The sequence below is a fragment of the Populus nigra genome, chromosome 14 (assembly GCF_951802175.1).
Source record: "Populus nigra chromosome 14, ddPopNigr1.1, whole genome shotgun sequence".
Lineage (NCBI taxonomy): Eukaryota > Viridiplantae > Streptophyta > Magnoliopsida > Malpighiales > Salicaceae > Populus > Populus nigra.
The window spans coordinates 10745790-10889968 of record NC_084865.1 but is presented as its reverse complement, the minus strand read 5'-3'; the positions used below and the strand labels follow the sequence as shown (position 1 = coordinate 10889968).

The following is a 144179-nucleotide window of genomic DNA, read 5'->3' as shown; positions in this document are numbered from 1 at the left end:
TTATGAACATAGCTTGATTAAGTCCAATATCTCACCAAAAACAATCTATAATCACAGTTTTGGTAAATCACTTATGAACAAATAAAATCAAAACAAATCTAATGACTAACCTAAACATCAATACATTAGCAGTTCTAAAATGTTAAGTTATGCATCTAATACTATTTTGAACATACATTTCAAAATATGCATATTACTTTAAGACATGATTAGATACATTAAAACACATACATTTCTCATCAAACCAATAACTAATTACAATAGATGAATAATAAGCATTCAAGTAAGAATTTAAAAGACATTAAAAGGGGTGTGCTCATTTAGCTACATCCTTTCATCCTCTCATTAAGGGCAAGCTAGCCATAATGTTGCCTTGTTTTCTGGATATTCTTGCTTATTTTCTTTTTGTTTCCATCTCCTTTTCAGCCCTTTATTCTTCTGCTCGTTTTCCTTTCTTTCTTTCTCTTTTTTTTTCTCACTTTTGCTTACTATTTTTCTCTCTTTCTTTTTTGGAATTTCTCTCTCAATATTTTCTTCCTCTCTTTTCTATGGAAAGACACTCTCTTTTATAAGTTATAAAAAAACTAGGAAATTACAAAACCACTCACCATTTCCTTAGTGGTTTTTCAAAGATATGTGGTTACGAAAGATTCCCCTCTCTCTCTTTTATAACCTTCCCTAAAAGTTATGGTTTTTGTTTTTTTTTTCTTTGTGCAATGAACCTTCCCAAGAGAAAGCATCCTCAAAGTTCATTCTTTTATGGGTGATTTACTTTTTTAGTTAAGACTAACTTTGTAGGGTACTTTGATGAATTAATTATGAAGATTGAGATGTAAACATGTCATTAAACAACTTGAAACATGTAAATGAGATATAAATCTATCACTGGGAACAAACAACACTTGATTTAGAGGTTCATAACTTCACATTCATTGATTGGAATATTGAATCTTAATTTGTTTAAATATACCAAGGCAGTAGAGGCTGATTGAGGACAAAATGTTGGCAAGTTCTTCGAGATAAATAGGGTATAAACATTTGATGAGGATGGATGATCTTATATAGAAAGTGTTTCTTAGATAATTGGTGTCAATGAGTGCCCCTAAGGTCATCGATGACACTACATTCATTCACCTGAATGTGATTCCTCTATTAGCCTTCTCAACCGAAGAAGAAGAAGAAGAACAATGTCTGAACGACACGTATCCTTTCTTTTATTTAAAACACAAATGACATGTCGTCTAGCCTAAATCTTAAAAAATAGGGCTTTAATTAGGGTTTTGTGAATTTTCATTCTAGTCCCTATACTTGGAATTTTGGCGTACGCGTCCTCAATTAACCCGAAAACTTTGCAATTCTTGCAATTGCATCTCTGACAATGTTGATTGAAATCCTATGATTCGTGTTTTTTTTATCAATAGGTCCTTAGTTTCTAAATTGTGCAATTTGATCCTTAATAGACTATTAAACTTTTAATTTCTCTCAATTTAACAATTGATTTGGTCAATTTTGGTCCTTGAATGCACGTGCCTTTTGCATCTTAATTCTTGGTTTTGAATTTCTTTAATTAATCTCATAATTGCCCTTCAAACTTTATTTTCTTTTTAATTAAGCTTCTAAATTGACCAATTAACTTATTAAAATTCAAAATTGACCCCTATAACTTTCAATTCTCACAATTTGATCCAAATTAGGCTCTTAAACTTAGCTTTCTTTTAATTAAGTCCACCTCGTATGAGGGCATGTGATATTTAGAATGAGGTAGAGCACTTCTAAAAGTTCCTATTAAAATGCTTATTACTAAAAAAAACCTAGGAATAGCCCTTAAATGTATGGGTCCATAGAGTTCCATATCTACTCTGTTGTAGCTCATTTTGGATTTGATTAAGTTGATTGGCCATAACTTGCATAGTCTTATTAAGTTTAAAAGGAGCCACCATTATCTTATTGAAGTGTGGTCAAACATGTTATAACCATCTAATCATATCATCATACCCCATAAAGTGACTACCCTAAAAGTGTGTTAAAAACATAGAATCACCAATGTACTCATAAATAATTGGTAAAGGCAATTATATCGGGAAAAGTAGCATAATTATTGGCTAATGGAATAGATATAGAATCTTGTCTCATTAGACGTGTCAGTTTATATGTTGTCAATTAAACTTAATAAAAACTTAACTTATAATGAGGTGACAACTACTTTTATGAAATGAGAAGTGAGCTTTAAAATCTAAATCATTAAGAAAAGCGTGTTTGTTTTAAGAAATAACATTGAGCAGAAAAGGACAAGAGTTTAAGGAGAGAGATTGCAATAATTTATAAAAGCAAGAAAGAAATAAAAACCTTATAGGGAAAGAGATAAAGAAATTTCAAAAATCAAATATATGGATTCATCATTGTTGACAATAATGTATAGTCTTATATTGTTATAGAGTTTGAATTTTATTTACATGAATAATTCTAATCCTATACAAAAATAAATAGCAAATAAAGTGATTTATTAAATCCTAATATAAACCAATCTTCTCTTTTATTGATACACATATGAATCATAAGCTAATATGTGACTTCTAATTAGTTATTATTTAAGGACACTCACTTTGAATTGAACTAAATCTTCTAGTTTTCTATGCATATTCAAATTTTATTAGACAATCATTTTTTCTTGTTTTGTCATAACCCCTAGTTGATTGAACTTTAACATTTTTGGTCAATCAAGGACTTGGTGGATTCTTTTGATTTACGGTCGATTATTGCTCTTTTTTCTTGTTTTGTCATGAACAATTATTGTATATTTGACTGATATATGTATATTTATTTTAGGTTTTTTTCTTTTAAAATCTCATATACCATATTTTTTAAAAAATATAGTATGATTTGAATTGATAAATACAATAAAAACCAGAAAAAATGAAAATAAAAGAAAATGAATATAATAAAGAAAACAATTGTTGTAAAAGAAAAATCATGAATGCTAATGAAATGATGTAACAAAGATAAAAACTAAAGAATATATTAATAAAATTAAATATAAAATAAATCAAGAGTACATGAATTCCTATGCATCAACCCACAAAATTAATTCCTTAAACAAACCATCCTAAAAATATATTTAGAAGTGTGACATATGTTATTTTTTAAAATATTTTTTTATTTTAAAATGTATTAAAATAATTATTTTATTTTATTTCTAACATCAGTATTTTAAAAAATTAAAAAATATATTAGTTTAAATCTAAAAAAATAAAAATAAAAATAAAAATTTTCAAAAATATTATCCAACACAATGTTAAATGGTCCCTAACAAATACCAGCAAACAAAACCGGGCTTGGTCTCGAAATATCACACAGAGGATAGGGCGGTTTCAGTGGCACTTCTATTTCTCTCTCTCTCTCTCCCGCCTCCCATCCATAAAGAAAAAAAAACACAGGCGCGCATACTTGCATATATTTCTCTCTAGTCTACCTCCGGTGTCTCTCTTCGCCTCTCCGACCTTGCTTTACAGTCCATCTTCGATTCCTTCTCCTAAACTAACAATCCAAGAAGAGCCAACACATGGACGCTTCGATTCTACTACACCCGAGTTCTCTCTTCCTCACGCGCCTACGCGCTTCCACCACAGCATCTGCTGTTTCCCTCGCTCACCAGATGCCGTGCCTTCTATTTTCTCCTCCTGGAACGAAACTTGTCTCCTTATCATCCGTTTCTTGCCCTCGCAGGTCGTCTTCCTTTGTAGCTGCTGCAAGTAGTGGCACCTTGATGGCTAATTCTGTAACGCGCTCTCACCCTTATCCACTTTGTTTCTTATCCTTTGGAAATTCAATATTTGTTTGAGATTTCGTTACTTTTCTTTTCTTTGGTTTGTTTTTATGGTTAATTAGCTGAGCCCATTGAGATTTTAACGAAGAATTTGGTTCTTTTAATGCTTATTGTGGGAGATAGGAATCAAGTATCAGTGATGCAATGCATCAATTGGGTTTGAGAAGCACCTTGTTTACTTCTATTGATGCATTAAAGACACTAATTTTACTCGTGGGTGTGTGTTGTCTATTGAGAGTACTTGAATTTTGGTGTGAAAGCCATGTTGAAAGTTGTGTGTTGTTGAGTGTAAGCAATGTCGGTATTAGGGAATTCTTTACCGGAAAGTGTCACGCACTTTGGTACTATGATGGAGAAAGAATTTAATTTGGTAATTTAATTGTACTTTATGTTGTTGGGGTTTTAGTCTGAAGTGGTATAGGTCAGGATTAGTGTATGGGTCTGGGGTTGGTCTTAACTTCAAAAAATATCAATCAAAAGAATGAGGATTTGTGGCTGATTCAATTTGGTTTTAATGCAATTGAGGTTGTTTCGCACTTTTAAGTGTGATATGAAGTTATTCTTCTTCTATATATGATTGTTTTTCTTTGACTTGCTGATGTGCAGCCAAAAAGTGGGGTTTATACAGTTGGTGATTTTATGACTAGGAAAGAGGATTTGCATGTTGTAAAACCTACAACAACTGTAGATGAAGGTATTTGTTAGATTTCTAAATTTTTCCATAGAGTACACCTCAGTTTTTCTAACACATATATGTGTTGTGTTTTTGCCAACAGCACTTGAGGCTCTTGTGGAACATAGAATTACTGGTTTCCCTGTGATCGATGATGACTGGAAACTGGTAACCCTTCCTTGTCTTTTTGTTTGGTTTTTTAGTCTGGTTATTAATAATGTAGATTCTTTATTTTACTTTTTGGTTTTCAAGTGAAAGATAACAATTAACATCTGGTTTCTGGATTCTAAAATTTTTTTGAAGTTATTTGCCATGCTTTCTGAAGGCAAGTCAAGATATCAGATTATGAATCATCCAAATTGGCTCAGGGTTCCCCAATCTGAGAGTCATGTGCAGTCTTTTTTTCTTAGACAAACAATTCACACGAATGTCTTCTGGTTAAGCTTTTTATCCCCCTCCTAACACCAACCAGTTTAGGATGTTGTTATTCAACTTTAAAAATCATTGACCCAAATAATTTTGAAGATGAAGAGTAGTAACAGCATAACCTGCTTTGAAAAATTTAAACAATCCTTAATCAGTTGGCATGATGAAGAAATTTTCTGGATTCATCAAATAGATACTCGCATCTTTCTAAGCTTTTGCTTTTAATATGGTGGTGCCATTTTATAGATGTGTATGCCGTTTTTTAGACTGGTTCCAACCATCATTTTCTGGGGTTATGATTATAATCTATGGGTGCAGTGTATTTGCAATTTTCTTATGAGCAAACTCAATTAGGATATGGGAATGATTTGAATGTTCTTTGCTATTGTAGGTTGGTCTTGTGTCAGATTATGACTTGCTAGCATTGGACTCCATATCAGGTAATTTAAAATAATCAATCTAATCTTAGCCTTCATTTTCTTGCTTTTTCAGAAAAGAACAAATCATTCTGTCCTTCTATGTTCTTGCAATTTCTTTAATCCACAATATAGTTGAAGTTATGAGTAACTGGCATCAGACCAGATGCTTGATATGAATAAAATTTGTAATTTAACATTTCTCACATCTGGGATTTGTTTCGATGTCTCAACTAGGTGGTGGAAGAACTGGAACTAACATGTTTCCTGAAGTTGACAGCACGTGGAAAGTATGTGATAGCTTTCTCCTTTTTTTAAACACAGACTCGCACACTTTCGATGCAAAGACATGCATTTATTGTTATTTGCCCACCCTTTGACATTTGTTTCCCAGTATTGTTTGTATGGAGCTCCATAAACCAGCCTCTTTGCAGTAAGGCATTCAGAAGGGTAATGGATTTGGAATAGTTTGGATTCTTCTTTTCTAGCATATTCCAAGGGATACAAGGATGAGGTGGTTAACAAGTGCTCCTCTGATGGGTGAAAGTTTTGAGAATTTGTTCTTTTAGGTATGAATGGATGGGGCTGGAAAAAAAATTGATGTTTTAAGTTCAATGAAATTGACTTCAACTGAGCTTGAGATACACTTGTCAATCTTTTAGTGCCTTCAACAGTTGAGGGCATTAGTGCGAATAAGGCAACTCATACTGGTAGATAAGGTCCCAAGGGTGCAGGGCATATGGTTGGTTTTTGTAATTGGTTTAGAAGTTGCTCACTTGCCTCTAGTGTGTATATTGCTGGGTATCTGACTTCTGAATGCTTTTTATTTCTGCAATCAGAAACAACCTCAGAGATAGCCTGAGTCAATTTTTTTGGTGAATGCCTAGAGTGTTGACTTGTTCTTTGGGGAAACATATCTTACTGTCCAAGTGCCCTCTGTTGTTTTTTTTTACCATGCATGTGCAAGGGAAATGGGAAAGAACGCAAGCCTGGCACTGCTCTATTTAAATTTGATTGAGTGGTGTTTGAGATTCTTCTTTGCTTTTCTTGGATGCAAATCTGACCCTGGCCAAAAAAAGTATCAAGAGTGCCTTGAAATGTATGTTTTTGATGACTTGCAGTTAGCTTCATGTTCCTTTCATACATGTGTGCGCGCGTGGGTGTGATTGAGTGGTTTTTGAGATTCTGATTTGCTTTTCTTCTGTTCTTGGATGTAAATCTGACCTTGGCCATAAAAAGTGTCAGGATTGTTTTAAAATGCTTCTGATGACTTGCAGTTAGCTTCATGTTCCTTTCATACATGTGTATGCGTGTTGGCCAAAAAAAAAGTGGCAAGAGTGCCTTAAAATGTTTTTGATGACTTGCAGTTAGCTTCATGTTCCTTTTATACATGTGTGTGTGTGTGTGTTCAGCCATATCATGTTTCAATGGAAAAGGCATCTGGTCAACAAAATGAACTTCTTATAGAGTTCAAACGCCAGAAGCTCCTCTCTTGCTAGCACTTGTCTGTCCTTCACATCTAGTAGAAATTGGATTGTCTTTATGAAATTGCATTATAGAGAAATTGGTTTCAAGAATCATGTGCTCTGAACCTGCAATTACGACCATGTTTTCCTGACCTTATCTTAATGATGAAATATGAAGACACAATCTGGACACCTTGAAGTAAGAAGAAGCAGCATGGTTCTGTTTGTTGTAGGCACTCAAGCTGCTTAATAGTTGATAAGATGCTGCATATGATCCAACCATGTACTTCTCTGATACAATATAGTAAATGGTGATTGCAGACTTTTAATGAGGTGCAAAGGTTGCTCAGTAAAACCAATGGGAAGGTCGTTGGTGACTTGATGACACCAGCACCAGTCGTTGTTCGCGAAAACACCAATCTTGAGGATGCTGCAAGGTACTGTCAGCCTTTCTTTTTCTGCTTTTTTTTTCTTAAGTGCCTGTTTGGGATTGTGGTAGCGGTTGCAGTTCAAAGTTCTTTTCGCTTAGAAATGCATCAAAATGATTTTTTTGTATTTTTAAAAAATTATTTTTGAGATCTGTACATCAAAACGATCTGAAAACATAAAAAAAATTAGTAAAAAAAAAATTGATTTGTTCTTTTTAAATATTCCTTTTGATTTGTTTATGCTTATTCTGAAAAGCTGTGACCTAAAATTAACTTCTGACTCTGTTTATGTAATGCCAGATTATTACTTGAGACAAAATATCGTAGACTTCCAGTTGTTGATGCTGATGGCAAGCTGGTAAGAGATGTCAACTTTTGTATTGATTAATCTCTTCTAATCATGTTTAGTGGTGGTTTAATTGGCCATTTCTCCCACCGTTGAAGGTTGGAATTATCACAAGAGGAAATGTTGTAAGAGCTGCGCTACATATAAAACATGACATTGAAAGGAAAGCATAGTATCCCCGTATTTATTCAAGAAAAAAATGCAGCAGTCGACATGGCAAGCTGGGCCTGGGATTAATCTTGTTAAGCGAGGTGTTTCGAGCCAAGGAAAAAAAAGGTTGGAAGAGCTTAGCTGCTTCATACATACAATTTCGGCTCATGTTTGTATCGCATCATTTTTCGACTATTCCCAGTGTAGTACTGGTAGTTATAATTACAAGGATCAGTGACTGTGGGAACCAATAATTCTTGTTGGCCCCTCTGTTCTACCCCATCCATGATGTGAATTATTCCCTTAAAATGAGAGGGACAGAAACTGAAACGAGATAATCAAAATGTTACATGGATATACCCTTTACCTGTATGTTAATGAGTTCATCGTAGGACTGAAGTATGATCATGGAGGCCTATTCAAATTTCTGATGTTTGAAGCTGATAGCAGTCATTTGCTTATTCATCCTTGCAGAACACACTAAATACTGATTGCGGAACCTAATAGTGGAAGAGCCTTAACATTGCAAAAAAAAACTCGAAAGGGCGTATGACTATTACGTGTGAAGTGCTATTATGTTTTTGCATTTTTTTCCATTCCAATCCAATTTGGTGGCCAAATGTAGGTTATGTTGAAAACCATCTAACATCTATGAACAGACATCTTCTATTCTAGGAATACCAGGCAGAATGTTTGGATGAAATAAGGAAATGTCTGAAGACAGCAAACCAATCACTTGCGGATTTGGAATCTCTTACCATCTTTTGTGGTTATTGCTGGACACCTTTTTATGCTTGGAAGTATTTGAAGCTCTTTGCAGTGCTTATAACAGCGCATGTCTGTTGCTTCTTTCTTTTCTCTCTTTTTTGTTGGATAATCCATTCATGGCAGGCATGACTCCTTTAAATGCACTTGTGGACCAACCTGAGCTAGTTTTACAACTTAGAAGCACTATTATTTGCCCAGGATAATAGTTGGTATCATTGAATGTTCAGCAACAACATGAAGAGGTTTAGGATCATGGTAGGATATTAAAATCATTAAAAAATATATAAAAAAAAATCAATTTCATATTTTTTAAAAAATTAAAAATACTTAAAAAAATCACCTACGAGCCATGTGAATCACTCCCGAAATTATTTGTCTCGATTGGCGTTAGAATGTGAAATTGGACATGTTATTATCAATGTAAGAATCAGAATCGGTAACATTTATCCGCTAATGGCGGGCTAATTGTTTGTCCTCTCCTGTCTAACAGTGGCAGGCAACTTGTTTCTACGATTTTCAAATAGATCTGAATAGATCTGGGTGTTCGTAGGTCTTAAAGCAAATGCTAATTTTCTTGTTAAGAAATCAGGAGCGGCGATTTGACAGGTGATGGATCATCTCAGGTAGCAGAACCCATCAAATTGGCCCCATTATCATAGTCATCATGCACTGGCAAGATAGCAGCAATCACTCCTCTGACTCCCTTTTTCCCCTTGTGCCCGCAACTCAAATTTAGCAACAGTGCAGAACCAGAAAAGATCCAAACTCAAAATTTTATCGCTTTTTAGTAGTTACAACTTTAGTGGTTAGCATGGCTATTTGCACCAACTGCTGGCTATGTAGGCCACCTCCTGTTCCCCAGCTCTTCACCTCAACATCCCTTCTTTCCAAAAAGAAAAATTTGCCAAGTCGGCAAATCCTCCTGCCTCTCTCTCTCTCTCTGTTGCATCCATGTCCCATGAATACAGAACAAGGAAGGATAACTGATTGTTCTTCAATCCAATAATATCTAGGAGAAAGAGTCCAACAGAGTTCCGAGCCTATCTTATACTATAGAAACCAAGGAGGGGGAAAACAAAATAATTGGAACATAAAACATCCTTAATTATGATCCATAAACCAAGTAATTTACATTTACCAAAATTTGCTTAATTACCATAATAGAAGAAGAAGAAAAAGGTTTAATCAATTAAAAAACCCTAGCTAAATTTAACAAGTGGAAAACATGAACTACTTGAGTAGTAAGTAAAATACTACTACTAACTTTAAAATTGATTAATCCAACATAGAAGGCTTCATGATTTTGATCAGCCATATAACAGTACCTTCCCACCGTACCACTACCGGTGGTTAACTCCTCTTCCACTCATCTCCATCGGAATCCTCTGGGTCAGGCACCTTATTCAAGTCAACCGGCCGTGGCTTCAACTCTCTACTATCAACGACCGTTTCATTATTATCATTACTACTGCTACTATTATTACTGTTTCTTTGACGGTCATCATGATGAAGGTGGTGGTGGTGGTGGTGGTTTAACGCTGTCTCGATAGCGTCAACATGAGCTCCAACCTCAGTTGCTCTTTTCCTTATAGAAGCAGCTGACATGCCCCCGCATGATCCACCGCCGCCAAAACCCTCTGCAGCCAAAACTTCAGGAAAATTGAGCCTCGCCGATGGCCCTCTCAAATAAAAAACGGCGGTGTCATAAGCACGAGCCGCCGCTACTGGTGTTGAGTAGGAACCAAGCCAAATCCTTGACCTTTTGTTGGGCTCTCTTATCTCAGCCACCCATTTTCCCCACTTCCTCATCCTTATCCCCTTGTATTGCCTCTCACTTTCTATCCCTCCTCTCTTTCTTGTTGCCATATCCTTGTCTACTCCACTTTCCATCTCAAAAAAATAAAACGATAAAAAAAAACTTATTCAAGGTTCGAATTGTTGAACAATTTTCATGGAAGAAATAAAGCGTTGGGATTGGGATGAGAGCAGAGAGGCAATATTTTGAGGGGTTTCTTGGAGAAGAACCAGGGGGGAGGATACACGTTGATAATAATTCTTTGAGAGGATTTTTCTTTTCTTTTTCTTTTTCTTTTTTTCTTTTCTTTTGGCTAACAGGGAGAAAGAGAGAAAATCCAAATTCACCGACACAATCTTTGTGAATTTGTTTAAAAGGAAAGGGGTGGGAACTGATTACCTTATATGTTGTGGAGTGCACAAAAGAAAATAATATATATATATATATATATATATATATAAGATTAAATTATTAATTAGACGTGGATGTTTCCTCTTTCCTTCTGAGGTTATGTTTGGCCTGAGCTCGGCAATAATTGACTTGCACAAAAAGACAAAGAAGGAAGAGGACGAGAAAAATAGAGAATAGGCATGTAATACAATTATTATGGCTAAATTAGAAGAAGTCCTCAATTTCAACACTTATCTAAATTTTAAAAAAAAAATCTGTAAATTTTCATCCTAAATAATATAATTATTTAAGTTTACTTTTAAATAATAAAATAATAAAATCTGTAAATTTTCATCCTAAATAATATAATTATTTAAGTTTACTTTTAAATAATAAAATAATAGTAGGTAATGAAAATATTTATGAAAATATTTGTGATGGCCCATGATTTATACCTCCTATCATATAGTTCATGTCATAAAATACGAAGTAAGGTTCATAAAAAGCAAGGCTTAAAATCCTTATGGGCTATGAAGCTCATTCGTGCATCCACGGTCTAAGAACAAATTACATCTTTTTAGGTTTAGGCTTATCAAATGACTTGTTTGTCCGAAAAAATGGTTTAAATCCTTAAAAGTAACACTTACCCAATAAGTATAAACATTCATTTTCAAATTTAGGTCTAAAGTGTACACATAACTCAACAAGTCATTATCCTCGAGTGAAAGGTTGGTTATGATCTCCTGTAGGTTTAAAACTAAACTAATCAGACACATTCTGAAACCAATTATTCAATCTAAGAGTATTCCATTTAAATCAAATCTAGTCTACTCATAACCAACCACAAAGATAAAATGTGCATGCACTAAATGAAGGCAAGTTTACTATACATATGTTCTCTAGATATTGATCCCATTATTATCAATATTAGAGTCAAATATGGATGAGAAGGCCTAAGAGACTACATATCCATACAATCAACTATATAGACATGCTTTTTCTATTTTGTATCAAACGCATATAGTCTATACTAGGGTTAGTATATATGTATACCTTAATGTATCATAAATAGATAGAACTCAACAATAAAAACTCATGACAACAAAAAAAAAATATTCTGTCAAATTCTCTTTTATCTTTTCTTCTTTTCTTTTCCTTGATTTTATTTGGTATCAAAATCTTATTTAATAACATCTGTAACTTCCTCAAATCATCATTATTGCACTTTTATCAATCAAGAACAACATCCTACATCTCCTTTATCAACCGACTAACAAATAGCAACAATGTCTTATTGTTGCCACTTTAGAATGCTCATCATTCTATTTCTCTAAAATAAATAAATAAATAAAAACTATTTATTCTAAAAGGTTCAAATCAAGTCATTTATCATTAAAGAAGGTTTGTATGGCTTCATTGATGGATGAAAACCATGACATCAATTCTCCTTACTAATGAGAATGCATCCACTACTATATCAAACCTAGATTACTTACATTAGGTTTAATATGATCAATTAATAATAAGAACTATAATTACATCTTTGTCTACTAATGTATTATCATGCAATGGATTATAAAACCTCTCACTTTATTTGGAAAATCTCATGGCTTTACTATCAACAACCTGAATTCTCTCTCTCTATTTTACACACACACACACACACACACACACACATATATATATATAGACACATATCATGAAAAAGCATACATCAATGAATTGGTAACAGTCAGTAAGTTACTCACTCTTGCATATTTGAACTTGTATCTTTTCAAAAGTTTATTATCAGAGTTCAAGGATTTAGTAACCACTTTAATGACTCAGTTTGAACTTACATTGGCTTCAAACAACTTGAAGTAGTCAATGGTTTGAAACTTAATATCTTGCATATTAGTTATACTTCATTTTGTGCACCTCAATGATCTTTAAAACTATCTTTCATTCTACATGTTTCTAATACCATGAAATCTCTAGTTTTTATATGACAAGTTACTTTAGATAATGATGTTTTCTTTGAATTTCATGGTCACTTATGTATTGTCAAGGATCAAGTTTTCTAAGTTATGCACTTGTCCAACATAGTTAAATATGATTTATCTAGGTTCAATATCCACCCTCTATCTCTAGTTCTTAGGTGTTCTTTGTCATAAAAACTACATTGAAGTCTAACATTGATGCTTAGTCATCTAGATTCTCAAATCTTGCATTGAATTTTCTCTTGTAAGGCTCTTCAAATCTCATCCTCAACCAATTATCATTTTAATTATATAGCTTGCCCCTTAAGAAAGACTAGTCATTCTCTTTTAGATTTGTTAAAGCATGTTAGTTTAGTTCCTTTAAACATATATTTTAGTGATGTTTAAGGTCCATCACCAACTTGTTTGGTGAATAAATATAAATGTTTTTTATTATCATTTTTCAAAATATATTTATTTTTTTCCTTTGCGCAATAAATTTAAGACTTATAATGTTTTATTCAATTTCAAGAATTAGTTGAAATCAATTTAGAACTCTTATAAAATAATTTTAAAGTGATTAAGAAGGCGAGTTTTGAAGATCTAATTTCTATTTTGAAATTAGAGGCATTATTTATCATATTATATATCCTTATATACACGAGCAGAATGGGGTCGTAAAGCATCATCACTAGCATATTGTAAGAACTAACCTCACTTTACTTGAACAAGCTTCTCTTCCATAATATTTTTTTTCTTAAGTCTTGAAACTACCATGTCTTTCATCAACTAAATGCCTACTCTAGTTCTTCAACATCAATCTTTTTTTTTTTGAAATTTTTATATCCATACAATAATCATAAACTTGATTTTTACGTTACCTCATTGGTCTTTCTTGGTTACAACCCAAATCACCTAGAATATCATTACATAGATATCTTTGCTCATCGTGTTTGTGTTATTCATCGATGTATGTTTTGTAAGTCTTTCATTCGTTATACCAAGTACACTTTAGTTTTATCTCCATCATTATAGCCTTTGCCTTGCTATCTTCTTGTTGCCATTCTTTATAGATACCATTCACATGTCTATCATATTACCTAGTCTTTTATGTTGTTTTGTGTCTTACCTTTATCCATTTCAACTTTCAATTATTCATTTTACTAGTTTTCTCTCAATTATCACAACCCTTGCCTTCATACCCTTTTTGTTGTCATTCTTCAAGGATTAGAATTATTGTGCCTACCCTATTATCTAGTCTTTATATTTTATCCTTTGCCTTACCTCCTTCCACTTTATCTTTCAGTTATAGGACTCCTCGTATTACTCTATATTTGGTTTTTTTATAGCCTTTCTATACGGTTTTTTATGGCTCCGCCCACTACTTTTGACCTCAATATTGTCATCGATAAGAGTTTCTCTAGTTTATTTTATCCTCTAAATCTACTATCATATACTTGTATCTATACTAACCCTATAACCCTTTATCCTCGTAACTCAAGCACTATTTTATTCCCTTTTCTTAGCCAAGGTTGATTCATCCTCTTTATCCGAACCTATTTGTTACTCGAGACCAAATAACATCCTAAGTGAAATTCAGTGATGATTATTAAATTTGATGTGTTGTTCCATAATCACACCTGATCTTTGGTTTTTTTATCTCTCTATAAATGTTGTTAGTTGTAAGTTGTGTAGAAAATTAAATGGAATGCTAGTCTATTGAATACTATAAGGTTTGGTTGGTAGCCAAAGGGTATCGTCAATAAGAAGGTATTGATTAATGAGACCTTCAATCCAATTGTGATGTTGGTTATAGTTTAATCAATTTTGGCTATTGTTATTTGGTCTATTCATCAATTAGATTTTTATAATATATTTCTTAATGGTTTTTCTTACACTTATGTTTAAATATAGTAGCCTCTAGGTTTTGTTAATCCTTATTTTTTTCTCATATATGCAAACTTCATATGTCTTTCTATGGACTTAAATAGGCATTACGTCCATGGTTTAATTGGCTTTATCAATTCTTTCTAGGTCTCAACTTTTATGGGTGTCGAGCTAACACTTTCCTTTGTATATAATTTTTTTTTTAACTATTTGTGTTTATATTCTAGTCTTGCTAATGAAAAAATCTACAAAACAAAAGGAAATACAATTTGATAACATGGAAACTCTTTCTAAAATAATCTCAATTTTTACCACTTATGCTTTTCTTGTAAAAAATAAATCATTGCTAAATAAGAAGTTCTTAAGTCATAATAAAACAAATAGCAAAATTTATACAACTTCTAACTTAACTTCAATATGTCATTCTCTATTATCTAGATGAATTATTGGGTCTAGTATATATGGATGGGAACATTAAGATGTCTAGTTCTAGCTTAACTAGAATCGCAACAAGCTTCCTCTTATAGCTTATTATATGACCTAAATAGTACATAAAAGTCTAGTTTGGTATATTTGCAACTTGTTACAAATATCCAGAATTAGTCTAATTAGTTCATCTTGGATCCTCTTAGTTTTAGATCTTATAATAAACCTAATTAGTACATTTATTAGATTTGTTGGTGATGCTCGCTAATTCACATCATTCTCACTCTTTTCATAAGGATTCAACCTCAAATCATTATCTTGCTTAGATGTTGACTCATTTTTTAAAGATATTAATTTGATTTTATGAATTTGATCTTTTCTTTCTTTCCTTTTTAAATTATAAGCAACCTGATCACAAATAACCTAACTTTTAGACACACACACACACACATATTATGCTGCAACTCTAGAAAAAATTACAACAAAGATAAATTAACGCATAAACCAAAAGATAAAGGGATATAACCTAATTTTAAAGTCTAACTCTAATACCAACTAATGTGAATCTCATAAATATAAAGACTCATAAACTCATGGTCAAATTGGTCCTTTCTATTTCATTTTGATCCAATGTTTAGATTGATTATTATACTTATTAACGTAAAATTATGCATTAGAAAAAATAAGCCAAAAGTCTGTCTTCAATGTCCTTGAATGATAAGAAAACATTTCTAATAAAGAAATACGCTAAAAAAAGAAGGAAACACAATTTGCTAGTATGAAAAACCTTTCTAAAATAATCTTAATTATTGCCACCTATATTTTCCTTGTAGAAAAGAAATCCTTGCTAGATAAGAAGTTCACAAATCATAGGAAAACAAATAACAAAACTCGTAAAAGAACTTATGGCCTAACTTCAAACACATTGTTTTTTCTAGTCTGGATGAATTATTTGACCTACCATATATGGATAGAAATCTTGAGATATCTAGTTTCCAACCCAACTAGAATCTTAGGGAGATTCGTTCTATAGCTTTCAATATAACATAAATAATACACAAAGTCCAGTGTGGCAGATTTGCAACTTATTAAGCCAAATATCTAGAATCATCACAATCAATTTCTCTTACTTCTAGACCCTGTAATAGGTTCAATTGGTACCTCTAATGGATTCTTTAGTGATGTTTGTTGATTCGTATCAGTAGTACAATATCATTAATGCTGATAATTGAATTGATTAAAATTGTTAATTCATATTTCTTTAAAAATATTATTTTTTTTATAGACATATTGAAACCTAAATTTAAAATACATTCACAAATAGAGCCAAAGAAAGTAAATATAATATATCATCATTAAACTAGTAAAAAAACATAATTTTAAAAGATTCAATTGAATGTGTCGCACCTGACATCACGACGGTCCGATGCTATCTTCTTTAAAATCAAGAGAAAATTAGTCTTTTTAATATTTTTTAGAAGATAGAAGGTCTAATCTTTATGAAAGAGTCGTCACCTAGTATTATGGTCGCTAGAAAACCTAACTAGTCAGCAAAGATCTATGGTAAAGGACTAGTTATGCTAGAGAAAAGATGTTATCACCCTAAAGCATCCTACCTACGGTAAGATATAATGTTGATATTGTTTTAAATTGTTAATAGTTTGTCGTACCTAATCTATCGGTGGTATATTTATGAGGTGATAATGGGTTTACAATAGTGAGTTAAACTCTTAGTATCAGTTCAAACCTAGGCGTACTAAGACAAATTCATGAAATGAGCCTCGATAAGATTCATTTGTCCTATGACACCTCAATACTATTTACTCTAGCATTAATGAATATTGGAATAAAAATAAAATCCCTAATTCTAGCATTGAGGAATATTTTATTGAAAAGGTCTGACTCTAGCATCAGTGAATATTAAAGTGAAAATAATATCCCTAACTATAACATTGGTGAATATTACAAGCAAAATTTTAATATTTCTCACTCTAGCATCAGTCAATATTAAATGAGAATAATACTCTTAATTTTTTTATTAGTGAATATTAAATAGAAAATTTTAATTATTTTAAAAAACTAAGAGGATGCCCTACTCCACTTAATATCCACGACAACGGCTCGTTATGAGTCCACTTACATTAAATATCAAAAATGAATAATAAAATGTTTTTTAAATAGGATTTAAGAAAAGGTATTGGACTTGTTTTGATGGTGAAAATGAGTTTTGGCCCACTTTATCTAACATCTCTTGAAAGGTGTCGTTCATACTCATTAGGCCTATGTGAAGTCAGGTTGACTCAGCCTAAATTCTCTCACAATAATAAAAATAATATGGTAAAAACAAATATCAAATATATTTATAAACAAAGACAATAGAAGGAGCATTGCATTTTTTATATTCACATATTTTTCATGGTTTTTTTTTTATATGTGAAAATATTTCTACCATAATTTGTTTTCACAACACATTTATATACAAAACGTATCATAAAAAAATTAAACACACAAGAAAAATCCAACATACACATACAAATTTCACAAAATCATAAAGATATATCAACACACATTAAAATTCACAATTTAAAATTAACATCACCATAGAAAAATTCACAGTTTAAAAATGTCTAACACATTAAAATTAACAATTTAAAAAACATCAATGTACATTAAATTTCACACTAAGATCAAATCATTACAACTTGAATAAGCTTGTTGTAACTTGATCCTCCTAACCCTATCACGAGGTATTGATTTCTATCCTTATCACACCACAAACAAAAACAAATCCTCGGTTACTTTATACCACTAGTATTTTCACACAACAAGCGTTAATCCAAAATACTTTAAATATTTCACAAATTAATCTATCAATTCATAATAACATATTAAAATTTTCTAAAAATACACAAGATCTCAACACAATCTTCAAATCAAACACATGCCAAAAATAAAATTATAAACAAGGTTTCAGGTTTGAAATCAACCTTTCACGGTGGCTGAAGTTGGGTTGAGGCTGCTAGAAATGAGACTGAACTATTGGAATCGATGCAAAGCACTATCAGCGCATGTAATTCATGCGTCGCCGCCACTACCAGCACGTGGAACCATATGTTATTGCTTGTTGAAGGTTATCACCTACCAGATCTGGTGTACCTATGTCTCCTCTTTATATCCGTGTTAGCGATGTCATCTATAGTCATAGGAAGTGAGATATCAGTAGCCCTCAAGTTTCAATCCCTTTCCTTTTATCTCTCTCTTGCTCACTACTGGTTTTCCTTATTTTATTCATTGTTATTTTCTAGTTCTCCTAATGAAGGTCATTAGGATGGAGGCTATGATAATGGGTTTGTTATGAATAATAATAAATAAAAAAAACAAAAATGGATTGAACTGTCATGGAAAATATTGTTGGTCTTCGTTTTCAGTTAGGCTGGTTTCGCTGGAGTAATTTATTCATTAATGGGAGAAGATTAAGGCAATGTTGTTCGCGTGGCCAGTGAGAGGAGGTGATGTTGTTGTTGATGTCGTAAACGTGTTAATAGTTATGGAGATAAAGGGGATGGATAGTCAATGTTGTAGAGGAGAAAATGGCTAGTTTCTTTTTCTTTGTTTGGATTTCGGTTGAGCTGTTTTTGTTGGTGTATTTTGTGTTTATATTGGTTTTTTATGGTTTCTTAAAGTAAGGGTATTGGTGGTTGGTAAAGGAGTTATCAATGACTGGGTAGAGTAGCTGCTGCTAATGGTTGTTATTGGTGGTTCCACTTCGACGCCGATATAATGGTCGACTATGGGGAAGATGATTGGTGGTAAGGGAGAAAAATATGAAATAATAAGGATTAATTCGGTTTTCTTTCTTTCTTTCACAATGGTCATTCCCTTAGTTTTTCACTTTTTATTTTGTTAGTATGTCAATGAAATTTATCTTTTTTTTAAATGGTGAGAGAATGACCAATTTTGCAAACGAAAGAAAGACCTTTTTTTCTCTTCTAAATCCTCAATGATCACCTCCTCAATTATTTTCTCTTTTTTCCCCCTTCAATTATTTTTTCCTACGTCTTCAATTATTTTTCTTTGCCCCTTTTTTTTTAATGATGTTAAATGTAGTGGCTATATAACCAATGCAAGTTGTTGGTGCAATAAGTGTATCTTGCACTTAGTGCATAATGCATTTAATAAACCTTTTTTCATTCATTCCTTTTTTTTAATTTTTATTTTTTAAAGGATGTTGAAAAATATTAAAATGGTGCAAGTGCATCGAAACATATTTTAGGATTTTGATTTTTTTGAGAAAACATTAACAAGCAAAAAATAGGCAAAAATTATAAAATGGTTTACGAATGACCGACATGCATTAAAAATATATATTTTTGCTTTTTTTGGATTTTTTAAATCTTAATAAAAATTGGTCAAAATTATATTATGATAGCTTCCTCCTCTCTTTACAATACTTATTGTATAAAGCCATTGAAAAAAAATCATTTTCCTTTGATTATGTATATTTTAAGGGGTGTTGAAAAATATTAAAATAGCACAAGTGCATCAAAAACATCAACAAGCGAAAAATAGTAAAAAATTATAAAATGGTTTGCGAATGACCAATTTGCATTAAAAATATATTTTTTTTGCTTTTTTTTTTTGGATTTTTTTAAATCTTTATAAAAATGGGTCAAAATTATATTATGATAACCACCTCTTCTCTTTACTATTTTAATAAAGTCATTGAAAAAAATTCATTTTTCTTTGACTTTGTATAGTAAGGTTGTAAAGAAAACATGGTGTTTTTGAAAACTTTTTAAAAACTATCAAAGTCTAAAAGACTTTACTGGGAATTTTTGAATTTTGAAAAATCTTTGAAATTTGATCATTCAAAGAGATGACCAACCTCATGGTTTAAGAATGACTTATCTCGTCGTCTTGCTAGTTGAATTAAGATTTTATGATGATTAGATTTGATTTCTTTACACAAGTTCAATTCTTCCACATGATAATCTTCTTGGTACTAGTTTGAATCTCAGTAACACAAGACTTAGCTTTAGAAAGAGTAGGATTCTTGGTGTTATTTGAAGTCTGACAAGAGACTGCATTTCCTTGTAGAGGTTGAATTTTGTTGCAAGATGAGTTTTTGGGTACTAGTTTTGAAAACAAATGGGAGCTTATAGTGATGGTTTGAAATCCATCTATACAAGCTTAGTTTTAGGTAAATTCTAGCGATGGTTTGAAATCCACCGATACGGGATCAATCTTCCAACACTGGTTTAAATCCCATTAACTTAGAGATAACTCATGGTTCTTCTAGTGATGGCTTGAAATCCACTAATATAGAATTATTCTTCCAGCACTGGTTTGAATTCCAGCGACTTATAGATAACTCTTGGTATTTCTAGTGATTGTTCAAAGTCCACCACCACATGATCACTCTTTCAAACACTTGTTTGAATTCCAGTGACTTGTGGATAACTCTTGGTATGTATTGTGATGGATTGAAATCCACAACTCAAGATCAGTCTTTCAATACTAGTTTGAATTCCATCAACTTAGGTATAACTCTTGATACTTCTCATGATGGTTTGAAATCCACCAATATAAGATCAATTACAAGGATTACTTCTAGTGATGAGTGGTTATCCATTGATGCAAGATCAATCTTTCTTTGGTGCCATGACTTAAGGATATCTTTCAGTGATAAGTGGTTGTCCATTGAAATCAAATCACTTTTGGTGATGGGTGGTTGACTCAAATTTGTTAGAGCCTAATTACTCCTATTGGGAGTTTTTTCCTTTAACATTTCTGCAAAAAATATCATATATTCTTTCAAGGTTAAATTGCATGCATCTTTACCTTATTTGAAATATAGACACCCTATCTCTTACTTGATTGATAAGGGTTTGTGATTTTTAAGTAAGTCTTTTTGGTCACTTAACTCGTCAGTCCACTCGAGTTTTACCTTTGTTATTAACAAGTATTATTATTTTTTTATCTTGGGGCTTGGACCTTGTACAATAGATATTTCCCTTTTATATTTGCTACATGAAGATTTACTTGGTTGATCATTCCTTAAGAAATGATAAATTGTTTCTTAGTCATGATGTTACCTATAGTTTGACTATTTCTCTAAGTGTGGTATTTTTACATCATTTTCTACTCATTATCTATTTGATGGAGAAGTGATGTTTCACCACTCTCAACTTCTGAAGGAGTCCATCAAGTCATGAAATTTTTAAACAAGATTGACTCATCAGCTAATTTAGTTGTGTGCATCTTTTTAGCATTCATAAAGAAAGACATTTATATGGCAAAATCTTCATCATGTATCATAACAATCTTTCAAAAGGGTAAATTTTCCTTTAACAATGAAGATGCTTCTTAGTTTAACCATGCTCCTTAAGTGTGGTATTGTTGCACTATTTCCTATTCATCTTTTATCTTGGTAAAGAAACAGTGCTCCACTACTCTTAATTTTTAAAAGAGTTTGTCCAAGTCCTTTACTGTTAAGGACTACTTCAAAATGCCCTCAATTGAGTTGGTTACGTGCACCTTTTCAGCATTCATCAAAAAGGCACTCATAATATCCTTATTAGGTATCATAATCATCTTTAAAGGGTAAACCACCCTTCAACCATGAAGATGCCCCCTAGTTGGACCATGGCCCTAAAGTGTTGTGTTACTCTCAACTACTAAGAAAGTTCACTAAATCATCCACCGTCATGGGCTATTTTAAGTAACATTTCCCCTAGCTAATCTAATTGTGCTCATTCTTTTGGAACTCTTCATCGTCAAATATAATTTATGGCTTTGATGAGTTTGTCAAATTATCATTTGACTATTGTTATTGCAAGGGGCTTTTTCAAACTCAATTTCCCCCAACTGACTTAGATGTGCTCATATTTCCAAAGACCATGAAAAGAAATACATCCATCATCATTTTTTGTTAAGAATTTCACAAAATCAATCAACGAAGATTTTTTAAAAAAATCATTTTGTTTGTTTTTTAGACCACTTTATAAATTTTATTGATTATGTCCATGTATGTTTCACGATTGGCATGGACTCACTGAGATATACATTGGAAAGTATTTCTTTGATTGAGACCCTAGGACATATCTTTCAACATTAAGATGCAATTTTACATATAATTTATTAATGATTAATAAGGTATAAATTGAGAACAGAATGTTAGCTCAAAATTAGGCTTTCTATGGCTCAAATGATTATTTTTTTAATTTTGATTATCGTGCATTTTAAAAATAAAAATGTACCTGATGTAAGCTTAAAACAATTTTGTTTTGTTCTCATAATTCATAGGGTAATAATTTTAAAAAATGATGATTTAGTTTCTTGTGCATATAATATTTGTAATCATTGAAGATACATGATGAGATGACCTTATGTATTTTGTTGGTTTCAAAGCAAGAGAATTTAGTGAAAGCTCAAAGCTTCATTGAGAAAAAAAAACTACATTTTCATAAACACTTATTTTATCAGCACAAATCATAATGAGTAGCTTATGATTCATGCATCACCGCTACAATTGATACGTGGAACAATAAATTATCGCTTATTAGAAGGCATCACCTACCATATTTGGTGTGTCCCTATCTCCTCTTCATGTCTTCACTAGCAATGTCATTTACAGTCAAATAGATAAAAGATCAGTAACCCTCAAGTTTCACTCCTCTTTCTTTTTTTTTATCTCTTATTTGTTCTTTATTGATCTTTCTTCTCCTATTTATTGATGTTTCCTAGTTCTCCTAGTGGTGACCATAAGGGTAAAGGTTGTGATGTTGGGTTTGTCACCGATAATAAAAAAAAAAGGGGGGAGGTTGAACTGTCGTGGAAGGAGATGTTTGTGTTGGTTTTCAACTAGGCTTGTTATAGTGAAGTAGCTTCATTCATCGACATGAAGAGATGGTGGCAGTGTTGTTGGTGTAACCGGTTAGAGGTGGAAATGTTGTTGTTAGCATTGCTAGCATGTTGACACTTAATGAGAGAAAAGAGAATGAACAGGCAAAGTTGTAGAGGAGAAAAAGACTAGTTTTTTCTTCTTTCCTTTGATTTTGGTTAAGTTGTTATGGTGGGTGTTTTATAGGTTTATATGGGTTTGTGATGGTTCAGTAAAGTGGGGATGTTGGTGATTGGTGGAGGATCTGTTTATGGTTGGGTAGAAAGGTTATCGTCAATGGTTATTATTGACAAGGAGAGAGAAAGACATTACTAAAAAAAGGCTTGTGGTGGTTCTATTATCGGTGCTGGCATGGTGGTCGGTTGTAGGGAAGATTAACAATGAGGGAGAAAAGTGAGAAAGAGTAGGGATTAATTAGGTTTTCTTCCTTTCTTTTTCCACAATGGTTAGTCCCTTAGTTTCCCATTTTTTACTTTATGTGTTTGTCCATGAAGATTTTTCTTTCTTTTAAAAATGGTTAAAAAAGGACTAACCATTTTTTTTCTCTTTTGCCTCTTTAATGATCACCCCCTAAATTATTTTTTCTTTACCCTTTTTTTTTTCAAAGATGTCAAAAACACTGGCTATATAGCTTGTGAGTGTATTTATACTTAGTGCACAACGCATTTAATGGGCCTCTTTTTTATTTTTTTTAATTATTTTTTAAAGAACATTGAAAAATATAAAAATGGAGCACTACGTCGAAAACATATTTTTGAATTTGATTTTAAAAAAAAAATCAACAACAGAAAAATACTCAAAAACTATAAAATGGCGTGTGAACACCCAAAGCGTGGTTAAAAAATAGTTTTTTTAAACAATTAAAATTAGGTTATGACATAATGGTTTTCTTTACTTGGACCATTTTATTGAAAGCTTTTTTTGTTTTACACTACAATAAAATACTTAAGAAAACTTATGCATAGTAAGTTTTAATTTTTAATCATTTCAATTCGACCAATAATACAATTAATTGTTCGCAAATTTGAGATTTAATGAGATAAAACCAAAGAAAAGAAAAGAAAAGAAAAGGCATAAGAGATTAAGCTAGGTGGGGGAGGAGATCGTTGTTGCTACCCAATTTTTTACTCATGTTTTAATAATTTTTCAAAAATAAAAATAAAAATGAAAAATAAGGGTTTACATGTGGCGATAACATAGAGCATCAGGACTAATATTAAAGAAGCAATATGTCAAAGAGATAATTACTGAATCATATATAATTACTGCAATATAAAATACCATAGATATATGATTTGATTCGTGCTGGTTATGGAAAATAATCACTGCAATATAAAATACCATATATATAGGATTTGTTGGTGCTAGTTATAGAAGACAATCTCTGCAATAATTATTGCAATATTTCTTTAAATAATACATGTAGAGATTTTCTATATAAGTGAACCTCCAGCCATATGAAATAGGGGAAGAAAAATCGAAATAGGACAATTTTTAAAGAGAGAAATTTAAGGCAACCACGAAAAAACCTAAATCTAATTTTTTTTGTATTCGGCCGAAACCAAGTCGCGCCCCCACCCTTAGCCTTTGATTTTTTTAGATGGAGACCAGCCCCCTTCTCCTTAATCCGGCGGACTCTCCCTCACGAGCTCTCCTCCCTTTAGCCAAACCAGAGAAAACTCTGCTTTGGCCTTGGAGAATTTTTGGTTTCCCTCTTCAGTCAGCCATAGATTAATAGTCTCCTCTTAACTGACCCGAGCCCCTCTATTTTCTTTATCTCAGTCATTACACCCCCACAGAGACCCGACCACAGCACCAACACTCCCTTCACCCTGATTCTAGCTTTTTTTTTCTTTTTCCTTTGGTTTCTCCTTCTCCCCATTTCCACAAATCTTTCATGCTCCCCTCCTACACAGCCCTGTCATTCCCATAACCCCCTAAAGAGTCGCCACTCACCTTTCTTCTTAACCATCGTCGTTCTCTCCTGACCTCCCATCTAAGCCCTCATTTTTATTTTGCCTTTGGACCACAACAGCCGTTTCAATCCCCTGCACCCGAAGCAACCCTCTCTGTCAACGTAGCCCCAGAACAAACTCCATTGAACCCCACAGCAGCAGCAACCATGTCTTCTCAGTAGAGACATGATGAACATGAGAGCAAGACAGGGACAAGCAGAAGAAAACAACATAAACAGACAAAAACACAGAGAGACCAACCAGCATGCCTTCCCCATCGCCGTCGTCCTTTCATTTCTGTCTACAGTTTCTTCTCCTCCAGCAGTGCAACCTTTTCTTCCATATGCACGATAAGCTCTGGAAAGCAATAACAGCACCTTCTCCATCTGCACTAGTGGCGTTCACACCAGTTAGACCAACGGTGCAACTTTTTCTTCGCCAGCACAACAGTCTTTTCACTAGCGCTTCTCAACAGCTGGACAGTCATCTTGCACCGGCTACAACCGTGGAGTCATTTTCAGCCCCGACAACCATCACTAACTCGCAGCCCCTCAACCATCGGGAGCAGGTATTAGCCGAAGCAGCAGCCCACAGGAAAACAGAGAAATTGCAAGAAAACACAGAGGGAAGAACATCCATTACACCAGCACATCACACCTGCATCATCGTCTTCACCATCTCCAGAGAGAGCATCGGCAAGAAGAGAAAGACAGATATCAACACCAGTGTTACCAGCGTTCGTCATTATCTCCAGAAATGTGATAACCAGTCATGCGTAAGAACTGCAGCATCATCGTCTTTACCCGTCAGCTATCAAGTAAGCTCCCTGCATTCTTTCCACTTTGGCAAATTTAATTACACGGTTATTGTGCATGCTTTTGTTATTGTTCAAGTGAATTATAATTCACTTGAACAGTAACTAAGGATGCACTTGTTTGCCCAGCCGGGTCACTGGTTCGGGCAAACCCGGCTAGGCTGGTTGGGTTCAGTCCAGCACATAGGCCAAGCTAGACCCAGCCCCTAAAAAAAACAAGTAATATCGTTGTTTTTTTTGTGTATTTATTTTGTGGTTTGTTTTGTATTTTTATATTGTAAAAATACAAATCTTGTATTTAGAATACCTAGTTTTTGACGCAATGTGACGAATATACATATATATCAAAAAAAGATATTTTCATGCATACGGCCAATACCCTAACATCTTTTTGAATTTCCTTTTAAAAAAATAAATATTTGAAGTTCCGAAAATGTATTTTCGCATGGATTTCTTAAACACAATAAAAAATTATTTTCTTACATTTCTGGATTTTACAACATGTTTGTAAAACTGCAAAGGGTATTGGCCAATATTCCAAAAAATATAAAAACCTTATTTTGGGGGGGAATTCATCTATTATTCATCGTTAATGTTTGGATAAAGAAATCTCAAGGGGATGAATATCCAAAATATTATTGGGAATAATTTATCAATTATTCACCGTTAATATTTGGATAAAGAAATCTCAAGGGGATGAATATCCAAAATATTATTGGGAATAACTTGTTATTATTCGTTGTTAATGTTTGGATAAAGAAACCCCAAGTGGTTAATATCCAAAATATTTTTCTAGGAATAATAAGTCATAACACATCCTTGAAAGAAGCCTTAATTATAATTAAAGACATTTCAATTTTTAACTCCACAGTTTACGAGCCGTGAGAGTATGAAATACTAAGGGAAAAATGAGCTTTTAAAGCACATGGAATCTCCTTGGATTTCTATCTTAATAAATTTAATATGAATCAAACATAGATTTCAAAAGATCTGTATTGGTTCTCCTTGGTACTTTGTAGACATATCTAAGGGTGTGATCCACATTGACTAAGGGTTCTTTTTTTTTAGACTTTCAAGTCCAAGTTCGTTCATCATAGCAAAACGTTTCCTAGGAAAACACCAACATCATAGCAATTATAAGGCAAACCAAACACCAAGCAGCTTATCTTAAGGAGGGCGTACTATGGATGTTAATACCTTTCCTTTATGCAACCAGTCTCATGCCTTAGAATTTCTAAAAGACTAGTTAGGTTTTCTGGTAATTATAATATTATGTGACGACTTATTTATTCAGAAAAATAAATAAACCTGAAATCAGATGAAAAATCACCATCAGACGCCGCGCGGGTAATATGCGATAGTCATTATGGGAGTTGTTGTTTTATGGGCAAGTGAGGTGGACTTCAAAGATTGAGAGAAAAAAAAAAAGAATTCTCGTGTCGTAGTGGTGAGAGAAGATAGAAAGATGAGAGATTTGTATTATTAATTAGTGTTGGGATTTTTATTTTTATTTATTTTTTGGGTAAAAATAATTTTCTAAAGAGGGGCAGGGGCAGGGGTAGGTCGGTGGTCGGTGGATAGATACCGTTAGGAATTGACTTTCCCTCCACGCAATAACGATATAATTGGATGGGCTTTCTTGTCAAAAGCATAGGATATCTCTCACGGTCCACTCCACTTGATGATGAATCGATGGGGCACCCCTCTTTTCTCCTTCCTTGGGCGGCTTACTATTAATTGTATTTGCATTACCTCATCATCCTCTACCATTATTTTTCTATGCCGAATAATGGGTATGTACTGTACACGCCTATAATGTTACGACTCAGCATCGTGCTTCTTCCCCATCACCAACAATTAAATAAATAAATAAATAAAATTATTTACAATTTCATCTATCCAAATTATGCCGGCGTAGTTGTCTATATTGGGACATCTTTTGTTCATGTTTTATCATCATGTAAAGTATTGAAGGATATTTTGCTCATAAATTGAAGTGTAATTTATTTGTAGTTACATGTAGAAATTAAGAGAAGAAAAGACTAAGCTTAACAAAAAAAAATAAACAACATCATTTTTATATTAACTTTATTTTAGTTCAAAACTTCATGTTTTTTTTCACGTTTTAGCCTCTAAAAATTAAGATATAAAAAAATAGTAAGGAGATAGAAATGATTAGAAGTTGGCATTTATGCTGCTAAAAAGAGTGGTATTAATGTTAATGAATTTATCTTTGCAATGGAAGTTTGATGAATATTGTTTTTTTTCCTTGAAAAGTATTGAAAAATATATATCAATAGTTAATTTTTTATTTTTTGGAAAAAATAGAGCTTGCTTTAGGCTTGAAAACGGGTTTATAAGGAATTATAAGATTTGTTTTTAAGAATTTTCAAGTGAAAACAAGTTTAAAAAATGGGATTTAAAAAAATTATTATTTTGCATCAATTTTTAAGCAATTTAATAAACCATATGCTTACAAGTAAATCATTTCTCTTAATTGTGCTATGCATATTTATCTTAGTATACATATTTATACCATGTATTTTATATGTTTATAATCATTTGTGTATGTGTGTGTAAATCTGTGGCTTCTCTCGAGATTTATATTGGATATAAAGTAGGGACATTTCCTGCTTTAAAAATAAGATCATTATGTAGTTTACAAAACTATACAAATACCTGGAAGAGGGATTTTAAACTAGAGACATTAAAAAAGCAATGGTAAGGCATACCTCCCAAAGGATCCCATATTGATCCATAATTTATTTTGGCTAAAGTACATATATAAATTAATGCACTCAAACCAAAATAAATTATAGTTTTTATTAAAAATATCAGGATTGATCATGTCCTAATGTTAGGTCGTGTCTCCAATTAATGAACAATTATAATTTAATTTTTAATCATGGAGTGGCTTGTTAATTAATCATAGTTGCAATGGGAATTATAGAGATGGGAGAGAAGAAAACACAAGAAAAGGGCAAATTAAGGCTATGCTCCCATGGTGGCATTTAGCTGTGAACTAGTTGGCACGAACACATGGTGCTAAATTATTATGTTCCCATACAAGCACTTGTGTTTGTATAGCCGGACATGATAGGGCATGTACCGTCTGTTGTGAAACATTTTTTTCCTCCTTTCCTTTTATTATTATTATTATGGGTTTTTAGAATAATTTAATTGGAAGCAATCTTATTATTATTATTATTATTATTATTATGGGTTTTTAGAATAATTTAATTGGAAGCAATCTTATTATTATTATTATTATTATTATTATGGGTTTTTAGAATAATTTAATTGGAAACAATCTGAAGGTGATCTCCAAATGATCCATCAGGCTACTGTTCTGATGTTAGCTTCTTCTTCTTTTGAATACATTAGCGTGCAAGGCTCGACTAGAGGAGCTTGGGGAAAACAATAAACAAATGAAAAGCAAAAAAACAAAAAAACAAAAAACAAAAAAGCTATCATAGGGGAGCTAGCTGAGGTAGGCGACGGAGAATAATTACCTATAATCTAAATGGTGTGTTGTGCAAAATTGTACGTCATCTTCACTGTTTTTCCTTGTATATTTTACTTTGGATGAATTATGTAAAATTTTGTATTTTTTAGTTTGATACTCAAATTTTATTTTTTATGATGAAGTCCTAATTAAAGAGCAATTGATTTTGAGTTCTTATAAAAGAATAGGATTAAAAGATAGAGGATCGAAATAAAAAAAATGAAAAACATGAGTGGTCTGCTATAAGTTTTAATACAAAAGTTTATTTTTGTTATTTTTATGGTCCCTGATTGATAGAAGACAGAGAGTTCGTCGGATTCCGGTGATAGAAAGAAAAACATGTCATTGACACCAATTTAGAGCACCAAAATAGACGATATTTGTGTCAAATTGTTCCATTTGATATGGGGAGTTCATATTAAGTGTTTTTGTTCCTTGAAAGTTCGTGAAAAAACAAATATGGGCTCAAGTTGTTTTTTGGTTTTGGGTTGAGTTAGATTTTTTTGGGTGTTTCTTTGGGTTTTTTTAAGGCTGTAGATAGGTTTATCTTGGTTTTTAAGGTGTTTATATGTGTTTTAGGTCAAAAATAAGTTAAAAATAAGTGTTTGGGTTAAAAGAACCTGGAGCCTGATTTTCTAACCACCACAGTGCCCAAAATCTAGGCAAAACAACCAGCACATTGTCTAATTTTTTTTTCAAAAAAAAATAGAACGAATGACATATCGTCTGCCTCAAATGCAATTTTTTTATAAAAAAAAGCCCAGTTGTGCGGTTTTGCCCTTGGCCCTGATGAAATGGGTCAAGCGAGCTGACCTGACACTTTTTTTCCTAATTTTTTTAATTTCAATTAATATTTTTTTTTATTTTTTTAAAAAAAATTTAATTATATTTAGGCCATGTTTGTTTGCTGGAAAGTAGTTTTATTTTGGAAAGTAGATTCCTGAAAAGTGAATTATTTTTTTATGTTTGGTAGTGTCATGAAAAATAAGTTACAAAACACTTTTCAGTGTTTGGTTATGTTATGGAAAATAACTTATTAATGTTTTTTTTCAAGTTTATTAAAATAATGAAGAAAAAATCTTATAAATTAAAAATTAAATGAGAATAAAATTGAAAAAAAAATTAATTTCATAAATTATCTCAAATAAAATAAATAACAATCAAAATAATGGAGATTAAATCTAACAAATAAAAAAATTGAAAGATGATGAAATTAAAATAATAATAATAACAATTTTATAAATTATTTTAAATAAAATAAGTAACAATAAAAAGAATGATGACCAAATTTGATAGATAAAAAATTTCAATAAAAAAAATGATAAGAGAAAAGCAAATAACAATCATAAAAATAAGGACCAAAAGTTAATATAAAAAATCAAATTAAATCAAATTCTAAGGGGTGAAATTGAAAAAAAAAGATTCAAAATAAAATATATAATAATCAAAAGTTTGAGAACCAAATTTGATATAATCAATAAATAATATGACATATCTAATTTTTTCACAACTTCTGTAAAGTGTTTTCCGTTCAAAATAAAAGGAAAATACTTTCTTGAAAACCAAGCCAAATTTTTCTTTGATTAGAAAGTGTTTTTCGTTGACCAATTTTCTCAATGGTAAATAAACACAAGAAAGTTTGAAAGATGATTTTCAGGAAACTACTTTCCGTGAAACAAACGATGCCTTACATTAATACCCTTTCTATTTCTAACATGTATAGTCTTAATATTATTTTTTTTCTTTTTATTTTATTCAATTAATTTAATATGTTTGTCTACTTCTATTAGCAAACATGATCGGGTAAATGTCTTGTCTTGTGAGATTATATATCTTGATTTACATTTGTCTCTTGATTTTTCAAGTTTTAGTTTTAGGTGTTGTTAATGATTTTTTATTGATTTATTAGCATACATAGTTCTCAGTTTATTTGTTTACATGTGTCCATAAAATTTTTGATTTATTAAAGTTTTTGAACTATAAAAATAAGTTGAAAAAATCTACATATATAATTTTTTTTTCAAAAATAAATATAAATGACCCACAGTGGAGCGCATGTCACATAACTAGTATAAAGCTAAAAGGAGTGAGAAAACACACCCTCAATAGTATTTTGTATTACAAAAGCAATTTATAGTGTTGTTTTTATTTTTATTTCTTTTCATTTTGACCTCTCTTTTTTTCTTTGGTTATTGATTTTTTTTTAATTTAGTCCTTATATGATGTGTTGGGGATTTGGAGTTGATAATTTATTTTAATTTATCTTTTATATGGCTATTGCAGTATCAAAAACATATCTTAGCATCGAGTTGATATTAGAAAAATATTTCAGCATCACGGTATGATCTATTTAAAAACAAAATAGTTAAATAAAAAATAAAAACATTATTTCTCCACACCCATTAATACTATGGATTATAATAGTAATTCACAATGTTTTTTTTTTTTTGCATTTTTACCTTATATGATGTGTTTATGGGATTTAAATTTGATAATTTATTTTAATTTGACTTTTATATGGTGACTTTTATATGGTTATCGTGGTATCAAAAAAATATATCAACATCGCAGTATAGTCTATTTTTAAAAAAACATGTAGTTAAATAAAAAATAATTTTGAAAAAAACTAGGTTATAAAATTTTTTGGAGTCACTGACTCGGTTTGCGAGTTCGGTGAAGTAACCCTGGTTGCCGCGGTTTAACAGGGTACCTTTTTTTATCTAATTGAACTCAATTATGTGATTGTCTATTTCTTTTTTTTCATATAGTTAAAAAATATTTTTAGAAAAAAAACATGTTATTAAATTTCAGAAAATCCACGGGCCTATTGACGGGTTTGACGAGTTTAACTTTTCTTTTTTTTCTTTAATTCATTTTTTATTTCATCCTTTGACATTGAGCTGATTGAAAATTGAGTTTCATAATTTATTTTGTTTTGCTTTCTATGAAGTTATCATAATCTAAAAAAAATCTCAGTATTGATTTGACGTTCGATTTTGCGATTGTCTATTTTTTTATCACATAGCTAAATAAACAATAGTTTAGAAAAAAAACAAGTTATTAATCCCAATCCATTACCCGATTTGCGGGTTTGACGTGTTGACCTGGGTTACTCGATTCAAGGGTTTAGCCAGTTACCCATCAAACCTGATAATTATTTTTTTAGTTTTTGTTCTTTTAATTTTTCTAATTGTTTTTTTATTTCACCCTTGTTCAATATTGAGTTGGTTGGGAAACTGAATTCATGATTTAAAATTTTCCTACTTTATATAGGGTTATAACAATCTCAAATAATTTTTTTTTTAGTATTGATGCTCGATTTTGCAAGCATCTAATTTTATCATAAAATTAAATAAAAATATTTTATAAAACTATAAAATTATTAAACTCATTAAAATTCATAATCTAGATCGTACACTAACTTAGGCAGATCTAAGTTAGCATCGTCTCAATATTTTTAAAAAACAATTGTTGTCTTAAAATAAATTTTAAAAAAAATATATCATAATTTTAGTGGTCATCTAAATTATTTTTAATTTATTAAATTTAATGATTCATTTAAATCAATTTCCATATAGTTTAATTCAAAACTCAACCTCGTTATATATATATAAAAGAGTTAATAGATTTCAAAATCACTCTGCTGAAAAAAAAATCTTCATCCTATTCATATTTTTATATGTTTAAAAAGAGAATATTTTGACCCGTGGAGCATGGGAGAATATACTAGCGGCAACCAAATCTTGTCGTCAATGCAAAAAAAGATCAACCACATCATTAACATATAAAGGAAGCTTAAATTATATATATAGGCGCATGGAGTAGTTAATTACTACCCCTCTAGGCTTCTAGCCCTGGGAGCCCACACCATGTGTCCAAAGCAAGAAAGGCCATGGTTAGTTTGTTTGCAAATTAAGGGGTGTTTGAAACATCTTCTATTCTTATCGTATGATATTTTTTTAGTATTTTATTATAATTTTAATATGATAATATTAAAAATAAAAAAACTAAAAATTTCATTATAATATATTTTCAAAAAAAAATACTTTGAAAAATATCTTACATTTAATTTTAAAAACTCGTAGCAGATCAATTAGAGAAATTACTACAAATAAGCATGTTTTTTGTGGTTTAAAAAATTTTTTGAACAACTTTATATTTATCTTGGCTTTAAATTAATTTTTTTAATATTTTAACATCGTTTTAATGAGTTGCTATAAAAAAATTAAAAAATACTTTTTAATATTTTTTCAAATTAAAAAAATTTTATATAAATCTTGAATATTTTTTAATATTTGTTTATTTAAAAAAATTTATCTAGTATTTATATAATAAATTTTAATATAGTCTAGCGAGATAAAATAAACACAATCTTTGAAAATTCCTGTGCCTATCAAGATTATCAATTCATATAAAAATTTAGCAGATAAAAACTTTTAATATAAAAAAATCATTTCCAATAATTACGCGTGGAAAGAAACCCTGTTATGGGTGACCTTGCAAGAGTGCAATTTGACTTTTTTCAAGGTCATAACTTTTGGCTTTCTACAAGAAGGAAAGTATTGGGTACGTGTGCGGTCTAGATTTGCTGGAACGGTCCAGAGGATGCATGTATCAGCAATGCACCTGATGATGATAGCACATGGAAATCGAAATATTTACTTTGTGGTTAATATACGTGAGATCCTGTGCCTGTGCCTGTGCCTGACTAGAACAAGTCAACAAGTTAGTTAAGAGAAAAAAATCCTGGCATCAACGCCAAAAAGAAAAGAGCATATATTTGGATCGTGATGTAAATGTTGCCGGCCGTGCAATTATTGAGCTCAAAAAGTCAAAATTTAGGTGGAGATTGGCATGACTAAATATCACCATTTATTGATAGTTATTATATTTTTTTTATTTTTTTTTAATATAATATATTAAAACAATTGAAAACATTAAAAATAATTAATTTAAAAAATATATTTATTTTTTTCAAAATCATCATGGGTGTTATGGAGCAAAATACTCTTTTTTTTTCTCTCAAAAATACTCCCAGAAAATAAATAAAAAATGATGAAAACTCTTTTCATGGAATCAAAATAAGAAAATAATTTGAGGTTTTTTTTTTTTAGAATTAGCATTGTTCGTAAATATATATACTGTATAACTTGAGATTTTACTGCTGACTATGTGCAGAGAAAGAAGACTTGGTTAGTCATGGGAAGAAATTGCTTTCAAAGAAAAAGAACACACGAGTAATTTCATAGAGCTGTCTCCATTCAATGTCTTCTTTCTTAATCAGTCCCGACTCCCGACTGACCCAAAATCAAATCTTACTGTCTGGAATAGACAATCGAGACCCCCTTTTGCACTTAACCTAAGATTCAATTGGTTCCAAACTAGAAACGAAAATTTTGGCAGGTTGGTTAAGGGAGTTGTTGGATATAGTTAGGTTGGATTCGTGTCTATAATTATAATTATATATTTTTGAAAAAATTTAAATTTTTTTTATTTAAAATTAATATTTTTTTATGTTTTTATTATTTTAATATATTGATGTCAAAAATAATTTTTAAAAAATAAAAAATATATTATTTTGATGCATTTCTGAAAAAACATTTTGAAAAGCAATCGCAATCACTCCTAAATATTTCTAAATTTATAATATTTTATAAATTATAATTCTAACTCATTCAATTTATTATTTTTAACTTTGATATATCAAATCAAGTTAAATTTTGTATGAATATTATAAATATTCACTAATTGAATTTATATTATTAATTTTTATAGGATCATATTGCATAGACAATAAGTGTCACAGCATTCTTAATATCAGATATAATTTTTATATCTTGCACTCACTAGGAATAACCAGGTTTCAAAAAACTTGATTCACCGTCTAACTCATCATACCTATTTCTTAGATTTTGTTATTCACTATATTATTTTTATTATCTAACTTTAACAAATTAAATCAAATTAGATAATGCAAATATTTTGAACACCCCTAAATTGTGTCCCCTTTTTGTTTAGTAATTCAATGAGATTTAGCAAAAATACTTTTTAGTTAAAAATATATTTTTTTCAAAACTAATTTTTTATTTTTGACATCCACCTAAAAAAACATTAATTAGCATTAATTTAAGAATCGCATTGCCACATAAAAACGCATTAATACAAATATCTGACAACTGGGGCACAGCTCAACCATTCTCAAAGCAGTCTGCAAACAGCTAGAATGATGAGAAATGTGCTGCTCCTGAACCCCAAAGATTTTCTTTTCTTTTCTTTTCTATCTGTTAAGAAAGAAAAAGTATTACGTCTGTGAATTAAGATGTTAATGGTAGGAAAGGACCATTCTTTCTCATAAAACCTCGTGTACCTATCCTTGCAGAATTTTTCAAATCAAAATTCCCAAGCTTAAACTATGAACAGAATACTGGGCACAACATACAATTCATCGCAAGAAAAAAACAAACCACGTTATTTCTTCCATTAACATTCCTTTCCATCAATCAAACTAAGCCTTGCGATGCTAAATTTAAGAATAATACCATCATATTTTGACAATTGGAGTAACCAATTCTCATCACTTCATACTGAAATATAATATAAAATAAAATAAACAGCATTGTGTATGAGAATCAAATAAGATTTATTTCCCATTGTGAAAATGATCTAAACTACAGATTGTTACGATTTAGCAAAGGAAATTCTGATTCTATAAATAGTTCTAAACTTCTAACCACATTACAAGCATCTTTTGGGTACAAAACCCTTGTAAAATGTGCATCCGAATGAATGATGCGCGTTTGCTCACTTCTACATAATTAATTACCTTGGTTTCCTCCGCATTCCCATGCGTGATTTTGCATATCTAGATTTCTCATTAAGCCAAAACAACAATAACAACAAGAAGTTTTAAACTTCTAACCACATTACATGCTTCAACAACAACAACAAAAACAACTACAGTTGCGTAAAAGAATTTATAAAGGATACTCCAACCGCAAGCCCTCGCCAGCAACTGATGAATAGAGAACGGTGCCTTGCAGATGATTTAGTGCCCCAGTTGAGCTGGCAGTATCCTGCAAAAGTGATAGCATTCTTAAATTAAAGATCAGACTAGATAAAGTAACTTATAATTAAAATTCCGGACTCATAATATATCCAAGAAATAAGAAAATTGTGATATTGACATTTCCAATAAATTGAAGCTTCACTAGTTTACAACCCATCAAATTTGGTGCATGGGACAGATTGTAAAATCAAGTTAATAAATAAAGCAAAATGAAGATTCTGCATCTTCAAATGCCATGGAGTAAGCAAACAATCCAAATCCTTAGCAAAACGCAACAAAAATTCATTATGATAAACATGAATCCCAAAACTATTCTTTACCTTAAAACCAAACCTACCTCTCTTACAAACTACAAGGAAATTCATTCAATTATTCCACTTTCCTTCTTCAAAAGAAAGTTCCTTAATTTCTCTAGTTGGGTTGTTTTAAAAGAATAGAAACAGAGAAAGAAAGAAGAATGGGAGGAGACAGTGAAAAAGAGCTAGACAGCAATCAAGAACCTGGAAATCAACAAATGCGACTGGAGCCCCATATGTGCTCTGCATCTTCAATTTCAGAAATCCAGGGCATCTGACAGAAAGAGTAGGGAAAAAAGAATCAGCAGCATAATATTTTTTTATAGAAAAAAGAATCAACAGAACATTACACCTGGAACGACTATTGCTTCCTTGCCTTGAGAATACTTGAATTAGCTCCTCCTCTGTACAATTTTGTCCCAGATTAGCCACAAAAAGTGTTGGGCATGGAGGTGCTGAAGAATTATTCTGTCAGTAGGAACATTAGTTTATCATCCTCAGAATATATGCTCATGTGCAGATCACATTCTGTTATTTTGATGTGAAAGCAAACCATCCAGCAATAAATGCCCATAATAATATAAAAGATGTGCAAAGATTCTTGCAGGAGTACAGCATAATATGAGTGCATTTGAATGTCCTGTTTCTCTACAGTAAAAATTCTAGCAACTATTACTTGCAAGAACTACTTATGAACTAAGTGGGGGGGCATATGCTCAAAAGAATTACAAAATATTCAAATCTAGAAATAAATGATTTTCCAAACAATAAAAAAATGATAACATGGATAACAAATTGTTTTAGTACAAAACAGTAATTCTAATTCAAGGTGAAATAATTGAGATGACAAAGAAACGTATGGAACTTACAGAACTGATATTGTGACATAAAAACAAAAGAAGTGAAAAGTAATCTAACCATTCTTCCTGCTTTTGACTCATTTCTAGATCTGTCATCGATGCTTCCAGGACTGAATAATTGAGAAACACAAAAAGAAAATTGATTACACAATCATGAATAGATGAAGAATTAATCAAAGATGGTCCCTGTACTTTAACATCAGAAAACAGGGCATGCAGTAACTGCTTGTGCTAAGCCCTTATCTTTCAGCTAGAAGGAATCACTTCAAGTTAAAACAAGTGCTAGTTGAGCTAAACGTAGCCTGTAGTTACTCCAAGTAATAAAGATGTGCTCAAGAAGTGCAAATGACCTTTGTGCAGATGGAAAACCAATCGTGTTGAAAGCAGAATTAGCCATTCCAGGCAAGTGAACGCTGCCAAAACCTGCTAGTGTCCAAGCGTGCAAAACATGTGCAATGTGAGCTTTTAGAAGAATGTGTCCTCCATGTGACTAAGCAATTAATTTATATGCCAAGGAAACCACAAAGCTAAATAACAGTGAGTACACAATCCATAAAATAAACACAGAGAAAGTGTGCTAACAAGGAGCTCCCATGGAGAAGAGTCCAAATGATATTATCAATTTTAGACAATGGTCTTACCTGAATCAGGAGTGCCCATCGAGAATCCAGAGGAAACCCTAGCCTTTTTATCCAAACTGGACCATTCATCATCTAATCCTCAAAATCAAGTATATATATGAAGTTTAGTAAGTTCAAAATAGGAAAAGAAAGTAACAAGGAATTTGAAGCCATAATAATATGCAAGCATTAGATTTAGACCTGTTCTTGAGCGCTTAGATCTAGAATTAGATTTTGCTAGATCAATATATAGGGTAGATCCCTTTTCAAGATCGAAAACCATCCCCTGCAACCAAGTTTCAGAACCAAGAATTAACAGTTATTGCTAGCATAGCTCGCATAAACAGCATTGCAATTAATCCAAGTATGATCCTAATGCATCAAAATAACCCTCTCTGTCTGTGTGTGTGTGTGTGGTGTGTGTGTGTGTGTGTGTGTGGGGGGGGGCGCTCGCCATTAACTGGATGCTTGAAAAATGAAATTGGAATTGCTTCAAACCACAGAAGGAATATACAATCCTTGTAAAAAATATAAGATCCTGCATAATTCCTGACTAGGACAGAACTTAACTTTCATGCAAAACAAACCCTAAAAAAATGCAGCGCGTTTTACAGGATCAAGGCAAGATGTTCATACATTCAGAGCATGCATGGCTGCAACCGCGGACGGCTGGTCAGTGAATGTAGCAAAGGCAAATGGCTGCAACAATCACAACACATCAGAATAAAGCAACTCAACAGAGATCATGTACAGAGTGAATAAGATATCAGCTGTCCTAATTCTAAGCCTTTAATCACGCATATTCAGCTCATAACCTAATTTCATGGAAAACATTCTTGTTTTTTATTTAACCTAATTTCTCTTACAACCTCGTAAACACGTGCAATTATATAAGAAAAAACTCCCACTTATTCATCACCGAGAAGGATTTTGACCTCGCTAATTAGAAAAACCCTAATTAAAGGAAAAATAATTAATTTCCTAATCTCAAATTCTAATTTAAAAAAAATAGTAAGTACCTGAGAATTTTGAGAAGGGGTACGGAGATGAGAAGATTCGTAGCCAGGGAACTCGCGGAATAAATTGTACATTTCGCGGGGCTTGATGTCATCAGGAAGGCCAGCAACAAAGAGAGTACGAACCTGATCATGTGGGACATAAGCAGGAACACTGACGTAGGATACGAAAGGTGCCGGTGGCGGTTGCGGATGAGGTATGTAAGGGAGGTGATGAGGAGGTGGAGGTGGAATAGGTGCCACCGTTGGTGGCGGAGGTTGCGGTTGGTAGTAGGTTGGGTAGTGACCCGGTGGTGGTGGTGGTGGTGGCGGGTAGTATGCGGCCATGTTTTCCTCCATTGCGTGGGAGAGAGAGAGAGTGAGCCCTTCGATGTTTTTGGGTTCTCGAATTTTTCAACTGTGGAGTTTATGTGACTGGACCAAGTTGGGGACTCGGCCCATTTCATAGGAATTTTCATTATCAAAAACAAATATTGTAGTTTATTATTCTCTGTTCACATTGTCAACAAAGCATAACATTATAAAATAACATAAACAATATTTAAAATTTATACTTCTTATAAATAATGTTGTCAGCATAGCATAAACATTATATAATATTATAAAAAAAAACATGTAGTTCTTATAAAATAATTTTTTATTTATATTAAAAGAAATGGGTTGACGGTGGAGTTGTTTTAACTTCTTATTAAATAGAGTTAAAATTTAGATTTAAAGTTAAATTAAATTCAATCAATATTTATTTTATGATTTTTTTATTTACTATAAATATTTTATTTTTAATATCATGAATATATTTTTATATATTTAACAAATATGTTAAACTATTATATAAAAAATAAAAATATGTTTGATTTTGATGAAAAAACTGGCATTTAATTAAATATTTATTTCAAAAAAAATATTGATTAAAAAAATCCATAATTGATGGTTAAGTACTATACGTGAAAGCGAAATAATGGAAAGATGTTTACGCAATCTACATTGAGATTGGCGAATCTTTCTTTATAATTTATATAACAAATATTCCAAACCGGGTGGAGATTTTAGTCTTTTACTGTGATTATATTTAGTATAATAGTGGAATGATGTTTATGTTCTTAATAAAAACAAAATTAAATGTATTTAATTCAGGAGTATTTTTATATTTTTATATAATTTATTCATCATTATTAAATTATGTGATAGTTTTTATATTTCTGGGATTTTTATGGACGGTAAAATAACATAAATACTCCTAGAGTAAAAAAAAACAATTATATTATTGAGTAGGGATATATTGGTATTTTTGTTCTTTATATAGTTGAATTACAAAAATACCCTTGTGTAACAAATATTCTAAGCCGGGTGGAGATTTTACTATGTTTATATTTAGTACTAGTTACATGACCCGCGTAATACCGCAGGTCAATAGTTTTTGCATAAAAATATCAAAAAAAAATTAAGATCTAAAAGTATTAGGTCTTTTTGCAAAGTTATACCCACGAGTCCTGGGTGTGACTGCAACGCCTGACCCAATACTAATATTTATAATATTAATAATAATATTAAACTTGCATGACCCAAGTTTAAGTGGGTTTGACTGCAATACCAGACCCAATAGTCTTGGATGTGAGTCTAGTTGTAAGGTCATGTCATAAAAGTATGATAATTAAATATATTAATTAAAAAGAAAAAAAAAACAAAAGGAAGAAAAAAATTAATGAAGAAAAAAAAATCTGAAAATTAACTGGATTAACCCTTCAAACCAGGTTAACCCGTCAAACTTTGGATTCATATCATGAAAGTTTGATGACTAAATAGGAGAAAAAAATTAACGAATTAACACAAAATTAACTGGGCTAACCCGTCAAACCCGGGATCCGTGTCATGAAAATTTGATAAATCAATAGAAAAAAAAATTGAACATTAACAAACTAAATTAAACGAAAAAAATTAATTAAAAAGAGAAAAACAAACAAAAAGACATCAACCTTTTCACTGTGAACTACAGTGTGCAGTCCACAGTTAAAAGCATAAAAACAGCAAAAAAAAACAAAAAGAAAAACTAAAAGTATCAGTTGATAACTAAATAGAAAAAAATTTAATATTGATGAACTAAATTAAATAAAAAGAAACAATAAAAGAAAAAAAACTTATAAGAAGAAAAAAACTAATGAAGAAAAAGAAAAAAAATCTAAATTAACTGGGTTAACCCGTTAAACCTGAGATCCGTGTCATGAACAGTGAAAGGCATAAAAAAAGCAAAAAAAAAAACTAAAGGCCTTAGTCTTTTCACTGTGGACTGTATACAATATTAAAAGATAAAATCGGAAGAATAAAACTAATAAGGAAAAAAAAAATCTGAATCAACTTGGTTAACCCGCCAAATCAGGTTAACCCATCAAACCTGGAAAGTGTGATAACTAAATAGAAAAATGATTTATTATTAATGAAATAAATTAAAAAAAAAAAGATTAATTAAAAAGGAAAAAGCAAAGAGAAAAAAAAACCTACAGGAAGAAAAAAACTAATGAAGAAAAAGAAAAAAATCTAAATAAACTGGGTTAATCCATCAAACCTGGGATCCATGTCATGAAAGTCTGATAATTAAATAGAAAAAATTCAATATTAAGAAACTAAATTAAAAAAAGACAAAAAAAAACTAAAGGCATCAGCTTTTTCACAGTGAACTGTATTGTGTAATCCACAGTAAAAGGCTTAAAAAGGAAAAGAGGTAAAAAAAAAGGCACACACCAAAGGTTAAATTTTTTTTCTTCCATAAAAAATATAAAAAAGGCTAAGATCTAAGAGTGTTGGGTCTTTCTGCAAAGATATGCCAAAGAGCCTTTGGTTTAGCTGCAACGCTTGACCCAAGAGTAATATTTATAATATTAATAATAATATTAAACTTACATGACTCAAGTTTAAGTGAGTCTGGTTACAACATCGGACCCAAGAGTCTTGAATGTAGGTTTGGCTGCAAGATCGTGTCATAAAAGTATGATAATTAAATAGATTAATTAAAAAAACAAAGAAAAAAAACCAACAGGAAGAAAAAAACTAATGAAGAATGTCGATACACGACGTCGGGCGATAGCTCCCACTTTTTTTGTTTATTTAACAAAAAAGGTTTTTTCTCAATTGGAGGAATAAAGATTTTATTGGAGTCGCTATCTAGTAATTTGAAGGAACTATAAATTTCAAATTAGACACTAGTCCCAGAGATTCGGGTACGAGGTTAGTTATGATTAAGGGAAGGTAGACACCACCCTTAAAACATCTTTTCAATAGAAAGGTTACCCTTACTTGTGTGTTTTTTTATTTGATTCAAATGCTATTATATTTTTGGCTTATTGGTAATTTGTTTTTTAAAATGGTTAATGTCGGTCCCTAAAATAGGAGACGCGTTAAAAATGACATCAGTCCCTAAAAGTTAGGATACTCGTCTAAAAAATGACATTTTAACCTTAAAAAGGAGAATTACGTCTAGGTTACCAAAAAAAATAATGGACATAATCAATATTTCTAAACCCTAAAAAGGAGAATTACGTCTGGGTTATCCTGGTCGACATGGTTTGAGCCGTATTGACGTGGTCCCTAAAAGTTAGGATACTCATCTAAAAAATAACGTTTTAACCCTAAAAAGAAGAATTACGTCTGGGTTACCAAAAGAAATAATGGACATAATCAATATTTCTAAACCCTAAAAAGGAGAATTACGTCTGGGTTACTCTGGTCGACATGGTTTGACCCGTATTGACCTGGTGGAATCGGTTTTTATGGAAAGATGCGGTTGACTCGAGCAAAATATTTTTTTTGAATTTTAAACTTTTTCTTAATTTTTTTGGTTTTTTATAAAGAATACTAGAAATAAAATAACATTAAAGAAAATCTTGGTGAATCCAAAATTGGGTTACAACAAAGAAAAAGAAAAAAAATCTGAATTAACTGGGTTAACCCTTCAAACCAGGTTAACCCGTCAAACCTGGGATTCGCGTCATGAAAGTTTGATAACTAAATAGAAAAAAAAATTGACGGGTTAACCCGTCAAGTCCGGGATACGTGTCATGAAAGTCTGATAATTAAATAGAAAGAAATCTAACATTAAAAAACTAAACTAAACAAAGAAAAATAATTAAAAACAAAAAAAACAAAAAACAAATTCCGGGTTAACTCGTCAAACTTGAAAAAAAGCAAAGAGAAATTCCAGGATAACTCGTCAAATCAGGTTAACCCGTTAAACCCGGGATCTGTGTCATGAAAGTCTGATAACTAAAAAAAAATTAACATTAACAAACTAAACTAAACAAAAAAAATTCATTAAAAGAAAAAAACACAAAGAAAAAAATCAAAAAAAAAAACCCATAATGGCATAAAAAGCAAATAATAATAATAAAACAAAAAAAAATTAAAAACAAAAAAAAAGCTTAGCGTTTCACTGTGAACTGCACAGTGAAACACTGAACAGTTTTAGTATATGTTATTAATTAAAAAGAAAAAAAAATTCGGGTTAACTCGTCAAACCAGGTTAACCCGTCAAACCCAGGATCCGTGTTATGAAAATCTGATAACTAAATAAAAAAATAACATTAATAAACTAAATTAAACAAAAAAATTCATTAAAATAAAAATACACAAAAAGAGCAAAAAAAAAAAAAAACGCATAAAGACATAGAAAAAAATAAAAACAAAAAAAACAAAAAAAATAAAAACAAAAAAAAAACAAAAAAGAAAGAAAGAAGAAGACTGCTCAGCGTTTCACTGTGGACTTGATTTTTTTTTTTAAAATAGCTTAGTGTTTCACTGTGGACTATACAGTAAAACACTGAATAGTTTTAGTATATGTTATTAATTAAAAAGAAAAAAAAATTTGGGTTAACTCATCAAACCAGGTTAACCCGTCAAACCTGGGATCCGTGTTATGAAAATCTGATAACTAAATAAAAAAATTAACATTAATAAACTAAATTAAACAAAAAAATTCATTAAAAGAAAAATACACAAAGAAAAAAGCAAAAAAAAATGCATAAAGACAGAAAAACAAAAAATAAAAAACAAAAAAAAGGAAAAAAAATAATTAAAAAAAAACAAAAAAGAAAGAAAGAAGAAGACTGCTCAGCGTTTCACTGTGAACTTGCACAGTGAAACACTAAGTAATGAAAGTTTGATAACTAAATAGAAAAAAAATTAATATTAAAAAAAATATTCATTAAAAAAAATAAAGAAAAAAAACTTAAAAAAACAAAGCAAAAAGCAAAAAAAAAAAAGACAGCTCAACGTTTCATTGTGGACTGCACTAAAAAAAATAATTAATTAAAAAGAAAACCAGAAAAAAAATTCGGGTTAACCCGTTAAACCCGGAACCCGTGTTATGAAAGTTTGATAACTAAATAGAAAAAAATTTAATATTAACAAAAAAAATTAAACAAAAAAATAAACAAAAAAATATTCATTAAAAAATAAAAAGAAAAAAACAGCTTAAAAAAGAAAAAAAAGCTAAAAAAAAAGGAAAACCAGAAAAAAAAATCGGGGTTAACCCGTCAAACCCTGAACCCGTGTTATAAAAGTTTGATAACTAAATAAAAAAAATTTAACATTAAAAAAAAATTAAACAAAAAAATATTTATTACAAAAAAACAAATAAAAAAACAACTTAAAAAAAGAAAAAAAAAACAAAAAAGCAAAAAAAAAAAAAAAGAAGGCTGCTCAACATTTCACTGTAGACTTGCACAGTGAAACACACTGAGCAGTTTTAGTTTATTCTGGAATGATGTTTATGTTCTTAATAAAATAATAATAATAATAATAATAATAATAATAATAATAATAATATGTATTTAATTCAAGAGTATTTTTATATTTTTATATAATTTATTTGTTATTATTAAATTATATGATGGTTTTTATGTTTATGCAGTGTTTTTATGGACTGTAAAATAACATAAATACCCCTAGAGTAAAAGAAACAATTATATTGGGTAGGGGTGTATTGGTATTTTTGGTTCTTTATATAGTTGAATTACAAATATGCCCTTGAATTCAAGAAATTTAACGTGTTAGGTTCAAGGTTATTAGAGTCTTTTGCCTTTATTTTTTTTTTTGGTTAATTGTTGGTTTGCACGAGGATAATATAATAATTTATCATTAAATAATATTTTTAATTAGAAAAAATTATTGTATACGCGCCAGCCAACAAGTGAAAGACCTCACTTAGCGATGCATGTGGTAACTTTCAATGGTTAAAAATAGAATTCTACCGTAAAGTCTGATTTCCCGTCGTCACCCTTTTCATTCCAAGATCACCTTCCTCCATGTTACAGGATCATCTATCCCCGCACTATCACACCTTTCCCCTCCTCCTACCTTTCCTAATTATGCAAAACACAATTAAAAAGGAGTCTTGCAAGAAAATGAGGCTTGAATTTGTGGTCGGTTAACAAATGGGGACATTTGATGGAGAAAGGAAAAAAGTGCAGTCCCGAATTCATGTCCACTGTCTTAAGGCAAAACATGATGAGAAGTTGCAGTAATGCACATGTAGGCTGTAGCTGTTGTCAAATAGCATTGAAAGCTCGAGCTGTAAAGAAGAGGGAAAAGGAAAACATAAAGATTGAAGCCGTATATATAAAAAGCTTAGTGGCACTGCACTTAGTAAATGTCCAGGACAAAACTTGACTGAGAACAAAAGCTTATACTAGGAAATAGTGTGGGGATTGTTTTGTAATGATAAAGAGGACCACATCCATAATTGTACCCTAAAAAGCTATCTTTAACCTAAATAAGTGGATTGCTTTTCGATGCTGCTTGAACTTGAATCAGTACATTGATTAGAGAAAATGCAATCATGGTTTTGTGGGATTCTCCTATTGGATTGGAAGAGCTCGAGGTATATGTAATATCAGCATCTAATCTCTGGTATTGGATAAAGCTTTCAGTATGTGGAGAACAATCAAATGAGAATTGACAGGAAATTGAGTGATCATGTTAAAGTTATGGAGCATGCGGAGAAGAGGCCCACTGAGGCCAGAAAGCGCAGCTGGGGATAAAAATGGTCAGGAAAGTAAAGGAGGGAAGAAAAAAGCTCTCTCTGGTTCTTGCTGGAATAGCAAGTAGTCTTTTTTTTTTACCGGAATTCAGAATATGGCCCATTTAGTCTCTTCTGGACTGATCATCCACCTCTCTCAGTACCATGCTGTTGTTTTTTTTTCATAATTATATGTCCACTGTACTAAATCACCTCGTTTGATCCCACAGCTTCACCCCTCAGCTTGATTTCGAATATATTAAAGCTGAGTCAAGGGATCCTCCTCTAGCATTGGATGCTTTGCGATGTTGATTTCGATGGCTTACACATGGTGTCTGCTCATAATTTCTTATATTCGTTTCAACAATAAGATTATGCTGTGTAATCTTAATGGCAGCAATCTCCATCCCTCGAAATCATAGTATTGCCCGAGTCAAAAAGCATGATTGATTACCGAGCAAAACCATCTTGACCACTGCAAAACACACTCTTGAATTCCTGAAAAGCAGCGTGTCCTCGTGTAGGGCATTACTACATACATGAAAGTATTAAGAAACTGGGACGTGTCTAGGAAAAAAGAGAGATTATTATCAATGATACTTGGAAATAACATTTCCCTCTGTCATTTACTAGATTTTTTTTCCCCGCGCTGCGCCATGAGGTTGGTTAATATTTTTAATTTTCGAAATCAACAAGATCAAAATAACCATACAAAAAATCAAAAAAAATATCTTAAACAAAATTCTTAATTATAAAAAAAAATCATAATCAAAATCATAATGATCAAATTTGATATACAAAATAATAAAAGAAAATAATGAGAAACTTAATCGAAAAATATAATTAAAAAATGATAAAAAGAGCAATTAAAAAAATAACAAGCAAGATTGGATAAAAAAACAAACGAAATAAAATATCGAAGGATAAAATTGAAAGAAAAAAACAAATTAAGAAATGATAAAAAAAACAATTACAAAAATAAGGACTAAATCTAAAAATAAAATAAATAAAATAAAATGATGAGGGACAAAATTGAAATAAAATACAAACCAAGAAAAGAATAAAAAAAACAACAATCAAGAAAATGAGTATCATATTTGATATAAAAACTAAACAAAATCAAATGGATATGGATGAAAATGAAAAAAAAAATCTAAAATAAAGAAAGAACAATAAAAAAAGGATCATAATTGAATTTTTTTCTCTATTATTTTTTTAACAAAAAAATACAATTTTTACTTTTTAGCTGAATAAAAAATCAAGCGATTAGTTAGGAGAAAATCATATCAACACTCATTGATTTTTATTTTTTTGCCATTATTTTTTTTATCAAAATAATGTTATTTTTACTTCCTACACAATAAAAAAACCTGATTGACACTGGTAACCTCGATCACTCGACCCAACTCGTGACCCGAGACATGACGATGGTCGATTCCTGGACCGGGGTTTAAAAACATGATAAGAAAATAAACACCAAATATAAAATGAAAATCCAATTGAATTTAAAAAATGAGTGATTAAATTGAAAAAAAAAATTAATCAATAAGAGAACTGGAAAAAAATAAATTTCAATTAGAAAAAGATTAGAAGCAAAATAAATAGAAATAAAAAGAATGAGGATTAGATTTAATAAAAAAATATAAAAATCAAATGCCAAGGGATGAAATTGAAAAATAAATAAATCAAATTCGATATAATTAAAAGATTAAGGACCACTTTACAACTTTACAAGGCCAACCCATTTTTTGAGGTAGAGGAGAGAAAAAAAAGAGAGGAGGAGAAAAATATTTACTGGAGCTCTGTCGGGCTGTTGATGCTGACACGCACCAGCCCACTATATAGAGGGTGGTATAATGCTTCAGACATTGTCATTGAAGGCCATCAACGGGCACCAGGAGACGCCTCACACTCCGCTTAAAAGATGTTAACACTTCTCACTTGTCATCGTGTATTTTATATACACTAACTATTTTTTTAAATTATAAAAAGATCAAAATACCCTTAATTCACATGATAATTTCAAAAAACCCGAGGTTTAAAACCAAAACATACTCCTTGACATTAGGCAGGAAAAAGTTGATTCCAGGAATTATTCGGTAGTTACACTTTATAAACATGTTACAAGGACCAAACGACCTATAACAACGCTAGAAAATTTCTTAAAAGCCATACAATATTTTCTTCATCTTCTTTTTATCAATGTGCAAGTTTTTTTTTTAAAAATTTTTCAATGTGATAAACAATTTTTAAGTGTATTAATTTTAAATATGAAATAAATAAAAAATTAAATAAATTTCAAAGTTAATTTACTAATCAAGTTTAATAAAAATGGGGGCTAACAAACAAAGTATAGACTACGGCTGATGTTTCAATTTCAAAGTATCTCTACTAGGAGAATTGAACGGTATCAATTATGTCGATGTTGCCTTCCAATTAAGGAAAGAATTCGGTGGACCTCTCAATCGATCTAAAATGGAAGTCAGTCAATCCATCATCATTAACAAAATCTGACCACCGAACTCTTTAGAAAGCACAACATTTGTAGTTTTGTGCCGATTAGCCTCCTCCCTTGAATCCTAATCATGATCGTTTTAGGACAAGATGAGGTTGATTTTGATGTTGTGGTGCAGACCAAACACGACACTAACAGCTAAGATCATGTTAAACATAAGAACTAACCATGTAATTAAGTCAATAACTAACAACTAAGATCATGTTAAACATAAGAACTAACCATGTAATTAAGTCAAGGTGGGTACTGTTTGAAATCATATTTACGAGTGGGGGCCTTCTTATGGTTCCTTAGCTAGCATCCAAGCTAACGGTCGAATTAATGAAGTCCAAGAATTCAGAATTAGGTAAAGAAAACGAAACTTCAAGGTTGAGATTTAAGCAAATTTCTCTCCTAACATTTCTTACAGTCAAAGATGTTGCAAGTAATTGTTCTATCCGGCAGTTTGCTTAACTTATATTGTACCCCATTAATCAATTTGATTTTATGTTTAAAAAAATTAAAATTTTTATGTTTTTTTTAATTTTAAATGAATATTTTTTAAAATATTTTCAGATCATTTTGATGTACTGATATCAAAAATAATTTTTAAAAATAAAAAATATTATTTTGATACATTTTTGAGTAACAAATACTTTAAAAAATAATTGTTATTATACTTCTAAACACCCTATAATCAAGCAATGTATATAGATGATAACATATAAATTGACATTACATTTCTTCTAATAGGTGTAACCTTATTTGAAAGAAAAAAAAAAGAAAAAAATACTTTATATTTCACATATAAATTGATAATAAAGAGGTTTGCTTGTTTTTTTTTTTTTTTTATATATTCAAGCTTTAAGGCTAGATTTTTTTTTATTAAACTCATTTAAATTTAAATACAATGTATATGGGAAATATATCTTTTATCAAAAAAACCTAAAAGAAATCATGTATTAAAGTAGCTAATAGTATCTCTAATGAAAAAATCATTTAGAAAAACTAAATTATTGAAACAATTTTTTGAATAGCATAAATAAGATTTTTTTTTATGTGCACTCCAATAAAAAAACACTTATTTTAACAATTCATTTGTATTTTAATATATTTAATATTAATTTTTTTAATTTTTTTTATAAAAGCATTGAGAAAAGTTGCAGAGATGGAAGAATTGATATTTAAATAATGTATTTTAATGCTTTTGAATATTAAGAATTGATTTTTCTTCATTAAAAATTTAAAAAAATAGTTTTTTTTTCCCTACAGCTTTCCATTTGGATCCCCCGGGAAGAAAGGAATAAACCAGCCAAGCTCAAAAAGTTACTTTTAACTCTCATTGCCATTTGCCAACCAAAACGATGAAGGAAAAAAAGACAGCTGGCATTGAGAAATGTAAGCAAATGTAACAAAAGTGGGATTAGTGGATCCAGCCAGCTATAAGGCTTGGTGAAGTTATTAGCACGTGACGGAGGCCCCAGAAAGCTGTTTGTTCCTTCGTCTTACGTTTTGGTTTTGATCCTGGCCGTTGCTTTCGGCTCTTTAGGCCTTCCTTCACTATATAAAAATATATATACTTAAAGACTAGTGCAGGTCTCTTGCTTACCGTGATGTTTAAGTGTTTTTTAAATGTATTTTTAATTTTTTTAATTTTTTTTGATAATTAAAGAAAAATAAAAGAGAAGAAGAAGGGCGGTACTCTTCTTCGAGTACCAGTCTAGGAGTGGAGCGTCTACACGTACGAACACCAAGCAGCAGATACAGACAGCCAGAGGGGGTTGGGCTGCCTTTTATTGGTCGAAGTAAGCTGTTGTACTCGCTCGCTCCAACTCACTCCGACTCACTGCTCCTGCTTTTACTGGTGGTAGTAATATAATATTTGTCTGTCTGCGGCTCAGGAGCAGTGAAGAAAATGAAGCTGCAACAACTTGTTCACACAACAAACAAAAGAGGGAAGAATAATTAATGGAAGTTATTAATTGAGTTTAACAGTGATTACCCCATCCGAACAAATATCCCAACCCCGCCTTCCTCTTGTCTTCGTTGCTGCTCTGTCATTTTCCTCGCCATAATTTCTCTCTAACTAACTAATCTATCTTCCAAGGAAAGTATTTACCTCCTCGTTCCTCTCTCTTCTTCTTCTTCTTAACTGCTTATGGAAATGACACCGTCATCGGAGATTTGTAGTGTTAAGGTTGCGCTTCATATCCGACCCCTTATTGCCGACGAGCGTCTTCAAGGTTGTAAAGATTGTGTTTCTGTTGTTCCTCGACTACCTCAGGTGTCTATGTAGTTCTCTAGTTCCCCACTCTCTCTCTCTCTCTCTTGTTGTTGTATGAGCTGAATTAAGAATTTAATGTAATCTTTGTTGAGTTTCTTGTCTTCTTTCTTGATTATTGATGACCTGAATCTGCTCACTACTTACCTTATTACCATACCTGTACTGCATGCCATTTTCTTTTTCTGTTTGTTGATTTTTTTCCTTCTCTGGCTTTGTTGATAATTCGTTATATTGTTGGACGCGCATAGTCTCTTTATCAATTGTTAGGAAGTTGAATTTTCGGATATTTTAAGAAACAAGGGGTAAGAATGTTGAGGGTTTTGATGATGTCTTAGGTACAAATTGGGACACATTCATTTACATTTGATCATGTCTATGGAAATGGTGGCGCAGAGTCATCTGCCATGTTTGAACAATGTGTTGCTCCACTTGTTGATGGATTGTTCCAAGGATACAATGCCACGGTTCTTGCGTATGGTCAGGTAATGCCTACCCCGCCCCAAATATTACCTTCAATACAATGCCACTGCTCTTGCATATGATTTCTCACGAATGCTGGGTTTTCTAATTGGAGATTGATAATGATACACATACACACACACACACGGTGCTGCAGACGGGATCGGGGAAAACATATACCATGGGAACTGGCTTCAAAGATGGTTGCCAGACCGGACTGATTCCTCAAGTTATGGGTGCATTATTCAACAAGATTGAAACGCTGAAGCATCAAACGGAATTCCAATTGCATGTGTCCTTCATAGAGGTAGGTATTTCATAGAGAAACTGTCAGTCTCAGATGATTAAGGACCTAAAGATATGCCCTGAGTCGTGCACCATAAATGGTGCTAACTATTTAGTTCAATGCATCATGTTTGGTATGTAAAAAGATATTAATCTTCAAAGCTTCCTCTACAGAACTATGTAATTATATGAAAAGGGGAAAATCAAATTTTAAATTAAAATGATATTGACTAACATGTGGTAGGTTAAAATATCTTTTCTTGTGTTAATGCCATGGACACTGAGAAGAAATTTTGGACAGAAATCCAGTTTTATATAGTGTATAAATTGGCAACTGATGGATAGGCTGCTATTCTTTTGTCATAGAATGTTCATTAATACATGATTTCCTCCATGTTGAGCATTTAATTATTGGGTTTCCAATTTGAAGATCTTAAGGGAAGAAGTGAGAGACTTGCTGGATTCTGCATCTGAGAGTAAATCAGTGGTTGCTAATGGACATGCTGGGAAAGTTGCAGTTCCTGGGAAGTCTCCAATACAAATTCGTGAAGCATCGAATGGAGTTATAACTCTAGCAGGATCAACTGAAGTAGCTGTCAGTACATTGCAAGAAATGGCAGCGTGCTTGGAGCAAGGATCATTATGTAGGGCAACAGGAAGTACAAATATGAATAACCAGTCCAGGTAAACTGTGAACATCAAAAGATCCATTCTGCCTAATTTAAGATTTCATTCTGACTAACTTTCCATGCCTTCCTATTGAAGCAATTAAAACTTTTGGTTGAGAAACACTCTTCAATTACTTTTGCTATTTGAAAGTTGATATTAACTATGAAACTTCACTTTACAATTGGGGGTAATCCTTTCTATTTAATAGGTAACTAAATTTCTCAAATATCCATAGCTGTATTTGACAGCAAAACAAGTATTGAATGGAAGATGAGGCTTCAAAAAGAATACGATAGTAAGAAAGTAAAATATGGCAAACGATGGAAAATTCACTTAAGGAGTTTGGTAATCATATGGTAATCTTTTTGTGCTGAGTTCATAAAATAATTAGTATTTTTTTTTGTCCATCTACGTTCCATTTTAGCTGCAAAAACAGGGTTCTCTCCTTTTTGCTAGAGATAGGTATATTGAAGTTATAAATGTAGATGCTATGAAGGCTTATTTCATCATTATAACTTGGCAATGTATTTTCATAGTCTAATGTCATGTCGTTCCCTTCTTCATGTTCATAAAAGTCGGTCGCATGCCATATTCACGATCACATTAGAACAGATGCGCAAACTCCATTCAGTTTCTCCTGTTAATGACACTCCAGATGAGGATATGGGTGAAGAGTATTTCTGTGCAAAGCTCCATTTGGTAGATCTAGCTGGATCTGAACGAGCAAAAAGAACTGGTACTGACGGTCTTCGTTTGAAAGAAGGTAGGTAAATGAACTTTAGCTAACATACTCTAGCTTTTTCTCTCACTACTATTCTCTCTCTCTCTCTCTCTCTCACACACACACACACACACACACACACACACACATGGCTGACCTCATCAAGTCTGGGATTGAGGCTTGGTTGTTGTTGTGACAAAGTATCAACTATGTTTACACGAGCAGGTATTCACATTAATAAGGGGCTTCTTGCACTTGGTAATGTCATCAGTGCTTTGGGGGATGAAAAAAAGCGAAAAGAAGGCATGCATGTTCCCTACCGAGACAGTAAACTGACCCGACTCTTACAGGTTAGACTAACAAAGAAAAATGTTTGTTCATGTTACTAATTCGTGTAGCTAATGTTGACATGATTCATGCAATTCCCTAATATCTATGCAACCAATGGTTACGCTGATTTCCCATGTTACTGACATCTCATCAGCATATTTTACTATGTTATTACAAACTAAAAAGGTCAATGCAAATTAAAAGAAACATTTGCCTTATAAAGCATATGACTTGGTAATTCTCATTATGCATTTGTCTTACAACAAGTTCCATTCAGATAGGTCACGTTACAAGGCTCTCAGTAATTTTTATTTTTTTATTTTTTTTTATGGATGTTGAGTAATTCTTAAGTGGTCAAATGCAAAGTCTGATATTTATGGGCCTCTCCGCTTGGTATTTTAAGCTTCAGATGTCTCAATTGTTTTAAGTAGTGAAAAACGTTTTTGCACATAGTATACATTAAAGCTACACATTAAGACTAAATAGGTGCTAATTAGTATTAGCAAAAATGCCGGTAAGATGCTTAAATTTAATACGAGTCTACTTTCTGATGATTAAAATTTTGGGCTGATGAACATGGTATAGGAGAGGCCAATATTGTCTTGGTTTGTTATTGTTGTTTCTCCATGTGCTGTGCACCTCTGTTAGGCTACACTTACTGTGTTTGTTTCAGCTGTTAAGCATTATGCTGCAAACAACAAGGGATTGAGGATATTAACAAACAATGTAGTTTCATACGGCTGTTCATAGTGTAGGAAACTTTTCACCTACTAGTTAGTCATTTGGTAATTGGCGGGTTCATAATGGGTGTAGTTATGTATGTTAAAATTTAGTTGTTGGGGCTTTAGACATTAGGTATCAGTTGATAATGGTTCCGCATTTTTGGTTTTAAAATTTAATGGAACACAATATCAGAGTGGTGGATTTGTTGGCATCAGAAATTACAAACAAGATCTTTTCCAGGTCTTACCAGAATTTAGGAAGTGTTAAAGAGTTTCCTTTTGCCAATTCAATTTCTCTTCTTAATGTTTCTGATTATTCTTTGGCAGGATTCTCTTGGTGGAAACAGCAAAACTGTTATGATAGGTAATCAATAGTTATGCTAAAATTTTCTTTAAAAGCACCTTTTGGTGACAAGATGCAGATATTTTCAAGATATCTTGATTTAGATTGCTATCTATAATGTAATTAGAAACTTATATTGTTCTTCAATTTCTGAAAGTTTTCTTTCTTCCAGCTTGCATCAGTCCTGCTGACATCAATGCTGAGGAGACTCTCAACACTCTCAAATACGCAAACCGTGCACGCAATATTCAAAATAAGCCAGTTGTAAGTTTCTTCTATCACTTAAATATTGCGTGGCCTGCCATACATATCTTGTAGATTGTAAAATTGATCAGGTCTCAACTGCCACCTATCGTGATGCAATGAATCTCTTTTTGTTATACAGGCTAATAGAGATTTAATATCCAATGAGATGCAACAGATGCGCCAACAGTTAAAGTACTTGCAGGCAGAACTTTGTGCTCGCGGGGTTACAGCTGCTTCAGATGAAGTACAGGTATATGCAATCTTCTAATACCATGATTCGATCAAGTTAGTTCATTTTGTTTTTAGGGAAATATATGCCTTTAGTTGTGGTATGCTTAATGAGTTAAAACCTTTGCTTCAACAGGTTCTCAGGGAAAGGATTGCTTGGCTTGAGGCTACAAATGAGGACCTTTCTCGAAAACTTCATGAATACCGGAGCCGATGTGCTATTACAGAGAAGTGTGAAATTGATGCTTATGTATGTCAAAGGAAATTCTAATTTTTATCTATTCTCTTTTCTTATTCTGGTTTTGTTTTCCCCAAAATAATATTTCCTTATTGGTACCTTATGGTTTTATTTACATTTTTTTCACTAATGTAGTGACATCTAATTTTAATTATTAGATTCATAGTAATGCATTTTGGTTTTAAACCTCAGGAGGGGCATGCCACTTCTGCAAAAAGTGATGGACTTAAGAGGAACTTTCAGAGTATGGACTCATCTGAGTATTATATGGATGAAGGCATATCAGGTAAATTTCTTGTTTACTAATATTGTCCAGCCTGTTGTAGAAGAATAATTTAGGGAGTAGATCAAAGGAGCTGCCACACCTATTATGGTTATATTATGCAAGTCATGTGTTCCATTTGCCACTTCTCTTACATCTTGATTGCAACTGCATTCTGCAGGTGATAGCTCTGGGGAAATTGATGAAGCAGCAAAAGAATGGGAGCACACACTTATACAAAGCACAATGGATAAAGAATTGAATGAGCTGAACAAACGTTTGGAGCAAAAAGAGGTTCTGTTTGTGGCCTTGTTCTATAAATCTCATACATTGATGATAAGAAATGATTTTGTTAGTTTAACGATTGGAAAAATAAGTACTTTAGATTGAAATTAATTTTTCATCCAAAAAAATAATAATAAAAACTTTCGATCCAGCTAATATATATTCACACACACCCATGCATTTAAAATAAAGGTGCGTGTGTTTCTATTTCCATTTTCCATTGCACATCATCCATTTTATTGTGGCTGGTTTGATCTTTTGTGGGACCTACAACCTTTGATGTTTGGAGATGTTAGAGTTTCTAAAGTCTGAGTGCTTACATCTCCTTTTTGTTTTCTTGGAGCATTTTTGTGTGTGTGTTGCCCTGTAGCACCAATGCTCCTAATAAAACTCTTGGTGCCTCCTGAAACTATCCATGCTGTTTCTTCTATGAAAATATCGATTATTTGAAACATTCTACAAAATAGGAAGGTGATGCTTTTGGAACTTATTCTATTTTGTGTTGTTTGAAGAACTGGATATGCAGATTTTTGCTATGACTATTTAATAACCTTCTTTTGGGTGGACAGGAATGTAACAATGCAGGCTGGCATATCTTCTAAGTTAGTTGATTTTTAGTTTTAACTTATCCAAGGAACCTATTTTTGCGTTGCTTCTTAGTCAAACTAACTTGATGCTGATGTATAAGCATGTTATCTTATAATAGCCAAGCATGTCCAATTCTAGTTGCCATATGCAGTCATACTCCCTTAAGTAACCTTAAATGTTGATTATCGATTAAACTTCATTTCCCCCCCCCCCCCCCAAGAAATTCTTACATTTTAGTGATCAAAATCACAAAGAAATTCTTTTGATATCTGTCCAGCATGTTGAGTTTGGCCTCAGTTTACTCTTTTTTTATGCAGTCTGAGATGAAACTTTTTGGAGGGGTTGACACTGAAGTTCTGAAGCAGCAGTTCAGGAAGAAAATCTTGGAACTCGAGGAAGAGAAAAGAACTGTTCAGGTAAATTGTACATGATTGAATATTTGCTGTTTACTTCAGCTTCACTGTTATGGCTGATGATAAGTAAAATGAACACAGCAAGAGAGGGATCATTTATTGGTTGAAATTGAGAACCTTGCTGCCAATTCTGATGGACAAGCACAGAAAACACAAGATATTCATTCTCAGAAATTAAAAGCACTTGAGGCACAGGTGACATTATGCTTCATCTGGTCGTCATTCTGTTGGCATGACATGTTCTTTTGTGTGATTGTAAGCTATATTCCATCATACATATTCAGATTTTAGATCTTAAAAAGAAACAAGAAAGCCACTTCGAGCTTTTGAAGCAAAAACAAAGAAGTGATGAAGCAGCGAATAGGTTGCAAGCTGAAATACAATATATCAAGGCTCAAAAGGTTGGTTTCCACTCAGCTTTTGCAAATTTTTTGATTACCTTAATCATATCTTATGTTTTTGATATTTCTCCAACTCATGCATTCTTCAATTTTTAGGTTCAGTTGCAACACAAGATAAAACAAGAAGCAGAACAATTTCGACAATGGAAGGCCAGTCAAGAGAAGGAATTGCTGCAGGTGATTCACTATCCAAAAGAAGAAGAAGAAAAAAGAAACGACAATGTTGGGCTATGCTTTGTTGCAAAATCATTTTTTTAATCCATCACTTTGATGTTTTCAAACATGGTGTTGGCAAGTTCTGTCATACTTTATTCTTTTTTTATAATTGTGTGCTTCTGTGGTTTTGATTTTGGTTTTGCTCAAGCAGCTAAGAAAGGAGGGCAGGAGAAATGAGCATGAGAGGCATAAGCTTGAAGCCCTGCATCAACGTCAGAAAATGGTAAGGAACTATATCTGGCAAGGCATAGTATAAGCATTAGTATCATGAATAACATCTTACCGGTGCTTCTGTTTTCCATATATTTTTTCATGTTTGTGCACTGCCTGTTTCTTATAGCAGTTCTGTAGGCCAAACTAGGTCATGTGCTGGGGTGTGGCAACTAATACCGAGCATTGACTAGGCTTTGTAGTTGATTTGTTTTATTAATATTTAAGGAAGGTTGCATCGGTGTTCTCTTGTTTCAGGTTCTTCAAAGGAAGACAGAGGAGGCGGCAATGGCTAGCAAAAGGCTAAAGGAGTTGTTGGAAGCCCGCAAGTCTTCACCACGTGAGAGCTCAGGTAAATATTTTTTCTTTGAATTAGTTTCTTTAAAATTTATGATACACTGATTGTTTTATTGTCCCTTACAGCTAATTCCAATGGACATTTATCGCCTGGGCAGGTAATGATCTAGACTTCTCCAGTTGATTATAGTGTAATAAGTTGATAGAGTCAACATCTTTTGTTCAAATCAGAGCAACCTCTGAATGGACTGATTGGGTTCAGTTTAGGCTCTAAGTCATAATCAACATGTTCCTTCTCTGTGTTTGTTTTGAAAATATTATATGTTTAACATGATTAGGTTCATATGCTGGATGCCTTTGTCTGCCTTTTAAAACATTATAAGAAGTGTGCTTATTTCAATTTCTTCCGGTGTCTTTTAAAACATTATGAGCTACCTCATAAAGACTATGAAGCAGTAAGCTTGACCTATTGAAATGACCCATCAGTGAATTGGATCATATTTTAGCCTACAAAATCATTATGAGAAATAAGTTAATTTGAGTTTGATTTTTAGGGCAATGAAAAATCCTTAAGAAGATGGCTTGATCACGAGCTTGAAGTCATGGTGAAAGTGCATGAAGTTCGTCTTCAACATGAGAAGCAAAAACAAGAGTATGTAGTCAATAAATCACTTTTCTTTGTTGCTATCTGTACATGCTTTCTTCAACATGCTATGGTTATTTTATTAATTAGAACAACTCAACAGACATGCTGCACTAGCGGAGGAGTTAGCCTTGTTGAAACAAGTGAACCAGCTCTCTCCAAATGGGGGTAGTCCACAAGAAGGAAAGAATGGACATAGACATACTAGGTATATTTCTAATTAATTGCTCTCATTTGTAACCTGCAAATATGATTGTTTAACCAGCTTCAAACCTGAGTATGATTCATGAAACAATCGATGGATGTATTTGGGATTATGCATGAAGAAAATCTCTTATGATGTAATAAGATGGAAATACAGGTATCCTTTTCTTTATTGGATTAATTTAGAGGTTTGTGTTTCTTTCACCCAACCAGATTGATGTTGATGTCACCAAATGCAAGAATGGCTAGAATTGCTTTTTTGGAGAACATGCTGAGAGTATCTGCAAGTGCCCTAGCAACAATGGCTTCACAACTTTCAGAAGCAGGAGAAAGAGAGCGTACCTTTATTGGTCGTGGACATTGGAACCAAATACGCTCAATGGGAGAAGCTAAGAACCTGCTTCAGTATATGCTTACTGCAGCTGCAGATGATAGGTGCAGTGAAAACATGGACCTTTTCTTTTGGCAATCAGATTTTGTTGTGATATACCTTCCCAAAGAATTTCAGTCAGTTTTGATTCACTAACTTCTAATTTCAGTCAGTTTGATATACGGAAAATGTAAGGCTAATCTGTGCCCAGTTAAGTAAAAGATTATATAAGCTAAGTGATTAGAAGTAGAAAAGAGCCACTTTTAGATTCACTTTTACATGGACATTCTCCTTTACCAATTTACACTGACATAATTTTCCGTGAAACAAACAAACAGGAGAAGAAAAGAAGATGAAAGTTGATGGTGGTTTACATGGACAAGGATCAAATGTTTTACTAGGATTATTCATTATTTAGACTCTGTACTTCCAATTTTACTTGCCCAAATTACCTTCTTCCCTCTGTAATTGGATTAACTGATGACAGTGTCAATTGTAGCTTATTTATAGCGATAAAATTTGGTGGATGTCTGTTAGAACTGACTATTGTAGCATCCATTTGTCATCAGATGCCGATTGTGGGAAAAGAATATGGAAATCAAGGAAACTAAAGATGAATTGAATGATCTTTTGATCTTACTAAGACAAAGTGAGATCCAGAGGAAGGACCTTCTGAAGGAGCAAAAGATGAGAGAACAAGCTATTGCAATTGCCTTTGCCTCATCAGCTTCGGTGAGAATGCCTACTCAACATTTCATAGTTTTCATCATCATACGTGCTACATTTGTTCTTCTAATTCGAAGTCATGAATTGTAATATCCTAGATTTTGGTCAACTTTAAGCATAGAGATTTGTAAGAGATGATCCATTAACCCCTCAACATAGGCTGAAATATTTGCCTGGCGACAACATTTTGTAAATACTTGTGTAACATTTTGCTTCAATTGTCCATTCATGTGATATCGTAAATGGGTTTCTATTACTTGTGATTCAACAATATTCTGGAATTTGTGATGAAAACACCATTTCTTTCCTGATTCCTGGCTTCTAACCCCTAGCACCAATGAATGAGGATCCTAGTTCCTTTTTTATTTTTTGGGAGGAAGTGTAATTTTCTTACTCTTATGAATCAAAATCAACAGGATAGCTCACGCAGTTCTTCGAAGCATTATGCAGACAACATGAGTGGTCATTTGTCTCCAATGTTGCTTCCAGCGCCAAAGCAACTAAAATTTACACCTGGGATTGTTAATGGGCCTGCTAGAGAATCGGTGGCATTTCTAGACCAAACGGGAAAGGTAATTCCCCTGCTTCTAGCTGTATTTGAGAGTGTGGCTTCCCCTTTGATTAATAAACGCAATTATGCTGCGAGTTTAGATAGTACCGGTTGGACATTTGTCAATGAAGAAATTGGCAGCTTTAGGGCAAACTGGAAAACTCTGGCGATGGAAGAGGAGTCATCATCAGTGGCTGCTTCAGTTCAAATGGAAGTGGCAGAAACCATGGAAGCTCTCAGAGTGGATCAAACACAGTGATGAAACAATCATGAGGTCAAGGCCTCGCTCACAGGCTCTGATATGACCACGACATGCTGTACATATATCTTGCTTGCTTATATGATCTGACTCATGGTTGAGTGAAACTCATGAGGTAAGTCTTGCTCTTGTTTTTCATATATTTTTACCATCATACCAGGTGGATTGAAAATTTTGTTAATTTTTAGTATTTGAACATAATGTTCTATACACTGTGCAACCCCATGGTAGAGTTGCAGTGGGCAGATTATTCTTAATACCAAAATTATCATAGAATCATTAAACTTTGGATTTAAACTCGCGTAAAACTGTCATCTTTAAACTACCATGAGATCGGTGTGGACAACTTGTGATTCCAATAAATCGTGGCAGCAGATCTGATGATGCCCTTTCTGCAGGAAAAGATTGAGTTAATTTTTTCCTTTTACTCTGGTGATTTAAAGCATCAGGAGCCCTTGAATATGGACTGTGGCCCTCTTTTCCTGAGTAACTTTCTGCATGCCCCGTGCTTAAACCGGCTCCACAGATCTGTTATTATGTTGTCATTCTGCCAAGGAATCAAACCCATGTCATCTTGAGTGATTGGTTTAGCTTTACTACCCTTTAAATTCTTATTTCTCCCTGCAAGAATGCATGACATCTATTTTCCTTGCAACAATACAGGCTGTTGTACATTGGCAAAGAGGTTACTATAGAGAGAGAATGGGAAATTACTGATGCCGTCTTAAATCATGACATCTGCATCTTCTCATGCTGATGGGTTAACCGAAATTTTGGAAAATGGCTGAAGGTTTGAGCAACTGAGCATGTGTGTATGATAGAAGATTTTGATGCTGTGCTTCAGGATGTGGATTTTTCCTGTTAATCTATTGAGTTTATTGCTATTAAAAAATAATAAGAGGAAATGTTTCCTTTCATTGTAGGTTGTTTCCAGTTTGCCTGTACATGTTACGATTTAGTTCAAGAGATATAAATAAAGAGTAGTTTTTTGGTCCAGCAGCTAGCCCTGTTCCTTAGTTCATTCGGGAATCCTAGCGTGGCTTCAAGTCTTGACACATTTTGTTGACTTTGATATAATTCTGGAGCCCAAAACACTGTGAAATGGTGGGTTATTGAATTAGAGGCGATTGCCGAAGGGCTGCCATGTAAAAATAAAGCATGGTCCCTGCATGAAACTAAAGTGACTTTCATATATTCTATTATTTCTCCACACTCTATCAGTCCCAGAGACTTTCCATTGTCAGTTTTCGTGAATGCTTGCACAGGGAAATCAAATGGAACTGCCTTGAGTTGAATTATTCAAATCAGATCAGTGCTTTTCTTACAGTCTGGGCCCAGTGGGGTCTGGCTAGACAAAAACTGGAGATGCAGGCCATTGCCTCTGAAAACTGAAAGGGATCCAATTATGAAAAATATCACCGATCATGTACTCAAAAGTAGAGCAGGATGCAGCCCGCAGGGCCATCTCATGAAGATGATACTATCTGAAAAGGAGCAACTTTACCATTGTAGGGGTGAAAGCCAACTCGCTAAATGACAGCCTTTGCAGCGCTGCTATGGCGTGTTGTGTGCATCTTTGTAAGGCGTGGGATACATTGGGGATAAGTTTCTCATCAACAAAATTATTAGATAAAACCATTGTAGCTATCACAAATGCTGTTGATTACTTGGTTATGGTTTGTGGTTTAGGTAGGACCACTCCTTTACAGTAAAGATGCCCTTTATGAGGTGGCATTATTGGGATGTTCGGATAGAAAAATGGAAGGATGATTCATTTGAGAGGTCTGGTTGACCTTTATCGTATTCTCACCTCCGATAAGGTCTTGTGAGTGGAGGAGGTCATCTAGGATTCCCAAACGCATTGGTCTGGAGATTGATTCATCTTCAGTTAGCCCAGCTGCATAGTCGTTAACTGTTGAATCCTTCATGGCTGCTATGAGCTAGTGCCTTCATTGATGAGAAGTAATTCAGGTATGATGGCATGGTTGCTGGGAAAGCAGTTAACCAGCTCCATCTCCACCGTTTTTTTCAACATTATCTTCACTTCAGTTTCAACTTCTATATCATGAAAATCATGTTACTCGTGCAATCTCCAATTCTCTATCTCTCCACACATCAAATCCATGCCCATGTATGCTCCTGTTCTTTGGCAATAGATGGTCCTTTTTATGTTGCTATTCATCGAGAGTGCTTTGGGCTCTCCTGCTTGAAAATATGTGGACATTTATCTTAAAAAGGACTTCGTATCGACTCGGTCCAAACCTTCATTGGTAGATTTGGCAAGAAAAACAGATACTGCGTAATCATGAAGTAAACCTCAAAAATCAAAATGATCATAAACACTCCATAAGAGGGGAAAAAGAGAGGAAAAAAACAAGCAGCCTTTACAAAATCATGATCTATATCCCACATCCGTGACATCGAGAACGGTGGTAACCTCTGCAGGGGAAGTCTGGAGAAATGAAAATTTTCCCATTTCACGCATAGCTCGCATTGATCATTCCATTCTATAATTCTTCAAGGGGGTACATACCTTCCAAAAGGACAGTTCTGATAGCCCGAGTTCAATTCTCCTATGCTTTCAATTGTGTGAAAACAGACAAAGGAGCTATGAATATCCATCAGCTGCATTATCTTCTACCATGACATTGTCCTTTATCTCTTGTATCATCTTTAACACTTGCCACATTGCCGGCCTCTGTTCCGGTGAGGTCAAGCTACAAACACTAGCAACTTCAGTAAGCATTCCAAGCTGGTTGTCATCCCCACTACCGTCATCTCTCACTGTTCTGACCCAGTCCAACATATCAGCAGGCACAAGGTATGGATGTTGTGATGGATGTTTACCAGTCAAAAGCTCCAGTAACAGCACACCAAATGCATAGACATCAGATTTGGAAGTGGCTCGACGGCTAGCCTTGCGAGTCTCAGGTGCTTTACAAGCTGCAGAATCAGGATTTTCACTAGAAGAAGTGTCTGCAAGCATGGCAAGGCAGTAGTCTGTGATGCAGGCCTCAAAATCAGCTCCAAGTAGAACATTGGCGGATTTCAGGTTTCCATGTACAAGGTTTGACGTTTGATGGATGTAAGCAAGACCCTGTGCCACATCTTCTGCTATCTTCAAGCATGATGTCCAATGAAGTGGCTTTGCCCTTGTTGATCTTGAACCTGCACAAATTATTCTGTTATAAACTATGTATGAAAAAAATTCTTTGATAGCAGTAACAAGGATGCAAAATCTGTTCAAACATAAAACAAATTGATGACATTTGATTGGAAGATGAGAACCACACTGACGAAAAGTGATCATGCCATGCATATCCATCAGAGGCATCCAAAAAATAAATGATAAAATCCAGCCCTTTTTTATTTTTATTTTAACAAAGGCCTTTCATAATCTCAGCTAAAGTTATGACAGCGCCATCATCACAAAATTGTTTTAATATAAGAGTTTTTCAAATACAATTTCTAGAAAACATGCAATTAGAATGGCAACGCAATACATGCAGTATTAACAATTGGGAAAACATAAGCATCCTATACAATCTACAGGATGAGGATCAATTAAGGCAGAACAATAACCTTTTCTTTTATGAAAGTTAAATTGTATTAAGAAAAGCATTAGCCACTACGCTTATGCTTATGCTTGGGAGTGCAGTAGCTTACGCTTTTGGGTGTGTTTCTCTTGAAAAAGCATCAAATTGATGTTTTTAGAAGATGGCTAACACTGCCAACAGAAGGTACCATTACACCCAGGCTTTATATTCAACATTTCTATCTACGCTTAATTCATATGCTAAACAATTATGAGCCTGTCGAAAGATAAGCACCATTAATTCCTCCCAATCATTTGGATAAACAATAAGATCAGTCAACAAAAGAATGAACTCTCTGATTTTGTCACTAGAGTGTTGACCATGAAGAATGGCATCATGGTCTCAAAAGATGATAATCATGCGTCTTCCTAACATGATTTTCTTGGTACAATTTACTATGAAGATCGTACGATGATACCAAGAACAAAGACTAAGATTTAAACTTCAAAAAACTAACAGCAGAGCAGCATGTAAATGTACCATTCAGTGATTCATGTTAATGTTGATCAGTTGCGGAACCACCCATGCTTTGAGATTGTTTCATTACATCAACGGAGCTGTAAGGACAAAATTTTCTATTCACTTTGACTTGCTGTCTAGCCAACAATATGATTAAAGCCACTACATTTCTTTATAAATAATTGGTTCATTTTGAAAACAACACCGTGATTGTCGGCAGTGGAACATGAACATTAGAATCCAAATTCTTAAAAAGCTGCAACAGTTTAGAGGTTACGAGCCATCCAATGCTAAATAGCACACACGTCCAGACATTACCAAACAGTGACATAACACATCAGGACACTACTCGCAGATGGGTCCAACTGGATTATTTATTTTTCTTATCTAGGTCCATTATAAATGAAATGAAATCTTGGCTGAACTTTCCTTTTCATGTATTCATTGAATTTAACTGAAATGCCAGAAATTTATCTGAGCAAAATTGCCATTGGTTTGCTCTCTCTACGTTGTCATTCTAGCGTTCGCATCATATGCGAGACCTAGAGAAATATAATTTCTCATGAATGTACCGGTTTGGATAAAGACTTGTTGCTTAAGGCCTGCCTGTGACCTGAGAAGGATTTAGCATCGGTGCTAAGAGCTAGCCCGAAAATACCTTAAATGTTAAAATTAAGAAGAAAAACCATGTAGTGGAGATGTGGTCCTAACTCAGAAAGTGACGAAATCAGAAACAGAAACAAGAGAAATGTAGTTCTGCCAAGGCAAACTTCAAGAAAGAAAGGGGAAAAAAACAAAGTAATACCATGAATGAGATTGAAGAGGCTGCCATTGGGTTGATAATCAAAGATAACAAGCCTTTCTCCTTTAGCTTGAAAATAAGCAGCGATTGGCACCAAATTTGGGTGTCTAAGCGCACCGACAACATCCATGTGCCTCTCAAACACATCACTACTAGTAATTGCAGTCTTACTAGCATCTAGCCTTTTCACTGTAACAATCAATTGATTATCAAGAACAGCTTTATAAGTAGTTCCAATCGTACCCCTCCCCAGCAACTCGGCAGATGCCCTCATTAACTGCTCTAATGTATAAACCTGTGTTTTCCCTCCACAAAACACTAAACTCCCACTCTTCTCTGCTTTCCTAACTTGTTGAACCAGCCCTTCTTTCGCCTTCGTATTTATAATCTCATGACCCTTCTCTCCAACTTGACTTTGCATTGCCGGATTGTTCGAAGGTGTTCTGACCGGAGAAGTCGTCCCGGTCACCACTTGTTCTTTCTCTTCTTCGGCATGTCTTTCTTGCTTCTGTTTCTTGACCAAAACCAAAACAAAGCACAGCAAAGACAGTACTAAAACCGAAACCCCAACAGTAAATCCCAATACAACACCACTTCTACTAGGCTTCTGCTTAGAAGGAGGAGTTATAGATACTACAACCCCACCTCCAGCTTGAGCGCTTTGTCCAAACGGCACTCCTGCCGGCGAACTAGCAGTAGGAGAAGCCGAAGAATCAAAAAATGGAGACCGTGGCTTGCAAGCCTTATTAATAATCTCTCCACAAAGATAAGGATTTAAGGAGAAAGAGGAAGTGTCAAAACGTGACAATGTAGGGGTCAAAGGAATGGGGCCGGTAAGGTTATTACCAGAAACATTAAAGAAAACAAGAAGTCGGAGGTCTAAAGAAGGGAGTGTCCCGTTAAACTGATTAAACTCGAGTTGGAGCGAGTTTAACCGGTCCAAAGAAGATAAATTTACCGGAAGCTGTCCAGCGAGATTGTTGTACGAAAGATCAAGAACTGTTAATCTATGGAGCAATAAAATGGAAGGAGGGAAAGAAGCAGAGAAAGAGTTATGGTTTAAAAACAGAGATTTTAGGTTAAAGAGTGGGGACAAGTCAGGAATGGGACCGGAGAGGGAGTTGTTTTGGAGAGAAAGGACACGAAGTTGGTCGAGCCGGGAAAGAGTGAAGGGAGGGAAAGTCCCACGCAGACCGAAACCTTGAAGGACAACACGGACAACACGGCCTTGAGCACATTTGATGCCTTGCCATTGACAGTAGTCAAAACGTTCGTTGAGGGTGTAGAAGAGTTTGTTGTCTAAGTCAGCTTTGGATTTGAAAGAGAGGATGGAAACTGCGTCTAGTGGGGGAAGGTAGGTTGTTTGCTCAAGCTGAGAGGTGGTGAGGGTGGTGAGGAGGAGGAGGAGGAGGAGGAGGAGGAGGAGGAGAGGGTTGCTTAGTGGCATTGTGAAGTGGGAAGTGGAGGATGTATGTGGTTGCTTCATATTGTCGAGTGTTGGTGGGCAGCTGGCTGGGTTTTTAGCGAGTGGGATATTCAGAAAGTCACGTGGAAGTACAGAATGGAGAGAAATTGAGCGATTTTTTAGGGTGTATTGTCTAGTACGAGGGTTCTTTATTATTGCGTTCGAAACATGCTTTTTTTAATAATTTTAATATACTAATATTAAATTAACATGATAAAGTTTTTTCTATATACTTAATTTGTTTCATTTAATGTGTCATCCATAGTGATCTCACAGGTTAGATGTTGTAGATCTTTGTCTTAATTTTAATTTTTTTTTATTATATTAACTTTGATAATGAACTTATTTTATTATTAAATATTTATTTCTCCGCACAGCTAGTTATGTTTTAAATTACATTAGCAACATCAAACATTTAAATTATGCTTTTTTTAAAAAATAAATCCATCATAAAAACAAATATCAAAATGATTATAAGCTCTAAAATGCAAAAAAAAAAAATTCTCAATGCTCATGGAGCCCTAAAATGTTGATAGCTTCCTCGCCGTAATACAGAGTTTATTTGATATTATAGTAATAATTATTTTTTAAAATATTTTTAAGAAATATATTAATATTTTGTAATATTTACATATAAAAACATAAAAATATAATTTAAAAAAAATAAATTTTTTTTAAACATGAAAACAAACAATTTTAAAAGTCGCGCGTAGCTCCTGTAGGTTGCAGCAAAGTCCATCTGGCAACACTGCAATGCAGTATCTGTGAATTTTCAGACAGTATTATACCCAATGAAACGCACCCTGTATGGCTTCGATTTGTAAAATCTACAGTGGCACCCATTTGTCATGGCTCTGTCATGTGTGGACCTATGGTTCTGTGCTCTTTCTGCTCCAAGTTAGTGGTCATGATAAGTGGTGCGTTACATGGTTAGCAACTTAGCATCCGTGAGCCCTCAAGCTCGTGACCAGCAGAACTAGGGTGCACCGTCATTGGTGGACACATCATATGATATATTGTTTTTTATTATATCATAAAAATATATTCTTATATTAGTTTTCACGTAAATTAAAACAAGTTTTATTTTTCTCCAGGGACTTAAAACGCACTCACATATCAATAAGTGTATTTAAAAAGTTCTCATAAATGTTTAAGATTTAAACTTAGTAAATCAAGAAAAGGAATATACTTTTTTTCTTTTTTTAATTTCCACACCAATCCTTCCTTGATGTTATGGGAAACTGGTCCCACTTATTCTTGTGTAAAATATTCTTCTCATGTTTCTATATTTCTTCCCAAAAACTATTTTCTAGAAGATGTTTTTTTTATTTATTTCTTGTAAAGTATTTTTTATAAAAATTAATCCATAAAAAATATTTTACAGTTACTCTTTAATTTAACTTGTTTCTTTAAAAAAAATTAACTCATAAAACTTCATAAGATATTTTATAAATAATAACTCAATTATCATTACTGCTATCTCATCATCACCTTTTTCTCTACCAACATCTTTTTATTTATTTCATCACGATTATTTCACTATCACCTTTTTCTTCATTGCTATTATCTCACTAAATCATTATAATTACTACTATTATTATAGAAAAACATTTTATGAGAAAATATAAAATAGTTTCCTGGAAAAAGAAAAAAAGAAAAGGATGAGGTAACTTGATCAATAGCCAGCTGCTTGGGACAGGAACAGCAACTAACAAGCATGCTACGGTAGCAAATTATTGGTATGGAAAGCTTCAAGTGTGCGCCAAGACAATCTAATTTGGATTGAGACCAGAAGATTACACTGCAACGAAGGCACTGCTCAATTTGACCAAGTAATGATGTGGGTTATGGGCTCTACTGTCTTTTTCGCTCAACACCTTTTGGGCACGTCCAGATATATATATATATATATATATATATATATATATATATATATATAATATGATCATGATAATCGTTGGAAATTTAGTTTCTGAATAACTCTAACTATTTAAGCATTTTCTTAACTAAAATTAGATCTTCATCGGTCGGAGTTATTTATGTCAAAAATCAGACCACAAAATAATTTTTCTCGACAAGTAATTACATCAAAAAATCTGTCGGGCTGATCAATAACTGAAGGGTGTGGACACCTTCTACCTCGTATATTTTTAAGAAAATTGCTGTTGAAACATAAAATTCGAGCAAATCAAGAACTTTGGAGTATAGTTTTCAATGAGTTGGGACTTGTAATTTGTCTCAACTACAAGAATTTGGTGTGGGATTTCACTGATTTGCAAATTCTTGGGAGGTAGTTTGATTGAAGATAGCAGCATCATGTCATCTTTTTGAAAAGCAAAGCCCATCTGCCCCGTTTTTCAAAGCGAACGCACTTACGTAACATGTCACAAACGATTTGCCCTCTTGCCTTTCTTTTTCTTTCAATGCTCACTTTCCTTGGCAATATTTCAAGGAGCAAAGTTGATGCTGCTTTCTTGACCACAAAAGAGGGCATGCTAACAAACCAAAAACACCACAAATGTCACGTCAGGTGGGTTTTTTAGGCAAATCATGACGCTGATTGGGTCACCAAGCAATGACAAAGCCCAAAGCATATCGAGGAAAGGCCTTCAACCATCTCAAAACAGTATGTCTTGGTAAAAAAAAAAAAACTAGAACATTCAGATTTCAAAACAGGATTTCGAATCTACAAAGAGCTCACGAGTATCCCATTGTTTACACGCACATCAATTCTCATTTGGAGGCATCATTATGTATCAGGTTATCGAGCTTCGCTTCAAAGTAAACCTATTTTTTTCTTGTAACATGAAAAAATGATGTTCACATATTATTGGAGTGTGCTTTTTTCAAAAAAACAAAAATTAATAACCCGAGTTATAGACCATATTGATCTAATAAGATAGTTTCATTCAATAATATGATAGAAAAAATAATGACAGTAAATTAATCAAATTTTAAAAGAAAAGATGAAAAGAATAGTTAGAGAAAAACAAGCGCTTGTTAAAAGAAAAAACTACAAAGTTGAATTCCAAGATAACTTAATATTAAATGATGAAATTAGAAGAAAAAAATACTCAAGTTACCCTACCAAACTTGTTGTCTAGGTTATGATTGCCATAACTTGATTAAAAGGAAACAAAATAAAACCACAAAGCTTATTTTTTAAAATATACAATGTCAAAAGATGAAATAGAAAAAAATACAAAAAAAAATATTATGTCAACTTTTGTTAATTTTTCAAACTCAGTGATCCAATATACTAAATATGAAGTATCCCATCTAGAAAAACCATGAATCCTAACCCTCAACAAATCAAATACCGAAGAAAAAAATTGAAAAAATAACAATTAAGAAAATTATGACCTAATTTTAAAACTTGAAAGTTAGGGTTTTAAAGGGATTGGAGAAAGGAAAAGAAAAGTGAAGAGAACTTAGGTTATTCTTGCATTCTTCATTGAATTATCATCCATTTAAGGTATGAAACTCATCTAAAAAAATTAGTTTCTTTGATTGTACTATATATGGAAGGTTGAATGCATTACTGCTATGTAAAAAATGAATTATAAAAATTTGTCTACAATGTTTTCTCTGTTTTGGTGGAATGTTAGCAAATTTGTTGTTTGATTGTGTGTAATATGTTGTTTGCTGAGATTTTAAATGTGTTTGATGGTGAGTTGTAGTCCTCAAATGGTGTGGAAATTGGCAGTGTGTGGCTGGAACCATTGCTCGTGGCTAGAAATGGCAAGGGTTTATAAAATAATTTAATTCCTAATATTTCAAAAATCATTTTTACTTCCAACCACTATTAAAGTTAAAGTTTTAAACACATACCAAAGTTTAGGTTTTTTTTTTTTTTGTAATTTTCAGGTTTTTAATCTTTAGTATATTTTTTAAGGATGTTTATAATGTAATGTAGGTGATTTTGGATCAAAAAATGAAAAAAAGAGAGAGAGAGAGAGAGAGCAAGAATGTCTGGCAGTGAGGGTACAGTCACCAAAACTTTGAAATTTCATTAATTCATGAATTAAAACCTAATTGAGAAAAATTTCTATAGTTTGAAACAATAGATAATATAATCTTTTGGTTATGTATATAGTTGTTTAGCCTCTTACCAAATATTTAGGGGAAATCCACATGTTTTAGTTCTTTTTTCTCCTCCTCCTTGTTTTAAGAAGGGCAGAAGGGCAGGGAATGTTTGTGTGATAATCACATGATCCACATTTAAGTAGCAATAATTTAGTAGGAATGTGGTCGGAACTGTATTTTTTTAAAATTTTAATTTTTTTATTTAAAATTAATTTTTTTTATGTTTTTGCACCATTTTAATATGTTAATATTAAATATATTTTTTAAAAATAAAAAATATTATTTTAATATATTTCTAAATAAAAAATACTTTAAACTATAATCAAATAAATTTAATCACCTTACATTTAGGAATTAGGATGTCTAATGTCAAAGGTTTCGAACTTTTGAGGGACATTATCTTGAATATAGGACAAGATCAGACAAATCTCGTGGCTACTTCAGAATCTGCTCTGTATCTTATCTTTTCTCTTACACAGAAGCTACAGTTCATCGGCTGCCCTGTGTTCTTGTTGCATTACTCTCTCATGAACAAATTTTTTTCCTTCACTACAATGATCTCCCATTTACACATGCACAGGCTTCAACTCTTCAACACAACTAGAGAATATTAGAGAAAATCTTCAATAATTGCAGTGCTTTGAACAGCAATTTCTGTCCTTAATCTCCTACTTCTTTCAAGTAATAATCCATGTAGGTGTGGCATCCTCCAATGGTTGCTTTTGTGTTATAATCTTCTCAGGTAATAGGTCTCTCTCTCCTCTTTGAAGCAATGACATTATATAATTTTAAATCATACAATAGAGGTTCCTTGAGAACCAAAACTAACATGAATAAGGAAAAGCGACTCCTGACTTGTAATTAATTATTTGGTCGCTAGAGATATACTGCTGCCTTGAGCTAGCTAATCCATCTTTAAATCATTCCCTCTTTACTCGATCGTTTCCATCAAGATTCAAAATCTTTACCATCACAGCACAACAAGAGAGATTTCACCCTTCACCTCCCTCTCAAATTTCTCTCTTTCACTCAAAAGATGAAGAACAGTAGCAATAGCAACAGTAACACTAAGCTGATTCTTCTTCATCCCTACATCCAAAAACAAGGAGGCTCCAATCGGTTATGGCTACTTGCCTTTGTATCATTCTTCACTATTGCTTTCCTTCTTACACTAATCTACACAAGAGAGATCTTACCTATCAAATCCACCACCACTACCACCATGGCCACTGGCTCAGCTTCTAGCTCTACCTTTGGCAATATTAATGCACCATTGCCAACATCAGTCATCAATACTCTCCTCCACTATGCCTCAAGATCCAATGACAGTTTCCATATGTCGCATGCCGAAATCAAACCAATCTCTGATGTACTTAGAAAGTGCTCATCTCCTTGTAACTTTCTTGTTTTTGGTCTAACACACGAGACCCTACTCTGGAAAGCTCTAAACCACAATGGACGCACAGTTTTCATCGAAGAAAATCGCTACTACGCAGCTTATTATGAAGAGTTACATCCTGAGATTGATGTCTTTGATATCCAATACACAACCAAGATGAAAGAAATGAGAGAGCTTATAGCCTTCACCAACAAACAGATAAAAAATGAATGCAGGCCAGTGCAGAATTTACTCTTCTCGGAGTGTAAGCTTGGGATTAATGACTTGCCTAATCATGTCTATGAGGTTGATTGGGATCTGATATTGGTTGATGGGCCTAGAGGGGATGGACCAGATGGTCCAGGAAGGATGACACCAATCTTCACAGCTGGTGTTCTAGCTAGGAGCAGGAAGGCTAGCAATGCCAAGACTCACATATTTGTGCACGATTACTACAGAAATGTGGAGAGAATTTATGGTGATGAGTTCTTGTGCAGAGAGAACTTGGTGGAGTCTAATGACATGCTTGCTCATTTTATAGTAGAGAAAATGGACGAGAATAGCTTCCATTTCTGTCGCAACCATACATCAACTTCACCATCCTAATTGTTTTGATGATCCTCTTGATCATGATAAGCAAAGTGCCGATCGATGGGTCAATGGTGGTGTAAAGAAGGTAAAAAAATCGTGGTTTATTTATGATCATTTGAAATTCTTAGACCCTCCTTTTCCTTTTTTCTTTTTTTCTTTTTTCTTCTTTCTTTTTGTTTGGTGGGGAGTCTAAAAGTTATTCTTTTTTGGCAATGCAAGTTGTAATTTCATAGAATTCGAAGTCTCCATTGCCATTTTTGTTTTACTTCTCCTTGTTCATTGTTATAGCAGCATCACGTTTAAATGTCAGAGATAAGTCAATATTGCAGATGGAACAATTTAGTGCAGAAATTGATCTCATATTGCACATGGTTTGAAAACCAGAAAAACAGACATGGGATTTTCTGCAGAGGCAATCACAATATTGCCTCCAGGCAAAATCATGAATGAGAAACACAGTCAAAGTATTGTATAATTAATTGTTTGATAACGTGGTTGAAATTAAAAAGATATTAAATTAATATTTTTTAATATTTTTATCTAGAATATAAAAAACATGTAAAAAAACTATCCAAAATAATCAATATATATATATATAACTCAAAAACACTTCCAACCACGTAGAAAAAATACAGCTTCTGGTATCCAAATTAAGAAGCATAGTGCCGAAGTGCTAAATATTCGATATAATCTTCCTCCCCCAACGTCAAAGTGGGATCATACATAATTATATTTCCACATTATTGAGCTCAATAATGCATGATCAAGGTCATCAATGGACAATTTGGAACGACTAGATTCCTTTAGTACGGCTTAGAGTCAACAATATTGTGACTTGCCCTGCGTATAGCGATATGCCCTATCCACTAAAAAACAAGAGAGCTATCAAGCCGGCTTGGCTCTTGTTAACCATTAAACAGGAGGGTCTTTCACAAATTAATTTAAACTAGTAAATATGTTTACTGAGTGATATCATGAAGTTTATTTATTTTTGAAGAATGGGAAAAAAAACTAAAAAAAAAAATATTCTTATCAAGACAAACAGTATGTATATATAGTAGTTCGTTTTAAATAATTTCTTCTAACCAAAGGATATTTATTAAATTAACTGAATAAATGTAAATTATTTTCTAGCTAAATTTGTTTAAATTAAATGTGAGTGGTTAGCAAGGATTATTTTGCATATTTACACTCTCTTTTTTTATCGTCATATATCTTCGAATGATATTCCATAACAAGTTCATGTCATGTGGGATTGTGGGAACATTTTAGGGATTTTTTATTTTATTATTTTATCTAATAATCTATTTTATAAATAAGAACTTTAAGATACATTTGTGCAGTGTGTGTGTGAGATTTAACAAATTTGAAAAATACAATATATATATTTAAAAATCAATTGTTCTTGGTATATTAATTTCAAGATTACATACGTACGTAAAGCATTCATTTATAACAAAATTAATTTAAGTAATTTAATAAATATTTTTCAAAGAATTGTTTCGATTCTAAAATTTAATTTGATGGGACAATGTTTTAAATTTAATTTAATTTTATTTATTAATCTAACTTCTTAAATAAAAGTCTTTTATAATTAAAACCTGTACAAACTCATGCTACATTATGCTATTATATTTTACAATATAAATATATAATTTTGAAAATTAATTGTTCTTAATGTATTAATTTAGGATTACATGTGTAAAGATATTTTATCCTAAAAATAATTTTCTTACTTATAGTTAATATATAGTTTGGTAGTACAAGTGATCGAGGAGTATTTTTATTCAGTATCGTTATATTTGACATAGCATAATTAATCAAATTAGAATCAGGTTAACTAAGGACTTGACTCAGGTGAGTTTAAAAAAACTATATGAAAATTGACTTGGTTTTTTATTTTTTAAATCAAAATAATATATTTTTTTTTTCTTAAGAAAAAATCCTCAACAATGGGGGCAGAACTTGAGCTGAGTAGCAATTGATGCAGCAAGGGGGCTAGGAACATTAATACGTGAATCAGCAACATGGAGAACATCAGGGAAACAATAACAGGTAATGATAAAATATTTTATAGATTCAGTTTAGTTTGGAACAAAAAATTCAATTGAACTAAATTCTTTTTTTAAAAAAAAATTAAACCTTACTGAGTTGAAAAAACCAATTTAAACCAAACAATTTGGTTTAGTTTGGTCCTATTTTCTATTTAAAAAACCAAATTAGTCCGCTTTTTTGAGTTTTACCTAAAGGTTATAACGTAGAACCCGTTTATTTTTGTATTTCAAAAATATTTTTGAAAAAATTAAAATTTTTTATTTTTTATTATATTTCAAATTAATTTTTTAGGTGTTTTCAGATCATTTTGATATGTTAATGTCAAAAATAAATTTTTAAAAATAAAAAATATATTATTTGGATATATTTCAAAGCAAAAAAATACTTTGAAAAACAATCACTACTATAACACCAATATAACACCAAACAGGTTCATAATGAACCTTACTGTTTTTTTTCTTTAAAAAAATATTTAATTTTTTTTGTTTAGTTTTTTGAGTTTTTCAAATCTAAAATCAAATCCGAATCAAATCATTTTTAAAATTTTCTTAATAGTTTTTTAGTTTGATATCCCAATTTAGTTTTTTTCTATTAATTTATATAATGTTTGTTTTTGAATAATTTGATGGTTTAGTTATTTTGCTCCCTCATAATTCTTAGACTACTCACCCTACCTCATTATCACAGCTAGTGGTGGTCTTTTTGAAATTCATGTGAGTTTCAAGGATTAATAAAGATAGGGTATGGGTTAATTATGCAATTAAGTCTTTTTCGGTATCCATACTTTAATTTTATTACATTTCAATCTCTAAATATAAAAAGAAAAAAGAAGCTACGAGAGAGAGCAGTTATTGATGATGGTTAAGGGCCCTTACATGTTGGGTAAATAAGATTAAATGTAATATAATGCCTTGAACAAATTAATAACACCATTAATCATTTCATAATTAATGACATAACGTGTAAAATAAGAATTTTTTTCACATTGTTGAGGTTTTACAAATATTTACATTTTCTTGTTTTAAAAGCAATGTTGCCATCATAGATAACTTTGCTTCTTAAAAGCAATTGACTAGATAACTAAAATAGTAACTTAGATGAGTATTGACAAGGCATCCTTAAACCCAATAATATAAATTTATAAAAATAAAAATTCTTGTAAAAACATGTTTAAGAGTCTCGTATTAATCACTTTCATTGCCCATTAAACAATGTACAAAAAAGAAGGCCTGACATCAGACCATATTATTATGGGCTGATCGATGGATAATAGAAACAATTTACTCATAAATACATGTTTAAGATCTCATATTGAAAAGGATTATGTATTAACTGACCTATTATATACTAAGCAACATTTAAATGACATGGCCTGATATCAGACCATATAATTATGGGTTATTCAGCTGATAATAAAAATAATGAACATATGGAAACAAGTTTAAAACTCACACATTAAAAAGAAATGTGTACAAATTGACTTTATTATCTATTAAGCAACACCCAAATACATGACCTAATATCAAACCATACAATCTTGGGTTGATCAACGAATAATAGAAACAATTAACACTTAAAACAAGTTTAAAATCATATATTAAAAAGGATTATGTACTAATCAATTGCATTATTTTCTAAGCGACATTCAAAGAATAGGACCAACCATACCATCCCGGGTTGATTAAATAAAGAAAACAATTAATATACAATCATAAAAATGACATATATAGCCATATTCCTTGAGGAATTATATACACACGTAAAACAAATAAAAAAAAATTTTCTTTTTTACATTGAAATAATGTATCACTAATCTATTAACACAAACTCATAATAAACAAGCATACATAAGATTTTCAATGTCAAGACTAAACCATTTACAACAACATCTACACATAAAATATCAATTCCAAAAAATATCAATATATAAATTTTATACTGAGACCAAACCATTACGCTTAGAGAAACCTATCACAACCTAATCCTACCAACCTCATAGCAAAGTATTGATTCTGGTCTTATACCGCCTTAAGAATAAATTTTTAAGTGGCATCATGGGAGGGGGGGTGTTGTCATATTTTGATATGGACCCCAACATTTCATGTATTTCTCAATAATAACAATAATATGCAATCAATTAAAAATCATAAAAAATAATTAATATTTTTATCACAAACATTCAATACTATGTTGAAAATTATTTAAGAATCCATTTGGGATTTGAAAATCAACCTTCTAGAGTAAATGAAGTCGAGCTGAAGCTGCTGGAATAAAGGGAGGTAGCGTCGGCATGTGCAGTTCACACACTGCCATGATTAGTGGCGCATGGATTAACATTTTAATGGCTTGGGAGGCACGTGATTGAATGAATCGGGTAACCCTCCTTCTCTTCTTTCTTTCCACACCAACAATGTCACTAACCATGACTTGAAATGAGAGATTGAGCATGAGAAGTTTCAATTTGTTTTTTTTTTCTCTTCCTTTCTCTAGGTTGTCGGGTCGGTTAGACTATAGTTTTCTTGTATATTACTGCTGCTAGAGAAGAGGAGGCTAGTAGGTGGTGAGTTGACTTGGTCGCTCTACTGAAGTGAAAAAAAGGTTATGATAATAAAGGGTTCGGTTGTAATCTACTGGGGAGAATAAAATAGTATTCTTAATGTGAGTTGGCTTGGTTTTGAAAGGAGAAAGGGTTGTGGTGGTTGGCTTAGCATGTTCAGTGGTAATGCTAGTTTGTTGAGTCTAGTAATCGATGACATTAAAAGCAATTATGATCGTGTGGCGATTTGTTATTAGCATTGGTTAGGTTAGGCCTCGTTGTTGGCTGTTAGGCTATGGTAGAGGTAGCAACGATGGTATGGGGGAATTAAGTCATGGTGGCTAAGGTTCATCTTGGATTTTTGGTTCATAGGATAAAGTAGGAGGAAGACGAATATAGTTTTTCCTTCTCTCTCTCTCTCTACTCTATTTTTTTCTTTTTCTTTGCATGTTTTTAACCTTTTCTTTTCTTTTCCTCTTCTCTACTATTCACCCCCTTTTATACTGTTCAATTTTTTTTTCCTCCCATAGATCCCCCATTTTATTCCTTGTGTCCTCATATTTCATCTCCTTGTAAAAATTTTCATACCTTTCTCATCTTTTCACCTTTTATTCCCATATTCATATTTATCTCTTACCCTTTCTTCAACTATCATTATGCTTACTAAACTTTTTATTTACTTTTCTTTTCTTTTATAATTTTTTCAAAATCTTTTATTTTTTTAAAGATACATCAATATGAAAACAATAAAAGAAAAGATTGAGAATTATAAAAAGATCAAAAATTAGCTTTTAAAAATATATTGAAAAACAGGGGGTAAAAACAAGAGATGACAAATTAAAAAGAAAAGTGGAGGTTAAATATTTATCCAATCATTTGTCTTTTGCTTTTTAAAAAAATATTAGCCTTTTATTTTAATATTTAATTAGCATTAACATTGTTTTCTCAATTTATTGGTTCATATATTTTTTAAAAATTTATTTCATTAAGCGTAAATAATATTTTTATATTTTTTAATTAAAAAAATCATAATTCAATAAAATACATTCATAACATTGGTACTTTTTTCTAACGCATTAAGAATTAACTTGTAAATTTTTTTTGTGGCATAGTATGGGTTATAATACTAGTGATTAACTAAAATCTGGTTGTGCTAATCTTCAAATTTCTCTGAAAACTCATGACACAGAAGACAATGTAAAAGTAAAAGAAATATATAACTTTTAATTTTTCCATGTTTCTTCTTCCAGGGTTATACTTACAGGCTTTTCTTTTCTTAATTATTTAATTTGAAGCTTCATTGATTTCATGTTTTCTTTTTAAAAGCATTTCTTTTTTTTTTCTCCCGGGATTATTCTTTACAGGCATTCATGGCCAATGACTTTCTTTTCGTGATGTAGAGGGTGTTTGGGAGTATAATTGTGGTTGTTTTTTAGAATGCTTTTCATTAAAAAAAATATATTAACAATATTTTTTTATTTTTTAAAAATTATTTTTAAAATCAATACATTAAAATAATTTAAGATTATTAAAAATATATTATTTTAAATAAATAAAAAATTTACGTCAAACATTATTGCTTGTCAAATTAAACGTACATTACCACTGATATTTGGTACCTAACAGACAGGACTGATTTTCCCTGGTCTACCTGTACTTGACTCCATAAAATTACAACAGAAAACTTTTTTTTTTTTAAAAAAAAAAACAAAGTTGTTTAAAAGATGTAAGAAAAAAAATCTTGATCTAAGGTGTCAAGAATCAACTTGTTTGATCTCGAATCTAGATCTTGGGCTGAATGGATCCCCGGATTACATCTTATAGCTTTGTTTACAACTTTATTTGATGTAATACTATATGATTAGTTTTTTTAATGTAAAAAAAGAATATGCAGATATTGATAATGTTTTTTCCAGCAATAATAGAAATTATAATTACGAAATCAAATTTAATACATGTATTTAATAAAATAGATTAAAAATTATATTATTTTATAAATATTTTTAAAAATATATTAACGCTAACTAAAAAATATATCATTAAAGCTGAGAAATATATGCCGATTAGATTTTTAGGATTTAAATACATAAAAAAATTGTATAAAAATAATAGTAATTTTGCTAATGTTTACACTGCTTACTTACGAAACTTCTATTTTTGAAAAGTTTTATAGACTTGATAAATATTTGTTTAAAGAGAGTCATTTGTATGTTCCATTAAGTTCTATGTGTGAATACTTGAAGCACACGAGGGCGGGTTAATAAGGTATTTTGGTGTTGTTAAGATTTTGGATGTGTTGTATGAATATTTTTATTGGTCTAAAATAAAAAAAAATATGTAACATATATGTGTTAAATATGTAACTTGTAAGAAAGTAAAGTCTAGGATTCAATCACATGACTTGTATATTATAAATAAAATATAATATTTGAATAATCTACTATAAGATTTGATATATTAAAGCAAAAACATTATGTATGAGATCTGAATAGACTTGAAATTGAAAACCAAAGTAAACAATATCCTAAAATTAATATGGGATGCAATTAGGACCCAGTAATCCGAATATCAAAGTGGAGCTAATTTCAAGTTAATTTGATTCATTTTTTCTTGTTTAGTTTTCTTCAGCAGAAACCAATAAACTTCTTTTTGAACGAACAATTTTGAACTTGCAATCTCTTTTCCGACTCAGTCAACCGATCACTGAGAGGCTGCCCATCCATGGCAACCGACTTCAAATCAATCCCAATTATAGGTAATCCACATCTTTTCTACTTTTTATTAAGACCCACTTTACATACGTACAAAAATATAGTTTTAATTGTTTTCTTCATTATCTAAACATGACAAGATTCAAGCTTTCAGTCATTAGTTTTAGTTATCCTTCTGAAACCGAAGCCTTCTTCTTGTCAAATTTAAGATTGTGTGTCGTCTTTTCTCTTGCGTTATGCAGATATTAGTCCATTAGTGGCAAAGTGTGATGATCCAAAGAGAGTTCAAGACCCAGATGTTCTTGAAGTTGTTGGACAATTAGACCAGGCTTGTAGAGAAGCTGGATTCTTCTATGTGGTACTCTTTTTTTCTCCTCTCTCTCTGTGGCTATTTTGTGTTTTATAGTTTGGTTGAATTGCTATAACTAAGGATGGGATGGAACCATTAGAAATCAAATTTGGTCTCTATCCATATTTTTTTAATGGCGTTTCTTCCCATCTTCTAGGAGGGGAAAGTGACAACAGCTATTTAGAAGGATAATTCTTCCTCAAACACATTTTTATGTTGCTTTTCTGGATAGCAATTCTTTGGGGGGGGGGGGGGGGAATTGCGTTACCTTAATCGGTTCTATGCTAAATTGGAAAAAGACCGCCTTTCTCCTACTCTAGATGATGTGTTGTCTACAAATAGTCAGAAGGAAATGTTCTTTGTTTATTTTCTGGACTTATTTTCTAGTTTTTTTGTTGTCCTGTTACCTTGTGGTTCATTAGAAGGGACATGGTATACCCGATTCCCTCATTAAAGATGTTAAGAATGTGACACGCAAATTTTTTGATCTTCCCTATGAAGAAAAGTTGAAAATCAAGTTGAGTGCTGCTGCTGGATACAGGTTTGCTCCTTGAAATAGCCAGCCATATCTTTCTGATTATGATTTACGTATAGGATTCTAGGCTATATTCAAATTGCGAGGTCTCATTTTGAATGCAGGGGATATCAGAGGATCGGAGAAAACATAACCAAAGGCATTCCTGATATGCATGAAGCCATCGATGTATGTATTAGTTTTCTAGTGCCATCCTATGCATGTGATCCTTAAGTGTTAATGTCTTCTTAAATTATCTTGAAATTAATAAAACATGTAAATAAATATAAGAAAGGAACAAAGGTTGTATCTTGTATGCGATTCCATATTGAAATTATTTATTCTTTTTATCTGTCTGAACCATCATTGACCAATCAGTGACATGGCATAAGAATGTTTATCAAGAAGTACTTACAATTTGGTTCAAACAAATTCTTCCAATTACCCAATATTAATTTTCACAGGCTATGATGTTAGTCACTTTATTTGTGTCCGTTTTCTGAAGATAGTTACTTTGGCATACATGTGAGATGCACTTGGATGTTCTTTCTCGTAGTATGTGTTTATGTCAGCTTTGCTCTTGCTCTTGCTCTTCTATGTTTTTTCCACAAGATTATAATTGCTCTTTTTGGTTCTTGAGGACAGTGTTATAGAGAGGTAACACCAGGGATGTATGGAGCGCTTGGCAAGATCATTGAAGGAGTTAATCAATGGTATGCAGAACTTTCAATGATTCCTGGAAATTTCCCCTATCATAGTTTTCTTGCTTTATATTTCAAAATTTTCAGATCTTATCCCAGTAAGTGCTTTCCACCATATTACTTAAGGCTGACTGGTTAATTGACCATCATAGTCTAGGAATACTTGATTGCCTGTTGAATTTATATTGATGATGCTTTTGGATAAGTGAAACTGGCTATATTTTAATAAGCTTTCTATTTCAAGTTTCTTCTGTGCACCACGTCTTTAATTGCTGATTCTTTTGTTTTAGCATTCATTGTAAAGCTTAATGTTGATTCTGTTGTTGAGTTTGTGTTGATTGGATGGTTAGGTTGCTTCTCAACACTGATCTTTTGTTTTTTTCATTTTCTGCGCTCCCTTTTGCAGGCCACATGATCCACCTTATTTCAAAGTACTGATGGAGGAGTATATCAGCTTTTGCACAGGCATGCATTTCCAGGATTCTCTCTCTTTATCTATCACACTTTGTCCAGTATGAAACTCTGTTTTTCTGTGCACTGATAGACTTGTCAAGAAAAATTATGCGGGGAATTGCTCTGGCATTGGGTGGATCAGCTGATGAATTTGAAGGTGAACGAGCTGGAGATGCATTTTGGGTGTTGCGTGTCATTGGTTATCCAGGTGTTTCCAATACAAATGGCCAAAATGCACCTGAAAACGACATAGGATGGTAAGAAATCTTATTACTCTTGGTGCTCTTTGGCTTTTTAGCTTTTTGCCGCTTTAAGTTGCTGGGTCTAATGCAAATGTTGTCCTTTTCTTTTCTTCTGCCCTCTGCTCGATTCTTCTGTGCAAATCATTACAGTGGAGCTCACACAGACTATGGTAAAGTTTATGAACCTTAAGCTGATTACTGGCTCATAAATCTATTTTGTGGATTAATTCATTGTGTATTGTTGCATGACAGGTTTGGTGACATTGGTCAATCAGGATGATGGTATTACCGCACTTCAGGTAAATCATGCAATTAAAGTCCTGATTTCAAGGATAGCTACTGTTACTATGATCTGCTATATGTTAACAAAAAAAAATCAATTCTGAATCTCTAGATTTTAAGAGTATTGTAAGCATAAGAAATATAGTTACTCTATTAAGCTGCTTATTTTGTCAACCCTCTGTCCACAACTTGCAACTGGGTTTTATCATGCTCTTTATAAAGACAATAATTGTTTGGACTTCGGTGTAGACTGTTAGACATGCTCTGAAATTTGTCTGTGATCAGACTGTTTTCCATTTTTATCGTATAATGAGTACAATTGAAGATTGTTGAAGGCTTCTGTGGCAATTTGTTTTTTGGACATTTAAACAATTCCTGTACAGTTTTGTTTTTGTTGTTCCATTCCAATGATCACATCAAAATACGTTGACCTTGTGGCTGTAGGATTATTGAATGTGCTTGAACACCAATAGAAACATCTCTTATGGTTTCTAGCTGTAAAACAACTGTAGAACTAATAATTGCTTATACCAGCTCATGTTATTTCTTTTTACAGTGCTTAATGTGACTTCGGTTGTGAGTGCAGCACGCACGACCTTCCTTATTAAAGAGAAGAAAAAAGAAGAGTTAATATTTCTGTTAGCTAAGCGAAAAGTAGAAGCATTGATATCAGTACGGGATTTTAGGCATCATTATATCTTGGCTATCTACCTTTGTAGCCTCAAACTTTGAGTTCATACTGCTGTTTTAAATCCCAGCTGTGTCATGTTCTCTAGTTCCTAATTTAGATTCGTTGGTGAAGGTGAGAAACCTGTCTGGTGAGTGGATATCTGCCCCTCCAATTCCGGGAACATTTGTATGCAACATTGGAGATATGCTGAAGGTATGCAAATTTGGACAAAAATGGACCTAAATGTTTGTTTGCTTTGGTTTCTAGTTAGTCATTATCATGAACCTTGGTAAACTGCAGATTTGGTCTAATGGTATGTATGATTCCACTCTGCACCGAGTTATCAACACTTCTCCAAAATATCGGGCCTGCGTAGCTTTTTTCTACGAGGTTAGTCCCCACATATCCTTTCTATGCATTGTCTTCTCTTGCTCCAGGAAATGACCCTCACACTCTGCCTTCGTTGCATGAACAGCCCAACTTCGATGCTGCAGTGGAGCCTTTAGATATTTGTAAGGAGAAGACTGGAGGTATTAAGAAGTTTGGAAAAGCCGTTTATGGAGAGCATCTAGCAAGCAAACTTGAAACCAATTTTGTTTGAGCTCTAGATCTTGTTATTATCTTGTATTTGCTATCGAATAATCCCAAGTTGCCGCAACAAGGTTTACTTTGGATGAAAAAAAAAAACGAAAAAAAGAAGAAATACAGTACGCAAATGTTGCAATCTCAACATTGAAAGCAACCTCTGTTTTTACCCTATTGATTTCGGAGGAATTTCATCCCAGTGAAAGTCTACTCTCAACAATGTGGCACTACAATGTAACCTTTGTTTTTTTTTTCTAATGGATGGAATGTGGATGCAAAATATTGTTGTTTATTTTATTTAAGATATTGTTTTATTCCCAACTTTATTTGGAAATAGTTGAAAATTTAATTATCTGCAGTGGTCCCTCCAATAGAAAAATAAGTTGATTTCAGATTTTTGTAGGTTTAGGAGCTAACCTAATCATAACAATGATAAACTTCAGGCAAGAGTGCGGTGAGTCTTTTCCCTTGAAGATATATTTTTGACTGGCATGTCTCATGTTGTTTAGGAGTTCAATTTTACATGGAAAATAAAAAGGCATCGTATTAAGAAGAACTGTCAAAATACTTCTCCGGATATGCTAACTCCTACTATTGCAAGAACTATAATCAAAGCAAAACCCATATCATAAAATGATAATAATCCATGAGAGAATTGAAACTACAGGCATAAATGCCTATATCCACTGATATTGAAGGAGAGAACTCTGTAAATTCTTATTGGGTAGAGGTGAAAATGAAGCTATGATTCCTCACTTCGGAGGTGGGAAGAAAATTTCCTCGTTCACTCTCTTGGAACGGAAAAGCTGCTCGACGTCAGGAGATACCTTCAAGGAAGCCTCTAGCACTTGAGGAGATAAAGCCTTCCACACTGAAGTCCTTCCAGCCAAGTGAGTGAATATAGGGCTGCAAGTGATCATGCATGGAGTTGTAATGTCTTAATAAAAAGCTAGAAACATGCATAAATATGGAAGTGTGACAGGAGTAAATATATAAAAGCAAAACTCACTTGGGAGTGGTGATGATGGAGAACCATGACATCCCATCAGGATCGCAAATCTTTGAAACGACGAAGAACCTTGGAACAATGAACAAATGACCAGCCTTCACCGTAGTTTCCAGGACCCTATGACCATCAACACCGACAATTTGAACACGGCCACTGCCACTGACAATGTATGTCACTTGTAATGCCGAGTCGCAAGAAAAACCAGGAGAGCACATCGCACTTCCATCCAACATTACAAGATCAGCACCGAGCCCAACCTCAGCAACCAAAGGAAGGTTCTTGGTATTCAAAACAACCACCTTTCCACCACCCTTAATATCAACATCTAGTGGAGCTTCCTCGCAATTGTACACAAATCCCTCTCGGTGCTCTTCCTTCGGTTCAGGCATCCCAAACGATTCATCAAGCATGACGATGCCCTCGGCTGTCTGGTTCCCAACAAGGGACTTCACAGCCTCCTCATCTACATCCCATGCTCGGCTCACGAAGTCGGTAGAGAATCCAGTGAAAATGCCATTGGAGCCAGTCAAAAAGAAATCAGTAAATTCACCAGTTTTGTGGGCTTTAGAGGTGTCGCCCAACAAAAGAACAACTAGTTCAGTGTCCTCTTTGTTATACCACCATGTAACAACCCCAAAAGGAAGGGCAATAGCATCGCCCTTCTTAAGGGCAACAACCTTCTCTTCCTTCTCTGGAAGAACAATCCCAGCCACTCCATTTCCTGCAAAATGAATAAAAGGTAAGATAAAAACATCTACAGGAGCTAAGCAAATTCTTCCCCAGATATTGTTTTGAGATCAGCATCTGCAGCACAGTATATTTCTTTCTATTTTATTCTTTAAGATAAAAATTGAATCTATACCCCAATCCTTTAAGCTCCATCAAATTAAGAACAGATTTAGCAAAATGATACTACTATGTTGAAACCAGGAGGAGAATTATTACTACCATCAAATAATCAGCCAATCATCATGGATTAAATAGCATAAAAAAAAACCCATGTCGAAAGTAGAAGGAGAATTATTAACATACCCTGAAGAACATACGCAACCTTGGCAGAGTCAGAGTAACGAGGAAGAGCAAAGCCATTCTTCTCAAGGGCAAGCTTGGCTGCACCTATGTTCCCTTCTCTTAGCATTGGTAAGTCAGATGGGCACCAGGCACAGTAAGACCCGCCATCTCCTCCGTATAATTTCTTTGCCACCTTCGGTGATAGATCAATCGCCATCCTTCAAACAAACAACAAAAATATCACCACAACTTTATCTCTAACAATTGATTCGATGCTTTGTACATAGCCAGGGTCCTGGTATTTATAGAGATTGAATATTGCATTAAATGTCACAGTAGTAATTGCGGAGATTATCCATTGTTATTACTATCCATTATCACTAAACCGATAAGATAATGCTTACGGAAAGAACCGATAAGATTATGCCATTATCACTAAACCGACAAGATTATCCAATGGGATAAAATCGTAAATGATAAATTATAAGATTGTATTATACGAGTTTGTTGCCTGTTTAGGCACTTGAGAATTATTGTTTGAGTTTTTTTCCTACTTGGGCACTTCACTTCCCTAATATATTATTCTTTATCAATGTCTTCTTTGAATTAATTTTTCCAAAAATTACCCACACCGATAAATCTTTTTCAGTCCTTGAACTCTTAAAATTTAATCAAATAGAACCCCACTTCAAGTAATTTGATGGGATCAAAGCTCTTGTTTTTAATTAAAATGTATAAATGATATCACATGCATCATTTATACTTAAATATGTAAGATTAAAAAAAAGATATAATACAATTTGAGAATTAGAAATTTTGTTCTATTATAATGGTATAATCATCTATCAACAAAATATTTGATATAACTTATTAATTTTAATATTAAGAATAATATTAGTGTTCGACTGAGCGTAAAAATGAAATAATGAGTCTGATAACTCGTTAAACCCATAAATATTTAAATTTTAATATTTGGTTGAGTTCAAGGATAAAAAATCTCAATCTTCTCATAATTAGTTTTTTGAAAAGTAGTTTCAAACCAACAATAAAAAACAATAAAAGTTATCCATTAAAAAGCAAAAAAGTGGTGTTCAACTGGTTAAATTAAAATATTATAATTAAAAATAATAATTCTAAAATCAATAAGTGATATGCTGTATTTATTTTATATAATTATTGGGAATTCTTTTATATCTCTTTCTAAACAATGAGTAAACCCATTTTAGTTAATGAGTTCCATAAATAGAATGTGTTATTCTTTTTATAGAAATAATAGTATAGTGTTCTTTTATAAATACTGATTTAGATTTTATTACTTTTTAAATTAATTTATATTTTCTTTGAATCTACTTGTATTTTGGCATATATTTTATTAATTTTCTTATTTATATTTTTAAATTTAAATGATGTACAGTACAAGGCAAAAAAGTAGAAGATTTATACTTTATATTTTTAAACTTTGAGATTGATAAAATTGGAGAAACTAGATGATTATTATTATTATTATTATTATGGGAAGCCAAGATTTTAATTTAGAAGAGGATCTAAATAATCAAAGGAGGAAAATATTAAGAAAATCATGGAATATAGATCATATTCTAGTAAGAAATTAAGGTCACCCATGAAACTAATTCCAGTTTCAAAAATTATATTTACCCATAAAAACAAAATTTTAAAATCCCTGTAGAATATATTCTTGGACTTACATCTAGTATATGCATAAAAGATAGGTTTTCTTCATTTTTAACCCCTTGTAAATGCAAGAAGAGTAGAATTTATGCATGCATTCCACAGCTTAGATTCATTTTTATCCCCTAAACAAATCACCAAGCTATAAAAACCGGATCTAAGCTGTAAACTTAGATGAAAGTTTAAGAATATGATTCAGAGAGCTTTTATAATTCAATTTCTTTTTTTTTTTGTAACTTTTTTATTTGAAAACCAAGATATTTTAAGTGTATTATCTTGATTTCTCATCGGTCATAATTATATTATTTGAAAAGAAAGAATAATAATTTTACATTTTACGATTTTCTAAATTTTTTCTCCTTTGATTATTTGAATCCTCTAATCAAATTAAAATTTAACTAACCATATCAAATTATCCATATCAAAACTAGAAAATAATATAAGATAAGATACTTATAAGATGTGAAGGTAAGATACTTATAAGATGTGAGCCGATTTGTTTTTACATTCCATATTATTTTTGAAAAAATTTAAAAAAATTTTATTTTTTTTATTTTAAATTATATTGTACCAAATATAATATATTAGTCCTTCAAAAAAAGTGTTTGATAGCCACTAAAGACTTACATCATCGTTAATTTTAGAACCCGTAGAATTAGTTAAGGTACGTGCAAACTGATCCGAACACCCACATTAAAATTAAAAAAAAAACTGGAAAAAATCGAGTACATTGGACGAGACACAAAGCTTACTTAAATGAGACATGCCAGAGGTTTAATTTTCCGTTGGCAATCACGGAAGACACTTGATTCAGTCTATTATCAAGGAGAGACAAGAAACAAGAAAGTGTCTTTCCCATCTGATAAATAAAAACCTAAAAAATACTGTTACATCTCCCTGGTATTCAAAACAATGCTTTTTGAAAAATCGAAACTCAAAAGTAAAGGGAGAACTAAGACACTTTGCCAAGAATATACTATGGAACCTAAAGAATCCAGTGTAAATCTGAGGTGCCGCTTTTTGACTGCTAAAATGCCCTCTGCACCCCTCACTCCTAGACGAATGGATTAGCTTAATTAGGCATCTAGAAATTTAGCACAGATCTAACGACAAAACAATCGGTATAAGTTAATGATAATCTTCTCAGTGTGCAACAAGCATGGTAATAAGCACCTGCAACCCGATTAACTTTTATGATGATGCTTCAATTGGCCAAACCATCTTCAGGAACTCCTTGTACACGACTATCCTTTTCCTTCAAATAAAGTGGAATCCTCACACCCAGCTCTCTAAGTCGATTCACCATATCATATAGAAATTCAAAGGTCAATCTGGATTGTGCATTCAGATCCTCTCTTACTTGAGGATGAATTCTGAACCACTCTCCTAGCATCTTGTGCACATGAGAACGGATCATCCTCCATGGCACAGGGTGCCTTTCACAAAATTTCAAATACTCCACTAACAAATCTGCCTGGTCCAGCAATCCATCTTTGTTGCCTTCTTCACCATCATCTACCCATTCTGCAGTCCGAAATCCAGCAAAAAGAGCCGGATTCTCAAGAAGGGTCTCAGCTGAAAGCACACCATCAGCACCAGTCTCTTCCAAACAGGTCTTAACATCGTCCATGTGCCGTATGTTCCCATTGGCAAGAACTGGAATTCTGAGAGCACTTTTTACAGCCTTGATGGCCTTCCAGTCAGCACGAAATTTCTTTCCATCTTTCTCATCTCTTGTTCTACCATGGACAGCTAAAAGTGAGCAGCCAGCTTCCTCTAGCATTCTAGCATAATTAATTGTGTCTTCCAATTTGGGGAAGACCCGGATTTTGCATGACACAGGGACATTAAGATTGATAGCTAGTTTTTCAACTAAGGATTTCACAAGTAGAAGATTATCCATCAGGAAAGCTCCATAGTAACCTCGCCTGGCAATCCGCTGAGGACATCTGCACAAATCCCATCACCAGAATTCTTATGAAGTCAAGAGTGATTAAACTAGTTTTGTTATTAGAAGACTGAAAACAGGATCCTGGCAATGTGAGATAGTTCTAAATATTGGTGGCAAGGGAAGCATCTGGGCTGGAAGAAGCTCCCATATAGGCTGGAAAGCCATAACATGGTCAGGAACAATTTTCATAGATTTTGTCCCACTGTCATGTTCAACTTTCATCCAGTCATAAGTAGAATTTTTTTGTTTATGTAGCTTTTTCCATGTTTCAAATTCAAGGTAATCTACATGGGCTTGAGTGTAAGAACTGAAAGGAAAGTTATAACTCTTTAATGCCACTATTGTTTCGAGAAAAAACAGTATATCAACCACTCTTACGTGTAGAAATACATGGCTTATCTAAGTACTTTTGAACTGCTTCGAAAGTGTTTGATTTAGTATTCCAATATTCACTGCAGCATTTAAAGTCTTTTAAGCCAATTCATGACATGGAAAAAGCTTCATCATTTTATATTACATAATATTTCAACAAAAGACTGTCTCAAGTCTATGGTGCTGATTTCATTTTAACATCGTCTCAGGTGGAGCTCAATCATATTCTTTTTACCACAACAACATTGAAGGAAAGGATGGATCTTGAGAGTCAGGCACCAACAAGAATAGTATGCTAACTAAACAAAACCAACACTTTATTTCACTTCAAAGTTCTATGCAGCCAGAAATATCTTTAATCTAACAAAACACTTTCATACGAACCAGATACATTGGAACTTAACCTAAAACTTGATTTGAAATATGGAAAGAGAAGCATGATCTGCTAGTAAGAGTCTGTAGAGATGTTTGAAAACGGATACTTAGATCAATCATTTAAAAAAAAAAACGAAAGAAAGAGAAATGCACATATTTCAGTACAACAAATACCAAGTAAAGATGCTAAAAAGTAGATGATTGCTTAACAATATTACCCTAGATTGATATCCACATAATCACAATAAGGTTCCACCCTCCGCGCTGCTTCCAATAAAATATCAGGATCGTTGGCGCAAAATTGGACGAATAGGGGGCGATCTTCCTGCAATTGTTCTCAAAGTCAGACAAATAAATAAATAAAAAATATTAAGCAAGAAATCCCCTGCTGCACTCCATGCTCCAAAGTTGCAGTGATTAAATCAAAATTTTAGTTTGATTTATTCCCTCCCATGGATACAAACAATAGCATCTCAAAATTAGGGTCAAGCAAGAAATTGACACAGTTGCTCCAAAATTAACAAGTGTTAAAAAGTTAGTTTACCTTACAAGTGGTGAATTCCTCTCTTCTATACTTTTCATTCTCACTAAAAATCCTGGAATGCAACATAGGAGTATAAGCAGCCTCGGCTCCATACTTCCTACAAAGCATTCTAAACGGCAGCTCCGAATTATCCACCATAGGAGCCACTATCAACTTGGGCCGACCCAGTTTACTCCAATGACCCCATGCACGCTCCACACGAGCCTCTCCGCTCAGGTACCCCCTCGGCTCACCAAGCAATGCCGTTTCTGATGAATTTTCATGGGTTTCTGTTTGTTGTTGCTGGGGATTGGAGCAGGGAGAATCGTCGTTTAGGTCTAGAGAAGTGGCCATAAGAGACTCTAGTGGTGTTGAAAAGAGAGATTTAAGACAAGGGTTTTGTGGAGAGAAGATGGATTTGGATTTCATGAAAGGGCAACGATGGGAATTGAAAAACAACCCCGCCGCCGCCGCAGCTGAAAGATGTTCTCTTATGGTTGTAAGATCGTGGCTGTAAGCAAAGTCATCAGGTAAGCGTGATAAAACCGCATTTTTGAATTTTAAAAAAAGTTTTTCTTAATTTTTTTTATTTTGATATTATTTAAATATACGGATAATAAAAATAAATTTTAAAAATAAAAAAATATATTATTTTATATTTTTAAAATAATTTTTATCATATTTTTAAATAATTCCTAAACCTTATAGTTTAAATATTTTTAAAAATAAAAAAATAAAAAATATTATCATTTATTTTAGAACAACGCACGCAACATCGTCCAATAACTAAATATTAATTTTCATAGTGGCCCATCCATCATTGGGCAACATGTGTGATCAAATTCCCTCTAGTTTGTCGACGATAATCTTTTTTTTATGACTAGTACGAATCCTATTTATTTGCTGGAAAGTAGTTTCTTTTTGGAAAGTGAATTTCAGGAAAGTGAATTCTAAGAAAGTGTATTATTTTCCGATGTTTAGTAATGTAATAGAAAATAAGTTGAAAAACACTTTTCAGTGTTTGGTTATGTTATGGAAAATGAGCTGGAAAATAACTTATTAATGTTTTATTTTTTTTCAAGTTTATTAAAATAATGAAGAACAAATCTTACAAATTAAAAAGTTGAATGAGAATGAAATTGAAAAAAATAATAATTTCATAAATTATCTCAAATAAAATAAATAATAATCAAAATAACAGAGATCAAATCTAAAAAATAATAAAAATTGAAAGATGAAGAAATTAAAATAATAATAATTAACATTTCATAAATTATTTCAAATAAAATAAGTAACAATCAAAAAAATAAAGACCAAATTTGATAGATAAAAAGTTTCAATAAAAAAATAATAAGAAAAAAGCAAATAACAATTATAAAAATAAAGATCAAAATTAATATAAAAATTAAATTCTAAGGGATGAAATTAAAAAATAAATATTCAAAACAAAATATATATAGCAATCAAAAGTTTAAGAATCAAATTTGATATAATCAGCAAAAAATATGATATTTCTAAATTTTTCACAACTTCTGGAAAATATTTTCCGTTTAAAATAAAAGAAAAACACTTTCCTGAAAATAAAGCTAAATTTTTCTTTGACTGAAAAGTGTTTTTTGTTGATCAACTTTTTTAATAATAAATAAACATAAAAAAATTTTAAAAATTATTTTTAAAAAAACAAATATAATCTAAAAAAAGAAACTGTTCGAGGATAATCAAACTTCCCAACCTCCACGATTCCTAAAAAGAAGAAGAAAAAAAGCACAAGGAGTCAGTTGTATAAGTGTCTATTACTGATATCCGTACAATTTTTGGTGGTTTAGAGTGTTGGATTGAGTTTGATAAAAATAAGGTGTGAGTTTGGTTTGGTTTCTGTGCTCACTAAACTTGACTGGATGATCCATTTTCTTGACGGGTTTCTCTTTTTCTCGAATGGGAAAATGAAACTGAGAGTATATAGTGTCAAAATATTAGAAAGACTTAAAAGAAGAGAGAGAGATTCTTCTGAAACTGGACACGAGGAGAATAAAAAGAAGGAAGTGATGTAATGATAAAAAAATATTTTTTATTTTATGATGTAATAGTAGTTTTTAAATCTTATAGTAGCAATCAAAGTGTTTTTTATTTAAAAATATAGTAAAATAATTTTTTTTGTAAAATTTATTTTTTACATTGATACATGAAAACGATATGAAAACATAAAATAAAAAAATTATTTTTAGAAAAACAAAAATTTTTAAAATTTTTGGGAACACCACATTTGAACAACGTTTCCAAATAGTTACCAAACATATTAAATAATTTTTTTAATTTTAATTTCAATTATAATTTTAATTAAATATATGTATTACCAAACTAATCTTAACTAAAAATATTTTTTATAAAATAATTATTTTAAAACTTCAACTATGTCCTTGAAACTCCCGCTCACAAGTCAACGCGGATTACCTATTCAAATCGTGAAAAAAAAAAAAGGAAAAACAAGAAAAAGAATTATTGGGTTGCGTCAAAACCTTTATCATCATATCTTTTAGCAAAAAAAACCACACCACAAACCAACTCTTTCACTCAACGCATATAGTCGTGCTCTTTGATGAATCAATGTCAAGCTGATTGTGTTTGAGGGCGTGGATGGCATCAGCAGCAGCGTGGCCTTGATCTCTCTAACACGTTGCTCTCATCCATGATCCAGCGGGGGAGATCATGTTTAATAAAACTGGCTTTAAGGCTGCAACTTTAGGGCCTTTGCTGGGCTGCATGCATGGTAAGCTGAATATTAGTCTTCCACCTACGATTTTTTGTTAATTAACTGTATGAACATTCCTCTTGAATGCATGGAATATGAGGTTGCCTTTTTTTGAAACATTTTTCTCCTCAGTTAATTGTATATGTTTATTTTCTTCCTTGAACTGCTTGCTTTTTATACAAAATTGGTTTTCACTCCAGACAGTAGTTTGAGGTTAAGGTTTCGTGATGGTTTCTGCCATTGTTGTGTTATGAGAGAGTGTTTGGAAACATGGATTAATTCGTGTTTTTAAAAATTTTAAAATTTAAAATTTAAAATTTTTTATTTTTTCTAAAAATTAATTTTTTATATATGTTTTGAATCGTTTTGATACGCTGATTATAAAAATAATTGTTTTTAAAAAAATATTATTTTGATATATTTTAAAATGAAAAACATTTTAAAAAACAACCACAGCCACATTTCAAAACAAGCCATCATATTTTTATGCAGAAGATAGCTAGTATATATTAGGTTACAACGTTGTCATTGTCCTTTTCTTTTTTACCTGCTTGTTGTTTTACCTTTATTTTTGCTTTAATTTTAAATTAATTGGGTGTTTGACCTTTTTTTTTAATCTTTCATTTTCATCTTTCTTCATTTGTGTTGTTGTCTTTTAGCTTTGCCTCTAATTTAAGCTAAGATCGATCCTTTCATGGCTTCTTGTTCACATAACTTTCCTTGCTAGTTGCATATATATATATATATATATATATATATATATATATATACACCTATTCTTTCTCTTTGTAGCTTTTAGTGTTGTTGATGTGAAAGTTTTTGGATCTCTCATTAAATTAAATGTGCTCTTTTGTTAATGAATTTCTTTCTCCTCCTTTCTCTTCCCATTTGCTGTTCCTTTTTTTTGGTTTTTAACTTTCTTTTATGCTTGTTATCATGCAAGTTTCAAGCACACTTTTGGATTATATATATATATATATATATATATATATATAAAACACAAGAGACCAAGTTTGAGGCCGGTTTATATTTGTATTTTAAAAATATTTTTTTAAAAATATTTTTTTATATTTTATTTTAAATTAATTTTTTGGTGTTTTTAGATTACTTTAATGTATTGATATTAAAAATAGTTTTTAAAAAATAAAAAAAATATTATTTTAATTTTTGGTGTTTTTAGATTACTTTAATGTATTGATATTAAAAATAGTTTTTAAAAAATAAAAAAAATATTATTTTAATGTATTTTCGAGTAAAAAGCACTTTAAAAAATAACAACTACAACACTATCAAACATCCCAATAAAATGTTTCCTTTTTTTTTCCTTCTCAAATCACTCAATTTATTACTATTTTTTTCTACTTTTCCCTTTGTTTTATTTTTCTTAGGGGGACGATGTTGGATAGCTCTCACTATGTTATTTTCCAAGGCATACTCTCTTTTTTTAATGTTTTTTTATATATACACTCTTTCGTTCTTTTACATCCTTTTAAGAATAATATATGGTTTGTTTTAAGGGATTTTAACCTTTTCCCTGGAAAATACACAATAATTATTTTGACTAAAGTAAAAGTTGTTCATGCATAAGCATATGCATGTAATTGTCTAGTAGAAAACAATTTAACAAGGAAGGACCTGGGAAAAAAAAAGTTGTGGAAATTACATTGTTCATAGTATTAAAGTAATTTAATGGGAAAAGGGAAAGCCTATTATGAAATTATAGTTATTTAATTGATCCTTAAATATTATACATGTCATATATGTATGGTGTCGTGACGATCATCCTTTTAGATCAATTTTTTTTTAATAACTTGGCTATATACACAAAGAGTGAACATCTTCTTATAAAACTATTTCTTTTTTTTCTATTTCTATACAAACTAAACCTTTTATATATATATATGGTGTCGTAACGACCATTCTTTTAGATTATTTTTTTTCAATAACTTGTTTATATGCACAAAAAACTATATATATATAGAAGGTTAGAGTGAACATCTTCCTGTAAAACTATTTCTTTTTTTTCTATACAAACTAAACCTTTCTAGCATATAGCTGCAACCAACAAAAGAGATAACCCCTCCCTCTCATTTCACATGTTATGGGCACCTCCTTCCTAAACGTTAATGTGGGAAACAAGCATAGTCGAGTGAATGATATTCTCATGTGACTTCAAGCAGAGAGAAAAAAAAAGGAAAGAAAAAAGAATGCTATAATAATCCCTCACGCATCTATTGTCTAGAAAGACAAATATCAAGGTTTCATGGTAAAAGGGTCGAGTTATATGAACAATATGTTGTTATAATATTAAGGAAAATTCAAGGAACCTGTGAGAGCAGTGATTGCTTGGAATGTCTTGCCCCAGATGAACAATATGTTATTATAAGATTAAGAAAACTATAACATGTAATTAGAAGGAGAGTGAATTAAATATATAACCAATATTAATAAATAATACAAATTAATTCAAGTAAGCATAATCATCAATAATATAATTAAAATATTTAAAAGTAAAGAGATAAATAAGAGAATATGCAAACTCATTTTTAATGTGATTCGACAAACTTACATCCACACCTCAAGTACTAAACTATACTTGAGTATTGTATTCTTTAACTTGTCCAAACTTTAGAGTGCTAACAACTTAATGAATCCAAACTAAGATTTTTACAGCACTTGATGATATTTTCTCTTCAAAAATTTTCTCTCATTTAAAGATATGCTCTCTTTATGATTTTTTTTCCTGGTGAAAATATCTTACCAAATCCAAAAGTTTTTTCCTAAATCTCAAAGGTTTAAAAGTGTGATTTTTATTATCACAAATTACTCTCTTAATAGAGTGGATATTACAATTGAAATTTTTAGCATCTTAATATATCACAAGTTAACATTTTTAAGATTAGAAAATGTTTAAGTATAGTATGAATGAGAATATATACTCGTGTGCTAGATTATGCAGGTTTGATTGTACAAATTTGAGTATAATCAAGGATTGATATTTTTATTGTGTTTTTGTGCTTATAATAACTTGTATATGTACATGTTGATGTTGAGAGTCCCTTTCAAACTTTGCAATGAGATAAGCTATATATATGCTCTTATTTTAATTGATTCTCCTCCTTGCTATTTTGAGAGAGAAAAATAATTGGAGCTATTTTTTTCATTCTTGTTTTTGTTAATTGCTTCTTTGTTTTTTATTTATATATATCATCCCTTGGTTTTTGCGCTTGTCTTAAAAATGGTTGTTTGATGCCTTTTTTTTTCCTGTTTGCAATTGTATATGAAAGGATTATAGCTCTCCCTTTTTCCATCTTCTGCTTTGTTTGAGGTGTTTATGCTTTTTGACCCCTCTGGCAATCATGAGAATTACTATTTGTTTTGAGTTATGTGTTTGGCTATCATTTGGTTTTCTATTTTAAGTTGTTATCTTGCCTCTCATTTCTTATGCTTTCCTCTTTTACATATTTGATTTTGTCCGTTCAACTTTTACTTAGGTGATAGATTGATTGGGAATTTTCTTTTATTTTTTCATTTAAATTTTATTTTTTACATTACTACTATTGTTCTTTTACGTTGTCTCTACTTTCAACATCACGACAAAAAAAACATATTTATTTGTAAGTGTTAATTTTTATTCGGTGCAATTTTTTTTTTACAAAAAATTCGATAAATTTTCCCCTATAATGGGACCATACTAAGTTATCAACATCTTCATTTCTGATACTATTCATATCATAATTATGGTCCAATCATCTTCCCAATCAATACATCACAAAAATAATAGACATGTATTGTTCGATAATAAAGATACAATCAATAAAAACAAAATACATAAATAATTCTAAGGTTTACATAATTTCAAAATTAATTGATTCTAAGAAAAACAATAAAAATTTAGATTATGAATGTAACGCTCCCACTATTTTATCCAAGACAATTTCTTAGTTGAATATAAAAATTTGGGGTAAATTCTTCTTCTTCTTTTATCATTCTAACAATTCTAATCCTATACTATGATAAAATGCAAATACTTAATATAACACAAAGATATTTTTAAGTATGACATTCACATTAATTACATATAACAATTTTGTTCTACAAATAAAAAGTTTCATTCAAGATCTTTTGCATCATTCATTAATTTCAAAATACATGTTTATCGATATAAATACACAAAAAGTGTTATATATTGAAGTATGATCTATTTTACTACTGCGAGAGTCCTGAAAGTAAAATTATCATTTTTATCAACATAATTATCAATAAATGCAATGTATCATTTCACTACACCCATATAAAAATATTTCTCTTATATACTTTATTATGAATTATTAATATCTTACACCTTCATATTCATCCAATTAATTCTAATCTTAGCCATTTCATGGAGGTACTACTTTCTCATTAGGGACACTAATCCATTCGCCCATAAATCGCACACCAGTTCATTCACCTAATTACCAAGCACTAATTCACTCGTTCAATTACCGGGCATTTGTTCATCCGCTCAAATGTGTTCATCAGCCCAATTACCGGATGCTAGTTCACCCACCTAATTACCGGGCGTTAATTCATCCATTGACATCAAAACATAAATTATAGAAATTCTAATTAAAATTAACACATGTTTTTGAATTAACCCTCCTATAAAAATTCAAGATGTCGGACACCTACCTACTAGTAACTCTCTGTTAATGTTTCGAGCCTCCAACCTCTCCTGTTTCATTTAAAAGATCACATGATTTCAATACTTCATCATCCAATAATTTATTTAAAACCTCTCCACATAGTAAATTTTTTTATTAATACAATTTTAATGCATGGAATTATTCTCATTATTTTTTTATGTTCTTTAATAATTCCACAAATAATTCTTACAATGTTATGTCCACTTAAACTTTTAATTCACCACAATTATAAGGGAATCTTATATTATTATAAAAATTTCCCAATAACTATAGGAAATTTAATTCCTTTACACCTAATTCAACATATCATTTCATTATTATTTTTATCACTATTTAAATGCAATTCATTAATTTCTTCAAACTTAAAGTTTTATTTCTTATATTTTCTATGGTCAAATTCACCTTTTTAAGAGGAGGATAAATTCCCTTCTACTCTAACTTTTAATCCATCATCCAAACTCAATCCATCCATTTAAGTCATGAAAAATCTCCAATTACATCAATTCAATCCATCCCTCAAAATTCTTTATCTTTGCCGAAAATTCAAGTAAAAATGGTGAATTGATTATTCTTCAACTTTTCACTTGATTAACTTTAACCCATCTATTTATTTTCTTTTATTCTTTCATGCCAACATACAATACTCTAGCACAACTTCACAAATTTCATCCATCATTTCTATTTATCTAAGAGTTCCATAATCAAATGTAATAATAACTGAGCATCAATGTATAAAATTTCACTAATCAACATAATAAGGGATCAATAGCAAATCCAAGGTAGAAACCACTCTTTATCCCCCTCCATCTTCTTTTCTCTTATTTTTTTTCTTTCTTTTTTTTATACAAATTAACCTAATTAATGACAAGCTCAAGCATTTATTTCCTCAATAAACATATAATCAACATAAATCCATGCATTCAAACCACCTTAACATCAAGAACTCACCTTTAAATAATACCAATTCTACTCAATTCACGAACAAACATGGAAAACAATACTATGGATCATCATCGAGAGTTTTCTTACCCTTAAGAAATGAAGAATCAAAAGCCAAAAGAAGTTGAATCAAGATCTCCTTCACACTTCCCTCTAAGCTTAATTTTTTCTTCTCTAAAAGCATACTTAAAATCTTTAAACTCCTTGTAGGCTCCTTAATGTATCAAACCCTCTCTTTAATTACTTAACACTCATTCTATCTTACATTTTTTTTTCAAGCAATTTCCATGAAAAATGATAAAAATCCTCTTTTCACATTTTCTTCTCTTGGCCGGTTGCACAATCTCTCTTTTTCCTTTTTTTTTCATTGCTGGCAGCTTATAAAGAGGGTTGTATTAGGCAAGTTTTCAATTTGGTCCCTAAAGAAATTTCTAGACACTCATTTGTGCTATGAGTTTATTAGGAACTAGGTCGACCTGTCAGGCCAGTCCAAGTTTTATAACTATGATTCTTATAATATTATTAATTTTAATATTCAATAAAAATAAAAATAAAAATATAATATCTAATTTAATTTTTTAAATATATAAGTTTGATAACAATATATATTAAGGAGAACATAGACTTTTATTTATTTTATCTTGACCTTATATTTTTTAATATCGTTTTTAAATTTTGATTTAGAAAACAATATATATTATAATCTACACTTGAAACATTAGACAAGACATAGGTATTATTATCATTAATGTATGTTGTTCTATCTTGTTCATTGTATACTAAACACAAAATAAAAACAAATTATTCAGTCTAGTCCAATACACACCAAACACAACAGGTATTTATTTAGTCCAGTTGAATCTCGTTAAGTCCAATGAATACCGTATACCATATCAAATACTATCTTATTTTTATTTTTTACCCGTCTACTATTTATCAATATATTTAATTAGAGAAAAAAAACAAATATATGCACGCCTCTAAACCCCCAAATGAGCAAAGAGTGATGGTGAGAAAAGAACGTTTGGAAATAATAATAACCAAAGGCAACATCGCAACAACTCGATGAACAAAGAGGTAAAAAATAAAACCCCACAGTCAGATGAACATAAAGTTTTGAGATGGTCTACAGGCTAGCAGTCTGCTGGCTAGCCGGCTAGAGTTGCGAGATTCTCCATGCTCGTACGCAAAGAGACAGGCGTCATGAACACACCCAAGATCTATTTAGCTTTTGCCTTACACAACACGGTGAAGGGAGACAAATCCACCATTTCTCTACTTATTCTTTCCTGCTTTCGAACTTACATGATTTTTTTTCTCGCGGATGAGAAATATTTTTGTAAAAAAAATTAATTTTTTCATATTTTTAAATATTTAAATACACTAATATTAAAAATACATTCAAAAAAATAATAAAAAAAATATGACTTCAACATATTTCTAAATAAAAACACTCGAAAAAAAACAATAAAACAATAGATAAGGAGCATTTACGAAACGATAATGATGGGTGACTTTAGGGGGGACCATTCAGCACAGCAACGTTGACGTTGAGCAAAGGCAAAGCAAAGAACAATTTAGTAAACATTGTGGGGCCCTCGATGACAAGAAAATGATCAATTCTCCCACCCACCCATTTTGACTTTGCCATCTTCGATTTCTCATCGCATTAGTGTGTCGTTCAGGCTTCAAGCCCTTCTAGAACCATCCCTCCTCTTTCCTAACTCCATCAATCTAATCTTAATTTTTATTCTTTATTTTCTATTTTAAATTAATTTTTTATATTTTTTTAATATATTAAATAAAAAATAATTTAAAAACCAACTATTACTATAACTATAGGCATCTTGGATGAATATCTCTGGATTAGATTTTACAGGAGAGTTGTTTGTCAGAGAGAACCCCCGTGAAGGACAGAACAAATTTCTTTGAAGGTCTAAAGATTTTCTGGCCGTGGCTATAATAATGCAAAGCCAACAAAGGAGAAGTTGCATCCGAAACTCCCTCTCGCTCTCCCTGGCTGGCTGGCTGATCTAATAAAATTATAGGTGTGTACGTCTACGTGTGTAAATGGCCGTCCCAACTGGAAACTGCCTACCTCTTTCTTATGGTCAACCGTCCCAAACACGACATGTTCGTCCACTTATTTAGCTATTGTTTGACTGTGTGCTTTACTTTTCTTTATAATAATCCAACTATGATGTAAGAAAAAGTAGCAAGTACGCATCCAGAAGGCAGAAACCAGAACCCGAAGCATAAAGCAAGCAATTTTTTTTAAAAAAAAAAAATTCAGAGGGAATAGAACCCCCCACTACCTAGCTTTCTTTTACAACGATTGAAATCTAATACCAAATCCACCATCTTGATCCCTTCCTCTTTCAGATTTTAAATAATCATCAGATGGGTTCAAAGCTGTTCAAGAGTGGGGGAAAAGGAGGGCTGCAAGAATCCCATAATTTACAGGCAAATGAACAAATGAACTGACCCACTAATCTCCTTTGAGAAAAAAGCCGAGTTGATCATCTGATTGATTCCACAGTTTGCTAGCCACTGCTGATCATACCATTTAGAAGTGCTGTTTGTTGGCACTTCTTTCGTTGGCTTGTTGTTGGGTAGGGATCATCTAGTTAAGAGGATTCTAAGATGAGATTGGATGTCTCTGCAACAGAGATAGTGTGGTTGTGCTCTCCTTCATAGGTAACTACTAGCATTGATGGATCATCTAAAGCTCTCTCCACATGCTTACGAGCTGGACATCCTCTTACGCTGCTGCACTTGTAGTAACCTCTGTCGAACAAATCAAAAACCCAAAAAGAAATATATATTCTCATCAGCACGACACCTCTGCAAACTGAGTATTGTTAAAGCATATTTATATTATCTGGCCTCTGCCCAAGAATCTAAACTTCAATATGCGAGTCAATTATATTCTTAATGTAGGCATTGATTCACTCAGATTTTGTGTGAATTGTAGGAAATCAATGGTTAGAGACAACTATTATTTGGAGACTCAAGCATAGCATAGATAGAACTAGAAGAACTTAAAACAAGCATATGAAAAAGAAAGAAGCATACCTTGGATGTGGAGACCCTTTAATGGGCTTTTGACCGTACTTTCTCCATGAGTAGTCATCAGGTGGAATATCAGACATCTTCAAACTGATTGCTGGAACCCTCACCACTCTTTTCAATCTCATCTTTCTGCTATGCAAAATACATATATCCAACAACTGAATACAAATCCAGGATAAATAACTCTAAAAATCGAGACAGATGAATTAAAATCATGAAAGAGAGAGTTATATATAGATGTACCTTTTCTTGGAGCAATGGCAGCGACCAGGAGAGCCACACTTGCCAGCAGAATCCAGATTTTCAGAGCTACACTTTCTTTTCAAAGAAGATGTAGATAAAGGAGGCTTTCCAGCTGAAGAAACCTGAGAAACGTTTGTAAACTGAAAAGCTGATGAAGATGATGGCTGTTTGCTATCAGTATCACCAGTCAATGAAGAAACAAAAGAGTTCCCAGCTGAAGAATAAGAGAAATTTATAGTAGTTGTTGCCGAATCTTTCCTCTCCATCACCCCATTCTTTGGAACAAGAATAGGATAGTGATTTTGGTTGAGAACTGGAGGAGGAATCTGCTGGATTGGTGTGGCATAATAAACCTTAGTGTTAGCTTCAGGAACTTGATAACTTAGTTCTTGTCTTTGGTTAATTGGAGGAGTAGAAACAGGAGCTCTTCTAAACCGAGCATGACCAGTTCTGTTACGACCCAGAAGAGAAATGACTTTCTTGAACTTAGAAACGGCCGCATCGGCAACAGCCTTGCAGTCTATTTCCATATCCATGGAAGTTCTTGAGGTAGAAGTTGAAGATTGATGAAGATTTTGTTGATTTTTCTGTGACAATAATCTAATTAGCTTGTTAACACTCTCGAGCCCTGAAGCCGCTTCTTGGACTGCGTTTTCTTCCATTTTACTAGTTATTGAAAAACCATCGTTCCTGTAACCCATCACGAGCTCTACGGCCATGATCACTGAAACCACACCATCGAACAGAGAGAAAGAGAAGAAAGGCAAAGTTTTGTCAAAAGAAAATGCGAGGTGCTTGGGCTGTAGATAAAGGATGAAAAAATTATGAGGGATCTATGCAGTCTGGTCAAAATTATTGACCTCGGCTTTCGAAATTATAGAGGGGACACAAATTTTCTTTCTTGGTTTTCTTTTCCTCTCTCTCTCTCTTACTGCCGCAACGGTCCTTTAGAGGGTGGTAATTAAACGAGCGGTTTTTTCCCTTTTTTTTTTTTTTTAGCTTTTCTTCAAAACCAATGAAAAATATGTTAGGTAAAATTTAAAAAATTGTTTGGTCAAAAATGAAAATCTTTTGAATTTAAAGTATGTTATAATATAAAATCTCCATATATTATCAATAACTCTTTTATGATTATAACACCCTGTTAAAGAAAAACAATAATTTTATTAAATAAATATTTTGTTTTTTTAAAATTATTATTTTTTTTATTAACATAGATATCCGGATCAGCTTGCAGGCACCTCGACTAATTTCATGGGTCTTGAAGTTGACGACCATGTAAGTCTCTAGTGATCATCATATTAGTAATTATAGAGGTCAAACCTGATCTTTTAAATCATCTTACTACAAAGCAAAGCCTTCTTTGTTTTTCAAAAAATATTTTTTTCTAGAAAATATTTTCCTAACATTTTCATATTTAGAGGGCGGTAAGCAAACGAGCGGTCCCCCCCCCTCTTTTTTTTTTTAGCTTTTCTTCAAAACCAATGAAAAATATGTTAGGTAAAATTTTAAAAATTGTTTGGTCAAAAATGAAAACCTTTTGAATTTTAAGTATGTTATAATATAAAATCTCCATATATTACCAATAACTCTTTTACAATCATAACACCCCGTTAAAGAAAAACAATATTTTTATTAAATAAATATTTTATTTTCTTTTAAATTATTATTTTTTTTATTAATATGGATGTTCGGACCAATTTGAGGGCACCTCAACTAATCCCGTAGACCCTGAAGTTAACAACCTTGTAAGTCTCTAGTAACCATCATATTAGTAATCATAAAACTCGAACCTAATCTTTTAAATCATCTTACTACAAAGCAAAGCCTTGTTTGTTTGTCAAAAAAATACTTTTTTCTAGGAAATATTTTCCTAACATTTCCATACTTAACTTTATTTTAGAAAATTAGTCAACATGATTTATTAAAAATTAAGCTCTAAAAAAAAGAAAGTGTTTCCAATTTGCACGAGAACTTTTTACATGAAAGATTAAAAACTTAAACTAGCATAACACTTCATTGTTGTTATATAAATAAATGTTAATAAAATAATAAAATACTTCAAAATATATAATATTATTAGAAACTAACAAATTAATATGTGTGTTGTCTGCTGGTGTAAAATATATTAATTAGGATGGTGAAGAATTTTTGTATCATTGCTAACTTGTCCAATTCAATCTTTTAAAAATCCTACATCCAGATGCCAGTCAAAAGTGGATCTCTAATCATCCCATCTGAAAGTCTAGTTAGTCTTTTTTTATTCTTATTTAAAAAGGTATTATATTTCTTATTTCTTTTCTATATGTATTTTTGTACTACTATATTTTTTTTACCTAACTATTCCCATGTTTCTTATTTCCTAATTATATCTCGAATGTTCATTTTTTAAGGATATTATAGTCCTATTATTAGAAAGGGTTGTACATCTATACACCATTAGCCACCACCCTAAAAAAAAATTATCACTTTTTTTCTGAAATGATGCATTGTCATTGGCAATTTATATATTCTTGTATTTTTTTTGTATTTTTTATATATGAAATAAGTGTTAAGAGTGTATGCTTATAACCCACATGCTAGTTGTGGCTTTTCCAAGTGAAAAGGAGAAAATTCTTCTTATTTTTCTTTTTCTCTTTCATAATCGTATTTTTGAATTTTCCTTTAACCAATATTTAAAGCCCTATAATTTATTTATCATTTCATAATTTTACTTTTTAAATATGTTTATTTTTTCATTTTCATTTTATTAAATGAGCGATCCTCAAAAGAGTCCTAGTTTGAAGGATGTGGACCTTGATCACTATGCTTTTAGCTTCCTTCTTCTCCTTTCATTCCTTCAGGCAATAATGATATAGACTTTTGACAAATACCCATAGATCACAAGCTTTCCATTTTTTTTTGAACAAATTCTTTATTTGGGGTTCATAGATGAAAAACTTATAAATTGTATTGATATTCTACTGTTTTTTCTAACTATCCTTCCTTTAACTTTGATCGCTTAGATGATGATATTAAACTTTTTCTATGGATGAATCCCTTATCATTTCTTACAAGCATGTCATTTTTATTTATGTCTATAACGTTTTAGTAAGGCATATTTCTATTTCTTGATTGTCGTTGACTGATAAAATAATTTAATTCTTAAAAACTTCTTTTAAAGATGGTGTTTTCTCTCTTTATAAGAAGACTTTGGATGGTAGGGTTCTACTTCCTCCTCCATCCCATAGTAATATGATTTTTAAATGAGGATGAACAGATTCCCGCTTTATTAGCCCTAAAGCTTTGGCTTTTTTTTACTATGTAATTTTATTTTGTCACCATCTCGATCATCCATGCTCCCTTCACTTAATACATCATTTCTATCATCTTATTAGTTTTAGAAATTGTTTTAGCTTTTATTATTTCTAGGCTAAAAAGATAAAGGCCAATTTACTCCAAGAAAGATTCTTAACTTCCTTAATTTTTGGAAAATCAATCACATTTTTAAATCAACTAGATGGAGAGTGCCTCTTACCTTTAACTTGGAGATCCCTAAATATAAAAAAAATTATCCTCACATTGATTGAAAAATAAGTTATAAAGTTGATTAAGATTAGGAGAATATTGGTTTTTTTACCTCACTGGTCAATATAGCTAATGTGTATTTGATATAATTTGATGTTTTTTCAAATGCACTTGTAAGAGCCCGGCCCAACATGTTGTATATTATCCATTTTGGGCCTTACTACCCTTATGGTTTTGTTTTTGTGACGCGAGCCCACTCCTGAACCTGACACTCTAAAACGCGTACAATATGTTAGCAACCAGCACTACTAATAAGGCCCTGACTCTTGACGCTCGCTTCCGATGTGAGATACCACAACACTCCTCTCATATTTTCTATTAACCATAAAGTACAAATCCTATTATATTTTATTCTTTCACTTTTTTTTTATTTGCTTTGATCTTTTCTTTATTTTTGTTTGCACCTTATTGTTTGTGTTCTGTTAATTCTAATTTTGGACATTTTTTAGATTGCATAAATATAAGGTTTGATCATATTGTTTTCACTATAGATGTTATAGATACGGATCATGATCTTAATTATCATACAATCCTAGCTAACCACATTCTTATGGCTTCCAACAGAAATCATTTAAAAAACAAAGCTTAAAAGGCATGTGGCAAATAAAAAATCCAATGGTTGGCTCATGCTAGTGCTCTTTTTTTCCCTCATGAATAGGATAAAGGAGTAAAGGAAACTTTCTCCCCTTCATGGGACTTACTAATCAATGACATGATTATCAAACATAAAACCACTATAATGTTTTTATTGAATGCCTTTATGCCATGCAATTGAGTTAAGATACACTGTCAAACATAATTTGGCCTGAGCACTAACATTACCAAATTTCTTACTTTGGTAAGCATTTTCCTCTTCTTGTTTTTATTGCTACTATTTATTTAGTGTTTAATTTACTGATCTAGTTTTCTTAAAGGACACTAAATGTTTTTAATATGCACAAACATCAAGCCTTTTTGGAAGAACAATCTTATACTCTCAACTATTAGGTGACATTCTTACAAGATTAGTTGGAAAAAAAAAGAGTATTATTGTTTGGACTTAGAAGTTGGCTTGGAAAGTTCAAAATCTTTAATCAATCATTATAAAGTCCAATCACAAGATTACAAGAAAAAAATTATTTAATTTGAAAAATGATCAAGTTAGGTTCATAACGAAAATCGTTAAACATAAGACTGCTTAACATAAGTAGATTAATGTTTTTAAGAAAAATATGACTAAGTTTTCTAATGAGGGCATGATTTGGCTTCTTCACCAACTGTTCAGTCTTTACCATTTAGAATTCCCCAGCTAAGGCTTGTCTTCCTTGTTTTAAGCCTTACCTCTTATTCTAACATTAGTTTTTATACCCCTCTTCCTCTACTAGGGCTATAACCTGAGACGCTAATGAAAGTGATGAGAACATCATAGATGATATGAAGGATTTGAGAATTCATGATCCTTTTTTCAAGATTGGCTCATCAAGGTAAAAATAAAGAAGATGATGGAGAGAAGAAGACCTCTTATTCGTAGTAGCAGGAGGTAGGTGAAGGGTGAAGATAACATAGTTGATGCCTTATTATCATCATTTTAATGTAATGTTTTACTCTTGTCATAAATTATACTAGAACTTTTGTATATTTGTATTTATAAATATGTCTTGCTTTGATGACTTACTTTATACTATTTGCTAATATAGTTTTTTTTTTGTCATTTTTATGTGTGGATGAATTTTCTAATGGTTGTTTTTTTTACTATCTATTGGAAATGAAAATCATCATATATAGGAATGACATTCAATAAAAGTTGAATTGTTAGCTAAGAATGTCATTTAATGATAATCAAATAAGTTATTCCTAGAGATAATATTTAGAGTAGACTGAATGTTAGGGCACCATCCAATAAAAATCAGATCGATAGTCAATGATATCACTTAGTGAAGACCGAATTAGTTGTTTATAATATCATTTGAGAAGAATTAAATTGATGGTCAATAATATCATTCGGTGAAGAATAAATTGATGGCTAATGATATTTTATGGTAAAAATCAAATTGACAATAGTAACAACATATGTTTATTATGAAAAATTTATCTATGAAATAACTTTTTCATTATATTTTTCTATTTCATTCACTTCATATACACATTGCATAACATCTACTAATAGTACTACTACAAGCTTTGTAAGTTCTATAATTAGAAAAAGTATTACTTTTAAAAAATATTATACCTAGTTCTTCATTGCTTCAAATTTAGTTTTTAATTCATTCAATATTTCTTTATTATTAGCTAGCTTCAACTCATTTATTTACCCAAGAATGTGAGATGAACTTTAGTCAAAGATTTATCTTTCATTTGCTATAAAATCTTTGAAATTATAATTATCAAATCATCTTCCATTAACAATTACCAAATACAAAAGGCACTTAAAATATGCATATTATGTTCTTCCTCGCAAACTCTTTTGTCTTCTTTTCTATAATTTTAGCTACAACCTTATCTTATACCCTCTTAGTAAAATAAACAATCACTGCCATTATAAATTTTTTTCCCCTAAGTGATGGTGAGAAGAGCCTCAATACATTTATCCTTTATTATGAAAAGTGATATGGCACTTTTAGACTTTGTAGCTCCTATATGGGGTTGTGATGTAAATTTCTAAACTTTTAGCTTATCAAACACTTTCTTACCTTTTCCAAACAATATTTAACCATGGTTAGCCAGTAAAAACCTCATTTAATAATTTTCTTCATCAAATTTAGTCTGCTAAATGATTACCACAAACACTCTTATACACCTTACTCATGGCATAATTTACTTATTTTTTGGTTAAACAATGCAACAACGATCGAGTAACTAATAACTTATACACTATATCATCTATAATCATATAATATGTTATCTTGAGTGAAAGCTTTTTAACATGTTTTGTATCCTTCTTATCTAGGATTTTATTTTTAGGTAGTTGTTCATGGGATCAATCTAGCTTAATCCTTATTGAATTTCTACTGTCAACCTTCCTTCTATGCTCAGGAACAAAACTCGTTCTACCATTTTAGGTTTTTCAAAGTTGATATTCAGTGTTGACATTAACTTCTAATGCATCTGTTTATATTTTTTTATTTTAAGATTTATTTTATACTAAAAAACTATTAGTTTCTTGATCATATCTTTAACTTTCATCAAATAAATGTTCCATTCAACTTATTATTCATTACCAATTATGATTGATGTATATTTTAAGATCCTAGATACTCAATTCTACTAAAATCATAGGACTTGTAAGTAACATCTTATATTATGCTTTATTATTTAATGTTTTAAATCCAAATCATAGTCGATATTATATCGGGAGAAATTTCTACCTAACTGAAATAATTTCAACTCCACTAGTTATGTGACTTGATCTATAAAACTCCCCAATGTTTGGCATTCATTTATGTTATGAACTCTACTAGTGTCTATGCCTTTATAATAGTTCATGGCTTATAGTGTATATAGATCTCATTTAATTCTATAAACTACTTTACAATGCACTTGGCTACATCCAATTTTTATAGAGTTTTTTTAAATGGATAATTGGTCAACATGTGTATGATATGGGCTTGAAAATAGAGCTTTAGTTTTCTTAATGTTATCAAGAGTTCCAATACATTATTCGGTCAGTATATCTCTTTGCTTAGGTCTCATTATCATCTCACTAACCTAATAAACTAGATTTTTATTCTCTAATACTTTTTCAAACCAATACCACATTAATAACTTTAGTAGTCATTGCCAAATAAATGTATAAAACTTCATTTATTACTAGCCAGTCCAACATATATAGTTTTTCTAAGTATCATTTCATCTTTTCAAACAACTTTTGGCAATTTTAAAACCATTTGAATTTTGTAACATTTCTTAATAATTTGGAAAATGGCAAAAATCAATTGGTTAACTTGGTCATGACATTGTTATACTACTTGTTAACCTTTAGACCTCATTCATTGTTCTCTTGGCTGCATCTTGTGTATTGCTTTAATCTTTTTAAGGTTGGCCTCTATCTTTTACCAGGTAGACATAAAACCCAAAACTTTTCTCGACTCCATATTGAATGCTTATTTTTTTATGTTCAACTTCATATTATATTTTCTTATAATTGAGAATACCTTTTAAATCTATTACATGATTCTTTACCCAAATGCTTTTGACTACATGTCATCCATATATGTATAAAAAGTTTCTTCTAATTTTTTTACTAAACATTCTATTCATAAGCCTTTTGTAAGGCATCAATATATTTTTTAGATAGCATAACATTACTTGGTAATAGCAGGTTCCCTGTTTGTGATGAATGACAATATTTTTTAATAAACTTTTTCTATTTTTATCTAGTGACTTCTTGAAAATGCATTTAAGAAACTCATCAAATCATGTCCCATGGCGGCGTCTATTAACTTATCAATTCTAGGGAGTGGGTGTTCTTCATGTATACCTCATTTAATTAGTGAAATTTATATATAACCTCCATTTACAATGAGTTTTGTTTTTATCATCATAATGTTTAATAGCCATTCAGAACAATCAACCTATCTAATAAAACTCACACTTAATAATTTGTTAACTTCCTCTCTAATTTTTTGCCTTCTATCTTTTATAAACCAATTTTTTTTTTTTGCTTTATTGATTTGTACCCTTCTCTAACATTTAGCTTATGAGTGATTACTTCTTTTGGAATTCTAGGTATATCTCCCAGCTCCACGCGAAAGTGCCATAAATCTTCCTTTTAAAAATGTCAGTCTCGATTTAAAATAGGGACTTTAACTTCATTTCTAGTTTCATATATTTTTCTGGATTCTTTTTATATACGAGTTACACTATCAATTCTTCATCGAGGTAGATCTTTATGAGTCATCTTCTTATCTTACATCTAATATGTTAATAAGTGCTACTTTTTCTTCTTTGAGTTTGGTAAATAGAATTATTTGGAGGTCATTTGAATGCTCATAAAATCGTTTATCCCTTTTTTGATAGGGAACTTTATCACCTCATAACATGTAGATAATAATACTCATAGGTAATCAAGTAACACTGTCCTCATATCATGGTTGTATGATGATGATTTTTACACCATTAAAAAATTCAACATTATTGTATTCTATCATAGGTGTCTATATATTCATTGTTACTAGTAATATGATGATCATTATCAGTATGAATGTTTCCCTTGTAAATCCATACAACGATACACTAGCTTATTTGATTTATACTTTACTAATCCTTATATGTTCAAAACATTTATAATAAAAAAAAATATCAACAACATTATCATTGTCTATTAGTATTCTTCTTACTGTGAGTTTGTGATGATGAATGAAATTATAATTAAATTATTATGCTGTGATTGAACTTTTTTATATCTTATTCTTTAAAAATGATTTCTGACTCTACTTTTGCTATCTTACTCAAACCAAGCACTAGAGTTGGCTATTGTACTATTTTCTTCTAGTCATGCTTCTATTCTTCACTTCTAAGCCACCAATAATTATATTTATTATCTTTTTTTACCTTTTCTCTAGAAATTTTCCTCTGTCCATTTTCATTCAGAATTTTATCCTTTTTGTTAAATCATTCACCATCCTAATTCCAGCCATAATAACCACCTCTATACAGTGGTTAACCTTTTCAAGCTTCTTTTCTTTCATCTCTTTTAAGTGTTTCTCTCCTACCTTGTCTTTCAGTATTATGATTGATAAAGATTTTGGGAAATTATCAACTAATCAAATTTTTTTATTTCATCCTTTAGTGATATACAATGCTTTGTTTAATGTCTAAACCTTCTATATAACATATAGTCCTCATCTCTCTCCTTTCCTTTCCATGTTATTCTAGTTGGCCATTAACATTTTTTCTTCCGCTATTCACTAAAAACATATATGTTTAGCTCTCATTCTAAGGCGTTTGTTTTTTTAATGATCTTTTATATCTTTTCATAGTCCTTATATTCTAGTAATCTCTCCTATATAAGGGTTCATTGCTCTATGAACTTCTCCTTCTTCTATCCAAACATTTTTATCCTAGTGCTCCTCCTTTACTCTAGCCCTTATCAACCCATTACTTCTTCGATGTGTATGTAACATTCAACTTATTTTTTTAAAAAAAATTATTGTATTGTTTCAGGCTCTTTTAATGCTAAAGGCTTTTAAAACTCATTGCTACTTGTAATAGAGATTAAAATTCACATAGTTATTGGCGCTATCAAATCTTTTATCTTAAGTTTTTTTTCCCATAGAATATGTCATAAACTCCTGCAATAATTCTTTCTTTTTTGCCTTATACTCATAATAGTTACATAAGCTTCCTCTGATCTTCTACTTGTGGTAAAATAGATTAAAAATAATTCAAATAGATCTTTCAAGCTTTTTTATGCATCGATGTGGATTCTCGTCAATGTCCTTCCTTTCAATATTGCAAAAATACCCTATATAAAAGGACATCTAATATTTTATACAACACCATCATTAACTCAAAATGGCTAACATGATTGCTTAGATAAGTCAATCCATCATATGACTCAAGGATGGGCAACTTTGTACAGGGGTAAAGCCTCTAATACATGCTTTATAAAAGGAGATTCCTTCTTTAAACTATTTTCTTCAACCTTTGTCCATAATGCTTCCTTAATTTTTTTGATCGGCTATCTTTATCATCATGCTCATGTTTTTTCCATCCAAACTACCACTATGGTCTTTCATTTTTTATGCATGATCTTCTATCTTTCTCTTACCTCTCTTAACCTCTTTCTTCTTCGCCTTCTTCTCATATTTCTTTTCTTTTATATTACCTTTGCAACCCACAACTAACTAAGCATTATTTTTAGCCATAAGTTTTGCAATTGTTTGAGCAATCGTCTATGAAGCTAGTCCATTGTAAAGAGTTGTTGGATCTTAAAATAATATGTGTTTTATATCTGTGGACCATCTTGTTATTCTGGTCTCCTTTCCTTAACTTGTCCATCTAGTCGATCATCTGATTGTTCCTTCTTTTAATTATTCTACTTCCTCAAAAATTTGCTTGAATAGCATACCCCCACGAGTAGATAATATGTTCACTTTTTTCTTATGATCAATATATCAAATCGTGTTCCTAACTTGATATCTTCAAAAGATAGAAAACAAATCTTTTTTTTTTTTAATTTAAGATAGTGTTTAAGCTTGTGATAGCAATTGTTTTTTATTTGAAAATAGATTAAAATAATATATATAATTTATTTTTAATATCTCCACATCAAAACAATCTAAAAAATTAAAGCAAAAAAAATTAAATATTTCAAAAACACTTTTAAACCAAAAAAAAAACAAATTCACTGCACACAACAACAAATAAACTGTAGCTTGGATAGTTTAACTTCAAATTACCATCACGACAACACCTCTTTCGAAAACGGAAATTTGCGACTTCAGCTTTCAAATCTCTGTTAAAAGTAGGTAGGTCACTTGCATGTTACTTTAGTATTTGCCGCCAAACGGAGGTAGGGATAACCGAATAGATCCAACAACAGTCGCGATTTCTTCTTTTATTTTTATTGCTTTTAATATATTTGTGGTCTCCGGTGGTTGTGAACTTACAAAAATATATTCATTCATTCATTCATTCATGGGTTTTAAATGCGAGAGTGATGTGTCTGTGTATGTATATATATTGACCTCATCTTATCAGTGGGGTCCACGCATGTTAATTTGGTCCGAGGGACGTGGGGACACAGCAGGAGATCAAGTCAAAGGGGCGTCTTATGCCGTCCGATTGAAGAATAGATGTACAGCAGCATGATAAAGTTGACTTTTGGTCCTCTCTTTTTGAAGTAACAAAAATGACTTTCTATTTCATTCATCGGCCTTGCCAATTGCCAGGCTACGCAAAGCTCGTGCGTCGACATAACAAATTCATTTAAATTTAAATGGAGACAAATTTATTTTTATTAGTAAATATATTAAAATAATATTATTTTTTTAATAAAAATTTATTTTTGATATCAATAAATTAAAACAATCTAGTAAAAAAATAATTTCAAATTAAAAAATCATAATTTTTCTTATAAAATACTATTTAAACAAGACAATATTCTAACCGACTCCTTAATTATCTATCAACAACCTCTTTAATTACCCATTAATACTTTAAATAATATATTCATAAAAATATGTGTTTTTGAATGGATTTTTATATATATAAACCATTTTTTCTACATGAAATATTATCTCAAAATAATAAAATATACTTTTCAAAAGAAATTTCAATTGAAATTAATTCAACATTCAATTGAAATATCAAAATAATATGAATTTTAAATAAGATGAGTATATTTTGAGTAATATATGTAATAATGAATTATTTTAACACCTAGTCACAGTCAAAGGAGTATTGTTGTAGTGAAAGCAAGTCCTAGACTTTGAGTTCATAATTTGATGAAATTTCTTGTTTTTTTTACCTAAACCAACTACATGTCGTCGGTCCTCAAATAATTTCAAACATATTCAAAGGAATCTAATAACTTTCTCTGTGAGTTGAATTTTTAAACCTAAAAGATTAAGAAAGAGAATAAAATTTCTTATCAACCAGACAAACTCTGTGATAGGGTGAAATCCTGACCGTATATAAATCTTGATAATTGCACAATCATGATCTTGGCATGCAAATTTAGCACATTATCTTCAATTGTTATCAATACTGAAAAAATAAACCAAAAACAAGACTAGAAGAACTTAAATAAATAAATAAAAACTTAAATCTATGAACGCTAAGATGTATAATTACAAAAATATCCCTTCACTTCTTACCCTCCCTTTGATTTTGTTTCTATTTTATAAGAACATAGTCATGCTTGAAATTCTTTATAAGAAGGATCAATTTTTATTCAATCTAAAAAACCACTCATTAACACCAATTAGATTGACGATGTGATATTTTGAGACACAAATCTAAAGTTTTTTTTTTTTTGGGATTAATGTTAAATCATTTATTTAAAGTTTTTTTTTTAAAAAAAAGACACAGACACAAATCTTTCTTATAAAGTTAGTAAATAGCGCATGAGATTGAGAATGTGAGTTATGTAGTGTTTGGTATTCTAGATAAAAATAGACTGAACATGATAATTTTTTGTGAAGTTGTTTCATGTACCTTCGGAATGTATAAAAATCAACTTTTAACATATTTAAGATTGTTCTAGTGGAGAAATTTGACTCGATAATCGACTTAGAAAAAGATTTGGGTCATGTGTTGGGTTGATTATTGACTCGAGTCAATTTAAGGATAAAAATAGTTATTATCATAGTTTTAAAACCCAACTTGGAGTTCAATTTAGGAAAAGATCTAAGTCATAAGTCAGAAGGGTCAACTCAAATTGATCTACGTCAATGTATGAATAAAAATAATTATTATCATAATTTTAAAACCTGACTTAAGAGTCGACTTGGGGTAAGGCTCGAGTCACGGGTTGGGAGGGTCAACCCATGTTAACCAATATATATATATATATATATATATATATATATAAAATCAAAGCAACTTTGTTTTAACAAAAAAAATTAAAAATATTTAATGAATTTTTTACTCGTATATTATCTCAGATCAACTAGATTGAAAATCAACCTAAATTTTTTACTAAGTAAAGTTAGTTTAAAACACAAGATTGGAATAAACTTTCTATAATTTCTTAAGAGGGATTTTGCTTTAATTTACTCCTAGCTATTTAAATGGAGTGGGGGTATAAACAAATATCAAAATTTCATGAGAAACATCTAGCTAATAACTTTTTTTTTAATGAGAACATTATCAAATTAATTTGTACATTAATGGAGATTAAATTTCTGTTTAAAAAATGCATATTTTACATAGATCTTGTACTATTTTTGTGTTTCAAAAATACTTTTAAAAAAATAAAAAAAATTATTTTTTTTATTTGCTTCAAATTAAATTTATTTTGATATTTTTGAATTCTTTTGATGTGCTGATATAAAAAATAATTTTTTTTTAAAAAAATAATATTTTAAAACACCCCCTAAATGTTGCTTCCAGGAATTATACTTAAAAAATGAGAGAAAAATGCAAAATCCCAATCTCTTAAAATTTATTAATTATTTTTTTTTTTAAAAAAAGAAAACAACAACTTGTAAGCCAATAGTTATTGCAGCCCGCAATAGTCAATAGATTCGTTTAACAATGAAGGAGGTTTGTCAAAGCACGTGTGGTGATGAATTCGTGAGGACCGGAGCTCTACCAAACTATGCACGTGAAAATTAGTCAAATAACACAGCATCTGTCCTAACAGCGAACTTTGACTATTATAGTCACCGACTGTGCATTAAAAAGGGTCCAAAACTTTAATATAAGCGGACTGTCCCAAGATTTTGAGCGCATCGTCATGATTAAAAGAGAGACGATGGCTTTAATTTCGATAAATTAGAGGCATGAGATCCATATTATATGATCCAGCTGCTCCACCTAATATGCTGCATCATGTCGTCTTCATTGACAACATTTTACTTCTCTCTCCCTCATTTTCTTTGATGTCTTGCGTAAAGCAAAAATCCATGCACAAGGGAAACGTGTCATTTTGTAACTAACAAGTTTTGAGACCAAATGGCACGGAACAACTATTTTTCTTTAAGGTTTTAATTAAGGGTAGGAGAGATAATAATCACGTTATATATCTTATTTAAGATAAATTATTTTATATTTATTTTTAACAATAAAAATATATATTGTACTTACATGCTAAGAGTTTACCTAAACTAATATAGATGTATTTGTTGTTAAATGTAAGAAACTAATAAGACCTAGAGTAGTGATTTGAAACTTAGACTAATGACAAAGCATAATCTTCACTTTTAAAACATGGGTGTTGAAATTTGAAAGGATAGTGATGGTTAATTAGGCACCGATCTGTTTCATTTGATCATCTTCAAAATGGGCTTGAAAGCCTTTTCACTCTTAGTAACAGCCCGGCTCAACCTGCCAGATATTGTTCGCTTTGAGCCTTACCGTCCTCATGGGTTTGTTCTTGGCGACCACGCATGGCCCTAAAACACGTCTGACAAGTTAGCAACTAACACTACTAATAAGGCCAGCAACCAATTCCTTACCCGCCGATGTGGGATTTTACAATCCACCCCCCTTAAGGAGTCCGACGACCCCGTCGGCACAACCGTACAGTCAGTGAGGTCGGCTTTGATACCAACTGTAATAGTCCGACCCAACATGTCAGATATTGTTTGCTTTGGGCCTTACCGTCCTCACGGGTTTGTTCTTGGCGACCACGCATGGCCCTAAAATGCATCTGACAAGTTAGCAACCAGCATACTAATAAGACCAACAACCAATTCCTTACCGCCGATGTGCGATATTACACTCTTAATGGACCCATAAGATCGTGTCGATCCAGCCCAAGTTCATTTATCTTATAAAAAAGAAAACATTAAAACAAATCCATAGACATCAATCATGGATATATATAAAATCAATTTGTTTATCCTTAATATGACATTCGAGGAAAGACCTCATTAAGGATTTACAATTCATAGGTGTAAATCCATAGGCCAATTTTGAGTGAAATAAGGAAGAATACAAATCACTTATCATATTAAAGAAAAAAATAAAAATATACTCACACATGTCAATATTTACATATTGAATCAACTCTTTACCCTTAATACAACACTCGAGGAAGGACTTGATTAAGGATTTATAATTCCTAGACTAATTGTGAGTGAAACGAGAAATAATACAAATCACTTATCATGTTAAAGTAAAAAAAAAAAAACAAATCATGCGCGTCAATATTTACATATAGAATCAACTTGTTTACCCTTAATGCAACGTATGAGGAATGGCCTAATTAAGGATTTGCAATTCCTACGTCTACTATGAATGAAACAAGGAAAAATACAAGTTACTTTTCATATTAAAGCAAAAACATGAAAATAAATTCACACATGTTAATATTTACATATAGAATCAGCTAGTTTACCCTTAATGCAACATTCAAGGAATGACCTATTTAAATATTTTCAATTCATCGGCCAATTTTGAGTGAAACAAGGAAGAATAAAGTAAAAAACACAAAAATAAATTCACACGTGGCAATATTTATATATAAAATCAACTCATTATTCTTAATGCGACATTTGAGGAAAAACTTAATGAAAGATTTATAACCAAGGTTGTCAAAAATATTTTTTTGACACGACACGGAACATACAATATAAACTCGAATCGTAAACTTGAATCGTAAAATCGTAAAATTGCAAGTAAAAATTTTTAACTAAAAATCATAAAATCACAAGTAAAATATTTTAACTAAATTGCAAGATCTAGTCAAGTAGTAAATAATAATATAACATAATTAAAATAAAAGTGAAATAAACAATACAAATGTTCAAATACCTTAAAATACATAATTCAAATGATGCTTGAAACGGTAAATACCTCCACTAATAATTTTCTGACAACACTTGCACTGAACTCTTCTTGAATTCTTATCAACATCTATATCATATTGTCATCCTACATCAAGTTTATTGCCACCAGTAGTTTTTTTAGATGTCATATATCCTGTAGTTCAACAATCAATATATACAATTATGCATCAATAAAAATATTAGACAGAATAGAAACACAAAGAAATCAAGACAGTATCGTTCATAAAACATCATGACATATTTACCTTATGTTCCAATTAGGAAAGATATAGCACATACGGAAACAAAGCATTAAGGATATGAAAAATGCATATTGACCAACAAGTATAACTGGAACTGGCAACTCTTATATGGTATAAAACACGAAACTTACCCACAATTCATCATGATCCCAGAAAAAACAAACTGAAACTAACATCAGAAAATTGTAACAGATACTCTCTAGACCATTTTATAAAGCACAAAATTATACATTTGGTACTATTCAGAAGTCCCTTTGTAGGTACTATTTTCCTCTCCTTCCTCCATGGAAAGTCTTGATCTTTTTGGAAAACAGAAATGCTAGCCTTAAAAATCAATAGTCTAATAAACAAAGTGAGGTGGATAACACGTCTGCAACAGCTGTGTGCATGAGATAGATGACTACACAAATATTTAGCAAATTTACCCCTAATTTATAACCAAATTAGGCAACAACAAGCACAAACTGAATAAAATAAGTATTTTTTCATAAAAAAAAAAATCAATTAATTAATAAAAAAAAACTTCTTTAGCTATAGAAATCACAACCCAAAAAACCCATTAACAACCAAAAGAATCCAAATAAAAAAGAAATAAAAAACTGCTAGCTCTCTTTATTATATTGATACAGAGTGCATATTGTACGAGTGCCAAACAAATGAGATTATCATGGAATTTTATGGCATATAACTGATGCACAGGCATGATGTTGTTTTTCCTTTTCAAATAAGTTGGTGTTTTCTTAGTAGCTTATATTTGTTCCTTCAATATCTGTAATTTACACCCTATGAGCATTTTGATAGGAATGCATCCTCTTAATGCTAGGAAAAGTAGAGAATCGCATAACTGTGATGGTTTCGCAGTTAAATTCAAAAGGTGAAGTCTCAAAAATTTATGATGCCTATTTTGATAATGAAACTAATTAAAGACAGATACATTTGGGAAGGTAGAAGTCCTACCCATATCCCGACAACAACATAGTGCAATTATATAAAAAAATTAGTAGATGACATTGTTCAGCTCCCAAACAAAAAAAAAATATAATTAATTTCCTAGAACTTTCCCAGTACATCTTTGATTTGCTTCCTATCATAGAAATAAATCTCCAAGATACATGCACACAATAGGATCCAGATGAAATACATAGATGCTAAAATCGCTAAGGGTTAGTATAATATCTAGAAAGGAAAAAAAAAACCTATTACCAATAGTAAATCCATAATTACCATAATATTGATAGAGAACATGACAAAATGAACACCATTGAATAAAACACGGAGCATGAATAAAACACAGAACACGGAACAACAAGGAAACAATTCTCATGCAACAACAGCATCCTTATAAATTCTTACCTTCTAATCTCTTGATCTGCTTGGCCGCTGATGATTTTGGGGTTCTTGCAGATTTGGATGGGGAAAAGGGGAAAGGGTAAAGCAGAAAAGGGGAATGGAGACGTTGACAGGGGAAAGGTTAAAGCAGAAAGGGCAGTTCCCAAGTTATTTTTCAATTCAGCAGAAATCGTGAAATCGAACCGATTTTCATGTCTTTTACGGGTTGACCTGATTTTATGCAAGTTTGACCGGGTTTGACTGATTTTACTGGTTTTCGAGTTTTATACCGGATTCTACACGTTTTATGCCTTTTGACTCGTTTTTAACAACCATGTTTACAACTATTGGGCTAATTTTGAGTGAAATGAGGTAAAATACAAACCACTTATCATAGTAAAGAAAAAAAATAAAAATACATTCACAAATATCAATATTTACATATAGAATCAATTTGTTAACCCTTAATACAACATCCGAGGAAAAACCTAATTAAAGGTTTAGAATCTCTAGGCTAATTTTAAGTGAAATGAGGAAAAATAAAAATTATTTATCATATTAAATAAAAAACACAAAAATAAATTCACACGTGTTAATATTTACATATAGAATCAACATGTTTACTCTTAATACAACTTTCAAAGAAGGACTTCATTAAGGATTTACAATTCATGTGCTAATTTTGATTGAAACAAGAAAGAATACAAATCACTTATCATATTAAAGTAAAAGGCATGAAAATAAATTTGCATGTGTCAATATTTACATATAGAATCAACTTGTTCACTTTTAATACGAATTTCTTAGGAAGAACTTAATTAAAGATCTATAATTTTTGGGTTGATTTTGAGTGAAATGGGAAAACATACAAATCACTTATCATATTAAAGCAAAGAAAATGAAAATTAAATAAGGCATATCAATATTTACATATAGAATTAACTCGTTAACCCTTAATATGACATCCGAGGAAGGATCTAATTAAGGGTTTATAATTGCTACCAATTTTGAGTGAAACAGGAAACATACAAATTATTTATTATATTAAAACAAAAATATGAAAATAAATTCACACTCATCAATCAAACAAGAAAAAACATATATATCACACCAAGATCAAATCGTTACATGTTAGATAAGTCATTTTATTTCTTTGCTCCCAACCTATACACAGTATTAATTACCAACCTTATTGAAACCTTATTAATTACCAACCTTATTTACATATAGTTCTGTTTTTTGAGTTTTGTCTAGTGATGTAAAAGAGTTGTTATCATTGGATTTATATGGTTGGTGTGTGAGGAGATGGAGGAGTTGATATGATGGAGGGGAATATCACTAGTAATGTGATGAAAGGTGTGTTTGTTTTCCGGAAAGTAGTTTTCGGGAAACTACTTTCCAAACTTTCATGTGTTTGTTTGTCATTAGAAAAGGTGGTCAACGGAAAACACTTTTCTATCAAAAAAAATTTGGCTTGATTTCTAAGAAAGTGTTTTCTTTTTATTTTGGTCTGAAAACACTTTCCAAAAGTTATGAAAAAATTTAGAAATATCATATTATTTGCTAATTATGTCAAATTTGGTTCTCAAACTTTTGATTACTATATATTTTGTTTGATTTTTTTTTTCAATTTCATCCCTTAAAATTTGATTTAATTTAATTTTATATTAACTTTGGTCCTTATTTTTATAATTGTTATTTACTTTTCTCTTATCATTTTTTTAATTGAAATTTTTTATCTATCAGATTCGGTCCTCATTCTTTTGATTGTTACTTATTTTATTTAAAATAATTTATGAAATTGTAATTATTATTATTTTAATTTCATCATCTTTCAATTTTTTATCTGTTAGATTTGATATCTATTATTTTGAATATTATTTATTTTATTTGAGATAATTTATTAAATTAGATTTTTTTCAATTCCATTCTCATTCCACCTTTTAATTTGTAAGATTTATTCCTTATTATTTTAATAAACTTGAAAAAAAACATTAATAAGTTATTTTTCAGCTTATTTTTCATAACATAACCAAACACTGGAAAATGTTTTCCAACTTATTTTCCATGATACTACCAAACATCAAAAAATAATTTACTTTCCCGGAATTTACTTTCTAAGAAAACCATTTTCCAAAACAAAACTACTTTTCTGTAAACAAACGGAGCCGAAGTTTAGGTTGAAAGGTGGAAGGAGAGAAAGGGTGGTTGCTAGGTTTTTATTTTGAGATAGAGAGTTTTTTCATTTGATTATTTTCTTTTCCAAACAGTTTTTGTGCTTCTTCTTTTTTGAATTTTTTTGTTCTCTTTTTCTAGTGTATTTCTCTCTACTATAGGCCCTAAATTATTGTGTTGAGCATCCTAGAAAATAAAATTCAACAATTAATTGAATTGTCTTTTTTATTCTTTCCTTTTTGGTTGAGATTCATAAATTTTATGGTTAAAGAACAATTTTTCCATACTTGAACTGTGCAAGATCTCTTCTCTTTTTTTTTTTCTTAACTTTAATGAGATTCATAATTGAGCATTATCTAAATATTTTCTTTGAAACTTTCCATGTCAGGTTAACTACAATCTTTCTATTTTTTTTCTTCTTGAATCTCTTGTTTATGGAAGATGATCCTTTTTTTTTTGTTAATATTTGAATTCTTTTTATTTAATCTTCCATGATGTTGATCCATCTCATTTTCTTATTATTTCACTCCTTATTCTTCTTTTCTTTTATTTATTAGTTTATAAGAACTTGTTACACAATAATAAAATAAGGAAAAATATCAAAATTATAAAATGACTGTAAATTGATTCAATTGCATTGATAATAATTTTTTTTATATTTTTTAAAATATTTTGGAAAATGAGGATAAAAAATAGGTTATCACAAATATTATAAGTTATTTTATACGAATATTTACATACTTTTATATTGGTGTATTTTCTCAAATATTATTTTAAAAATCTTTCACTCTTATTTGTCTTTATTTGTTCATATTTTCTTTTATATTACTTTTTTAAAAAAACATTAGATGAAAACACTCTTGTAACTATCCAAAAGAAAAATTAATTTTAAGAAACAAAATAAAAAATAATATTTTTATTTTTTTAAAAAAATAAAATAATTGAAATCCTAAGAAAAAAAACAAGAAAACATAAAAATATTATAGAAAACTGGAAAAATTCCTAGAAAAAAAATTAAATTTGAATAATTTACAAAAACAAACAAACCATATTCATAAATACTAATAAATATAAATATGTCTATATCAGTAAAAATAAGTTTTGCAGAACACCAGTTTTTTAAACTCGTTACCGATTTCTTTGTTGTTTATGGATTATTTAATTATTTCAGGATTTTTCAAGTTTTAACTTTTCTAGGTATTAAATTGTTTTTTATTTTCTAGATTCTTTTGAATATTGTTTTAAGTTTCTTTATCATTAATTTCAAGTTTTGAAAGTTAATCTATGTAATAAAAATTACCATTTATTTTATAAAATATAAGATCGTTTTATCAATTAACACTCTAAAAAATTGACATGATTTATTTAAATATAAATACACACATAATATAAATTTTAGTTTTGAAGGAAAAATCACTAGAAAAATAAAAAGAGCATGAAAAATATAAATAATATGAAATTCAATCAATGCATAGCAAAATCTACATAAGATTATTTTTAAAAAAAGTTTAACCAATATACGCATAAAATATAAAGAGGCATCGAGCCTCGCCACAAATTTTGAAGGTTGCTGTCATTGGGTTCAATCCATGAGAATGGACATGGTGACTTTTGTACGTGATAAAGTCAAGAAAGAATGAAAAGAACAAGAAAGATAGTCGAGAAGTCCAAAGAATAAGAGTCTACTTAGGAATGAAGGCCGATTCAAATCTTGTTTTTTTAATTTTAAAATATTATTTTTGTTAAAAATTATTTTTTTATATTTTTAAATTATTTTAATATGCTGATATTAAAAATAATTTTTTAAATATTATCTTGATGTATTTAAAAAAAAAAACTTTAACTATAACCGTTACCACAATTCCAAATATACTTTAAATAAAAAAAAGCTTTAAATAAAAAAATTATGTGTGAATTTGAGTTTGCAATTAAGAACAATAAAAATTAGGATTTTTTTTAACATGTTTTTGCTTTTTTATTTTCCAAGTGATTTTTCTTTCAAGATCAAATCTTGGATATTTCTTTATAACGAATCATGTAATTTGTCTTAAGAAATTAATTAACAAATTATCTAAACTTTTGTTGGGAAATTAATTTAAACTTTTCAGTAGTCGACATTTGCAAACATTTGAGAAGGTATGAAACAATATTCAGCCTCAAGAATAAAACAAATAAATGAACACTTCAAAAAAGAAAATTATTATGTAGTTGACACGTTTAGAATTTAAAAAATAATTTAATTAAATCGAACTTAATATATATTTTAACTGATTCTTTCGATCTTTTAACCCCAAAATAATTGTCAAATAACTGGATTTTGGTGGACAATATAAGAATTTGAGTTTAATTTTTCTTTCTTCCTTGAGAAAATCCAAACCCACAAACCATGGCTTCTCATGCTATAAATCCAACGTATGAAGTGAGCTTTTCCTGCAAAGAGAGAGGGTATTGGGTCAAAGCGCGGGAAAGACCTTTTGATGGGCCAAAGCCTACCTTGTCTGTTGCTATTGGGTCTGCTACCTCCTCAACTTTTTTTTTTTTCCTAGTCTCAAGCATAGTTTTTAAAAACCCTAAATAGTGATTTGAGCATCTATTTTACTTTAAAACTAAAAGTGTGTTTGGTATTGCTGTTGCTGTTGTGGTTATGGTTTTAAAAAAGTTGTTTTATAAAAAGTACTTTTAGTTGATGTTGGTTTGGAAAAATATATGTTTGGTTAAAACTGTGGTTGAAATTGAGGTTGAACAAAAAGTAATTTAATGTGTTTGGTTAAAAAAATGCTTTTCAAATTGAGGTTATAAAATAATTAAAAAATATTTTTAATTTAAATATTGTAGATTTAACTACTATTATTACATCATGAAATAAATAATATTGATATCAAATATTTTTTATTATTCCATTAAACTATATGCAATGTCATTACATACGAAATATATCCAACAATAACTATATTTTTCATGGTTTCTTAAGCACGCAACAACAAAAACTGCATTTTTTGTTACGTCATCAAGCGATCTCCTTCTAATTTTTTGAATAAAACACAATTAAAATAAAAATATAACCTGAATTTTTTTTAACTGGGTCGGACCCGGCAAGAACATAATTGGAATTGCGATCATATTCCACAAATGCTACGTCATCATGCGATATCCTTCTAATTTATATAGTGTTATTAAATAATATTAAATACTAGTTTTTCGAGTAAAACTTAATTTTTTAAAAAATATTTTACAATTTCATTACGTACAAAATTCATTCGATAAAAACTACAGTTTTCATGATTTTTTAAGCATGCAATAAAATTAGTTAAAATATTATCAGAAATAAAATTGAGATTACAGTACGAGTAAATTTAATTCACCTTAAACTAATTTTTTTAAAAAACAAAAAAAATAATTGTTCATGTTCACATGAATAGTACGAGTAAAATCACTTAACTGCACTAATTTTTCAAAAAAAAAAAACTAAATGTTTCCTGATTTTTCAAAATAATAATAAAAAGAAAAAACTAAACTTTTCCTGGTTTGTCAAAATAATAATTAAAAAAAAACTAAACTTTTCCTGGTTTTTTAAAATAATAATTAAAAAAAACAAAACTTTTCCTGATTTTCAAAAAAAAAAAAGATTTAAGTTTAAGTGTACAGTGCGAGTGAATTAATTCACTCGCACTGTACAGTGGAGCATGGCTCCATTGTTACAGTGGAGCCATGCTCCACTGTTACAGCTTCTTGCCTCAGGAGAAGCAGCCAAATGCTGCTTCTCCAAAACCTGCAGTTTCATTTTAATTTGTAGTGGGTCCTACCAGTGAAAAGCAGTTTTTGCCTTTTACCAAACGATATTATGTGTGGCTGCGGGTGAACCTCACCCGCAGCCACACTCCCAAACGGCCACTAAATTAGGTTTCACTTTAAAAAAATTATTTTATTTTTAAAACAAAGCAGGATACCATATGTTTTTAACCAAAAAATACAACCACTTATTATTATATCTGTTCGTTAAAATTAAAATGACAATTTTTCATTATTTTTTTTTTAAAAAAACCACACATATCAAAGATATTAATGTTTTTCATATATATATTGATAGGCCACGACGTTCAGAGAGAAGCCTTAAGCCAAATCCCAAGTATCTGTTCTATTTATACGTGGTCTTGCTATTTAAGCAACCACAGTAATTATCAATGTAAGCGATTATTATTTTAGAACAAAGGTACTTTCTCACGAAGAGAAAACAGTGCATTATCTTTCTTAACAATTCATTATCTGTGTTGAGACTTAACATATATAACCGGATTTAACATTTTTTTTTAATATGAATTACTCTAAAAAAATAACAAACAAATATATACACATGCCATATAAGTTTAAAAAGTTATAAATGATTTAATATAAGGAAATTACAAAAAAAACCTTCTATGCTATCACGAAATTACAATCACACTTAAAAGTTCAAAAATATTACAAAACCTCTTTTAAGTCCAAGTGAATATTATAAAAAAAACCCTTTTATCCAAAATACCTCTTATAGTTTTTAATAATTCTCTTAACATTAAAGGCATTTTGGGTATAAAGGGGTTTTGTAAAATTCTCAAACTTTTGGGTGGTCATTGTAATTTCATAATATATCAAGAGGGATTATCATAATTTATTCTTTAATTTAGTATAAATGACATATATCTATTAAGATATTTTTAGTATATTACCAATCTCACTAATGAAAACTGTAAAATTCAAACAACTACTATTTAGTTACTTTAAACATTTATAATTATATTTCAATAACCAATTAATTATCAAATAATGTTTTTATCCCACAACACACACAATACAATGTAATATTGTCATTATATAGTAGAATGTTAACCTAAGATTGCATCACAACAAGTTCTATATCTTTAATATGTGTGTGTGTGTCTATATAATACACTGAGTTTTTTTACTAAGAAGAAGTATTTCCAAGATCAAAGTATTATCATGCTTAGTGTTGCAATTTTTTGGGGCCTCGCATCTTATCATCTTTGATCTTAAACAACTTGTGCATAGGTTATAGGCTCATCATATTTAAAGATGGCAACAACAAAGGTAGAGAGAAATAATAGATAATATAATAAGAAAGCATTAAAGAAATATGGTATACCTAAGAAAACCATATTGGAGCTACAATAAAGTGGCTTAGTGGTTTCAGACAACTCGTAAATAAAATCTTAAAGGTGTTGAGGGTGGTCATCGATCTTGTTGAGACCACTATAAAATCCCTCAACTTTTGTTATATTATAGGTATAATAAAGACATCCAACACCTTTTAAATGAGAATATGAAAAAGGTTTGAAAAATAAAACTTTATAAGGATATTTTCCTTCAAGTAAAGGAGATGGTGTATGATTGATTAAATATGTGGTAGTAAGAACTATTAATTTAATATACTCTATAGCCAATTGATTAGTTACATATGACATTATTATATTCTTGTAAAAATATATTTATTATTAATAAAATTTTAATTTATTGTTAATATTCATGTAATATTAGATTAATGAATCTAAAGTAAAAATAAAATGCATGGGATAAAAATACTTTGTAAAGAGAATTATAAAATTATTATATTTATGAGATTTATATTGCATCAAAATATTGTTCTTAAAATATTCCTGGTCGATTCTCTCTTAAATACTGAACATGCATTAGAGTTATAAAAACTGATACGTATTATTTTTTTTCTTTATGAAATGAAACAATTGTTCTCATAAGTTGAGGTATAAGGAATACTTAGAATTAATGTGTAGGTGCATGAGATCCATATGTGACAATCATCTCTGTCTATAGAAAGACTCACATGATGGTTATATAACTTATCATTAGACTTAAGATCAATGTAACTTATCATTAGACTTAAGATCACTAAGTCATCTTATATAAAGAATGTTATGTTTTAATCTCGTTACATGTTATTTTAACATGGTAAACATATTTCATGCTTTAATGTTAAATCGTAACATTACTTATGAAAAGATATTAATTACACTAAAAAACCGGTCACTGAAAGGTTAAGTCAAATCATTAATAACTTTTCTAATATTTAAGGGATCAGGACACATTGCTAGACGATGCACATGATCTTCAATTATAAATTAATCAATTGTTTAATTGATAATAAATTAAATTATTTAATTTTATTTAATTAGAATTATAATTTATATTTGGGCCAACATATTAGGAACCTAATGGGTCACACACATTAAAAACTATTAGTTAGAAATTAAACTGGAATGTTTTAATTAAGTATAACTTGATTAAAATATATTTTAAAAATTAAGAACTAGAATATAATTAATACAAGGATTATATTTCTAGACCTAGAAAAATCAAGGACTTGATTGAGTTAATTTCTAAAAGTTTTCTAAATTAATATATGGATATTATTTAGAGGGAAAATTGATATTTTACCAATTTATAAAGTTTTTTAGATTTTTCTATAAGTAGTAAGCTACACCTTTTATTTTTTAATGATTGTTTGTTAGACAAAACAATCTATCTCTCTAAAATAGGGATTTAGGAAAATTCTTACGGGTGGTTCATGTGAATTACCATTAGAGGCCAGACAATTGCACGGCTTATAGTTTGCGATAATCTGACCTTTAAAGAATTATCCAAAGCTGAAAAATATCAGATTTTCAGGTAATATATCCTTAAAAAACTCTAGATCTATTTAACGGGATCCTAGGGACTTTCGATTTTGTTTCATAGTTTTTGTCGCGTGTATGATATTCAAGAACCCAACAAGAACATATTCTCCTTAAAATTTTATAGGTAAACTAAATAAAAAATAAAGATCATGTTATCTTTAAAAGGTATTGATGTGTACATTCAACAATCTTATTTTATTATGGAATATAAATATATGGTAACAGATGTAGTATGCCATGATTATTTTTAAAAAAATATTTGATGTTGTTAAAAAGTCAATTCATGTCCATTGTTACATTTAACTTGCTTAATAGTTTGATTAAAATGAGTTTTGACAGTATAATAAAAGAAAGGCAATGAGAAAAATGAAGAGAGTCAAATTTGTGATGCATCAAAGCTTTCATGTATAATGAGTACAATTATTAACATTAGTAAGAAAAAAATAGCACTTAAATAAGATTAATGAACCATGTTTTGTGAATTTTATATGTAAGTTTTTTGTGGTTTATTTTGATGATGTTTAAATTTATAGTAAGAATATAAAAGAGCATGTTAAATATTTAAAAAATGTATTGGTTGTTCTGCAAAAAGATTGATTATATGCTAATCTGAAAAAATATGACTTTTGCATGGAAAAAAGATTGTGTGTTTAATTATTTATACGTGAATTACTAGTTTGTGGAGTTCATGGGAACAGATTAATGGGATGCTTTGGGGCTGTTAAGACTTTAGATGTTTTGCATGAGAACTTTTATTGGCCTAAGATGAAAAGAGATGTGTAAGGAATTTGTGATAGATGTATAAACATGTAGACAAGCTAAGTCTAAAGTCTTACCTCATGATTTATATACTCCTTTACTAGTGTATAATGAACCTTGGGTTGACACATCTATAAATTTTGTGCTAGGTTTGCCTAAGTAAAAAAGGAATATGAATTCTATTTTTGTAATTGTAGATAAGTTTTCTAAGATAACATATTTTATATATTATCATAAAATTGATAATGCAACTAACATAATAGACTTATTCTTTTGGAAGATAGTTCAGCTCTATAAAGTACCTGAGAGCAAAGTTGTTAAAATCGCGTTCTGACTTGTAAAATCATATGATTTTACAAGTCAAAAAATGCATTACGGGTTGAATCGCTTGAAAAAATCAAAAATAGGTAAAATCGGGTGAAATCATAAAAATCAGATGAAATCATGTAAAATCACGATTTCAGGACCGATTTTACGATTGTGCCAAAATGATGCGCTAAAACAAAATTCTCCCTCCCATGATCCAGTTGTCAAGCATCTATTAGCTGTGGAAATGCACAATCACGCGACTATCTTCACTCTTCCATCTTCAGTCTATACATGGTACAAGTAGCAGCCTGCCTATCAAAGGGACCACAAAGAATATTGATATAGTATATTAAAATAATTAAAAATTATATTAAAAATAAAAAAATAAAAAAATAATTTTTTTTGTAAAAAGTATTTTAAACAAAAAAACATATTTTTAAAGATAATTTATTTTTGTGTTTAAAATTGTGTTGGGATATATTTTAAAATTACATTTGATATGAAAAAAATATCAAATTAATATTTTTTATTAATATTTAATAATTTTGATGTCAATATTATTCTAACAACTTTGGTCATAATATTAAAAATAAAAAAAATCTAAATTTTTTTTAATGTATTTTCAAGTAAGAAACGTTCTCATTATAAATACCAAACACGTATTAAAAAGAAAAAAATGTTTTTAAGTGCGATCATATTTTAAAAAAAATTAATTTTTTCATAGTAAATTACTAATAACAAAAAAATTAATATTATTCTAAACGAGGCAAAAGCATGTATTTTAAGGTGCTTGAACTATGTATGAATTTTTATTTGAAGCATGAATTTTTTGTTAATGTATTTTAAAATTCCTTACGATTTTATGATTTTACGATCCGTTTTTACGATCCGAGTTTATATTGTATTTTTCGTGCCGTGTCAAAATCACGATTTTAACAACCTTGCCTGAGAGCATTATATCTGATCATGATGTTAAATCTCTTAACTATTTTTGGAAGGTTTTGTGGGGGGTAAATTAGAAACAAAATTGTTATTTTCTACTACTTATCATTCATAAATAGATGGTCAAACTAAAGTAGTTAAATATGACTTTAACTATATTTTTAAGAACTATCATTCAAATTTTTTTTGAAAAATTAGAAAAACTATTTGTCATTTATTGAATTTGTTTATAATATGAATGTATATTTTACTACTAATCATTCTCCTTTTAAAATTATCTATAACTTTAATCATTCAACTTTTTTGGGTTTATTTCCTTTACTTATTGATGAAAGTGCTAGTACTAATGACAATAAAAAAAAAACAGGTAATAAAGGCTCTTCATGAGAATATGAGGCGGAATATATATATATATATATATATATATATATATATATATATATATATGAACAATATGCATTCAAAGCTAATAAAAGGAGACAAAAGAGTTATTTTTTAACCAAGTAATTGGGTTTAGGTGCATATGCAAAAAAAGAGATTTTCTAAACAAAGTAGATCTAAGTTGATGTTAAGAGAAGATGGACCATTTCAAATCTTTGAAAGAGTTAATGATAATGTCTATAAAGTAGATCTATTAGGCGAGTATGATGTTAGTGTTACTTTCAATATTTTCGATCTCTCATTGTTTAATGTAAGTGATGATTTATGGACTAATGTTTTTGAGGAGATAGAGGATAATACAATCAAGACTACACCAAAAGATCCATCAAAATATCCATTGCAAGTTCCAATTAGGCCACTTATGAGATCAAGGGTGAAGAAGTTCAAAGATGCATTCAATAGGTTTATTTAGAGTATTTACGTCAAGGTGAATTTTAAGGAGCCTACATCTTTAAAAAATGATGATCAGATTTTGGTCAATCTAATATATCTATAAAATGAGTATTATCCATCTACAACATGGGCTTAATTATTTCGCAATAGTGTTGAGCATTAAAGGCGATTTTGGATTTATTTTTTCTAATACATGGTTTTACTCTACCAACCATAATTTTTTATCATATTATTGACTCAGTTTGAAAGTTTACAAGAAGTTTTCGGAGGTCTTGTTTTATATTGGATTAAATATTTAGAGAAATCGGACATCGAAAAGGCCTTGCGATAAGGTTCAGAAGCTGCTATGCAAGAATTATATTAGTTTCCTAGTTAATTTAGAATTATTTTTTGTATTTTATTTAGAACTCTTTTACTATTTTTTAAAAAAATTTAGGATGTTTATCTATAATAAATATAGTTATTTAGATTGTATTTAGGTTTTTTTTTACAAACTTTGGTTTCAACAATTAATATTGTGTGTGTGAGGATTTGTTCAAATATTTTGGTTCTTCATTGAACTACTATGACTAATTCCAAACACGATCTTAGGTTTTCTAAAACAATTAAATTGAGTATGAATTTATAAATTTTTATATCTACTGGCATCACAGTAATTTGTTAATGTTTGTATAATGATTTTGCCACCTCTCTTAGTTTTTTTATTAATACAATACATGTTTCTTGGTTTAATTGATGATGTGGCATACTAGAGTTACACTAGTTTCTTGTAATAAATAAAGCTTAAATGTCAACATATATCAATCGAGTCACTTGCTTATGACATTATAAATAGGTGAAAACCTCAATTAATAAAAATTAAAACCGTGATATGCTTGTACAAGAAAAGTTTCGGTTTTATACAGGCTGCAAAATCATTGGAATGTTGTTCTTTGCCTTGCTTGACTCTGCTAACCACGACACCAAACAAGCCAGCAAAAGAGTTTATATACAAATGAAAAAAAACAAATAAAAATTCAAATAGATGATACCATTCTATCAAGAAGTTGGTGCTTCCCTATCTTTGTGTCTAAGTAACCTTTTTTTCCCCTTTAGAAATGGCAATTATTCAATTAATGGATATGAACATCACAACCATATCTCTTGCAATTTGTTTAATCATCCCTTTTAGTCAACTATTAAAATACTTTTAAATAATACTCAATTAATCATATGTATTTTCTTTTTCACAGCCTTAATTCTAAGACATATAGCTATCAAATAGCGAGGAGGGCTAGATTTGTGTAAAACACAGCTCTAAGAAGGCGTAGACAGGTTGCGAAACTGCCAAGAAAACAAACAAATTTAGGTTATGTAAAGTTAAGCAACCTTCATAACCAACCCAACTACCCTTTTATCTCCTTCGTACTCCACCAAGGAAACCACCTTTTGGTCCCAATAAGGATCTTTGATTTCTTTTTGGTCTTAAATAATAATGTTTGCAAATAATGCTTTATCATATATTTTTTTTGTTTAAGATTAATTTTGTATGTTTTTAGATTGTTTTAATGTAAAAAATATTTTTATAAAGTTTGTAAAAATAAGGTAAATAAACTCTATGATTCCATCTTTTCTTTTATATAAATATAGGACTATATGGGCCTACTTTTATATATATATACACCAAGTCCAAGATAAAGTTATATGTAAATTTAGTTATTAAAATACTCTAGCCTAAAAATATTTGGGTTAGGGTATTATAATTTTTTGGTTTGTTTCTATTTAAATTTAATTTAACTAATTAATGCTTATAGATGCGTTGTTCCATTAGAGTATGATATTGCAATTATTTCATGATTTCATGAACTCCCTATTGTTATAGTCCGGAATTTGTATTTTCTAGTTAGTTAATTATGTGCATCCACAATGTAGTTATTCCATTGTCAAGCAATAAAATCTATTGTTATAGTCATTCTCTTTATCCGGCAAAGAGTGTCCATCATACTATTTTAAGTTATTCCAAAATACATATCTAGTTAAAGAACCAAACACTTTTTTCATAGTACACTCCTTAAAGTTTCAAATATAACCATTTCTTACTGAAAGAATAAAAAGGCAGTTGTGGGAAAATGAGCTGGAACTGTGTTTATTGAGTTTTCTTAAAATGCATGTGAAGTCAAACAGGACACTCTTTGTGAGAGGGGGGAGTAATATTCATCTTTTGGTGAAAAAATATAGACTCAAGGCTATTGGAAAATGTGAACAACTAGATGTCTGAAGTATAGGCTTTAGAATGATTGTTTTGTTAAAAGTTGATGAAATGGATCACATTCATCTTTTATTGCAACTGAAAAAGATTGTTGGTACCTGGGCTCACTTAGAGGTTAATGGTAGTTAGTGAGAACTTGAGAAACACTCAAGAGAATTTAGCCTTTCTTTATTGCACTGAATATATTTTTAAGAAGCCTTACACTCACCTTTCTTCATTCTTAAAGGACCTAGGGCACTAGAGATGTCAAACACTATTGCATGTGTCTATTAATCCAAATCCCATTATCCTAAGCATTCTAGGAGCTGTACAAACCTGCCTCATTTATTTTGTAGACAAGCTTTTCATAATCAGCATATGCTCTTTATGTTAAAAACTTCTCCTTCCTTTACCTATATCCCATTAGTTGAGGCTTACAAGATTAGTATGGGTTTTCCATAGTGATGTGTGTTTACCTGGCTGGGTGTCACTAAGTATGGTCTTAGACTCTTACTGATACCATTTTGGGCCTTGCATTGCAATTTTATTGTTGAGGCCATATTGACATGGCCTTTTATAGTCCCCAATTTAAATGGAGGTTATGCTTCATTGTATGTCATCACAGTCTCCTTGCCTCTGCTGCCAAGAAACACTAGGTTCTTATATCTAATAAGCATCGAATTTCATACATAATCTTCTAAATAGGAATCTAGAGTCTGTTTAGCTGCTGGATTCAGTAAAAATGGACCTTATTGTAATAATTTTTTTCATTTATTGCAAGGATGATGACAATGATTGTGATATGCTTGTACAAGAAAAGGTTCGATTTTGTACAAGCTGCAAAATCATTGGAACATTGCTCTTTGCCTTACTTGACCGTGCTAACCACGACAACAAACAAGCCACCAAGAAAGTTTATATACAAATAAAAAAAATAAAAAGTAAATTCAGATGGATAGTACCCTTCTATCAAGAAGTTGGTGCTTCCATGTTTTTGTGTCCAAGTAACCTTTTGTTTTTCCTTTGGGAATTAATGGATATGAAAATCACAACCACATCTCTTGTAATTTGTTTAATCATTCTTTTTAGTCAACTGTTAAAATACTTTTAAATGATACTCAATTAATCATATGTATTTTTTTTCACAGCCTTAATTCCAAGACATATAGCTAGCAAATAGTAAGGAGGGCTAGATTTGTGTAAAATACTGCTCTAAAAAGACGTAAACAAGTTGCGAAACTGCCAAGAAAACAAACAAATTTTGATAATGTAAAGCTAATCAACCTTCATAAGCAACCCAACTACCCTTTTATTTTCTTCGTACTCCACCGAGGAAGCCGGCTTTTGGTCCCAATAAAGATCTTTGATTTCTTTTGGTCTGAAATAATAGTGTTTGCAAATGATGTTTTATTATATTATATTTTATTTTGTTAAAATTAATTTTGTATGTTTTTAGATTTTTTTGATGTAAAAAATAATTTAAAAAAATAAAAAAATTATATTAATGTATTATTTTTCAAAATAATCATGGGAAAATAATTTTAGATTTATGTTTTGTTTTATCGCTCAATAATATGTCCAAATTTGGGCAACTAAATCAGGTTACTTTATCCTTTAATGACTATTCTATATGGAAGAATAATGGCATTATAAATATATATTCTTTAAAAATATTTAATAGTCAATTACATATATTTTTTATCCTATAAAAGGCTCATGCACCAGAAATATCAGGAGTAATTATAATTTGTAATGGTCCATAGAAAATCACAACATCTGAAAGTGACGGCCCATTTCATCGTACCATACAAAACTTGCTTTTGAACATTATTCGGTGAGTTGCAGGTGGTGGCTTTCGCACTGGATAGAAACCCTGTGTCTCCATGACCTTTTCCACATGCTTACCAATTTTAATCTGACAGCTCACCTTCCCTACTGACCGTTGACCTAACTGGATTCCAACGAACCTCGAGTAAAAATCAATAGGAAATTGACTGTCCAAGATTAGAAAATTAATATTAAATTTAATTATTTTATTTTATAAATGTTTTTACCGTAGAAATGTCATAATTGGAATTTTCTTCAATTTTTTACTATTATGGTGGTAAATCTGTATTTTTCAGTGGTTTCTTTAGAGAAAACAAGCTTTTTTTTTTGTTTTTCTTTATATTTGATATTTATATCATTTTATAATTGACTTATTTATCATTATTTTTTTCTTATCTTTATTTTTTGAAATTTTATTTTATTTTATTTTTTATAATTTTTCAACATTATACCATTTTTTTACTACATTAAAAATAAGCTTGAAATCTTATAAATTTTTATTAACGTATATGATTTTTAATATATTTTATTATATATAAGTATTGATTTTTTGATGCACAATTATGTTTTTTTACTCCCTATCACAAAAACATATTAATAATATCTACATGTTAGTTTATTTGCATTAGAAAAATAATTTGTCATGCAGACGCATTAACATTTTTTTTTAATTGGCACAAATAGTTTTCGATTTATTTAATTAAATATATGCATAAATTTTTTTTATTTATAATTAGGATTTTTGTCTTAAAAAACACATTTAAAAAGCTTGCATATTTTTTTCAAAAAAGCTATCCGATCCGCAAATAAATACATATCAAATAACTAGTAAAAATCTAAAAGATATGGCCACAACATTGTACACGTATACATTGTTCATTTTCTCACATTTTATTATGAACCCATCATTTAAAATTTTATTTTTTTCAATTTGATCCTCAATTTTTTTTTGCAATCACATCCTTTTGAGGCCGAATTCAAGGACAATTCAATCAAATTTGTTGACCAATGACAAGATTAAAAGACAAGGAACCAAAAAATAAAAGACATCATAAATGAGTGATGGTCTTAAAGTTCATATAAAAAGTTTAATGAATTCTCAAACGTTACAAAGTATACATATTCAGTCCCTCAATATTTTTTCAATTCAAATTTAGTATAAAAATTTATTTTTATTATTTTTTAGTCCCTAATTTGAGAGGGGAGAGAGGGAGAGATCCCTAGAGTTAGGCGGTGTTGAGAGAAAAATATCATTGACATCGATTCAAGCTACTAAAATAATCAATTTTTGTGTTAAATAATTTCATTTGACGAAAAAAATTCAACTTAGGTGTTTATTTTTATTTTTTACCTTGAGTACCTAAAAAAATATATATGAGCTTGAGAATATTTTTGTTTCGGTTTTTTAGATTTTTTTTGGGTTTTTAAGGCTATTGATGGATTTATCAAGATCCCTGTAGTGTTTGTCTAGGTGTTGTTTTTGTCAAAAATGAATTGAATAATTTTTAGGGTAAAAAAATCCAATCTTGATTTTCCAATCACCATAGCGGTCAACTGGGCTAAGTCATGTATCACACTTAATTTTTTTCAAAAAAGCATTCGTGTTGTTAGCGCCAATTATATTTTTTAAAAAAACAGGCCCACGCTTAGGCCTGCCTTTGCAAGCTCGTGCGCAAGCCCTCTTAAATGGGCCATGTCCAGTCTGTTTTGTTTTGGTAATTTTAGTTTTTTTTTAAATCATGCTTTTTTATATGTATTTTTCCTAAATGTTTTCTTAATTTATATTTAAATTAATATCTCTTATCTCTAATTTTTTATTTTGTATTTAGTATTTTTTATAAAAAAATTGTGGTTGTTTTTTAAGTATTTTGTTTGTATTTTATTTTTTAATAGATTTTTCTAATTCATTTATAATTTTTTATGTTTTATATAATTAAATTTTATTTTTAAAATAAAAAATTATTTATTTTTGGATAATATTTCTAATAAGTGCAATATTACGAGATATTTTTTTCCTTTGATTTTATTCAATCAATTTTATATGTTTTTATTTCTATCTTTATTTAATTAAAAAAAATAATTTTAATAAAAGAATCATTAAATGAATCGTGTTATGATATTAAATATCTTGATCTAAATTTGTTTTTTAAATTTTTCAGATATATATTTAGTTTATCGTTAATAATATTTTTTTATTTATTAACATAGATAATTTTGATTTATTTAATTAAATATGTACATAAAATTATTTTTAGTGAAAATAATCAGTTAGTGCTACAAATTAAGTAAGTGAAAAATAAAAAAAAAAGAAATAAGTAAATGTAAAACAGATAGGAGTAGTATTTACTGGATCCCAAAAATTAAGCCAAAAAATAATTAATTGTCCTAAACGAAACAATTAACTAATCCACCTGGCCCCGAATTATGAACGCCCCCCCTTTCTTCTCATCGGTGTCCACTCGCTGTCTTTAGGTATCAAAACAGCAGCAGCGCAACAACAACAATAAAAAATAATAATAGTAATAATAATAAAAAATCAAAACCAACCGACAAATTCTTTCTTCAATTTCAATTCAAAGAAATCTCTCTTCTACTTCGTCTTCTTCCTAAGCACACCTTAGCAAGCTTCAAACAAACTCAACAAATACCTCTCCTTTCCTTCTCATCTCACAAATCCCCCACTTTCTATCTCTAAACTAAACTCTACCACTTTAGAGAGAGAAAGAGAGCCACGAAAAATGAAATTCTCCTTGCTACAGCAGAGCTACAACAACCGCCGAAGCGGCAGTTTCAGAGGATCATCTGCGCCGTTAGATTCATCACCGGACAACACAATCAAATCACCAGCCGCTATTTTCTGGCTCTTTTTACATGGCATTTGTTGTCTCATCAGTCTCGTCCTCGGCTTTCGCTTCTCTCGTCTCGTTTTCTTCTTCCTCTTCTCTACCTCCACGACTACAACTCTCTATGTAACGACACCGTTTCACCCTCTCAGCAAAACATCCGACATTTCCAATCCCTTAACCAATAGTGCTAATGATCTTCCGGTGATCAACAAAACGGTGAGTTCGAGAGTTGTTGTCGGGCGGCACGGGATCCGGATCCGGCCATGGCCGCACCCGAACCCGAGTGAAGTAATAAAAGCGCATCAGATAATAGAGAGAGTTCAAAGAGAGCAGAGTAATCAATTCGGTGTTAAGAGTCCTAGGAGTCTTATCGTAGTCACGCCTACTTACGTGCGGACTTTCCAGACTTTACATATGACTGGTGTTATGCATTCTCTGATGTTGCTCCCCTACGACGTCGTCTGGATCGTGGTGGAGGCCGGTGGGGTCACCAATGAAACAGCATTGATTATTGCCAAATCCGGCGTTAAGACTCTTCATATTGGATTTAATCAGAAAATGCCGAATTCTTGGGAAGGAAGGCACAGATTGGAGACTAAAATGCGGCTTCGCGCTTTGAGGTTAAGTTTTTTTTTTTTTCGCAGTCAACTTTAAATTGAACTGAATTGCTGATTAAAAATAATGGATTTACTATTTTATTCATTTTAATGTAAATTTTGGTTGCTGTGTAACAGAGTTGTGAGAGAGGAGAAGATGGATGGAATAGTGATGTTTGCGGATGATAGTAATATGCATAGTATGGAGCTGTTTGATGAGTTACAAAATGTGAAGTGGTTTGGTGCGGTTTCAGTTGGGATTCTTGTTCATTCAGGTGGTGCTGATGAGACGTTATTAACTGCTGCTGCTGCTATGGTTGACAAGGAGGCGGAAGAAAATTTGCCTAATCCAGTAGTGCCTGTTCAGGGTCCGGCTTGTAATGCTTCTAACAAATTGGTTGGTTGGCATACGTTTAATTCGTTACCGTATGAGGGGAAGAGTGCGGTATATATTGATGATAGGGCTACGGTGTTGCCTAGGAAGCTGGAGTGGGCTGGGTTTGTGTTGAATTCGAGGCTTCTTTGGAAGGAAGCTGAAGATAAACCAGAATGGGTTAAGGATATGGATTTGGTTGATGAGAATATAGAGAATCCTTTAGCTCTGCTGAAGGATCCTTCCATGGTGGAGCCACTTGGGAGCTGTGGGCGACAAGTTTTGCTCTGGTGGCTCCGTGTTGAGGCTCGTGCTGATAGCAAATTCCCTCCAGGGTGAGTTTTTCTTATTCTTTGTATTGCCGATTTTTTCAGTATTGCGATGGGCTGCCTGTCTTGACTAGATAATATCAATTGGAATAAGTTTGCGGTTATCTTTCGCATTGTCTATTCATTTTAATTGTTCAGTGTCTAATTTCACAAATTTGTAGACAGTGAGGTCCAGGAAGTTAAATCATAGGAGGGCGTACATTAGAATTTTTGTGTGAACTTCTATTGTGCTGCTCCTGTGTAATTTTGGGCTACAGTTAGTCAACAAGTTACACCTCAAGTGTCATAGCTGGTAAGGATAGTTTCCAAAAAAAAAAAAATTAAAGAAGAAAAGAAAGAGATACCTAAAGAAATTCTGTAAAGTAAATTGTCTGCCAATTTATGCCACCCAACTCGTGACATTGTATTGAAACATAATTATAAATGGAACATATCCTTCTACTACTTCAGGTAGGCAGGGATGTTTTGAAATATTGATGATTTGGGACTCATATCCCCCACAACAACTGTTGACATGCCTTGAACGTATGCATCTTAGGCAGGCTGTTTTTGGTTCTTGGACCTGTGCTATAGTATATGACATTGTGTAGAAAACAGAAAAGAAGAATGGCTCCTTGCTGAAAAATTCTCCTCCTTGTTATTGTGTCAATTAGGCATGCTGCTATTTGTGTCACACCCCTAAAATTGAGCATAGACACGCCCGTATCATTTAGCATTCCACCCTAGATAATACAAAGGTTAACTTTACAAGGTTCACCAAAAACCACAAATGCTAAACCAAAAAGTCTTAAATATCTGCATTTCAAAATGATCACTTAAAAATATGAAGTCTTAAACATGATAAAATCCTACTAAAGAGAAAGTACTTAATTTTTTTTTAATTACAAGTCTTCAAAACTATTAACAATGAATGTCTAACAAGAAGTTAAAATATATCCTTCATTAAACAAAAATCCTTCAGCTTAGCTAACAACTTAAATTGGTAATGTAAACTCCATAGCTTAGCTAACAACTTAAATCGGCAATGTAAAATCCATAGCTCGAAACTCACTTCAATCCTATACCTCTCCAGAGAGGGAAAAGAAGGGGGTAAGCTAACAACAATTTAGAAAGTAAAGCTCCACACACACACACATGATTGACAATAATGAAACAACAACTTAAAATAATTAAAAAAAAGGTTAATAGTTCATAGTTCATAAAACACACCATAAAACAAGTCATTAATACATGCTTTTACTTGTCATTCAATTCCATAAACATGACTTTACTCTCAGATCAAATTACTATCGCCATATTATACCTGTGATTAGGCCATTAGTCGACTATTACTAACCACTATTGTAACCCGTAGGCAAGGGTCATTGATAATTATTATAGGCAAGGGTCATTGATAATTATTATAATCCATTGGTGGAACATTAAAACTAGTTGTAGTGTTGATTACCCACTCACTAGAGGCCATCACTTTATTCATAGCCATTTGAGAACCATTAAGAAGCCATTTACAATTCCATTCCAAAACACTTTCTTTCATTAGATATAGTTTATAAAACATTCGTACAAAAATTCTATACCATGCATTCACAAATATCACATATAGGAAAATTAATTTGAACATTGCATGTGCTTGATCTTTTTTTAAAGAATGTAATACATATAGTCGAGGAGAAATGCACATTTAAGAAAAATATTTATTATGTTTAAAAATAATAGATTGTGTGAAGATTTAATTTACCTCCATTGCTTAAACAACCAAAGTACAAAATCTCAACTCTAACAACCTATTCACAAGCATATAATCCGTTAAAATCCCTCCAACACTTGATTATAATAAAATGTCAACTACACACTGCCTAATAAATTGACCATAACTCCTAGAAAATCTAGAATTTCATTTTGCTTTTTGGATTGTAAACTAGTCTTAATTGTTTCCATTCATATATAATTCACCTAATAATTCCTTTAAATAGAATTTATAATAAGCTCTAAAATCATTCCTCGAGGTTATTGTCAGACAACCTGCACTTCCTTAACTATTTTTACCATAACTATTTGTACAAAAATCGGATTAATGCACCATTTATGGTTAGAAACTAGATAGAATAAGCTTTCTTATGTATAAAATTTGGGTAAAAAATTGCATCTTTTCAATACAGTTTTTGGGTCGAACAAAAGCTTGTGTCAAACAATTGAACTGACAATTTCTCACATTTGTACCTAATTGTTAACCTAATAATTAAGCACTAATTGTTAACCTAATAATTAAGCACGCTTAATCAATCTTACAATATCATAAAATCTATCATACTTATTGTATTTGGTCATTCATACAAATACCACTTAAATTTCTTAATTTTATACTCCTTTCATATAGAAAAAAACCTTAATCAATCCAAAATCTTTATAAATGAAAGAGATTCATATTTCTTACCTTGAAATCAAGAAAACTAAAATGAAACTTCAATCCTTCAATGTCAATCTGGTTCAATATTATTTGCACCTATAGAAGAACAAGTGACTTTGAGGATATGTTTTCTCTAGACTGTAAAGTTTGTAAAACTAGGGTAAATAAACTCTACGATTCCATCTTTTCTTTTACATAAATATAGGATTAAATGGGCTACCTTTTACACACACACACACACACTAAGTCCTAGATAAAATTAATACTCTAGCCTAAAAATATTTGGATTTAGGTATTACAATTTGTTGGTTGATTTCTATGCAAATTTAATTAGGGTATTACAATTTGTTGGTTTATTTCTATTCAAATTTAATTTAACTAAGTAATGCTTACAGATGCGTTGTTCCATTAGTATGATATTGCAATTATTTCATGATTTCATGAACTCCCTATTGTTATAGTCCGGTTTTTGTATTTTCTAGTTGGTTAATTTTGTGCACCCACAATGTAGTTGATTCATCATTCTCTTTGTCCGGCAAAGAGTGTCCATCATACTATTTCAAGTTATTCCAAAATACATATCTAGTTAAAGAACCAATCACTTTTTTCCTAATATACCCCTTAAAGTTCCAAATATAACCATTTCTTACTGAAAGAATAAAGGGGCAGTTGTGGGAAAAATGAGCTGGAACTGTGCTTAATGAGTTTTCTTAAAATGCATGTGAAGTCAAACAGGACACTCTTTGTGAGGGAGGGAGTAGTATTCATCTTTTGGTTTAAAATGCGTGTGAAGTCAAACAGGACACTCTTTGTGAGAGGTAGGGAGTAGTATTCATCTTTTGGTGAAAAAATATAGACTCAAGGCTACTCGAAAATGTGAACAACTAGACGTCTGAAGTATAGGCTTTAGGATGATTGTGTTGTTAAATGTTGATGAAACATTCATCTTTTATTGCTACTGAAAGAGATTGGTGGTACCTAAGCTCACTTAGAGATTAATAGGGCTCACTTAGAGATTAATAGTAGTTAGTGATAACTTGAGAAACACTCAAGAGAATTTAGCCTTTCTTCATTGTACAGAATATATTTTTGAGAAGCCTGACACTGACCTTTCTTCATTCTTAAGGGACCTTGGGCACTAGAGATGTCAAACACTATTTCATGTGTCTATTGATCCAAATCCCATTATCCTAGGCATTCTAGGTGCTGCACAAACCTGCCTCATTTATTTTGTAGACAGGCTTTTCATAATCGGCATATGCTCTTTATGTTGAAAACTTCTTCTTCCTTTACCTATATCCCATTAGTTTAGGCTTACAAGATCAGTATGGGTTTTCCATAGAAGTACTTCGGTCCTAGTGATGTGTGTTTACCTGGCTGGGTGTCACTAAGTATGGTCTTATACTCTTACTGATACCAGTCTAGGCCTTGCATCGCAATTTCATTACTGATGCCATCCTGACATGGCCCTTTATAGTCTAATTTAAATGGAGGTATATGCTTCATTGTCAATCTTATTTTACTAGTTGTCAAACAAGCTCAACATACCTGGTTTACTGACCTTACCCGTTACATGTTTACTTACATGGATCTCATTGTAAATATGTCACCCAACCAATATTGTGAAATCAGTTATATTCCTACCAGTACCTTTTTTGCTAAAATTGCCTATGGAAGGAATAATTGATATCATTACATTAGTTTGGGGCCAGCTTTGTAACTTGCCCATATTTACATATAGTAAATATGTTTATATTGACAATAT

At 31.2% G+C, this 144179-nt stretch overlaps 11 protein-coding genes across 16 annotated transcripts in view; 5 read left to right on the top strand and 6 right to left on the bottom strand.

Annotated features, from left to right (window-relative positions):
• Window positions 1-3332: 3332 nt before the first annotated feature.
• LOC133673439 (CBS domain-containing protein CBSX1, chloroplastic-like) lies at window positions 3333-8100 on the top strand. Its single transcript, XM_062094240.1, has 8 exons — window positions 3333-3775; window positions 4430-4517; window positions 4600-4664; window positions 5314-5362; window positions 5576-5628; window positions 7126-7241; window positions 7533-7590; window positions 7677-8100. The coding sequence occupies exons 1-8, from the start codon at window positions 3560-3562 to the stop codon at window positions 7749-7751; spliced, it is 720 nt and encodes a 239-aa protein (XP_061950224.1). The 5' UTR covers window positions 3333-3559; the 3' UTR covers window positions 7752-8100.
• A 1476-nt stretch (window positions 8101-9576) lies between these two features.
• On the bottom strand, window positions 9577-10700 carry LOC133672693 (ethylene-responsive transcription factor RAP2-10-like). The gene has a single exon (XM_062093182.1). The coding sequence runs from the start codon at window positions 10384-10386 to the stop codon at window positions 9847-9849; it is 540 nt and encodes a 179-aa protein (XP_061949166.1). The 5' UTR covers window positions 10387-10700; the 3' UTR covers window positions 9577-9846.
• A 25045-nt stretch (window positions 10701-35745) lies between these two features.
• On the bottom strand, window positions 35746-39403 carry LOC133672593 (RNA-binding protein L). Of its 3 annotated transcripts, XM_062093044.1 has the most exons (10): window positions 38991-39402; window positions 38608-38670; window positions 38173-38257; window positions 37993-38064; window positions 37702-37777; window positions 37410-37461; window positions 36868-36959; window positions 36696-36765; window positions 36117-36202; window positions 35746-35991 (listed from the first exon to the last, which is right to left on the bottom strand). In XM_062093044.1, exons 1-10 carry the CDS (start codon window positions 39324-39326, stop codon window positions 35949-35951), a joined length of 975 nt encoding a protein of 324 aa, XP_061949028.1. In that variant the 5' UTR covers window positions 39327-39402; the 3' UTR covers window positions 35746-35948. The 3 variants fall into 3 exon arrangements, with proteins under 3 accessions (XP_061949028.1, XP_061949025.1, XP_061949027.1); XM_062093041.1 differs by having other exon boundaries at window positions 36696-36959; window positions 38991-39403; XM_062093043.1 differs by having other exon boundaries at window positions 36696-36959; window positions 37702-37774; window positions 38991-39403.
• Window positions 39404-50031: 10628 nt separating this feature from the next.
• Window positions 50032-61432, top strand: LOC133673203 (kinesin-like protein KIN-4A). Of its 2 annotated transcripts, XM_062093911.1 has the most exons (26): window positions 50032-50771; window positions 51107-51253; window positions 51388-51537; window positions 51946-52199; window positions 52760-52947; window positions 53131-53255; window positions 54285-54321; window positions 54473-54564; window positions 54686-54796; window positions 54911-55024; window positions 55205-55298; window positions 55456-55568; window positions 56465-56563; window positions 56642-56755; window positions 56845-56961; window positions 57058-57138; window positions 57329-57400; window positions 57646-57739; window positions 57811-57842; window positions 58239-58336; window positions 58431-58535; window positions 58745-58966; window positions 59471-59633; window positions 60044-60199; window positions 60279-60551; window positions 61100-61432. In XM_062093911.1, the coding sequence occupies exons 1-25, from the start codon at window positions 50646-50648 to the stop codon at window positions 60480-60482; spliced, it is 3108 nt and encodes a 1035-aa protein (XP_061949895.1). In that variant the 5' UTR covers window positions 50032-50645; the 3' UTR covers window positions 60483-60551; window positions 61100-61432. The 2 variants fall into 2 exon arrangements, with proteins under 2 accessions (XP_061949895.1, XP_061949896.1); XM_062093912.1 differs by lacking the exons at window positions 50032-50771; window positions 51107-51253; window positions 51388-51537 and having other exon boundaries at window positions 52060-52199; window positions 52840-52947.
• A 1297-nt stretch (window positions 61433-62729) lies between these two features.
• LOC133673204 (probable inactive receptor kinase At5g67200) lies at window positions 62730-66875 on the bottom strand. The gene is made up of 2 exons (XM_062093914.1): window positions 65297-66875; window positions 62730-63604 (listed from the first exon to the last, which is right to left on the bottom strand). The coding sequence occupies exons 1-2, from the start codon at window positions 66777-66779 to the stop codon at window positions 63045-63047; spliced, it is 2043 nt and encodes a 680-aa protein (XP_061949898.1). The 5' UTR covers window positions 66780-66875; the 3' UTR covers window positions 62730-63044.
• A 4434-nt stretch (window positions 66876-71309) lies between these two features.
• On the top strand, window positions 71310-73078 carry LOC133672745 (protein IRX15-LIKE-like). The gene has a single exon (XM_062093262.1). It carries the CDS (start codon window positions 71881-71883, stop codon window positions 72826-72828), a length of 948 nt encoding a protein of 315 aa, XP_061949246.1. The 5' UTR covers window positions 71310-71880; the 3' UTR covers window positions 72829-73078.
• Window positions 73079-79869: 6791 nt separating this feature from the next.
• Window positions 79870-84191, top strand: LOC133672391 (probable 2-oxoglutarate-dependent dioxygenase At3g50210). Of its 2 annotated transcripts, XM_062092793.1 has the most exons (12): window positions 79871-80159; window positions 80358-80473; window positions 80887-81005; window positions 81104-81167; window positions 81624-81691; window positions 82086-82144; window positions 82224-82389; window positions 82525-82544; window positions 82627-82673; window positions 83459-83539; window positions 83627-83716; window positions 83802-84191. In XM_062092793.1, the coding sequence occupies exons 1-12, from the start codon at window positions 80126-80128 to the stop codon at window positions 83925-83927; spliced, it is 990 nt and encodes a 329-aa protein (XP_061948777.1). In that variant the 5' UTR covers window positions 79871-80125; the 3' UTR covers window positions 83928-84191. The 2 variants fall into 2 exon arrangements, with proteins under 2 accessions (XP_061948778.1, XP_061948777.1); XM_062092794.1 differs by lacking the exons at window positions 83459-83539; window positions 83627-83716; window positions 83802-84191 and adding an exon at window positions 83213-83452 and having other exon boundaries at window positions 79870-80159.
• Window positions 84192-84517: 326 nt separating this feature from the next.
• Window positions 84518-86412, bottom strand: LOC133672252 (12S seed storage globulin 1-like). Its single transcript, XM_062092617.1, has 3 exons — window positions 85953-86412; window positions 84921-85641; window positions 84518-84817 (listed from the first exon to the last, which is right to left on the bottom strand). Exons 1-3 carry the CDS (start codon window positions 86146-86148, stop codon window positions 84664-84666), a joined length of 1071 nt encoding a protein of 356 aa, XP_061948601.1. The 5' UTR covers window positions 86149-86412; the 3' UTR covers window positions 84518-84663.
• Window positions 86413-88368: 1956 nt separating this feature from the next.
• On the bottom strand, window positions 88369-91383 carry LOC133673461 (uncharacterized). The gene is made up of 3 exons (XM_062094286.1): window positions 90863-91383; window positions 90537-90643; window positions 88369-89569 (listed from the first exon to the last, which is right to left on the bottom strand). The coding sequence occupies exons 1-3, from the start codon at window positions 91268-91270 to the stop codon at window positions 88825-88827; spliced, it is 1260 nt and encodes a 419-aa protein (XP_061950270.1). The 5' UTR covers window positions 91271-91383; the 3' UTR covers window positions 88369-88824.
• Window positions 91384-101473: 10090 nt separating this feature from the next.
• Window positions 101474-103442, bottom strand: LOC133672383 (probable WRKY transcription factor 7). Of its 2 annotated transcripts, none has more exons than XM_062092780.1 (3): window positions 102533-103442; window positions 102293-102421; window positions 101474-102004 (listed from the first exon to the last, which is right to left on the bottom strand). In XM_062092780.1, the coding sequence occupies exons 1-3, from the start codon at window positions 103249-103251 to the stop codon at window positions 101845-101847; spliced, it is 1008 nt and encodes a 335-aa protein (XP_061948764.1). In that variant the 5' UTR covers window positions 103252-103442; the 3' UTR covers window positions 101474-101844. The 2 variants fall into 2 exon arrangements, with proteins under 2 accessions (XP_061948764.1, XP_061948765.1); XM_062092781.1 differs by having other exon boundaries at window positions 102293-102418; window positions 102533-103440.
• A 34940-nt stretch (window positions 103443-138382) lies between these two features.
• Window positions 138383-144179, top strand: part of LOC133673345 (beta-1,4-xylosyltransferase IRX14-like) — a 7565-nt gene continuing 1768 nt past the window's right edge. Inside the window, exons 1-2 of the mRNA XM_062094080.1 lie at window positions 138383-139329; window positions 139444-140013. Coding sequence (XP_061950064.1) covers window positions 138602-139329; window positions 139444-140013 — 1298 coding nt within the window. The 5' untranslated portion in view covers window positions 138383-138601. The remainder of the gene's footprint in view (window positions 139330-139443; window positions 140014-144179) is intronic.

Excerpts from the sequence above, each read along its gene's own strand:
- LOC133672593 (XM_062093041.1), bottom strand. The coding sequence starts at position 39,326 with ATGGAGGAAAACATGGCCGCATACTACCCGCCACCACCACCACCACCA. Across the intron at positions 37,778-37,992 it reads GATGGGCACTCCTGATTCAG|CAGGTTTTGGCAGCGTTCAC; the intron begins GTAAGACCATTG and ends CTTGGACACTAG. Across the intron at positions 35,992-36,116 it reads GGCGAGGGCTTGCGGTTGGA|ATATGCAAAATCACGCATGG; the intron begins GTATCCTTTATA and ends TGAGAAATCTAG.
- LOC133673204 (XM_062093914.1), bottom strand. The coding sequence starts at position 66,779 with ATGAAGCAACCACATACATCCTCCACTTCCCACTTCACAATGCCACTA. Across the intron at positions 63,605-65,296 it reads CCTCTTCAATCTCATTCATG|GTTCAAGATCAACAAGGGCA; the intron begins GTATTACTTTGT and ends TAATTTGTGCAG.
- LOC133672391 (XM_062092793.1), top strand. The coding sequence starts at position 80,126 with ATGGCAACCGACTTCAAATCAATCCCAATTATAG. Across the intron at positions 82,145-82,223 it reads GTATATCAGCTTTTGCACAG|ACTTGTCAAGAAAAATTATG; the intron begins GCATGCATTTCC and ends GTGCACTGATAG. Across the intron at positions 82,674-83,458 it reads ATGGTATTACCGCACTTCAG|GTGAGAAACCTGTCTGGTGA; the intron begins GTAAATCATGCA and ends TCGTTGGTGAAG.
- LOC133673203 (XM_062093911.1), top strand. The coding sequence starts at position 50,646 with ATGGAAATGACACCGTCATCGGAGATTTGTAGTGTTAAGGTTGCGCTT. Across the intron at positions 55,299-55,455 it reads TATGGATGAAGGCATATCAG|GTGATAGCTCTGGGGAAATT; the intron begins GTAAATTTCTTG and ends TGCATTCTGCAG. Across the intron at positions 57,740-57,810 it reads TTCACCACGTGAGAGCTCAG|CTAATTCCAATGGACATTTA; the intron begins GTAAATATTTTT and ends TGTCCCTTACAG.
- LOC133673439 (XM_062094240.1), top strand. The coding sequence starts at position 3,560 with ATGGACGCTTCGATTCTACTACACCCGAGTTCTCTCTTCCTCACGCGC. Across the intron at positions 4,518-4,599 it reads TACAACAACTGTAGATGAAG|CACTTGAGGCTCTTGTGGAA; the intron begins GTATTTGTTAGA and ends TTTTGCCAACAG. Across the intron at positions 4,665-5,313 it reads TCGATGATGACTGGAAACTG|GTTGGTCTTGTGTCAGATTA; the intron begins GTAACCCTTCCT and ends TTGCTATTGTAG.
- LOC133672693 (XM_062093182.1), bottom strand. The coding sequence starts at position 10,386 with ATGGAAAGTGGAGTAGACAAGGATATGGCAACAAGAAAGAGAGGAGGG.
- LOC133672252 (XM_062092617.1), bottom strand. The coding sequence starts at position 86,148 with ATGGCGATTGATCTATCACCGAAGGTGGCAAAGAAATTATACGGAGGA. Across the intron at positions 85,642-85,952 it reads GGTTGCGTATGTTCTTCAGG|GAAATGGAGTGGCTGGGATT; the intron begins GTATGTTAATAA and ends TTCATTTTGCAG. Across the intron at positions 84,818-84,920 it reads TCCATCATCACCACTCCCAA|CCCTATATTCACTCACTTGG; the intron begins GTGAGTTTTGCT and ends GATCACTTGCAG.
- LOC133672745 (XM_062093262.1), top strand. The coding sequence starts at position 71,881 with ATGAAGAACAGTAGCAATAGCAACAGTAACACTAAGCTGATTCTTCTT.
- LOC133673461 (XM_062094286.1), bottom strand. The coding sequence starts at position 91,270 with ATGAAATCCAAATCCATCTTCTCTCCACAAAACCCTTGTCTTAAATCT. Across the intron at positions 90,644-90,862 it reads AGGAATTCACCACTTGTAAG|GAAGATCGCCCCCTATTCGT; the intron begins GTAAACTAACTT and ends GAACAATTGCAG. Across the intron at positions 89,570-90,536 it reads TATGTGGATATCAATCTAGG|ATGTCCTCAGCGGATTGCCA; the intron begins GTAATATTGTTA and ends GGATTTGTGCAG.
- LOC133672383 (XM_062092780.1), bottom strand. The coding sequence starts at position 103,251 with ATGGCCGTAGAGCTCGTGATGGGTTACAGGAACGATGGTTTTTCAATA. Across the intron at positions 102,422-102,532 it reads TGCCATTGCTCCAAGAAAAG|CAGAAAGATGAGATTGAAAA; the intron begins GTACATCTATAT and ends TATTTTGCATAG. Across the intron at positions 102,005-102,292 it reads AAAGGGTCTCCACATCCAAG|AGGTTACTACAAGTGCAGCA; the intron begins GTATGCTTCTTT and ends TTTGTTCGACAG.